The sequence below is a fragment of the Convolutriloba macropyga genome, chromosome 4 (genome assembly GCF_964194025.1).
Source record: "Convolutriloba macropyga chromosome 4, txConMacr16.3, whole genome shotgun sequence".
Taxonomy (NCBI): Eukaryota; Metazoa; Xenacoelomorpha; order Acoela; family Convolutidae; genus Convolutriloba; species Convolutriloba macropyga.
Window position 1 is genome coordinate 46,362,931 of NC_134471.1, and position 112,500 is coordinate 46,475,430.

The 112,500-nt window shown below is 35.9% G+C and overlaps 1 protein-coding gene across 1 annotated transcript; it reads left to right on the forward strand.

The window, feature by feature from the left end:
- Positions 1-31,163: 31,163 nt before the first annotated feature.
- Positions 31,164-94,862, forward strand: LOC142337705 (uncharacterized). Its single transcript, XM_075387153.1, has 5 exons — positions 31,164-31,279; positions 31,691-32,663; positions 42,471-42,615; positions 52,729-53,229; positions 93,785-94,862. The coding sequence occupies exons 2-5, from the start codon at positions 32,430-32,432 to the stop codon at positions 94,441-94,443; spliced, it is 1,539 nt and encodes a 512-aa protein (XP_075243268.1). The 5' UTR covers positions 31,164-31,279; positions 31,691-32,429; the 3' UTR covers positions 94,444-94,862.
- The last annotated feature ends 17,638 nt before the right edge of the window (positions 94,863-112,500 follow it).

A 112,500-nucleotide genomic window follows, 5' to 3' on the forward strand; every position in this document is an offset into this window, starting at 1 on the left:
CTTAGAGATAGTATGATGACAAAGTTCAGTGATAAGTCTATGAGTTTTAGTGTAAGTCCCTGAGGAATCTCGGTTCCTCCATCGCAATAATAATAAAACTAATAATAATAATAATTATTAATAATAATAATAATAATAATAATAATAATAATAATAATAATAATAATAATAATAATAATAATAATAATAATAGTAATAATAATAATAATAATAATAATAATAATAATAATAATAATAATAAGAATAATATTAATAAAAATATCAATAATATTAATAATAATAACAATAATAATAATAATAATAACTAAATCGGATAAAGCGTTATATATCTACCAGTAGGCAGAGTTTTAGTGATTGAGCTAGAGTAACTAAGATGAAAAAGACAAACTTAGAAACTTGAATTAAAGTGTTCTCTTTTAGGAGTGCACGCAGTAACCGCTTTTCAGGCTAGATTCTTTCCGTCTGCGATTAAGCAGTGCAGATTATGATTATGGTGGTCAGAAAGACCTTGAACACGAACTAAAATAGTGCAAAGTACATTTATGTAGTAGGATTATTTACAGACCAATTTTCATATAACAAATATGTATAAAAGATTGCATAAATAATGCTTTCAAATGCTTGCAAACAGTTTATGTCTCTGCTTGAGAATGTTCCGTATAAGAGTAAAAAATAATAATAATACCATTAACAAAAGAATAATAATCATGGTGAATTTAGTCAAGCTTTGTTTTCCCAACTTGGTTCCTCGATTTGGGGTGGAAAAGCTTTAGGTTTTTTAGTTCTTAAACAACATCAAAGGTGTACAACGTGAATCCAAACAATATCAAAGGGGTACGACAAAGGGGTGCGACCCCATCCAAATTGGTACGACTTGAATCTGTAACTTAATTGTTACTCTTTCTTCAAAAACTTTTGCAGCTCACTGTTGAGTTTTGCTCTGTTGGAGAGGCGTTTGTAATCGATGAAGTTATCTATATATAACTCTTCTTCTAAATTCTTCTAAATTCTCTTCTAGTAAATATTTCATTGAACTTTTACCTCATAGTTTTTGTCTTACATTTCTCATAATTCCTTATTCATGGTTTATCTGCCTGTTCTATATCCAGACACAATTCTATACGTCTTGACATTTTAGGAAAGTTGGATTCGAGACTTTTATCCAAAAATTCATTTACCTGAACCATCTGTCTTCGCATATTGGATAATTTTCGCTGCTGTGAGATATGGGCTCTCAAATTTTCTAAATGATGATAAAAATGACCGTAATACATGGCTAACTGTGTTTTACATGTTTACGTGGAAATTTTTACGACTATCTATTACACATCTATCAAGTTTTAGATGTGGTCAGGTTAGAAATCAAGATCACGCAAAACTTCTACTACAATATTCGCCACTACATAAGATTCATTCTCTCCAACAAAATTGGTGGTTTTTTGTGAACAAAGACAGAGCAGAAGAACTCTTAAACTGTGCTGGTTATTGACATGCAGTTTGATAAAGGCCTGTCTTGGTACACAAAAGTGTCTCTAATTAGCCAACTGCTATTTTCAGGTACTACTTCTTTACATGCTAAATGACCTTTAAATTGTAAACACAATTACCACCATTGGCTCGTAAGAAAATTGCTTCATTGTCAACCAAAGTGAGTTTTTTTATTATTAACATCCAAAACTGCTCTGGTTCATTCAACTCAAGCAAAATAACCACGATGTCTTCAAATCTACGATTTTAAATTTCAAAAAGTGTTTATCAAGTGAAAAGAACAATTTCTCGTCATCTAAGGTGTGAGCAAAACAAACGCGTTAAGCTTAATTACACACTAAATAAAGTTAAGGTAATTGTTCCGACCCACTTTAGTGGGGAGGAACTATATACTCAAATGGGTTTTTTTACGACTCGAAGAGGAGTATTGAGATTCTACAGGTTTTTACTACTCGAAGAAGAGTATTGAGATTCTACAGGTTTTTACGACTCGAAGAGGAGTATTGATAATCTACACGTTTTTTAGCAGAAAGCAAGTTTGTTCATGACTTGAATTTTACCTCCGTTTTTGATTGTTGACTTCTGTTTTCGAACATTGGACTTTAACCACCAGCACCTATCCCCCCCCCACCAGCACCTATCCACACCCCTGAACTGAAAAAAATTTAACGCTTTTTATGTTATATTGGTCTAATACTTTTGTTATATCTAGTGTTTTTTCGATATTCTGATTTTGTCCAAGTTAGGGCAGAGATTATTTTGCAAGACGATTCGAGTCGTTTCCGGTATTCTGCCGGCTATGTTTTTTAAGCAGAAAGCTTAATTGTTCATGACTGTTGACCAATTTGACCAATTTCTGTTCGAGCATTTATCTCCGTTTTTGATTGTTGACTTCTGTTTTTGAACATTGGACTTCAACAGCAGCTTCTTTTGTAATGTATAATAATTAGGAAATGCTGGTTATGTTCAAGGTGAAGAGGTAATTTTGAGATTTTCTGTTCCTATATAAGTCACCCTTAATTAGCTAAACTACACCAAACAAACCCCACAACACCTATCTACCCCCCCCCCCCCCCACCAAAACCTATCTACCCCCCCCCCCAACACCTACCTATCCCCCACCGCCCTCGCAACCCCCCCCCAACTTACCCCCACCTACCGCTAACCCCTCCCTTCACCTAGCTACCCCCAACTACCCCCCCCCCCAGCTACCCCACCTACCCCCACATCCCCACTACCCCAGCACTACCCACCTCACCAACCTATCTACCCACCCACCCCACAGCTCCCCCGCACCTAAAAAAATTGTCGGCATTTTTAAAACACTTTAGTGTGTTTTGTTGGGCTAGTTCAGTTTTTTTCTTGTGTATTTTGTTGTTCTGATTTTGGTAGGGTTAGGTTAGAGATTATAATGCAAAACGATTCGAGTCGTTTCCGGTATTGTACCGGCTTTATTTTTTGAGCAAAAAGCAAATTTGTTCACGACTTGAATTTTGACTTTTTTCTGTTCGAGCAATTATCTCCGCTTTTGATTTCTGTTTTCGAACATTGTACTTTAACAGTAGCTTTGTTTGTAATGCATAGTAATTAGGAACTGCTGGTAATGTTCAAGGTGAAGAGGTCATTTTGAGATCTTTTGTTCCTTTATTAGGCACCCCTAATTATCTAAACTACGCCGCACGAAACTCCTCCCCCCACCACCTGACTACCCCCCAACCCCAACAGCTACCTAGCCCCCCCCCCCCCACCTACCTCGACCCCCTCCCTTCACCTAGCTACACCCGCCTACCTCCCCAACTACCCCAAAACTACCCACCTCCCCAACCTATCTAACCACACAACCAAATACCTAAACCCCACCACCACCTACCTACCCCCGCCCCAAATTAACCACCCCCCCTCCCAACCTACCCCTACCCCTCAAACTACCCCCTCCCTTCAACTAACCACCCCACCTAATCCCACACTCCAACTACCCTAGCACTACCCACCTCCCCAACCTATCTAACCACCCATCCCCAGCTCCCCCCGCACCTAAAAAAATTGTCGGCATTTTTAAAACACTTTAATGTGGTTTGTTGGGCTACTTAAGTTTTTTTCTCTTGTCTAATTTGATGTTCTGATTTTGGTAGGGTTAGGTTAGAGATTATAATGCAAGACGATTCGAGTCGATTCCGGTATTCTACCGGCTATGTTTTTATTTATTCTGACAATTTTGGCCGATCGATGGAGAAAGGTGAGTGGTAGCATTAGAAAACGCGTCCAGCGAAAAATATGGAAATAAAAAGATTTTTTCAATTTTCGGTGTTTATAGGGAGTTATCGAGGTTTAAATTTTTGTGAATATTAGACGTACCTAGGGTGTTCTCATTAACAATTTCGGTTTTTTTGACCTAATTTTCGACCACTTTGCTAAAATTTGTTAGAATGGTTAGTTATAGTGTTATCAATTTTATCTCTCTGTGATAGAGGTGGTTTGTTGAATTGTTCGATCCGAGTTTTTTGGCCAGAATTTAAGCTAAATTTTTTACAATTCGACTTTTTTCGGGACCAAAATTGGGACCAAATTTGCTTTTTTAACCCATTTGCTTTAAATATGCTGGAAGTAGATTCCTTAAAATTGCGGAAATAATTTTTTTAGGCTCACAAATGAATTAATTGTATACCAACTCGTTTTCAGAGTCTACTGTAATAATTATTTTGCCGGTTTTTAATTTCGATAATTATACCAAATGCATTTTTATTTTTGAAAATGTAAAATGTTTAAAATATTGATCTATTTCGCAACCATTTGAAGAAAAAAATCTGTTATACGCGCAGAAACATCTGGGCTGATATTGATCTCGCCTTCTATCCGTACGATTAAAAAATTGTTAGATTTTAATGGGGCGCGACTTTTTAAAAAATATGCGATTTGTAAAAATTTTTATGTAAACTTTTTCTACTTACAAAAATTTCAAATTAGGGCTCAATTACATACAGATACTATTAAAAAATGAGACTAAACTACGGTTTTAGAGTTAAGCTCATGATTTTTATGGCTCTGGCCAAATGTTTTCGTATAAAAAAATTTTTTGTACTTCTTGTATTTTGCTTTCAATTGTTAACTTTTTTGTAGCCCAATGACTTATGGTCTAGTGAAGGATCCTAAATTTCAGGAGGTATAAATGAACCTAGAAATTTTTTTCAGTTGTTGTCTAATGTCTGCTATGACTTTGAACATGTTTGTTTTAAGAAAATATCGGTTTTTTTTTACTTTGCCACAATTTTCTCTTTTTTCTCTCAACTTCGGGCTCAATGTCAGTAAAAAACAGGCATAAAACAACTTCCTGTGGGATATACATTATTGTTCGTAATCGTTTTATTCTCAACTAATGGTGTCTTTGTTTTGATACTACGCATTTTCAATTTTTATTTATTTGAGCTTAAATGCATATTTTATGAGTTCATTTGTTTACTTGTCGAAACATCATATTATTGACAAATCCAACTGAAGGAAAGCATAGTAGGGAAACTGCAGAGTTTTGCAAAACGGCGTATCTGGATATGTTATTTGTTTATGTTATATAGTATATGCTTTTTGGGCGGACACACAGTTAACTCGCAAAATTTTATGGATATTGTGTTTCTGCCTATGTTTGTCTTTCTTTTTGTTGTGGTACGCCATATACCCGATAACGATAGGTCTCAATTGCTTCCCCCGTATAACTAACTTAAAACATGGTTAAAGATTTCAGTTTATGGCTGTTTGTTTTCTTGACTTTAAAATTGAAATTAAAAAAAAAGTCAATTATAATTTTTGCTTTCATTTTCGTAATTATGTAACTCAATATCACTAATTAGAAGTCTCAATTATTTTTGTTGATTCAAAAAGTTTTTTGCACTTCTTTATACGTTGTGACTGATTGCTTCGACCATTAATTTAGTAAAAAGTTTTCGAGATTTCTATACTGCTCATTTTTTTGTTGTCATGTCAACGTAGTACTTTTATATCGAAGACTCTCTGATGTTAAAATGAGGCAAAAGTGACGATATACAGTTCGTGCAGGTAAATTTTATAAATATATACTGCCTTGAACAGTGTGCTTTCGTAATATTGTTTGAAGTTTTGTCTTCTTTATATATGTTGTTTTTTGAGGGGTCGCGACTTAGTCTCATTATCAACAGGCCCAATGGGCTTCCTGAGGTTTTGCAAATTAATCCATCGCTGTTTGTTGAAATTTGAAATCTGTTATGTCTTTTGAAAATATTACCTTATAAAATTGACTTATAACCAAGCTAGAAATTTACCCTAAATTAAAGGTTAGGTAGGGTAAACAATTAAGGTAAGTTAGGACACTTTATTTAGAGTGTATTTTTTGCTGTTATTGGGCAGACTCAAATGAAAAGAGCCCTTGAATTTATCCTTGACTTTTGATTAGTTAATTATGCTCACAATATAAAAAAATTGTGAATTCATTCAACCGCGATTTTCATTCGGCATATTAGGAAATCGGACAAAAGATGTGACAAATTAGAAGATGCGCCCCTCATATAAAGACTTGAATAAGGTGGAGATCGTGTATAAAAAACAGCAGCATGTTTCTGCATTTCAAGGGAGATAGACGCACGCACAATTTGTGATGTTCTCCGTGCATGCTACTTCTTACCACACTAAATAATTTCAAGGTCACTTTTTGTCCCCTAAAAACCAATGCAGTACAAAAAAATAGACCAGACACGCTAAAGCGATTACATAATTAAAATCCCATTTTATTCCATAAGAGCTGATTACTCTTGCGACATTCATTTTGTAATTGCCCCATATTTAAAGTTACTTACACTTTTAAAGTTGACTGTTTTTGTTTAGAATTTACCGGCTGATCTTCAAGGTACCATCATAATTTTTTGCTCTAAACCTCCAATTTCACTACCCGGGTCGAAATCATATGCTTATATTTCTGCCAGAATCTTGAAGATAACAATTTTTCTGCCAGAGCCTTACAAGAGAGCCATTTTTTTCTGCCAGAATATTACAAAAAGCCATTTTCTGCCAGAATCTTAAATGATTGCCATTTTTGCGACATTATTTACACTAGAAAATAGTAGCCAAATTCACTCCGAAGTCCTTTAAATCTTAAACTGAAAATATTTAAACGTCGCAATAATTGAATGTACACAAATTCTGCGCATCGACAAAAAAATTTAACATCGGAAAAATATAACATCTCGCTTTCTGAAAACATTTATCTTTCTTGATTCTTTTCTTGACTTTGTTCTCTTGAAGATGGGTTGAAGATGAGTTGAAGATGGGTTGAAAACAAGTTGAAGATGGACTGAAGCCAATTCTTAGGCTATAACAGAGAGCAAAACTAATTAACAGACTAAAAAGCCAAATAAGGCAAAAACAGAAAAGAAAAATAGGCAACAAAACAGCATGCAAGGTGTGCCCGAATAGCCAAAAAAAATGCGAAAACATAGAAAAAAGCAAACAAAAACAAGACCTAAAAAACACGAAAGCGTCCACAAATATTGGCAACAAAACAGTGTGCAAGGGGTGTGCCCGACGAATAGTCAAAACGAAAGGGCAAAAAAAATACAAAACCGAAAGAATTAAAAAACACAAAACAAAAGCTACAAAAAAGATAACAAAACAGCAAGCACCATATGCCTGAAAAGCCAAAAAATAAAAGGCAGAAACAACGAAATAAAACTGCAAGACTTAAACGAAACACAAAAAAATCCGCTAAAAGGGCAACAAAATAGCAGTCACGGTGTACCTGAAAAAAAATGGGAGGATGTCCGCATGGCAACAAGTTTTTTTATCTCAACCCAACCTCTGCAAAAAATACAAAATAAAAAGAAAAGGAGATCAAGCAGTTGAGTCTTTAAGAGAGCTGATAGTTAATCTTAAGTTTTAATTCCAAAAGAATGTTAATTTGTTATCTTGGAGCCAATTCAAATCATAAACAAGAACAATCAGAAAGCAAGAACTAACCTCAAAACTGGAAAAACTTAGAATTTGTCAGAACTCAGAAACAAAAATATTACTGAAAATTTGCCAAAGTTGCCCAACCCTCCAATTTTTTTACGGAAAACCCGAGCAACCAACGGTCCTAACACCTGGTTAGGGTAACTTCTAAGCTACCCATAGGCTCCACGAAAGCTCTTGCATCAGATCCAAAAATGTGGCTATCATCACTTATTTGGTTCAAATGTGCATTTTCCATATATTTCCTAATTATAGCCACATTTTCTTTTAGGTTAATTACGTGAACCCGTAATTATTTGTTTATGGTCAGATGCCATATATTCAAGGCATTTAGTGCTACGTCATATCCGTCGTGCTTATGTCAACAAAAGCAAAAATTGCAGTAACTTGACAATTACAGTGTAAATGTTGACCTAAATCTTGTTACTTGATTAACCAATCAAGAACGATTTATGATGATGTTATAGATAATCTTTACCTCTTTAATTACCTTAATCCGTTTATTTGGATAGCGAAATTGTATCATGTTCAGAACCTCTGGGACCTGTTAACAAGAGCGATTGACTCTCAGAATAGACTAAAATTTGATTATTTGTCGAATTTTGTCTTTTATGCTAAAACTTCAACCAACAAATTAAAGTTACAGTCTTTTAATACAACTGAGCGGCCAGTAGTTTCGACGAGATTGATATTCAAGTGGTACCCAGCGAATAATCAACCCAGCGTAACGCTTGGGAACCAGGCAGTGCTATTTTGGATCCGCTGATATTCTCGAGCAGCCGCAGCAATTCCTCCGCCGACACGGACAACAACACGAATAGTAAGGAATATTCATTCCAAACTTGTGGACCAGAACGAAATCTTATGGCTGGAGATAGCCCCTATAGACAGGAAAAAACTGCTGACTACAAGATATCAGGCCAAATCCAGAGACTAGAAAGTGAGCGAGCTGAATTGCTCAAAGGGTTTGACAAACATCCTGCTGATGTGGAAACTCAATTATCCAAGAACAAAGCACTGTCTGCGGAACGCGAATATCAACGTTTCTCTGGGACTTACGATGATCTCGAAGAAAACAGTCAGCTACAGAGGCAACTCATAAAGCCAGAGTATTTGGAGTATTTTGACGGTGACACTGAGCGAAATTTGAGGGAAATGAAGAAGACACTCAATTAGCCAAATACAAAACTTAAAAAAGTTGATTGTGTTGCAACGAAATTGTTAACAATCGGAGAGACACATTGCGACTGTACCAATTGGTGCATGACTATGAAATAATCTCTTTGAGGCATCAGTTTCGAAAAAACAGTTAGAAGCAGAGAATCAAAGCGGCTCTCTGAAGCAAACAGTGTGTAACAAATTGGAACCACTCTTACGCAAGATGGACGAAAAACAATCAGAAACTATTCAATTTTTGGGAGCACAAGTTTGTTGTTGAAAATGTCAAGTTGTCCAGTCTAGACAGAAGTAGCTATCGAGCTCTGTTAAAACGGTACTGCCAGAAGGTGAAAATCAGACATTTTAGGTGTCAGCAACATCAGCAGGTGGAACAGATCCGAAGAGACCGTAGTTGTTAAAAGAAACGGAATAATAAAAAATGTTGAAGAGAAGGTTGAGATCTCTTTCAAGCATTTTACTACGCACATCAGCAGGAAAGAACACAGTATCGCCAACTCGCGTTTATCGAGAAGGCGAGAGATCAATGAAATGGATTGCAAAAACTTGAAAACTAAGAAAGAAGTAGAGCAACAATTGTAAGAGCGTCAGAATCAGTTAGAAGTTGAACGTGAAGAAATAGAACTACGTCTGCTAAAAGAACAATTGCAACAACAACAACAACAACAACAACAAAAACAACAACAACAACAACAACAAAAAGAATTACGTCTAAAGTTGCAACAACGAACTACGTCATCGACATCATGAGTGAGCCTCTGAAAACGAAAAAAAAAACAGAAGTCGACGATGAACAAAGACTTCTAAACTTTCAACTGAACAAAGGTAGCTCAAGAGCATCTGGATCAATGGCAGATGAGATAGAAGGTGTTGTATCAAGAAGAAATGAATCGAAAAAGAATCGGAGACTGGGCAGATTCCGTTGCCCAACAGTCTGGCGATAGCCGGCCATTATCTCCTAATGTCCTGATGGACCGTCCTAGGAATGTGACACAGGACCAATTGAAAAAAATTTTCAGCACCTATTTGAAAACTAGCCCGCTTTTTTAACCGGGCGTAGGATTTATCTCAATCCAAGTGCATGATTCGAGTATTCCCAAGAAACCCGAAGTCCTTGAACCAATAAGGGTGACCGAACTACAGACGCTTTTGTCCAAGATGACTTTCCAAGCGCAAGTGGTGCCAGCATTCCAAAACAGACAGAGAAGTCAGAATCCCATAATCAACTCTCGAAACAGATCTGCCGGGAGTAGAAATAGGAGCACAGTAAACCAAGCCACTCCCCAAGTCATTTGCGAACCGGCAGCGAGCGTTGGTGCCAGTGGCTTGCCAAAGTAAAAGCTATCCAAGTTTTCAGGAAAGCATTTGGAGTGGCCAGAGTAGTCAGGTCTTTTTTGATCGAAAACGAATCAGCGACACTGAAAAGATGTAATTCCTGAAGACCAATCTCACGGGTCAAGCGAAAGCAGCATTGTTGGGAATGAGAATCAGCTCCCAATCGAAATATTAAGCTAGGGATAAACTATGTGAGAAATGCGGCAGATCAGATGTTTTAGTCAACCCTCAATTCAAGAAAACACACACAAATCACCCAGTTTGCCACGACGATTCTACAAGCTTCGTTAAACTTGCAAATGTTATTACATATCTGGTAAACACACTAACTCAAATTGGATACACATCCGACCAAGAATCAGAAGGAGGACTAAGTTCAGCAACGAGAAAATTTTCATCACAACTGAGACAACAGTAGCTGCAGTATTTGCAAGATCGTCACGAGGCATTTGAGAGGCAACAGGATTGTTTTCAAAGAGTGGCTTGTCTTTAAAGCGGCAATTCATGAGAAGTTAGCAATGATAATTTCGTTCTTTGACAGAAATATATTTCAAAGCCCCGATAAAACGAAGACGAGTACTTTGGCTTCGAACGTTGAAGACTCAAGAAAACCTAAGAATCATGAGTGTCCCTTAAAGGACGAACAAGACCCTATTTGGACTTATGAAAAGTCCAAATCAATAAAAGTGATTGAACGATGAGAGCAATTTCAGAAGTTCCAGCTGTCTTTCTCTTGTTTGAGGCCTGTTTATGTGTCGAAGGACTGCAAAAGCGGAACAATTATCGTTCCCAACTCTGGAAAGTGACACGACAGATTTTTGCGTAATGAATTCTCAAGGAAGGAAGCCACAACTAGAGTCTCAGACGCTACAACGGCAGTAGCAAGCAACATCACCCATGGAGGACTCCCAGTGGTAAGAAACAAATTGATGAGCAGAGACTTAAGCCTAAATGAGCTACAATGTCTGATTCGGGATCCTCAATCACAACTTTAGACAAAGCAGTGGTATCTAAACTTCAAGGCCGCAAAGAATCCATATCAGTAGCAGTGATCCATGGCTCACAGTAAGTCAAGACTCAAAGACTGCCCATAGCTGTTTCAGCCCATCAGAAGTCTCGATCACTGGCAACAGTGCAATTCTATGTGCACGAGAAATTGAAATTGAGTGACCAGATTGTGGAGCTGCAAGAGTTGCAAGACCAAAACCCATATTTGAGGAACATGCAAAATAGGGCCAACAATCTAAACGAGGTTCCAATGATTCTTGGACAAAATTGTTACGAAATCTAACTCCCTTTTGAATCCAAGATGTCAGAAGACGTGGCTGCTTCATGGGCAATGAAATAAAAGAATGGCTGGGCCTTAAGCGGTCCGCTACCAGCGAAGCAAGCAGCAACTCTTGCCATAACAGCAACACTATTTGGATGATCAATTAGCAAGCCAGTTGAGTAAGCGGTGGGATATTGAGTCCTGCGCCTCAAACTGCGGTGTCACCAGTCAATCAAAAAAAACCAACGAGCAATCAAGACGTTGGAGCAACATCGCAATTCAACGGTTAAAGGCATAAAGTAAGTCTTCAGTGGCGAGTGAACCAAGTAAAGTTGCCGGAAAAATTCTACTCTGCAATAGGGCAACCCAAATCCCTATAACGATGCCTACTAAAAGACAAGTTTTTAAAAATGCGCTATCAGGGAACCATTGACAGAGACGTCAAAGCAGGATATGTTCGCAAAATTGATCAAACAGAGTTCAAATAAAACAAAGAAAAACTGTACTAGTATTTGTCACATGATCTTGTTATCAATCCACATGAGCTCGAAAACGCTAGAAGAGTATGCAAATTATCAAGCCCTGAACGATAAACTTCTATCTGGACCAGATATGTCGCAGAGTCTGATCGGAATTGTTTTTCGAGAAGATCAAATAGCTTTATCAATCGACATAGAAGCAGTAATTTTCAAATAGATATACCAAGCGACGACAACTGATGTCTATCATTTTCTGGTAAGAAAACCCAAAAGAGAAGGTGCAAGTTTACAAGTAAGTACACACGACAACTTTTTGGGGCGAAAAGCTCGCCGACTTGTGCAAATTACGCTTTGCACCAATTGATGAACGATAAAGCAGACAACAACGAAAATCTCGTCAGAACGGTTCAGAGAAACTTCAACATGGACAACTTCTATAATTCAGACAGAATCACTCGAGAAGCAATTGAAACTTATAAAAAAAAAACAGAGAAATTTTTAGTAAATGTGGATTTAAATTAACAAAATGGATAACGAGCGACAATAAAGTCAAGTCAAAGATCCCAATTACAGACAGATCGACGAATGCTGTGAAAAGTTTTGAAGCTGAACCACAATCATCTTCAATCCTTGTGCTAACCTGGAACGTGGACAAAGATAGTCTCACTGTCTGTCGTGGAACTGAGAAAGATTTCCAGCAAAGAACTCAGAGAAATGTCCAATGGTTTGTTGCAGCAAGTTCTCAACACTTGGGATATGTTTAACTTTCACGATACGGAAGCGCCTACTGCTTAAAAGCATTTGGGCGGCCATGGGACAAGCACGGAACAAAAAGTAGTGACAATTTCAATAAGTAGACTTTATTTCAGAATTGATGTACAAACTTGAGACTTCACAATTTCGCAGATGCCTCGGAAGCAACGTTTACAGTGGCATATCTGCAAGATCAAGAGTGCTTGAAACTGACCTACGTGATAGGGAAATCAGGCACACGACAGTTCAAAAGTTAGAACTTCAAGCAGCAGTATATTGAGTTCGCCTCAGGAGGCAGATATTGAGAGCTTGATGTGAAACTTGACAGAATCTACCATTGGACTGATTCAACTATAGTGTTACCATGGCTACAATCACGACACAAGAAACAAGTATATGTTGCCAACAGAATAGCAGAAATTTTGGAAAGCTCTTAAATGGACCAATGGAGACGTGCTAAAGGCGTCGAAAACCCTGCAGATATTTGCACAAGAGGAATGATCATTGAAGGAATTAAGTACTCCGAGGTGGTTAAATGTGCCGGCTTGGTTCCAGAAGGATGAATAAAGATGAGCAAGGCTGTGGTCTCAAGAGAACGAAGTCAAACCCGAGCAAGCTATCAGTGCTGTAGCAACAGAAAGCATAGCCAAGCGATCATTTGACTGGAACCACTACAGCAGTTTCAATGGAATCAGAAACTTTACTGCCTACTGGATGCAATTTAGGACGAAGCCAAAGGGACCTCTCAAACTCGACGAGATCTACCCAGCAGAGCAAATATTGATTCGATTTGTTCGAACCGAAAGCTTCCTGAACGTTTCAAAGTCGATAACAAGCAGCAAAAAAATCTTTTAAACGTTGAATACAGCCAAAAAGTCATCCTTAACAGAGAAATATGGCACAACTCGGGAGAAAACAGACTGAAGCTTTCAAACCTTGATTACAATTCCAAACACCCAATGTTGTTAACAGCGAAGCATCCAGTGTTACAACTTCTGCTGGAGACAGCACATCAAGATATCCTACATGAGGGCACAGAATACGTAACAGACAAGATTCAACAAGAACACTGGATCATCGGATTGCGAACTTCATGACGAACAATTAAGTGCAGACACCGGATCGCCAAACCAATCCACCCACCCACGGTGAACGCACCAGGAGAACGACTTGATGAACATGTGCTCCCATTCACCCATGCCGGAATTGATTAGTTTGGGCCCCTTGCAGTCAAGTTCCTACTACATAACTTTTAAAAGATGATGCTGCTTCTTCACTCGTCTAACAAGAGGAGCACTAAGCAGTACACATCGAAGTTGCACAATCATTGGACACCGAGTCATGTCTAGTTGAACCTACCCGACTCATTGCAAGACGTGGCTACCCAATTACCATCACCAGCGACAATTTCACAAACTTCCTTGGAGCAGCCAAGGAACTGAAGGCGTTTGGTCGAATGGGACAAAATGTGAGATTGAACGAGACTTAACATAGAAAAATGTCGTTTGAAATTTGAAGTTTAAACCCCCAAACTTTGGTGGAATCTGGGAAAGATTAGTTCAGAGTTGCAAGAAATTCATGGAATCTTTGACAACCGAATCCTCACCGACGAAGTATTCAGTGCGAAAATGTGTCTTTTAGAGGAAACTCTCAACGCAAGACCCCTGACAGCAGTCAGTGACGACCCAGAAGATTTATGGTGAAGCATATGCCGACATGATCAGGAAAATATGGATTCGTGAATATCAGCCGCATTAGAACCAGAGACCGAAGTCGTCGAAAGAACAGGTGCACAAACGGAAAAAAGGGGGATTTGTTTGTATGGTAGATGATCCAATGAAACAATACCAACACAAAAAAGAACGAATCGTCCAAGTCTTCAAAGGCGACAATGACGTTGTACCACCAGCGAGAGTTAAAATGATACTTGGCGAATTCAACACATCGGTAGTAGTGACTTTAATACCAGTATTTTTTAAGGTGTTTTCGAGATCGAAAACAGGGCCGGCGATGTTGGCGCCACTTTGTGTCATAATCAAGAGCCATCAGACAGAAAGAATTAACTTTGAAACCAGCAAAAATTGTTCACACCCCCTCCCTGATTTTCGTGAAGGGAAAACCTGAGCATCAAGCTGCCTTAGCACAATCAACTACAGGACGACTTAAAAAGCACAAAACTAAAGCTACAAAAAAGATAACAAAACAGCAAGCACCACATGCCCGAATAGCCAAAAAATTAACGGCAGAAACAACGAAATAAAACTGCAAGACCTAAACGAAATACAAAAAACCCGCTAAAAAGGCAACAAAATAGCAGGCATAGTGTACCTGAAAAAACAAGAGGATGACAACAATTTTTTTTCTCATTCAGACCTCTGCAAAATTTACAAAATAAAAAGAAAAGGAGATCAAGCAGTTGAGTCTTTAAGAGAGCTGATAGTTAATCTTAAGTTTTAATTCCAAAAGAATGTTAATTTGTTATCTTGGAGCCAATTCAAATCATAAACAAGAACAATCAGAAAGCAAGAACTAACCTCAAAACTGGAAAAACTTAGAATTTGTCAGAACTCAGAAACAAAAATATTACTGAAAATTTTTACAACTTGGGGCGCCAAAGTTGCCAAACCCTCCAATTTTTTTTTGAAAGCTTGAGCAACCGACAGTCCTAACACCTGGTTAGGGTAACCTCTAAGCTACCCATGGCCCCCACGAACACTCTTTCGTCAGACCTCCAAGTCTGGCTATTAAAATTTATTTGGTGCAAAGTGCATTTTTCATATATTTCCTGTTCACACCTAAATTTCCATTCATGTTAATTAGGTGAATTCTTAGAAATCTATTTGTGGTCAAATGCGCCAAAAAATATTCAGGCATCTAGTTCTACGTAATAACCATCCGTGCTTATGTCAACAAAAGCAAACATTGCAGTAACTTGACATTTACAGTAGAAATATTGACCTAAACCTCTCTATTTGATTAACCAATCAGGAATGATTTATGATGATGTTATAGATAGTTTCTACCTTATTAGTTAACTTAACCCGTTTGTTCTGACACTGACATTGTATCATATTCAGAACCATCAAAAACTGTTGCCAAGTGCGGTTGCCTCTCAGAATAAACTGTAATTTGATTCTTCATCAACTTTTGTCTTTTATGCTAAGTTTTCGCTACATCTTAAATCTTGCAAGTTTTAATATAGATGAATTTTTTTGACAAGAAGTTAACAACAGTACTAGCAATTGGCTGAAGCCTCTTAAACTTCACCACGAGATTATATATTGGTTATCACTAATGATATTCTTAACTTCAATCAACAAATAAATTACAGTCCTTTATTACAGTCCCGAGCAACTGATCGTTTCGACAAGATTGTTATTCAATTTGAAATCAGTGAAGAACCAGGCCGGTGTAGAGCGCCAGAACCAGGCTGTGATATTTCGGTTCCGCTGAGATGCTTGAGCAGCTGCAACATGTTAATTGTGGATTACTTACCTAATTTTTTCTCATTAACGTTGTTAAAAGTTCGCAGCCAAGATTTGTTTCTTTTTTGTAACCAATATCAAATATATCTCAAATATTTTACATTTTTTCAGTGTTTCTCTTTACCACAAATAAATGATTAACTGAATTCAAACGAAGATAATGTCTCGAGAGTTTTAACACTATTTTAAGAACATTCTGCAATGATTTTGAGGTTTTTTAATGATGAGATTATTTTTCTTGCAAATGCTGCAAGATAGCTATTTTATTGGCTGGTTTTGCAATATAACCTTTTTTTGCAATATTCTGACAGAATCATGCAAGATAAACATCTGGTCTCGACTCTGGCTAGCAGAGGCTGGAAAGAGATCTGGAAAGAGACTGTGGCTGAAAAGAGAAGCTAGCAGGGGATTTTATAGTTCCGTAACGCAGTTCCGTCAAGTTCTGTCACCTTTTGGGCAGCTCTTATGAGTTTGAAAACGTTTTCAGGTATATGTATTGGTAGAGCCAACTTTAAACAAAAAAACTCTTTTTTTTATTTTCGTGTATCAAATTGTATTTTGTCAATTTTCTCTCGATCTGAATTGAACAAAAATTCTTACGTTAAATCATGCGATTTTGGTTAATTTCGTTCCAGTTTGTTCATCTGCCAAGCATTTTTTTGTGGTTCTCTAGCACACAAAACAATTGAACAACCTAAAATTTCAATCGATTTTGCGTTTTCTGGATTTTAGTGTTAAAACTATGTCCACAGTTTTCACAATTTACTGACAATTGTCAACTATGCAAAATATTTAGACAAAACGTGGAAATAAAATACGAATATTGAGGGAAAGATAAAAGTATATATTTTTTCACGCGTTTTCAAGGATAAACGTAACACATTTCCTCAACTTTTTACATGTAATTAGCTTTAAACGTTGTTGTCCGACTTTTAATTGTATTTACTTGAGACCCAATTCAATGAATTATGTTTCTGAATATAGATATGCGCAACCACAAAACTGCAAATTGTCCTCTTAACCTGCGATTAGTATCCAGGGGGATATTTTGTAAATTAATCACCATTTGGGTTTTCTTTCATTTCGGTCCAATTTTCTTCTTAGTTAATTGGAAAGAGTTAATTGGCCGACAAAATCGAGTATGCACACTAATTTCTTTGGACATTGGCCACGTAATGATAGCTGAGAATCAAGAGTAGCAACAATTTGTTGTTAAATTTGTAATTTTCCGTCTTTTTGTGAAAATTTTTCTTCCAAAAGTCAACTAGGTGTTTCCAAAGGTGTTTTGATAGGTTGTAATTATTTAAATTTATGTTTATTGACAAGAAAATAGTTTATTTCGAAGATGTTAACAAGTTAAATAATTTAGTTTTTTGTATGCTCTTAAAATTTTTTCTTAAATAATATTGTGCCCTCAGTGATCAACAACATATTTCAATTTAATCGTAGTTTTTTAGAAATTTTTTTGAATACCAGAAATTGCTGCCAGTCAGAAAGAAGGCGCGACCAAAATTTTAAATTTTTTCCAGGCCATTGACTTGGGTCGCACGGCACCCACTGTCCGCGACCGAAATTGTTCTGGCCATCACCTGCCTTAGGTCGCGGACCTCATCCTGGGATCTTACTTTTCCTTTCTGTCAATGCTCTTTCTATCCTCCGTATAGAAGTTAAAATGTACATTTGGTCTGACTGTCAGGTTAACGATTTTGACAATCAAATAGACTTCAGTCCTGTGGACTGGATAAACAACAATTGCGTCATCCTGTTTTGTGGACGGTATTCAAAAACGTGTAAAAAATTGTTGAAAAAATCTATTCGAACATTTATTCAATCATTCGATCGTGGGCTCATAGATCAGCGTTAAATCTCGAAAAACAGCAAAAAGTCGGAGGACTTAAGTTACAATTGAGCCCCTTAGCTAGCTTCATTACAATCAAGAGTTTTAGCTTGCCGATATTGATGCAAAAGCACAATTTTGAGGTGAAAAGGACAAATTGAGAGCACTTTCAGACCAACATGGTGCACCTTTGCGCTTTGCTTTCCTGTTACATTTTTCAGAAACCTGGTTTGACCTGATTTCGGTCACATTTCATCGCAATATAGTGCAACAAGGCGGCTCAGCAATGTGCGAAGGCACATAAGGTTCCGACCCCGCTCATCCACAATTTTGGCATAATTGTCTACCAAGTGAGGAACAGATAGAAAACCCAAAAATTATTTTTTGGAATCCCAAAAAACCCAAAAAAGCCCAAGTATTTTTCAAAAAAATTGTGTATGAACGATAAGATAGCCTCCAAAGCAAATAACTCAGTAGAGTAAAAATTGAAGCATTAAATTGCTGTGATATGCCAATATTAAGAAAGCGAGTCAAGACGAACAGCAAAATCAAACAGCAACAACAACAACAACAAACATTAATTACATCAAAAACTTTTTGTCCGCTTTAAAAAACACAAATTAATAACAAAGTTAACATATCGTCAGATGAACCTAAAACTAAACAAAATAACTTATAAATAACCAGAAAAGATATGGACCGGTTCATATAAAGGCTTAGTAACAATTAGACAAAAAAGAAAAAAAACAGTAAAGTTAAAAAATTTGCTTATCTTTTTAAAACAAATAACTTCAAAGTGAATAAAACCATTAGAAATCAAGTAAAATATCCCAAAGTGTTAAGATTACCAATGTTTCTATCGAAGGGCATTAGGACCTGTACTTATTCATTTCTTTAAGCGGCTAAAAAGAACAACAAAGAAACAACAAACAAAAATTCATTTGAAACTTGCCAGAAAACGCTGTCAAAACCGTCAAGCCATATTTCTGCCCTCAAAATAAATTCGTTTGCGCCTTGTTCAAACTCCGATAATGTAGTATTTGGCCATTTATTAGTGAGACTAGCTATTAAGTAGATAAAAAAGAGAAAAGGGCAAAAGTATCTAATATTTTTGATTTTTTTTTTCGAAATAAAATTATATCCAAAGTCATGAAAAACATTAATTACAAAATGAAATTTTTAAATAAGGTCATTTATTCATCCAAAGAAATTCGTTGACCTGCAATTTTCCAGAATAATTCTTGAGAATAATTCTTTAAAAAGAACGTCAAACATGACAAAAATCAAAATAATTTACTTTTTTGTGAAAAACCGGTGTCAAAGTCAGTAAGGTCAAAGCGCATTCTTTAAAAAAAAATAGATTTTGGGACATCAATCCTATTTGACACCTTCCCTTGTCACCCATAATGTCATATTTGATCTGTAATTAACGAGATTAGGTACCAAAAAGAAAAATAAAAAGAACAAACTTGCGAAGTTAAAAAGTTTTTTTTAGTTTTGGAAAACTGTTGTTTTCAAAGTCATGAAAGCCATCAGCTATCTACTAAAATCAGAAAACCGGCTCGTCTATCGTTCCATAAAAAGAAAGTGAAACCTATCACTATACAGGAAATTTCATACAACTGAAATGACAAAGTAAAAGAGACAGTTAAAGACAAAATTAAAAAATTCAATTATTTTTTTGAAGAAAGAAGTGTCGAGGCCGTTAAAAGGAAATCTATATCTTTAAGGATTCTAATATGTTCAATTGTGTTTCTTTTTTAACGCTAATAATGTGATCTGAGAACTGTCAGAAATGCGATAATGTGACTAGAAAACGTGAAAAACTGGCAAATTTCTAAAAATAAAAAAAATCTGAAATCTAGTAGTATCAAAGCCAGAAAACAATAACTTCAAGCTTAAAAATGTAATTGAAGATAAATTTCAAATCAGTAGAATGAAGAAGCAATCTTTTTTTGCTGACACTAAGCTGCAAGTTGACAAAATTAAGAAAAAAAATGGAGGAAAAGTTCGTTAAGCCATTATTTATTTAAAAATCAATTATTTTTAAAAGTCGAATTGATCATAAACTTTTAAGTAAAAAACTAAATGCATTAGCTTAGGAAGCCAATTGAACCTATCAGTCTTGAGCTTTCATTTGATATGTTCTGTTCTTTATTAATAAAAAAAGGTCTTTTTCAAAAAAAAAAGACCGACTGATTGCAATCCGAATTCTTTTTGGATTGTAACGGTCCAAGATTGGCCCAAAATTAGCCCTGCTGATGATCATTGTCCGTTAGAAACTATTGATTTCTCGAATACTGTAGTTATAGATAATTTTTTAGTTGAAAACTCAAAAAAAAAATTTGCATTTTTATAATAAACGAGTAAAGCTAGCAAAAAACGGCAAAGTTTTAATTACAGAGCACTCTCAGCGGAAGTTGAAGTAGGAATAGCCCTCTTCTGAGTCCACAAAGATTGTATTAGTGTTGTTTGGGGATGTAGTGCCGGCAAATTTTATCAAAGTGGATTAAAGTAGCTTATTTCGTGCTGTTTTTGATGAAAAAAGCTGAATTTTGAAATATTTATCCAGAGTTTTTGACCAAAAAACTTAAATCAGAAAAATTAACATGGCTTGTTTTTCCTTAAAAATAAAATCAACGACACTATGCTTAAAAATTTTAACAAATTTTAGCAAAATTGACGTAAAATTAGACAAAATTTCGGAAAATGTGAATAAAACAACGTGAATTCACTCTAAATTTTTCAGAAGTTTAAACATCGATAACTCCCTGAAGAAAACGAAAATTGAAAAAAATCTTTTTAATTCCATATTCTACGCTACGAGCTTTCTAATGATACCAGTATCAACTCTCTACGATGAATATATCGATCGGCGAAAATTGACTGAACAAAAAAAACCCAGTTGAGTATATAGTTCCTCCCCCCTTGTGATACATATGAATACATATATATACATATATATATATATATATATATATATATATAAATATATATATATATATATATATATATATATATATATATAAATATATATATATATATATATATATATCGAAATCTGTATGTGTACTTAATTATCAATCTATCCTCTATTTTATATTCATATCATAAATATATCATAACTAAGGTTATGACTTTTTATTATTCACGTATAAATATGTTCCCGCTAGTCTACTAAATTATTTCATAGTTTGTTCACAGTATTTTATTATAAGTAATCATATCTCATTTATCATTCTGAATTCAAGTTGCTCTGCAAATGCTTTTAATATACGAAAGCCAAATTCTAGCTTGGATTTGCTCCGCAATTCCAATAAGTAAAATTAGTAACGCACACTAATTTTCGTATTCGCTCTGCGATTCCGATATACTTTTGAGATAGTGTATTTGCAACACTATTACAACTCTGTTTGCTAAGCTCAAATATAACATGGCGCAGTCAGAACTAAAAGACAGTGGCAAATCTCCACTCGGAATTCAACCCTTCTGGGAAAAGGCAACCCTCGAGACCCCACTTCGATGGGAATATTGGAGGAAGCAGCTCAAACTTGCAATCCTTGCTCGTGAAGGAATTGAAGTGGATCTACTATTAGCCGATCCCCCAGAAAATGGTATTCCGCCTCCTGAACCAGCTTATGAAGACGCAGTTGAAAACCCGACAGCACAATCGGAGCGAGACCAACGCACCCGTATTGAACAGGCAAAAACAGCATGAAAGAAAAATTGTCAACTTATTGTAGCGGTAGGCATACTATGCGGAGATAAACCGTGGAAACTCTGCGACCAAAAAGCATCGTTATTGATGTACTTGAGTCTGGGAACAGAAGAGCGGCGGGTATTCAATTCAAAAAATTCGACTGTTAATCTGGTTGAAATTTCAACAAGAAATCTTTGAGATGATTTGAACACAACCTTCACCTGAATTCATAACATCACTTTCGATCGATATCTCTTTCTTACACGGAAACAGCAAAAGGGAGAACCAATTGAAAAATTTTATGGTCATCTCAAAGAACTTATAGAGAATTGTGATTTAGGAGAAAAAGGGGATGCTATCATCAGAGACGTTTTTATCGCAAACATGCAGAATGAGGATATCCAAAAAGAACTTCTGAAAGAAACGGTAGAACCTGACAAAGCATTGGCAATAGCAATCAACATCGAAATGGGTACCCTCAATCAACCCAAAATGAATGCAAACAAAACTGAGCTCAATTCAACCGTTAATCAAATGCAGCGGATGCGCATCGCGAATGCTACCCCTTTCTCTACTATGAACACTACTGCACGGAAGAAGCCCACAACTTGTCATTTTTGTGGAATGAACTCGACTTCTGAGCATCGCAATAGATGTCCTGCTCGTGGAAAGAAATGCAATAATTGTGGTATTGAAAATCATTTCGCAAAAGTCTGTCGAAAACCTAAAGACCCCAATTCGTACCCAAAACCTAGGCCACGGGTTAAAAATGTCGAAAAAGATGACCAAGCTGAAGACGTCAATCAAATTTCGGTTGATTTTGATCTCGATTTGGAATCGAACTATTCATCAGATGAAGATAATTGCGTGGCTGCAGTATCTTCGACGGAATTCACAACTTCTGTGGAAGCGATCAATCTCCCTGTAACGTTCGGAAATACAGCAACGAATGTCTTGGTGGATTTGGGCAGCGTATGCACAATAATAAACGAATCATTGGCAGCTTCAATTGTTTCCCAAGACTCAAATTCCAAGTGGATACGCGAGGCGAATCCCAAACAATTGAAAACTTTCTCCAACGAGCCTATTCATACGCTAGGCATTCTTCAAACTTCAATTCGAAGCAACAATTGGTACGCGAATCCAATAGAAATTCAAGTCGTGACGGATGGTCACCACCCACTGTTGGATAGAGATTTGTTTCCTGCTTTCGGACTCTCAATTCAACAGGCAAATAATCAAACGACAATTAACCAGGTAGAACAAGAATACTGTCCAATCAAAAAACAGATTGCAACTGATTTTCCTGATTTAATCTCCAGAATCGGTAAGTCCAAAGTACATATCGTTCGTTCATAATTTCATAAAAATTACGATTTGACGAATTGAAAAACCTTTCTGAACAAGGACATATTGAAAAATTACCAGAATGTTCCTATAAAAATTTTATTTCCCCTGTCGTAAAAACAGTCAAGAAGGACAAATCCGTAAAGTTAGCTCTCGATTCGAAAATTTTGAACAATTCAATACATAAAAATAAATATCAAATGCCAAATATAGATAGCCTTATCGATCAGATTTTACAGCACATTAATGACTCTATTCAGGGCGAAAACGTTTACTTCTCAACGATTGACTTAAAATACGCATATAGTCAATTAAACTTGCACCCGGATACCGCACGTTATTGTAATTTCAACATCATTTGTGGCGACGCAACAGGTACGTATCGTTTTAAAACAGGATTTTATGGTCTTACAGATATGACGGCAGAGTTTCAAAAGGCGATGGATTACACATTGGTTGGTTTGTCTAACACATACTGTTTTCTTGACGATATAATTGTAGTTAGCAAAGGTAGTAAGGAATCGCACCTCAAATACGTTTACAATTGTCTGAAAAAACTCGAGGCCGATAATCTCAGAATTAACTTAAGCAAATGTCACTTCGCAAAGCAGCAGATATATTGGCTTGGCTTCACATTTTCACAAAGTGGTGTTAAACCTATAGAGTGTGAAACAGTAGCAATTGCGGAAATCAAAGCTCCAAAAACATTGAAACAATTACGGTCATTCTTAGGTAGTGTCCATCATTTAAGTAAATTTATTCCTAATCTTGCCAAAATATACCACCCTCTTCGGCCGTTATTAAAGAAAAGCGAAAAATTTATCTGGAATGAAAATCATCAAACACATTTCGAGCATATCAAAAGTGTCACTGCGAATGCTACAGAAAATACTCATTTTAACCCGACACTGGAAACGCGAATCAAATGCGACGCATCTCGCCAAGGTTTAGGCGCTGCGCTTGAGCAATTAGATTTTGAAGGGTGGAAAACGGTAGCTTTTGCATCTCGATTTCTTAATAGCAATGAAGAACGTTATAGTATAAATCAACTGGAATTGCTTGGGGTGGTTTGGGCTATTGAATATCTTAAATATTATCTTTTTGGGAAAAATTTTACTTTCTTGACAGATCATAGAGCACTTCTTTCAGTCTTAAAATCTCACCGTTCCAATAAATCTTATAATAGTAGATTAACAAGATGTATCGATCGTCTGTTACCCTTTGATTTTAATATAGAGCATATTTCTGGCACTAGTTGGGTTTAGTTGATTATAATTCGCGCCAACCAAATCAAAATGCAAAAAGCATCACTCAATATGATGAGGAATTTATGGTAGCAACAATTTCCCGCATTCGCGACGCAATTACATCTTTTTTTAGTCATTCAAATAAAATTCCTTTCCATAAGCGGCACACAAACAGTAAATACAAATTACAAGTAAACAAGACGCGCGTCCACTCTTGCAAAACTGCTAAAAGTAGCACGCATAATTCAAATGCCTCAAATAATTCACTCACTACTCGAGCACAAGTAAATAATTACAATCGAAAATTCATTTCTCGCTTTGATTGCCACGCAAATCACTTGCTCAAATCTGATACTATACTCGCATCGCGAATTCAGTCACAAAATTCTCATTGTAACTCAGTAGCAAATTCAAAACAACAAATACTCCATATCAGAATGTCAGTAACTGAGGCATCACAAAGTAATCCACCCACTTTGCCACAAACTCCAAGAGTGACATTCCGCACCCAATCTACCCCAATACCAACTACAAGTGCCTGGCCCAGTAACACCAAAGCCTCATCATCACCCGAAGAATACGACATCGAGCTATCCCGGGAGGAGATCTTTGAGAATAATCTCAATCAGTTATTCACAAAATCATTTCTGGCAGTTCTCACCAGCAAGGACGCAATGCTGAAAAAGATTCGAGACTGTGTCATCCAGGATGATGAGGCCCGTTGCAAAGAAGTTAGCCCGTACATCCACTCCTTTTGGAAGGATCTGCACGTCAAATCCGGCTGTCTTTGTGTGGATCAACGTGTGGCCATCCCGAATTCCATCAAGGAGGCGGTGCTCGAATCAATTCAAATGACGCACCCTGGTAGTTGGGGAATGATCTCCCTCTCTCAATACGCATCGTGGTCATACATGCATAGGGAAATTTTAGCAAAGACTTCCGATTGCGCCCCATGTACAGAGATTGGTAAGAATTTAAAACCTATCATACCAAAATCTAAATGGCATCCACACAAAGCTTGTCAAGAACCTAACGAAGAAATACCAATTGATTTTGGGAGTCCGATAATTAACGATAAAGATAAAGATATTTACTTCTTAACATATATTGATCATTTTTCCAAGTACCCGACAGTTAGATTATTTGACAACGCTAATGGGGTAAATGTAGTAAAATTCCTCGGTGATAACGCATATACTCACGGAATCCCGAGAACAATACGTTTAGGCCAAGCAACTTGTCTTGTAGGTAAACAAGTTACGAACTACTGTAATGAAAATAATATTAACATTCTCGACGCTCCGGTTGGTGATCATAGAGCTATTGGATTGGTAGAGCGAATGATACAAACAAAAGAAAGACGTTTATCTTGCATGAAAGCTGAAAATAAAGATACGTTTTCAACATCTAAAGCGATTAAACAAATAGTTTCTGATTTACGACTAACTAAACAGAAAACAACAAAGATAACACCGTTTGATGCTCATTTCGGCCGTCCTGCAAATACTCCCTTAAGGAACATTAGCACACTTCCATCGAGTCTAAATTTAACTTATGAAAAAATTATTAATCACTATTTAGATGCTGAAACAGTTCCTGCGGATGACTTCCTGGATGAAGCTGGGTGGCTCAGTATTGACAGAAGTGATACGGAAATTGAAAAATACATGTGTCAGGCATCATTAGACGCGGGTCCGCGCTATCGTGACTCGGACAACAAGGAATCCCGTTTCATAACAAACCCGCAACTCACGGACCTCATACCGCGAACGGAACAGTCTCTTAAGGTCAAGCTAGCACGGAAACTCCCGAATAAAAAGAGAGCAAAGAGACAGTTGGCAGGCCTGTATGAAGTCCTCAAACCGGGATCTTTCGTGACGAAGTCGTCACCCACAACAACGATTATCAATGAGCCCGGACGATCCCCAGTAAAAGTTCGAGACAGTGATCTGGCTAAATTCAGAACAAAAGCCGAAAGATCGACAATTTGTGGATATATGCGCAACGACGTCCCGCGCCATATGAAAAAACGACGGAGTCCAAAATTGCAAAACATAGCAACGATCTCAAAAAGCAAAAGAGGGGCGAAATAAAGATCAGGCACCGTCAACGTGACACTACTTCGGTAGTTTCATCGGTAAACTCAAATGTCTCACGTGCAATGACAGTACGAGAGCCAACAAAACCACAGGTCAAACGCCGTCGTAACATCATCTCAGATGACTTTAACGAGAATGCAACAGATCTCGAACAACCAGTGATCTCAATTGTACCGGCTCCACCTGCACCCAATTCACAAGCTCCGCAAACATCACTCATACCCCCTGCACATGAAGACCCTGCACATGAAGATCAAACCGAAGGCCGCAAGCGTAAACGACCTCAACTCTATGGTTTCACCGATGCGGATATCTCCCCAACAAGTTCTTTGGCCTCTTCAAGCTCAGCGAAACCAAAGAAGCGTAAAAATAAGAAAGATTAGAAAACTTCTGCGACTGAAAATTCGGTAGTAGCTCATTCAAGATGCCGAACAGTCAAGAATCCCGTCACCACCCCGACCCGTTTCACCATCTGATCCCGGAACTAGATACTATGAATATAAGCAAGAACGAGAACTGTCAGTGTGGGATGCGGAGAATGAAATATAATGAGAAATTAAAACTTTGCAAACTCTGATTAACTACAATTTCATCATTTATTTATGTATTTGCCCTGCATTTCCAATTTGCAATGCGTATACCAAACTTAATTTATTTCATTTCCTGTTTCATTCCAATTTCTAATTAGTTCATGTATTCGCTCCCCGAATCCACTCAAATATGTATGTGCAATTAACTTTATGCTTCTCAACTTGTTCGTTTACACATTTTCACTTTACAATGTATCTGTTTTTCAAATCCAACTTTATTCTGATTTTCCAATTTAATGTGCTGTAATTGTCACTTCAATTCCTCATTACAATAATTCATTACATATGCTTTGCATATACACAAGTTTAATCTTATTGTCCTTTATATTTAGCATTTGCGACGCCTCTCCAGCCTATTTTATGTTGTGTTTCAATCTCTTAATTCTTTGTGTTGTTTTTTTTTAAAAATTGTAAATTTATTTCAATTTTTCTGTCAGGGGGGAAATGTGATACATATGAATAGCTATATATATATATATATATATATATATATATATATATATATATATATATATATATATGTATATGTATATATATATATATATATATATATATATATATATATATCGAAATCTGTATGTGTACTTAATTATCAATCTATCCTCTATTTTATATTCATATCATAAATATATCATAACGAAGGTTATGACTTTTTATTATTCACGTATAAATATGTTCCCGCTAGTCTACTAAATTATTTCATAGTTTGTTCACAGTATTTTATTATAAGTAATCATAATCTCATTTATCATTCTGAATTCAAGTTGCTCTGCAATCGCTTCTAATTTACGCAAGCCAAATTCTAGCTTGGATTTGCTCCGCAATTCCAATAAGTAAAATTAGTAACGCACACTAATTTTCGTATTCGCTCCGCGATTCCGATATACTTTTGAGATAGTGTATTTGCAACACTATTACAACTCTGTTTGCTAAGCTCAAACATAAAACCCCTCAAGAGGGGTCGGAACAATTAAGAACTTGTACGTATTGAAATTATCAGAGGTATATGCAATTCTTAATCAAATTCAAATTACTTGTACTGAAACCTGCAAGTTTACTTATCATTGTAATTTTTAATTTAAAGATAAAATAAATTTTGCGAAGAAATGCAGCAAGGTTATTTAGTTAAGTTTATCAACGTTATAAACAATTGCCCTCAAACGAATGGCGATTGGTTAGCTTCAACGATAGCTAGTTACAGTTAAGGCAGGCTAGCTTTAGCTTAATTGAGAAGGGGGTAAGTGAGTTTGAATAGAGGAGAGGCGTGAGCGCGAGTAGGGGGCAGCGTGCGGAAATACGGGTGGATCCAGTTGGAATGGCTGGAGTGGGCAGGGAACTGTTGGGGATAGAAATGGTGGTGGTTGCTGGCGGTGTTGAAGTGGTGACGAGGAAACGCGTCTGACGTGTGTGTGTGTGTGTGTGTGTGTGTGTTTGTTTGCGTGCGTGCGTGTGTGTGTGTGTGTGCGTGTGTGTGTGTGTGTGTGTGTGTGTGTGTGTGTGTGTGTGTGTGTGTGTACGTATGTATGTATGTAAGTATGTATGTGGGGGGGGGTTAAGTGGGAGGGGCAACAAACTCCGTGAACTGCACGCCGGACCATGTTTCTTGAACAGTTTCAGGAATCTCATAGTTAGAGAGTAGTGTGTAATAAGGCTCCAAGCGAACTTTGTGCCCTCGGGGTCTCACATGATTATACCGTTTTTGAGGACAAAAATTTTAACAGTCAAGCAAAAAAGATCAGAGGGAAAGACGGCAGAAAGAGAAGTTGCATTTAAAAATTAGCCAGAACAATATAATTGCTACAAGCTTTTCTCAAGACCAATTACCTAAGAAAACAATTTTATTAAAAAATTGCAAAGAACGCATATTTTTCTAATCTTTTTGCTAATTGTTGACATTAAAGTGTCATCCGCTTACAAACAGTTAACCGGGTTGACCAAAAGTTGGAAATTTATGGACCATTGAATTCAAAATTCGACAAGGAGCCTCGAAAATGTGTTCCGACATAATGTTCCGACCCCGCTAATTCCCATTTTCGACTTAAGTGGCTACCAAATGAAAAGAAAGAAATTTTTCAAAAAAATGCATATCGTTCAGCAAACCGCAAAACCAATAAACTTCTTGTTAACAGGACTCTAATCTCGAACACACTCAGCGGAGAGTAAGCTATCTGTGCTTTTCTACCGGCTCAGTACAATTGCTTTTAAATGAAAATTTTCGTCTCGGAATAGTTTAGTTCTCGAAGATTGCTTTGAAAAGCTATCATCTTGTTTGATACACCAGTCACCATTTTTTTTAAAAAAAAGTACCAACATCCTCAAGCGAGTCTTTTTAAAGGGATGTTTTTTCGATTGATTCAGATTGTTTCAGAAAAAATTGAAATGTGTTCGTGAGACAGAAAACAGGTACAATACTAACTTTTCCTCACTCCACTCAAAATGTTTATTCAACAAAAAAACTCTCCCTTGGTTTTTTGTCAGAATTTACCACCTCTCGGCGAGTGTGGGGGGGAGGCTGGAGACTGGGTGGGTTAGTTGAAGATAGCGGTTCTACTTTCTTCATTTAACCCTCATTCTGGGCCTCCCCGGAAGATGTATGGAATCTCAGCTTAATCCTAAAAAGCTACGAACTGGAGCCACACATCTTCCTTGGGCAACAATGCACGCTAACCATCTGCACTCTAGATGGAAGGTGTAATTGTTGCTCTCCACTATGAAAAAGTAAAAATCGCTTTCCAGGGGAATCAAACTTTCCATGAATGAATTATTTTGATTTCTTCTACACTTAATTCCCTGAACCGCTGTACTAGGGGGGGTCGCGCTCAGAAACAGAAAAGATTGTTTTTGAGACTTGCAACCCGGTGCAAAATGCATTCCACTCAACTTTTGGAACTTCGAAATTTTTGATTACTTTTCCATTTTTTTTTCAACATTTTCAATTTTTCATTGATGGGGCTCACCTGGGCTGATGACAACGACTAAAACAGCAGTGTTACTTCCCAACTAACATCCAAACACAAACCATTCCCATCAAAATATCAGAAAATTGACAAAATTTGCCAAAAAAATGTGTCTTACGGGACACGCAAACGTGGGAGGACATTCGGGTGTTACTGGGTTGCAAACCCAGTAACACCCCCCCCCCCTCCCCCACTTTGGTGTCTAATCTGTGCATAAAGTGTCAATGACAATATTTAACTTATTTTGACATTCGTTTCTCCTGCAACTCTTTGTCTCTTATTCAGTCCTTTTGATGTGAGTGTTCACACACCAAACCATATGTGTGGTATTCATTCACTCGAGGCATGAACTGAAGCACGTGAAAAGAGAACTAAAAATCATGGACAGAGAGTGATAAATTAGCTCAGGAGTGACGGTTGTTTACTCTTTCTACCCTTTGGCCCCCGGGCAAACAATGCTTATATAATTCTAATTATAGGGAACAAACAAAGCAGAGTAAACAATGTAGGGAATAGGAAACGAGTTGAACAACTTCCGCTGACAGAGAAAAGCTTCTCTGTTCACTTTCATTTTGCTATAATTTCAATATAGTTGGTCGTTCCAGTTCTTAAGCCCCGCTTCCGTGATTTTGTCAACGCAACTCGGTGTAAACTGTTTCAGTGGTTGAATTGGTTGTCAGTTTAGTTGGAATAACGTGAAAGTTTCAGACGCAAAAAAGTGGCCATATTCATCAAAAAAGAGCAAAGCTGCCCATAAAAAGAAGTCTGAAATGTGGGGAATAATAGAATAAGGGCAGCTGAGAACAGGCCGATGTGGCCTACTGCTGTTCCGATGCGATGAACGCCGGAACCAAAATTATTATTATTAATAACCACATAAGTGGACGATGGACAAGTAGCAGGTAGAAATAAGAAAATTTAATCAAGAAAAAAATTAAATATTGCACAATTTGTGTTAGTATCTTGTGAAACAGCCTTTGGACTGTTTTATGTACATTTAAAGCAAGTCTTCGGGGTCGTGGTTTGCAACGCAGGTCGCCGTAACCCTTTAAATTAAAAATTTTTCTGACAGCATTAAAGCTTTAAAGAAGGTGATTTTTAGTCAAGAATTGAATTTAATTGTTGTGTCACTGCTCGTTTGACAATTTTGCTGTTAACGGCAGAAAAGTTTAAAACGACTACTTTCTAAAGCAATCGAAAGACTCTTCTAATTAACACGAATCATGGATATCATGGAATTTTGTCAGCAAAGTTACAAAAGCATAAATACTAAAAAAAATACTAAAACTGTGTAATAGTATTTTTATTGAATTTTCCTCCGAGATTGTGATGATAATTCTCAGCTGCATATTATGCTTAGATTTCATTGGCTGATAATTCTTTCCACTTTAGTGCTAAAAATTGAAGCTTTTTGTACAACTTGACGAAACTAGATCAGTACTAGTAGCTGCGTACAATTCATACAGCTCAAAATATACGTTTCACACCAGACGAAACAAGAATACTGTACGAATTATTGTTTTCATGTATCGCATTACAAGAGTTGGTGAGATAATCTCTATTTTGTAATAAACTCGGACTAACTTTGCTCAAAGCGTTTTGAGACTTCTGTATTAATTATAACTTCAAAAAATTTATTAATAAAATAGCAATTACAAAGATTAATTACCAATTCATATTAACCAAATCGCATTTGCAATTTACAAGAATTTATTCAACCGATTTGTAATTTGGGTCACATTTGACTTGAAACTTATTGTGCAGTATTAGCTGAACAGAGTAGTTTACAATTTAGCGAATTATAAACACTTTCAAATCTGATTCGATTGTGTGGCTGATTATAATTAGCTTGAAAGGTAAACAGGGGGGCATTTGATCAAATTGTTCTGCTTTCGTTCCTTAGTAGTCACAGTATCAAATCGCTTTGTAATTACTAAACCAACTTGGTTAAATTTAGTTATAACTGTTGGCCAGTTATTTGATATCTCAAGTTTACTTACTGTAATTGGCTCGTTTCAAGTCATGGCTATTCTTTGAAAGATTAAATAGAAACAAGGGCGCAGTTTTGATTTCTGGTTATTTAAGTTTGAAAGTTACAATCATTATAACCAGTACTGGTAACTGTAACTTATTTACCTAATCTTGGTTGCCCATGTTTACTTGCCGTCGCCTTTATTAATAGTTATAGAACTTTGATATAACTTATTTAACGGTCACTTTGACATCAACTCAACAGTTCCTGAATCAATCCATAATCGAGTTATGATTTATAACCAATAGTAACAGCTGAACATAACTCAGTTAGGTTTGTTGCAATAACGAGAGATGATTCCACTTATTTATTAACCAAGAGAAATGTCATAACTAACGAGTTATTACTGAATAGCGATAATGTACTATTTTGATCTGTTCAACTCAAAAGTTTACGGAACTATGAAACTTGAATTATTTCTCAATGTCGTTTCGGTTCAAACATAACTAAGATATACTCCTAAGTTATCAGCTTTTTCAAATTTCAGACATTATTTTTGTCATTACTGGTTTAATTGGTCTAATTATTTGAATCAAGTTATTTATCAAGCAACCAAGAGTATTCAAATATTATCAGTCAACTCTAAAGCCTTATAGCTTGCTTTATCCTGGTGGAATTGATTAAAATAAAAGTTTTATTGCTATTATTACAATTATCTCAATTAATGGATTACAAGCTTGAGAAGTGTTTGAAGATTGCGGCCCTGTCAGTTGGTATAACCCTAATTGTGTACTTAATTCTGGGTTCTGTTCTCATTTTTACTATATATGGAGGCACCAAAACGGTCATGGAAAAAGCGGACTTTCAAGCATTGATGAACGACTTCACAACTCAACTTTCCGGATGCTACGATACATTTGTGATGTCTGATTCCGCCGAGTATCGAGAGAAACAAGAGGTTAGACATGTTTTTTCCTTGAAAATTTTCCACTTGACGATTTGGATATTTTCTGTTTGTGCCCCCTTCTCCTCCCGTCCCCCCCCCCCCCCCACCCAGTACATTTTGCGCCCCCAGCGCTACAGAGCACGTGCCATTACATAGTAAGTCACTATGTAAAAATAGCACGTGCGTCTGAGGGTGCAAGTAATATGCGCCCACTAAGCTGGGAGGGGGGGGGGGGGGTGCACAAACGGAAGAGATCCGACGATTTTCTAAGGGCCGCGAAACAAAGTGGAACGAGGCCCCCATTGGTGCCATTTCAAGGATGGCATTTTTCTGGATCGAGTCCTAGAAGAGAACTAAAATAGAATGGCGGCGTTAAAAGTTACCTGTTTTCACGTTCTCCAAAATGTGTACAGGCCAAGTTGCTTTAAAAAAAACGGGGCATTGGAATAGATAAGCAAAAAATAAGTTATTCTTTACAATCATCTTTTGTTTAATGAAATAAAATTATTTTCTCAGATAGAAAATGAAAGCAGTTTTCCAGCTGAGTCTGGGTAATAATAGGTCCTGGTGTGCTCACTGTTTGAAGATTAAACATCATGGTCCCTGGTAAACGTAAAACAGACATTTTCCTCATTATCGCTAAAAACTTCAATCTCCATCGTCGTAATCTCAAACTAAATAAGCTTATAAAGATCCTTTATAAGTAACCATGGGAATATGCTCGTTGATGCTAATCTCCCCTTTTTGATAAAAAAAATGGTATTTATTTTAAACGTGCAGCCAATCACACCTTTAGTTTTTATTTCATTGTTATCGGCAATAAACGAATTTCAAATAATTGTTACTCTCGTTTTTTTTGTTTTCCTTTTATCTTTTACCTGAAAATTCAACAAAACCAAAAATTTTGAATGTAAAAGATAAATCGAGATTTCATTACACGTTTCAGTTGATCTTTATGGTTCCATCTGGCTATGTTTTGGGAGAGACTTTCACCACACTAGCCTTGGCCGTTGAGCGACCCAGGTTAACTATTTGCTGTTAATTGAAAGGACTGGTATGTTTTACTTAGTACCATTTTTTTCACGTTCTACATTACCAGTGTCTGCCGGTACCAAAAAAACTAGTTGCAACGAATATGGCTGGCACTTCTTCTCATCTTTTGACGCCCAATGTGGAAAACGCTAAAAAAAGAAGTCCAAGTAATTCCCACACGGCAGTTAAAAAGCCGAATCTGAAAAAAAAATGCAGATAAATAAATAAAAAACTAATCGAGTTGACTTTTGAAGCAGAATTTGCGTTTTCAGCGGTGTTCGCTGTCTCTACTTTAATCGTGTTGAAATGTTGTTGTTGTTGCTGTCCAATTAAATTTGCGTCCGTTTTTCAATATGTTTTTAATGGAAAACATTGTTTTTGGTGAAAACATTGCGTGATGCACCGATGCAATGAATGAGCTTAATTGTTTGAACCTTCTGGGTGCACATAATTCTGAAATTGTTGTAGTTTTGGAATTTAATGGCTTTATTCCTGAATCTGAAATTTCATAACCCAGTCCTTTTATCTTTTCTTTAGCGAAATGACACGTGTAGATTCATCCGTAGATTTTCGTCGTCAAAAGCTATGCGGCACGCGTATACTTCCATTAGATGTTCGGACTGTGATCCTTAAGTAACAGTGATTGAATTATCAAGAGAACAGTGTTGACTATTTAATGAAGAAAAGGTGCAGTGCTTTGCTCTTTGAAATTCGACAGGCATATTTGTAAATCCGTAAAAAGAATTCAGTAAGTGCCTCTACAATCAATGCCGACAATGTTAAACTTGCAATGTGTTACTGTTTCTGGATCTAGTTTAGGTTGACTATACGCGTACTTCACATTAAAATGTGCTGAACCTTTCCTGTCTTGGATTTGCTGGATTTGCGTTTCCAATATTGTCCATTAATGATTCGATTTTCGACATTTAATATTCGTTCTTGTGTACGGCTTTGTTTAACACTTTTTAGTGCTTTTTTTTACTTATCCCTTTTTACGGTAATCAATTTTCCGATATTACCATCCGATATAAGTTAAGTTAATTCGGAGTTTTGGTATTTGTCTACCTTTTTTGGTGTGTTACCGTAGACTTTCGGTTGAATGCGGATCTCACAGTATTACGTTTTGATTTTCCCAAACGGGCAACCAGTTTTGGTAAGTTTTTGGTAATATAAACTTTTATGGGACATATGTCAGAAATGTTCAAAACGGACTTACTGTTGTTTGGTTTCTGTACGAGATGGAGAACGGTATTCGGGAAAAAGTCTCTGCCGATTAGAGGTTTATGACCATAGGGTCCCACAAGAACTTTCCACTCTTCCGCTTTCCAGCCTTTACGCTAAATTGGCCAATTTAATGATCCTTGTTGTTTATTGTTATTTATTGTTATTGGCTCGGCTGCAAATGTTTTCAGTTCCACTTTTTTCTGTCCATTCCAATGAGCTTCGGGGCATGATTTGAGTATCGCGTTTGGTAACGACTCGTTTACAACTGTTGATGGACTCCCTAAACTGGACAGTACTCTGTAAGTACACTTCCCAGTGTCAGTTGTAGGATTTTGGTTCAATCAGAGAACTAATACCTGATAATTCGTATACCTCGTTTATCGAATTTTTTGGACTGAAATTTATTTATGATGGTCGGGTGTTACTTTTACACACTCGAGTAGAGTGATTTCTTAGGTTACCCTTGGGGCAAGTTTAGCCAATTGCGGTGCAAAGTGATCTGTGGCCTTTATCAAATATTAGGCCTCTATTTCAAAAGTTTTTTTGATTAGATAATTATTGGTTACTTTGTCGTTCAGTTGGTACTGTCTTTTAAAGAAGTTTGCGCTGTATCCCTATTTTTCATGTCGAAAATAAATGCGTCTGTAAATGCGTCTTGTTCTTTTTCTGGGAGATCCGGGTTGAAATTTTCAGTGATTTGTAATAGCACCGTAAAACTGGTCTGTTGTCTCAACTTTTCCTTGTTTTCGGCTCCACATAGTAAAGTTGTCGATGGTAATGTTTCTTTGCTTGATGAATATTTTTTCTAATAGATTCTAAAGATGCTTCACTTCTATGCTTTCGATGTTCATGTGTGGATCTTGTCTATTCAAATCTTTGCGGCCTTCTTCTTTACCGATACTTAAAATTAGTAAAGAGCTGGCTTTTTGATCTGCTACTTTGCAGACTTTATTGTTAGACGGTCGGACATAATCCCCAATTCCCGTTTTTTTCGATACCTGTTTTCCTAATTTGTTCTTTGTTGCGTATTTCTTGTCCTTCTTTCTCTTTCAAAATTGGGGGCCCGGTCAATAATTAGTTGTTCATAAATTGGTTCTGCAGGAAATTGTACAGATGTTTGCATTGATCTGAGAGGGTTAGATAGGTCAATGTTTTCCTTTGAAGGTAATGCGAGTTTCGCTTGTGATTTTCATTTTTCCCATTGTGTTAGAGGTTCTTGTGTTTTTTCGCCCAATATGCTCTATTCCCAATGGTGTCCTGGCGCCATGTCAGCTAATCCTAACTCACGTATCTGAGCCTTGGGTTCTTCTACTGGTAGACTATACTAGTAGGATAAAAGTGATGCGATGCATACAATCAATTGAATGCTTGTTTTGACACTGACACGAGAAACGTATGAGAATGACGTTCTGTATATAGGCAGACTAAAGAGGAATGTTTAGCCTTCAACATAGCTGTGAAATAGTACCAGGTCGAATGCAATGAACTATATAATTTTATACGATCATCAAAGGCAGCACTATGAATATAGGGTAACGCGAGGATCTAATATTTGATGTATGATGAGTGTAACACATCACTGTAATTCAGCACTTGTCTTGTTATATTTTATTCTTCATTTAACAAATTGCTTTCGGTTTATCCAACTTTTGCCGTTTTTTCTGCATTTTGGTTGAAATCGCTTTGACTTTTCTCTGCTGGTTACAGTCTTCACTCATTCTGCTCAAAGTATTGTTAAACATCAGTTGACTAGCAAATCAATCTGAATTAAGCAGGCCTAACATCGAAAACAGTCAAAAACAATAACGGACTAAACCCATCAATCATTCGTTTCAGTTGCCTGAAAAATATATCTTTAACTGTCGAATAACAAGAAAACCTGATTGCCACCCGGATTCATTTGTTTATTTTTTCTTGTCTGAAAATCAGAGAAAATCGGTCAATTTCAAGAAGATCCATTTGACGTTTCCTCTTTCATTAATTTCTTGTCTTCAATTCAATGCATTACCAATTTAAGCTTTTTTGAAGTTCTGGTTCTTTTACAATTTTTATCGCGTCATGCAAGATTAACGTTGCAACTTTCTTTGCAACGTACACTACTAGGCGCTCGCTTGTTTCCCTTTTTACTTTAATTTAACAAAAGCTGAAACATAAATAGACATTTATGCCAATCGAAATCGCTAAGTCGCCAAAAACCATTTTTGAGACTAAACGTATAAGTTACGTGACTTGCTTGAAATAATTGGCTACTTCCACCTTAAAGCTCTTTGCGGCTTGAGGATTTGAGCCAAGAACTAGAAGTGACATCGAGTCACGGGACCTTGACTGAAATTGATCTTTTGGTTGAGAACTTTGGCACTAAATCTTCATAATTGTTGATCAAGAAAATTTGCATTTGATTCTCACTGTTATCATACTTGATCGCATGAGTTTCCCTTTAGACTCTTATGCGGATGCATAGCGTGGTGATCGGCGCTATCAGGACATTAGGCAGTTGGAAATTTTCAAATTACATTTCTTAAGTCCCAAAATTTTAAATATTATGAATTTCATTTCGCCGGGCTGCTGTTGACATTTTTTCGACAGAAACCTAATTTCTGGGCCTGTTGCACTTAAAATACTCTAAGTTAAAGTAGGTAAACAATATGTGTTTATTCCGACAACAGATATAAACAATAACAGTTTATTCCGTTGCTTTGATTAACTCGTTGTTTGCTTGATTACTTTGATAAACTATTTTAGCGATCAGCAGGCCTTTGTTTTAAATTCAATGCGATCGCTTATTGCTCCGACACACTTCAGTTGAAGTACAACTATATATTCAACTGTTTTTTTTGTTCAGTCAATTTTGGCCGATCGGTATATTCATTGTAGATTTAGACAGCCCGTACAGCGTAGAATGTAGAATTTTAAAAAAATGAACTTCGTTTTTTCCAGGCAGTTATCGTGGTTTAAAGTTTTGTAAAAATTAGAATGATATCCGTTGGCTTTGTACGCTTTCTTGGATGTTTGCTCAATTTTTCCTCAATTTTGATAAAGGTTTTTAAATTCGTCAACCATTAGTCTTATTGGGTTTGCCTAAAAACACAAAGTAGGGATGATGGGCTGAATCGTAGGCTGAAACACAAAGTAGGCTGAATCGTTTGATGGGACAACTTTAGCTCAAGGTTTGCTGAATTGTTCAAAATTTAGCCTTTTTAAATCAAAAATGACTCAAATATGTTTCTTTATCCCCCTTTTTCACATTTCAGGAAGTAGGGACCTAACAACTGCTAAAACGTTATTAGGTTAACTCAAAACTGTTTTAGTTTCACCTCCACTGCCTCCAGTGTTCTGGAATAAAATTCTTTCCGGTTAATTCAAACATGCATTATCCAAAATGCATCATTTAATTTTAATATTTTGAAATTTTTGTTGCCAAAATTTCTATATCGGTTCCAATTGGAACAGTTACTTGTTGTTTTTGAATGCGCAGCAAAATTCAAGGGTAGTTGTGTTCAAATCGTGGTTTTTGACAATCAAAAATTGTTATGAATCTATTGAAGTGATATCTCTTTTAAAAATTTGTCTAGCATTTTTTGTTTTTGTCTTTCAGAACAGAAGAGTTTTGATTCAAAGGCCAATTTTTGTCAGCGCATTTTCCTGTAAAAATGAGGCCCCACTATCCCATTATGTTTTCAGAAGAATTTTCATTGTTTTTATGGCTTCCACAAAGTGTTTTAGAAAAATTGAATTACGTTCTTGTCTTATGCCAGCATTTGTTGTTCTTTTTTGCAGTCTCATGACTGAGTATCCTAAATAAAAGATCCTGTTGGCTTCCATAAATAGTGTGGATGAACCTCCGTGCTGCTCTCAATTGAGTACCTAATTTCTCTTATTTCTTTGATTAAATTTGTTTAAAGAAAATCGGAGTAATCTTTTCATCGTCACCACATTTGTCAAAATTCTGTCAACCTGTTGCTTGGTGTCAGTAAACACAGATTTGTTTGGTCTAGAAAATTAAATATTAATAAGTCGGGTGGTTGTGTTTTTCAATTAGTTGTCTCTTAGCTCCGACAACATGGGATTTCATTAAGTTTTTTAGACGCTCGGACAAATGCCCTTTTGAAGTTGTTTTTTGTTTTCGTGTCATATTATCAACTTAATAACATGTCCCTTTGCTTTGAACAAGCAATTGAACTTATAAGATGTTTTTATTCAATAGCGTATGGTTTTTACTGCTTCGAAAAGATTTTGTTCCAAAATAGAATGAAACTTTAATTTTTTTGCCTGTTTCTGTGGTTCTGTTTATAATCGTATCATTCTGCTGGTTATTCTTGATTATAACAATTCGTAATGGCTTCCTCTTAAGAAAACTTGGACATTTTCTTGATAGCTAAAAGTGTTAATAGCCTTGAAACAATTTGCTTTTGACCAATTTAATTGACTTTTTAATTCTGCCCTTTTTGTTCTTTCTGAGAACTTGTAACTTAGTCTCATTATTAATCCTTTCATTGTTTGTATGTAGCAGATGATTGTTTTATGGCTTTAAAACTATGTGGTGTCAGAAATCTTGTTTGATTTTTTAAAACTTTTTATTGTTCTTAGTTTTCGTTGTCTTATTGAGAGATCATTGATGGCCAGAACTGACCCGAGTAATTCATAGCTTATGCTTTTGATGGCTTCAAAAATGCGGCCTCCGTGAAATCGTTTGAGTTCTGCCTGTGTTCGTTGTTGATTTGTAGTCTCAAGACTTAGTCTCCTCTAATTAGGGATGCAAATGGCTTCCATTGAAGTTAAAAATTAAATTACATAGTTTATTTTAGTTCAAATTTTATGGTTGTTGCTGCTTTTGAAAATATTTGAGGTAAAAAGATCACAAAAAAATTCTCCGACATTTTGATCTTTGCATTTTTCATCTTTATTATATAAATTTGTAACATGGTTGCGTCTTCTGTCCAAAGAGAACAATTAACTTTTGTAGGAGTTGTTTTTTTAGTTAATCTTTTTTTGGCTTTGCGTTTTCATAATTTTTTGTGATTTCTTGTTATTTGGCCTTTTTTCATTTTTTTTGTTTTTTTTTGTTTTCCCGTCATAGTATAGCATTAATGCCGGTTCCCATTGGCTTCGAAGATCAAAATATCTGAATATGTATAATGAGGTTAATGAAATGCTCATAAATGGCTTCAACACCGTTTTCTCTCAGTTCAACTGAGTTTCTGATTTTTGGATGTATTTGTTGTTTTTTGTAGTCGTATGGCATATACTTGATGATAAGAGGTCTTTTTGGCTGCCTATGCGGATATAAAAGTTCATGTTGAAAATTTGCTGTTGCTGGCTAAGTGTTTTTGTTAAATTTAAAAGAAAATTTAAAAAAATGTTTTTTTTTTCAAATTTTGCCCTCTTCTTTGTCGACTTGTTAGCTAGTCTCAAGGACCGGTGTCATATGTTTTCTGGCGACGTACAAAAGTTTTTCTGATGCTGTTCACAGTTGTTTATGACGCCTTATGTGATGCTATTTAGACTTGTCTAGTTATATCTGATCCCATTTTGAATTTCTTATTAATTGTTATTTGACAAAAAATCATTGACATTTGGTCGCAACTAACGTTTGTTTTTGTTAATTGATTTTTTTTGTCTCATCGATGGTAGGTCTCATCTGCTCTTCAAGGTTGTATTACTATTTTTTGTTTCACTAACGACTGGTCCCAATGGCTCCGATGGAGTTCCAAAAGGATATTGCAAAAAGCTGATTTGCTTAATTTTGGTTTTATCTGATGCTTTTTTTTAAATTTGTTAGTTAATTTTAAAAACCATATTGAGTTTGACCGTAACTAAATTGTTGTTGTTTTTTGTTTCTCTTGTCTCATAGTCATAGTAATGGCAAGTGTCATCGGCTATCCCATGCGGCATTATTAGTTTCACTTAGTGGTTGGCGTTTTAAACATTGTTTCAGTTTGAATTCATGCTGGTTAAGGAATTACGTAACTACTGGAAGCGGATCACAAAAAAAACAAATTTTTGCTTTTTTTGCCCATCTTTTGGATATCAATATCAAATGTGTCTAGCAAAGCTGAAATACCCTGAAGACAAAAAAGTTGCCATTTGCCAGGAGCTTTCCGTAATCTCAAAGACATTAGGGGAGAATACTGTAAAACTTTGAAAAGATTAATTGAAATAAGAATTCGTATCTAAAATATCAAATGTTGGTATGAAAGTTTTTAGTTGTAGGAAACCTTAGCGGACGGTATTTTTTATGAGACGCAGCCGAGCAAATGAGATTTGCTGAGCTTCAAATGTTCGAGATCAATTTTTGGAGATTAGCTTCTACCTGCAAGAAAAGTTTTCTGTAATTTTCTGTAAATTTTCTTCGATAATTTTTCCCCACGCAGACGTTAGACAAATAAGACTAAATTAGAAAATTTGAATTATTATTATGTCGAACATTTTTTGCGCGGAAATCTTAAAACTCAATTGGTTATACTCCAAACGGCATAATGAAATTAATAAACAGATTTTTGGGCTTCATATACAACAAGTGAGGCAGAAACAAAAACGAAACGAGAAAGAAAGCAAAAAATTTTTATAATTGAAGTGGTGCCGTAACATTTTTATTACCAAAATAAAAATTGGTTAAACTTGTTCTGATAAAAAAAAGGTGAGACAACCCCGGTACAAATAATAAAACTTTTTGAAAAAAATATAGCAGTGTAATTCCGAAACTTTAGATTGAAAGGCTTAATCGAGGAGATCCTAGAAAGTTAAAGGAACCTTTCAAAATCTTTTTAAAATTTCTCTATGTTTGTTTCTACCTGGGGTCGACTAGGGATAAGCCGTTGAAGTGCACTGACAATAAGTTCATGTGCACCTTTTCGACTACTTATACAGGACTGGCCTATAGCTTGTGGGCGAGGTAAAGTAAAAGGACACAGTTTCCATTTTCTTTCTTACCAAACCGATGTTATCCCCCTAAAATTAGCGCTAATTACAAATCTCTTCTTAGATGCAGCACTTTTCTCCACAAAAGCATTTTCAATACTGTAGACATGGTTGTTTCGATCAATTGAAAAAATAGGTGTATTGGAGTGGTGTTTAATTGCTGTCGGACGAACTTTGAGGCAATTATTGTAAACATGTGTCTTTTTATTTCAAAATTTTTGCTTGGTCGTTTTGTTCAAGAACATTCTTTCGAATTCACTTCTCGAGTGACTTTTTATCGCTTGACTTTTAAATTGCTCTTATTCAGAAATTAAGTCTGTTGCTAAAACAAGAGCGATTGTCGAAAAAGCGATCACAAGAACCTGATAGCCGAGTGGATAATGCCCAGTTTCAAGGAAAAGACCAGCTAGCTAACAGGTTTCTGAATGTTGTCCGCTTCAGCCCTTTATCAACTCTGCTCCGTTTAGCAAGCGTAGCGCAATTTTTGAATACGGGCTGCAGAAAAAAAGGGGCCTATAAATTAGATTCCCCACCATCTCTCGGGGGACAAGGTTGGAACGATAATGATAAGGATGTAATAACAATTAATTTGTAAAAAATGAAATATAATATTGAGTAAAGTATTTACTTTTTATATGTATTTAGACGCGGAGTTTGTTCCTGTCCTGTTCTGGAGAAAGTGCCTCTCTGTTCGGAGTAACATTGGCCTACCCCTTTCTTGTCTCTTCCAAACACCATCTCTCTCTTCTTCACTCATCCACTGCTGCCATCGGACTCACTCTCTCATTCGGTAAGTTCTTCGCAGCTACAGCCCTTTGCTTCAGCATTTTCGGTCTCCTGACGTTATCTACTGACTGTCTCCGCTCATTGGGCTGCATATCTTGCAAATTTTCGAGATGGATCGGCGCGCATTCTTTATATAAAATTGTAGTCCCGCAATATTCATATTGCAGTTGATATTGGTTAGACAAGCTATGTTTATTTGGACATCAGAGTATCAAATTTTCGAGGATTGTCAATGGTTAAGCGCCGTTTTTTTGGGCAACAGCTCTCCTAGAAGTTTTGTTGAGAACCTGGTTAATTTTCAATTCTTTCAGTTACGCTGGGAACTCAAACTGAGGAGTTGTTACTCTATTAAGGTAATTTTTTTCAATACCATTTTTTATTTGAAGATGTGAAATCGTTTTTCACTGCCATATTTTTAATGGCATCCATCATAATTGAAAAAATTTTGGACCTTTTATCGCTCACTTCTTTAAGTATATTTCATTTTACCGATAAGAAAGCAGAATAATTTGAGTTACCCAGAAAAAATGAGCTCAGTACAAAATTGAGCCTCAGGCATGGGATTGCAAAAGGCTGGACTTTCAAATAAGCGGTGGTGTGAGTTATTTGGAGACATTTCACCACATTTATCGACCTGACTACCATAGCAACACGTCATAAAAGTATGCATGAAAAATGGTTGCTGTATAGTCCGTCCCATAAAGTTGATATAAACGAACGGTTTAAAATTACTGGACATAGTTCAGATGTCAAAATTCAAATTTAAAACATGCGGATAAAGGATGAAATGGAGCTAAAGGAAGGAAGCATTTTCATTCAATTAATCACGCAGATTCTCAATAGTAATGCTCTTTTTATGTCGAGTGGTTTTTGAATGTTCCCCTGCATTTCAATTCCATGCAATTGTTTATAAATCAATGGTTCAGAAGAGAAATACAGTCAGTGTGGACAGACAGACATACAGTCACCCTTTCAAAGTGTCGAAGGTCAAAGTTTGTTTTTAAAAATTGCATATATCAACATATTGAAGCTCTTTCCATGTTTGGAGTTGTTCGAACGTTCGCTTGATTTGCAACTTTATGGGACGACAGTCCGTAGCATTATGCTGAAAAACTAGCGAACGTTTCCGATTTCTTGAAGTTGCATGGAAAGAAGAATTGACTGGAACAGCGGTAGACTTGTTAAAATTGTTTTGAGTGCTCGTTAATGAGAAAATTTGCGTTTGGTAATAAAGTAGATGAGCCAAAATCATTTTTTCCGTCTAGTTTTCTATGGTGTTTAAATGATAACTGGTTGAACTTTCGTCAATTCCACTATCCATTTCTCCAATCCGAAACCCTTGAAAGATTGGTATTTGGAACGAACGAAAACCTGGTTTATATCACCTGCGTTTTTAGAGATTTCATCATAATTTTTTTAATATGTGGGATGAAAAAGCAGAAAAATTTAAGTGACCTCAAAATTTGAGTTCAGTAAAAAAATTCAGGCTCAGTCAAGGGATTGCAAAAGGCTGGGCATTCAAATTAGCGGTGGTGTGATTTTTTTTGAGATATTTAAGTATAATTATCGATATGACTACCATAGCAACACGTAATAAAAATATGCAAGCAGAATTCTTGTTGTATAGTCCGTCTCATAAGGTTGATATGAACGAACGGTTTCAAATTACTCGACATAGTTCAGATGTCAAATTCCAAATTTAAAACATGCGGATAAAGGATGAAATGAATCTAAGGCGTTTTCATTCAAATAATTATACAGATTTTCATTCCTGATGCTCTTTTTATGTCAAGTGCTTTTAGAGCGTTCGCCTTCGTTTTAATTTTTTGCTATAGTTCGTGTAAATCTATGGACAGAAATGTAGTTAGTGTGTAACAGTCAATGTGCAAGTCTTTCGATCTGTCGAAGGTCAAATTTCATATTTGAAATATGAATTTATCAGGATATTGATGCTCTTTTAATGTCTGGACTTGTTCGAACATTCGCTTGTATTTTCACGGCGCGTAGGATATTATGCAGAACTCTGATCAGAAAAATCCAATTTTTGTACCCATTAGCATAAATTTTCAAAAATCTTTTCTTTTGGAAATTAGGCGAACGCTAATTAAAACGCTTATATACGATACTTAAAATGCCACTAGGTGCTATATAGTACTTGGTTTTCCCTAATAATTGTCTGTACATCGTAATAGCTTACAAAAACATAGTGAAACGTTTCATAGATTTTGAGCAATTACAGCATTTGAGTTAAGGTACATCATTTAATTAAACATCCTTCAGGCGTTGGCGAAGTTTTCAGCGACCCCATGGCTCTCAACTATTTAGAATAGAGCTACAAATTTTTTCGGTTCTCCATTCTTTCCCTTGAAAGTGTTCCCAGAATAATTTTCTTGACTTTTTTCAAAAATGATGTTATAGATTGCGAAATTGTACATTTTACGAGCACTGTATTGACTCACATTCATTATTAGGGACATTTCAGTACTTTATAGCGTGAATTGAGTTTTGAACTTTTGTCTATAAGTATTTTGATTCGTTTTCACCTAAATTCCACAAAAAGTAAGCTGAAAATTTCCGCCTGATGGCTACAAAAAATGGCTTCTACTAAACGAGCTTTCGCCTTATATCCCATTCCCCGTTTCAATTTTATGAAACTCGCTATAAGTATGAACATTGAGAACAAATTTTTCATACCGTTTATCTTGTTCAAGTCGCGGCGTTCAAGTCGATTTCGTGAAAAATCGATTAGGTGAAGGGATTTTTTGCAGCCACTAGGCGAAAGCTTTCAGCTAACTTTTTGTGGAAAATAGACGAAAATCAGTTTAAAAAGTTAAAGACGGTACTTCAAAATCTGTTACTACAAATTGGTTTCTCCTAATATCCCACCCCCCGTTCAAGTCAGATCGTAATTTTACTACTGGTGTGATTATCTTAACAGCATGTTGAACAACCTGGTGGTTTCCTCAGACGGCAAAATTAAAAGCATTGTCTGAACAAATTGAATTATACTTGTGAAGTAGTAGCGTTAAAAGATCTAAAATTGAGTCTGAACACATGGGGGTATCGGTTTCAAAATGGCTCTCAGATTAGTATTTTTAATGAATAAATACATGTTGAACTGTCTGCCAAATTCATGTACTCTGCCCACGTTCATTTAAGACTGGGCCGATCTTTGTCTGAACAACTGTTTATGATCAAATCTTATTGTTCTAAGAAAGCATTAACAAGTCTCACAATCAGTTGAGTTCTATTAACTCTACTTAACATCGTCTCTGCTTAACGTAAACATTTCTGCGAATAAGGGGCAATTAGAAGGTGCGCTTTCAAAATAGCTCACTCGAATAGTAGGTCATGAAATAACTTCCCTTTCAAAATTCCTTCAACTATTCTGCAATGTCGCACGCTCAATGTTTGACACAAAAAAGCGCAAATTGAAACGCTCAAGCAAATTTAGAGAAAATGCAATCGTTTGAAGGAATCAATCATTTGAAGTAGGTAATCAACCCCAAGAAATATAACAGAGCGTCTAGTCAACCCCGGCTAGGGTATACCACCCCAAGTTGCAAGTTGAAAAGAGTCGGTATATACAAACTGATTCTAGACCCCCTCTTTGTCTAAGTTAACGGGGCTCTCTCATTCCTCCAGCTGTATAACAAATTTCCGCCCCGCACCCTTTATTTTGCTGTCATAAATTTGCTCTAGAATTTGCCCAGTTCTTTGTTATATAACGAAATGGATGTAGGCGATCGACATTATACAAAAATCAAACTTTGATATTTTATGTGAGAAAACTTTTGATTTTTTGGAAGCGTATAGTTGTCTCCATTTTCACAGCATTATACTTTTTTCACTAACATTTCACGCTAACGTGGTATGTTTGATCACAGATAATTTGTGGTGGGAATTGGAGCACGTTAGCGGATATTTAAAATAAACACAATAGAGGCTGAACAAATAGGAGGAAATTTTAGGTCTCATTCAAGGCGCTTATGGCCCGTTCCTCACTCAAGTGAACAACCCAATTAAGGGGTCAAAATTCTACTCCATGAAGGATATTGGTTTCACACTTATTGATGTGTTTTGTAGTTATGTTTAGGAGAACATGGTGGGACAGTTGATGCAGCCCTAAAAAGCAAAAGATAAATTTTATCCTTTATCCCACTATTTTTTTCAATGTTGGAAATGTGAGCGTTTAACCTATTTCGTGAAGACTTATGGAGTCCATTTTGATTGCATTTGATGATCCGATACGGTATTAATTATTAAGAAATTGTAGCTTTTCAAATCTTGAATCAAAGCTCTCGACTTAATATTGACTGCAGAAAAGCAACAATTGGAGTTCTCTCAAATGATTTTGCCACAACCCGGACAAGGTTGACCTCGCTTGTTCATAAAATCGATTTTATGCGGTTTTGTTTATAACAATGCAAAATTTTCCCACAAAGTTGAATTGTAATGTTTTGAAAAATATTTCGTTTTGTTTATGATAAACGCGTAAGAGCAAATTTCCACCTGATACATTCAAGCTAAAACTAGTCTATTAATGCAGCTAGTTAAAAACATTGCAGAAAATTGGCTCCAGGGTTCTCTTTTGATCACTAAAAATCACAATTAGGATTTGTTCACGCAGTTAAAATGCAACCGTTTGAGACAAATTACAGAGCTGATAATGGTATTTCATGGGAAGTAAAGATTTCAAAGTAATTTTCATCATGAACAGATAAACGGTAAAAAGGGCTTTGCTTCCTTAAGCGCAAATTATTGTTTTACCCGTCAAAAGTTAAAGCTATTGAATTTGTTGGGTAAAAAAGAATAGCTAGTAAACAATAATTAATATTTTACGTTCACTCAGTTCACTTGAATACCGATCATCCATTAAAAGTAAAATTTGTAGATTGGACCATGGAAAAAAATGTTTGTAAATGTATGTTATCAAGTATTTTTTCCCATGCGGCAATTGGACTGCTTTTGATGTTTTCTCTCTTGATTTCCGGCAAATGCTTTCAAAGTTGTTACCTGTGTTCTGATGGTGCAGAGATGCTACTGTTTGAACATGCCAATGGACAGTAAAATTCTTTTTATGGCTTTGATATTACGTGTTTTCGAGAGTTAAGTTTTTCGTCTCAATTTGTTATAAACTCAATAAACTCTCATTAACGATAGGTACTGGGCATTGGGCTTTTTAATGAGGCATAAGTGAATTAGTCGATAGTAAATAACTCTTGTTTTTGTGGCTTCGGCGCCATTTATTTTTGTTCTCTCTGTTTTTGTTGATCTTTTTTGGATTCGCATTGGCGAAAGGATCATTTTACACTCTATGGCGTCGTCAATGAACCGTTATTTTGTTCAAGATAATTTATTATGCTTATGACGACATCGACTTATTGAGAAAACTTTTTGTTTTTGAACTTTGGCTCTTTTATTGTTATTCATTTTGCCTCATATGTTTTCCTCATTAGCGCAGACTGATTTCATCGTAAAAATTTTTAGAGTCGGAATTTTAACTAATTTATTTTTTAAAATAAGGACCTGTTTCTCTAATCCATTGTATTCTTAGATTGTAGTTTGACCATATCGGGTCATGTTGAATTTCTGTACATGAGGTCTTTTGTTGCAGCATGCTGTATGTCTTTGGCCACTGTTTTGATCCAATGTAATGAAACGACTTCGAAATAAACGAGCAAGAGCTCATTGTTAGAAATATGTAATTTTTTAAAAGATTTTTTGAATGAACAAGTTTATACAACTAAGTTTTTAGGAAGCATTTGTATCATCTCAACTTTATCTCTTCTCAACTTCACAAGGTCATGCTTTAAATTTTTGTTAACAGCCATGAACCAGAACTAAATTCAATTTGAAAATCAAAAACCAACCGTTTTAATTGTTAAATTTTTTACAGTTCAGCTCAAGCTCAGCCGACAGCCTGAATAAATTTCCGGACCTGGGAATAGCTTTAGGAAAATTCGGCCAGCAAAAGCAACTTTGAAAACATTAACTTCCCCTCGGATATCTATTTCCGTTTCTTGCATGTTTGTTTATGTTTAGACCCGATTTTCGGTACTGGTGTAAATTAAACGCCAGTTTGAACAAACAAATTGCTGGGCTCAGTTTTATGTCTATAAATTATGATATGAATTGAGACGCCATGAAGTAGACTAGAGTCACGAAACTGTTCAACTGCTGTTCTTCCAATTGTCCACTTATAATAACATCAGCCACCAATCTGTATGCATTAGAGAATGCATATTTCTCTTCAGGCATGTTTACTCTAACATAATTTTGGAAAAATAACTCACTCGCGAAATTAAAATCAACATGGCTCACTTTTCTTAACAAATGTTTTGAAACCCTTGCTGCAGACTTTTTCTATCCTTGTTATAAAACAACCAAGACAAAACTGAGTTTTGAATTCACAAATTGAAGAGACGCACTATGGCATTCGAGTCTGTGAGTGGCTAAGAATGCTCCAAAAACAGTTGCCAACAAGCCGCTTCATCAATGAACATGTTTTGAAAACTTCAGAAATTAAAATTAAGCTTGCAAGATCAGCACTTTTTCATTATCAAAAAGATTTTATTTTATAATGCTAAACGCAGCTTCTCAGCGAACATCTTATAATAATTTTTGTTTGAGGTTAATCACCCGGGTTGGAGCCTCACTAAATATAGAATAAACCTGAACGATTTTGATTTTACTGCTAAAATGAAATGCAAGAACAGCTTGATGGGTATGAAAACTTTTCTCAGTGAGCATTCAAAACAAATATGGACGCGCAATTTTGAACATAACCAGCTAACCTAATAAATCTTAATTTTCAGGGTCATAGCCGACAGAAGGGTTGAAACAAGAGATTCAAAATTGATTACAAAAGCAAATAAAGTAGAGAATCAAAAGTTGTGAATGTTTAAAACTAGTTCTTGGTTCTGAAGGGTATCCAAAAAAGCCAAAACCTATATCTAGTGTGAATTATCGGTCAAATTTGAAAGTTTGCATTTATATATGGAACAACACTGTATTTGAAAAATTGCTAAGATTTTAGTAAAATGATCTTTTTATAGCTGTTTTTGCTTTCAGTTGTTGGCTAAAGACAGGTTTAAAAATTAAGCCACAAAAACGCCACAATCTTACTGCAAACTACGAGACTCTTGTGGTACTTAATAGAAAACGACAATTATTTCGACTCTGTTGTTTAAGTTACTTTTTCTAGGGTACATGTTTCCAATTTTTTCTCTGATTAATAGATTGTTCAGGAAAAAAGATAGTGCGTTCAAAAGATAGTGCGTTTATCCTGGAAACCCAAAATACCCTCAGTTAAAAGTTACAGTAATATGGGTTAGTTAATTTATTTATGTACATTTTGGGTCAAATGTTCTTTTTCAGCTGATCAAAACGTTAGGTTTCTTAGCAACTCTAATTTAGAAATCCAAACTGAAGCAATATTCTGAAAGATCAGCTGAAACAACTGGTACTGTATTGATTATATGGAGTTTTTAAAGCCATTAACAGTAATGTCTTCATCTCCAACTGCGAGTACTTATATCAGCAGTGCATATGTGCCCTTTTAACCACCCATCGTTTTTTGGTTTCTGATAGATGCACGAAAGCATAGCTAGTTAATTATTAAAACTCAATCAAAAAGTTTCTTTGAGTTTTATTTTTTTCCGAGGAGTTACGGAGGTTTAGAGTTTTGTGCAATTTAGCCTCACTTCCGTTATTTGGTTAACATTTTGAGTATTTTTCTGAAAATTCGCTCAATTTTGTTTTAAAAAAGGATATAATTGTTAATGTTGTTATTGGTTTTCGGCTTCAAGATAAAAAAAGAACTGCCGGATTGTCTGAACTAACTCTTGTAGCTAAAATTTGACATAAAGACTGCTAAACTGTTGAAACAGACTTTGTTCGCTGAGACAAAGCATACTTCTACCTCCAATTCTTAAGAAAATGTTCTGGAACTAACAATTTGACGGTCTCTCCCTATTTTAAATATAGATTTATCAAAAATAGAAATCTTTTAATAAAGTAACATTTGTACTCAGCAACTATTTGGAACAATTAAGTTTTTGTAACGCCACCAAAGCCATAGTCAGGCCAAGTCAGATTTAATCTCATTGTTGATCTTTGCAATGAAAAAGCATCCGGATTGTATTTTGGCTTTGTCATTTTTTATAAAATTTCCTTCAGCATTTTTAAACCCAGTTACAGACCGGTCTGTTTTTATTTCGCGTTTAAATTAATGCTAGATCCCACTTTTGTTTAATTGAGGCCCAATTTATAAATGTTGTTTTTTTCTGGTTAATGCTCATGGTTTTTTTCACTCCCACAATATGTTTTCTTGAATTTTCGATGAGTTCTTGAGTTTGCCAGCATTGTTTTCGTGTTCTGGTGTTCCCTCTGAGTCTAATTTATCAATTCACTATCTAAGGAGTTAATTGTGAAACTGTACATTGATTTAAATTGATACATAGTGGTTTTTCGCTAATATAACTCTATAATTATGCGAAATTCATTATTTGATTTTAATATATTGTTTTTATTGATGTTTTGAAACTAGCTTTTTTGTCACGATCGTTCTGTTTTTTTTTCAATGGACGTTTAGCATTGCGTTGGCTTGATTGGTTTAATTCTGGTTCAATGGAAGAAATTATTAAGATTGTAATGGAGCGCTGTCATTTAAAAATATTTCCTGCCTTTTTTTGTTTTATCGAATTACAGCTCAGAATGATTTCAAAACAAAGCTAAATTTTTGACAAATATAATATAAAATTCATTATAATTGCAGTGAAAATCATATGCTTTTTTTTGGCTAGGTGTAGTTTGAGTAAAATTGTTTGTCAAATGTTTACTTCTTGCTGTATTTGTTGTTATTTCCTAGTTTTTTGACTAAGTTTTTATAATGACATGTCCGTTTGATTTCCTAAGTAGTAAAAAGTTAACCTGTTTAGTAACTTCAAGATTTGAAAATTTATTTGGTTTGATTCTTTAATAAACTTAATGATTTTTGGAGCTTTGCCACTTGTTATCATATTTTGGTCATCTTGCAGCGTAGTATCAGTTATGAGAGTGGTCTTATAGTTCAAATGTTCGTTTTGTGGCTTTGATACTACGAGTTATCAAATCTTTTTTGGAGGTTCTTGCCGTTTTCGAGGTTTTTTTCTGTTTTGTCACGTTGTCATATTAATGACACATCAACGAGACGTCGCATATCGCAATCGTTTTTCTGAAATAAAGCATAAGCTTAATTTAAAATTTTTGGTGTTCTTTGTGAACTGTTGAACTTTTTAAGGTTTTTAACGGCTTTTACGCTGTTTTCTCTCAAAAATTTGTTTTTCTTTATGATTTTTGCCTGTATTTGTTCTTTTTGTAGTCGTATGACGTTATGGACACCGACAAGGCTTCCTATGGAGGTGTAAACTAGGCTACTTAATGTAGCTGTTTTCGGGACTTTGAAGTTAGTATTTTTCAATTAGTATAAAAATATTTTTTAATTTGATCTTTTTCTGTCTACTTTTTAATTATTCTAAATAAAGGCAGTTCCCTTTTCAATAAAGTCAGTTGTCTTTTCTGATTAAATACAAGTGAATTTTTTAGTCGGGATTTTATCTGATGGTATTATCGAGTTTTTTTTTTTTGAAAAAATAGATAGAGACTGAGATTTGGTCGTAATATAATTAGTTCTGTTTATATTTCGTTTTATTGTTTGTCTTGTCTCATAGTTTCTTTAACGGCTGGTATAATCGTTCCTCTAATGAGGCTATATCTCATTTGTTTAGTGTTTGGAGTTGAAACAAATTAAATCAGATCCTGTAGTTAGAGCCTCAATTTCCGTTAGAGCCTCTATTATTTGCCACCTAATAAGATGGGACAGATCTTCAAATACAGGTTCTGTTTGAGACCCAATGAAATAGATTTTTTTAAAAATGCTTCAGAGATGACGGAAGCGATGCATACAGGGCAAGTGTCGGATATAATTGAAAAGAAAGTCGCGTTAAACACGCAACTGACTATGATACTATACTATAAGCATTTGATTTTGGTGAGCTCTCTTGAGAACTTAAGATGCATGTAAAATTTTGAATTTTTTGAGAATGTGCTTAACGTTTTTTTCTTTCTTGTTCAGATGAGTCCTACATCTGTGTCTCTGGGGAGAGTGAAGAGCTGAGCTGTCAAATGGTAACTTCAGTCTACTCTCTACTCGGAGTGCTTATCAATCTACTTTTCGCAATCCTCATTGCCATCCTCTCTTCATCTCGACTAACTTTCATCGTCACCAACTTGCCATTTGTTCAGATTTACAAACAAATATGCGCTCTAATTATCGTCTACATTACTTTTGAATTGCTTTTAATAGCATTACTGTCAGCTCTCTTACATTTTGTTTCCCTTTTTGTAGCCGGAAATAGTACACATTTCTTCAGTTTGATTGCGCAAGTTACGAGATATTTCACATTTTCTGGTGCCAGTTACGACACTATGGACGCTGTTCAAAACGATGTCATTGTGGACCTGTGTGTCAAGATTGTTGCTTTGATCAATGGTCACGTGCTCTTGGTTATAATCTGCACGTGTTTGAAGCTGGTTGTGGATAAATTCGAAACAGCCCATCAAATTGCTACTATGGGTGAGTCGGACATTTCTCACTCATCCAGGGTCCTGGTTATTTGAAAACTGGCAATGATATAAATGAATTTACCCTGAGCTTGGTTCCCTTCAATTTATCACTTCGATATAGGATCCAAATTTAGACTTTCAATAGTGTCTAGTCGACCAAACCTTTTCTGGTTAGGCAAATCAACCAGTTACCGCCACAGATCACGTTAGACTGAAGTCTAACATGAATTATAGTTGCGGGAATTATTTAGACAGAAGTCTTAACATGGATTATAACTGCCAAAAACCGTGGCTAAAAAACCGTCGATTGATTGTTTTTTGCGGATATCATTCAAATGAAGTTCCATTCAATCATTTTGATTTTTTCTTATTTCATCTATCCCATTATCTCACTATTTTTTGATGTCTTTGATTGCTTTTATTTTATGTTTTAAAGTGTGGGTGAATCAGCGCAAACTCGGATCAACTTTGATAACATTTCATCAACTTTCATCAATTTTTGGCTAAATTTTTAAAATATAAGCGTTTCGTTCAATTTTTTTTAGAAAAATGGAACCAAATATGCATCTGTATCCCACTTTTGCCTGTTTTAGTTTTTGAGTTATGTTTGTTTGGCTTTCAGACTACGAGTTTTCAGATCTTTTTTTTATTTTTGGACATTTTTAAAGTTTTTTTTCTCTGTCTTGTCCGATTTTCACATAGATGACACGTTAATGACAAGTCATATATCACATGAATGTCGTTGAAAGAAAGCGCAATTGTTTAATTTTTTATGTACTTAGTGAATAAATGATTCGACACCATTTTCTCGCAAAATTTAATTGACTGTTTCTTCTGTATTTTTTCTTTTTGTAGTCGTAAGATTTTCTGGATAATGACAGTATTCATTGTCTTTCTTTTGACGTACAAAATAAAGTATTTAATGATTTCAGTTGATAATTAATGATTTCCATGACTTTCAATTTAATTGTTTTCAAAAACAAATGCGAATTTCTTAAATTTGCCCTATTCGCGTTTTCTCTACTTGTTACTTGTTTTCATTAAGATAGGTGCCGTATCTTTTCTGGTCAATTAGAAGTTAATTTTTTAGTTCAGGCTTTGTCTGATGCTACTTTGACTTTGTTATTAATTTTTTTACGAAAAAAAATAGATAGACATTGAGTTTTGGTCGTAATTACTGCTTGCTGTTTTATTTGATTATGTTTGTATCCGTGGCAGGTATTCATGGTATCCAAACAGGTTTTCTTCGTTTGAGTTTAAAGCAATTTTTTTAATGGATTTGCCAATTATTTTCGAACAATATACGAATTTTTAAAAGTTTTCTATCTCTTCCTCAATTGGTAGACAATTAAGTCAAAAATCTGGTTGAGCGGGGTCGGAACATTATGTGCGAACACACATTACCGAGCCTCCTTGTCAAAAATAGTTTTAAAGTATGATCATCTTTCAGCTGATCTGTTTTTAAATATAGCCGAGCTCGGAAAGCAGGTAATTTAGACGTTTGAAGTCTTGTATTATTTATCTGGAATTGGTTTTTAGTATACCTTACCACAGTTTTAAAAGATTGTTTACATTTTTGTTTTTTTTTCTATTGAAATCTGTTTTCAAAATTGAACTCAATTGTTTTTATACAACCACGTCTAATACCATGAGAGTAATAACAAGTGAGTTATGTGAACTATTATTTTTTACGTATTATTTACAGGTACCAAACACAATGAATTCAGCGAAAGGTATACGCCTCTTAAAAATTTAGTAATCTTAATCGGCCGAAACTTAAATGCCATTGTTGATGTGTTATAGCGAGTTTCATAAAGTTGAAACGTTATCGAACGTTCGAAAAATCCTAGGCATTAATATGAACATCAATATTCCAATATGTGCATGGTTTAAGTTTGATCAGTGAAATTTGACCATTGAAACGATTGCTAGCTTTTCAACTTTATTCTACGGACCATATTTCATTTTATAGTTTTTTGCCTTAGAAACGTTTTTTTGAAGGTCAATAATGCCACGTTCCTTTGAAAAGAAATCAGCATATATGATGAGGTAGATGAGAAAAAATAAGGTGATTGCATTGACGAAGTAAATTTACTTAAAATGATAATTGAAAACAGAAGTCACACACTTACCCCAACCAAACGGAAATGTTAAAACTGTAGTCAGACGCAAAAACGTCAAAAAGTGCAAAAGCCGGTTGATACTCTGGTAAGAAACGCTTTAGCTAATTTGAAATGATAAGTGAAGCAATTTTAAATTCTGTGAAATCTAAAGTGATGGATAAAAACGGATGTGAAAAGTTGACAAGAATGCAGTAATCAGTTTCAGCGGTCATCTGCTTGTCAATCTTTCACGGGGACAATGTTGATGTATGCAAAAAAACGACGTTTTTTTGTCCAGGCTAAACTCAATTAAATATTTTTGGCTAGGAACTTTATGCTAGCCAGGTCTTTTTGTTCTCTTTGGCTAATCGTTATTGTTTGCGCAGAGATACAAAAGTGGTAACATTGGAAACCTCTCAAAAACAATCGATTCTTGAAGAGACTTTTTAAATTCTATTTTTGCTCGAGCAAAAATTTAAGCTGCTGTTTTACTAGAGTTTTCACTAATCTGACCTTCTCATGTGCCTAAACATGCTTTAGATTTTCTATGAGATGAATGGCATGAAAATGCTAAATCAGTTACTTCGGGATAAAGCATATTTGGAGAAAATTTCTGTAAGGGCAGGCTTTTCTAGAATGACAGGCGGAAGTATTTACTTTTCTGCTCTATAATTGATTAAATTATACTCATCACCCTCTGCCCTCCTACTCTTGCTCTAATACCCTATGACAGAAATGGTTATTTGTTGGGACGGAAAACTTCCTGTGCGCAACACAGCCAATTTTCAGTCCTACCTATTCTCATTTTCACGATTTACTTGCAAAAAGTCTATTAAATTGCAAGACGGACTTTAAAGATTGATACGCGGACAAAAATCATCTTTCAGTCTATTTGTCAGCAGCAGTGTAGAATTTTGAGACGAGTTCAGAGTTGAGACTTTTTTATAGTCACTGAGTCAGGAATTGATTAAATCCGAGAATCAACTGGCGAAGCAAATAGAAATAGATAGCAACGGCGTGATAGAACGTAGAAACACCGTGACTGATTCAGATATTCCGAAATCACTAGAACTTGGTGGTATCGATGAGGACTATATGATCCTAATAAAATCCATAAAATCAGTACCTTAGTCTCCAACATGGGTCAAAAGAATTCAAAATATAAACCCGATCCACTGGTGGTTCCGTTTTTGTAATGTCCTCTTCCAGTCTCTCAATTTGATAGCCCCTCACTAGAATAGTCCGAGTTGAATTTTGAGATTTTATGAAAGAAGTGTTCATGCCCTCTCTTATGCTAAAAATTATAAGAACTGTCTCTGTCTTTTCATTGGCCGTGAATGGAATATGTCTGCACCAGTCGGTATTTGCAATCGCTGGTAGTAATTTGCGTCTCTGACAATGCTTAAGATTACAGACAAAATTGAACGTCGATTATTGCTGCCGGCTAAACAAGTTTATGTTCTGACCGGTGTTTCTGTTGTTTTCTTACCGGGACGTGTCCCATGTGTTTTTGTGAAAACTAGTTGTTGTGGTTTGGTTGAAATCAAAAGAACAACACCTCTGAAGATGATCCCATTGTGTATAGTTAAAGCATCCCTCATTTGCTCAATTCTTTTATCCACTTCTGAGCACTGTCTCCAAACTCCGCTTCTGGTTTGTTTCATCTCGTCTTGGAACAACTTGTTTGGCTCGGGTTATTCTGACTTCAATTTAGGTCCGCAAAATACTCTTAGCGAAGTAAATGTTGTTAGTTGCTAAGCAGAGTAGATGTTTTATCTTTTGCTTTGTCTTTTTATGCGCCATTGTGCTATGGGCATCTGCGTGAGGCATCCTCTCCACTGATGTTTTTTTTCAAACCGAAACCCATCCAATCGCTCATCTTGTTATATTTGACGATGCTGTCTTCGGAAAACATAATTGGCACGATTTTTTTGTCTGTTCCAAGGAGGTTTGTGAGAGGTTTGTGGTCACTCAGCTGAGCGAATCATCCTGAAAAGAGAAAATGCTTTAACTGTGACCACAAACGCAATTGTCAGCGTTTCATGTTTATTGTTTGAATAGTTATGCTCCACTGGAGCCGATTTCCTGGAGACATAGGTTACCGGATTTCGTGTTTGCGAAATAACGTCTCCCACTGCTTCTTCAGCGGCTCCAGTAGTATCTGTGGCTTTTTTGTAATCTATAAAACTGTCGAAGCGTGTTACCACATAATTCGCTTTTTGTGTCTTTTAAAATTTTTTGTTGTGTTTTGCCCCCTGAGGAAAGGCTATTTTCCACGTCTGTCAATGGTGGCATTTTAGTTGCATAACTGGCAATACCTCTTCCATAAAAGTTCAATAACCCAACAACCAATGTTATTCGGTGTCTCTTCTTTTCTCGTTATGCTTGAGATCTGGTGCCAATGCGTCCTTAGAAATAGAGTATCCCGAAAAATTAAATTTTTCCTTGCTTTATAGTTAGGTTGTTGTTGCTATAATAGTAAGAACACAGCAATTTTGGCCCCTTTGAGAGTTGACGCAATGCAGTTATGAGGGATTGAGCAAGAATTGTTCAGCCTTTCAGTTATTTTCGACAGCTTGATTAGTCCCAGGGATGTGTTGGTTGTGCATATATCTTTGGCCTCATCACCAGTTTCAACCTGATAGTAGGCTTTCGACCAGTTGTTTTTTTAATAGAAAGCCCCATGAAGATTGTGGAAGTTTGTCTCCGCCTCTGGTATGGTATATTCTACAGCCAAGACTTTGCAGTTTATAAGCACTTTTGAGATCCGCACAAAAATCTCAATTCTTCATTGAATTTTTCTGTGCAATGCCACTGGTGATGCATTGTTTACAGCTTTTGGCTGTACAAGGTCAAGGATACCCTGTTTAATCGTCTATTCCAACCTCTCTGTGGCTTTATCCTGAATAAGGGGTGGTATTTTTCTGGCCCTGTAGAACATTGGCTATGAACCTGTAATCATCTTCACGTGAGGTTTGTATCCCTTCCCTGCTATTAATTGTTGGATGGTGATTTTCGCAAAATGACTTGGTAGTAGATTTCCTCCAAATTGTCCAAATCTGACTGCAAAATTGTGGTTTGTTTTTGTGAACCTGCTTCCTTTCCACTCAACTTCGCAAGTTAGCGATCACAGAAGCTTCAGTCGATGTCCATCGAATGCATCGAGATGTCTTATCTTACCATCCAATTGAGGTTTACCCATTTCAGACCATTTTTTGGATGATAATACTGTGCTATTCACAGCCTTATCTAACTGCTTTAAGTTTTTATTGTTTTGCATTGTTTATTGTTATACACTCCAATGTCAAAGAGATGCTATGGATTTGTTCTTTCGTAAAAGCGTCCCTAAAACAGTTCTGGGGATGATTGCTTTGGTGGATTATTTTTTTTGCCTTTACCTAAATTTGATTAACCTTTGCCTCTATGTTTTTAAGAATCGTCCCACCTTTTCACATGCCTTGTTTTGTTTTGGGCTGTACAATTTCTTCTGGAATGTGGGTTGCATCCTTGTCTGGTGCACCAATTTTTGGAAGTTCCATTCGAGTTCCACCAGTTGTAATATAAATTTTATTTCCATTGCGTAATGGATAATGGATTATCTCACAAGTTTAAGAAGTGGCCTGGACACGTTTTTCGTGATCTCTACCACGGGTCAAAAGGATTCAATAAAAAGTGATGATATAAAACATCTAGCTCGTATATTGAGTGCTTATCTATGTGAAATTATATAGCAAAAGTTTAGATTAGCTAAAATTATTTTACTTGATTGGCATGTCAATAGATTTTAGTTCTAAATCCCGCTCGTGATTTCTGATTTTGTTACTTTTCATGAGAAATATACATGGACGTGATAGAATCGAGTTCAGCAGTTTGAGCTCAGTGTTTGCTAAAGTCAGGTTCCTATAGGTGGGAGAGTTATCTGCTGGCATCTGATTTATAGGTCAATAACATTATGATGCCAAAACATGGTGCCAAAACAAAATTATAATTGGTATCAAGTTTAGTGCAATTATTTATCAGCTCATCATTCGCGTTTGTTAGGAGCGATTCTTTATCGGCGCACCATTTTCGGTGGTCCGGAGAGTTCTTGTTTTGCTTGGTGAAACTTTAACAAAAGAAAAGTTGAATGTTTCTTGACTTTTATTCAAAACCATCACAGTCAGTTGAAATTTTTTTAGCCAGCCGTCTTATCAGCGTTTTGTTTAGCGGTGTTATTGGTGGTAACGCTTCAACTTTGTGACTATGCGTACATTAATTTTTTCTTAGGTTATAGTGAAAAGGACAGCCCTTAATCGCTGGTAACTGAAATGACTTCTTTTCAGGCAGTTTAACTCCTTGATAGCATTTTGAACTAAATTGTTCCGTTTCTGCTGAAAATGATTGCATGCATGTTTGTGTGTTGTTACTTAACTATATTTGTTCTTCTGATCTCTTTTGCTTTTGTTTTTGTCAAGGTCTACTTGCAACCTTGAGAAATGAAATTTGCAAATCAAGAATTGATTATTGCGAGCCAACAACAATTTCCTCAGCAGCTATAAGGTTGTTATCTTTCAATATTTCCACACCTGTAAAAAGCCACAAAAATGTCACATATCTATTAATAAATATTCACATTTAGCCTCTTGCTGAGTCATATCATACATTGAGAAACATTTAAAGTATTTTTTTAGTATAACCGTGAAGATAAATAAAATGAGGCTTTAATCTAGCCCAGTGGCCTCATTTTCAAGCTGTTTCGATGACCACTGTGCAAACGTTTCAACTGTGCAATTCACAATTCAATAGCAAAAAGTAGCATACATAAAGACGAAATGAAAGTTTAAAAGTTTACATGAACTTCACTGGCCAGTATTAGACCAAGTCTAGACCACCGCTACTAATTCACAGACGATAAAAGTTGAAGATAAAGTTATTGATTGGCAAAACTACAGCTCTAAAAGCTTTTCTGTCAAAAATGAGCATGCTGTAAAACCGAGGCGTGGTATGTGCAATTTAAGCCTGTTAACAAAACCGTTCACCAAGACTTCTATTAAATGAAATTTTAAAGCAGTAAGAACAGAAAAATAAAGATTCATTTGTTTCCAACGTGAGTTTAAGCTGGGTTACGTTTTGACGCAGTAATTACGAGCTTGTTTTCAAGGTGTCGATTAAAATTCCGATATCTAGAGCAGGTTATGATATAAATATTATAAGTTAACAACGCAGAGCAATAATATTACACCCTAGCTGAGACTAAACAAAGTCTACAATACTCCTGCTATGGTTTCGACGACGCCATAAATTGTCGAAAATGTGCTTTTGAAAACTCCGTTCTTGTTTGAAGATTGACTAGAACGGTAAGACTACAGCCATATTGATTACATTTACAGTTGCATCAAGGATAACATGTATCATTACTTGATATCTTAGTTTCGATTCCGAAACCATTTGATGTCGGATGTACTGCTTTTTGAAATCCATCTAAGGTCATATTATGGGTTATTTGACTTGACCCTTCATACCTGCGCTCGGCGGTGATTTTCTTTTCTGCCAGCTTGTTTATCAGGCAAGAAATTGATTTGTGTCAAGTTTCTTAATAAAAGTGAAAGTTAATTTTGCAGAGAAATGTGTGCAATCTCTTGACCGTAGATGATGGCTAAAATATATTTTGGTTGCTTGAAAGTAGTAATGCTTCATGATAAAGCTAACAAAAACTGTTCTCAAAATGATTACTGAAAAAAATTTTGTAATTTCTGTTAACCTTTTCTGCGGTTACGCCTTCAGAAAGTTTAAATACTGCTTGCTCAGAAAGTAATCACATCAGTGTTGAGCTGCGCCAATGTTGCGTAAGTTAACAAACATGGCTAGTCTTTAGAAAGTAGACTTTCTCAACCTCTTTTTCGAACGAATTTTTTCCTCGTTGTTTTTAAAAGGCACATAAAAATATTAACAGCCGCCGTCATCAGCGCTATATCTTTTGAACAATTCAAAGAATTTAAATTGCATTGGGACGCCGTCGTTTTGCGACTCGAAGAGGAGTTATGGTGATCTTTTTTTTTATCAGTGCAGTTGTTCTGAAACAGGATGTAAAAGTTATTGACGCACCTGTTAAAACGTTGATTTTTGGAGTCTTTCTTATTATAGCCCCCATGAAATTTTAGCCCCCATGATGGTATTATTACTATGATTGAGGGACAATATGTTATCTGACCACTAAGCTTGGGGGGCTATAATCTGAAAGACTTGATTTTTGTTTTTTTTGCCGAACAGAATTCAACAGCGGAGAGAAATGAGATAGGTAGTTTCGTCTGTGCCGGTTTTAGAAAAATAAGCGAAAAAAGTAGATTTGAAACAATTTTCTCCAGCGAATGAATTGTTTTGATCATGTGCTGGTTTTTCGAAGCAGTTCATTGGTTTCAACTTTTGAGGCCAAAGTGGTTTTTAACGACTATATTATATCGTAATTTTAGATTTCAAAGCGTTGGAAACCATCGAAATCAAACATTAAAAGTTTTATTTGTTTTCTTTCTGTTTTGTGGGGGGGGGTTTATTGTTCCGACCCACTATAGTTGGGCGGGAGGGGGGGGGACTATATACTAAAATGGTTTTTTTTATTCAGTCAATTTTGTCCGATCGATATAATCGTCGTAGAGGGTTGTGAGTGTTATCAATAGAAAGCCCGTCCAGCGTAGAAATGTGGGCGATTATGAAGAGTAGATTTTTTTGAGTTTCGTTTTTCTATACGGAGTTATTGATGTCCAAATTTTTGTGAACTTTCGAGCATTTTTGATCACAATTTCCGTAATTTCTCTTGACTTTTTTTGAGACTGAGACTCACTTTTTAGTAGTTGTTTTTTGTTCCGACCCGCTTTAGTGGGGGAGGAACTATATACTCAATTGGGTTTTTTGTTAAGTCAGTTTTCGCAGATCGATATATTCGTCGTACAGGGTTGTGAGTCGTATCATTTTTTGAATTTCCGAGGAGTTACGGAGGTTCATAATTTTGTGAACATTTTGATTCTTGAAGTGTCAATTCTGAGTAGTAATACCTATGTAATTTCTCTACATTAAAAAGGGAACAAGAAAAACTATTATGAAAAGCTTAAATTTTGAAAAAGATAGGCAGCACATTTTAAAAAGAGACGAAAATGGGCCGAAATTTGATTAAAATTACCCCATTTGTGTAATGAACTTAACTCTAAATTGAAATCTTTCAGATCGAAAACTCATTTAAACCATTTAAGCAACTATGTTCAACCAAGAAAACTCCAACGAGGCTATGAAAGAAGAGGAGATTTTACAAAAACTAAGCAAAAAGCGTCCAATTGGGCAAAATGGCAAAAAATAACTCCAAATTGCGTTTAAAATGTAATATTTTTGTCAGACGGTCGAAAGCGGCTGCCAAGCACACTAATACTGATTTAAATAATTGAGACAAACACCTTTAACCTTTATTAAGACGTGTTCTAGAGCTTACCTTTGTTAGGGTACTTCCTGAACTGTCTTATGGTTGTCTCAAGAATACTAGTTAATCTTAAGGCTTACCTGACTAACTAAAGTTCTATTCCTCTAGTCTGTTACTCTTCTATCTGAGCTTCAGTAGACGGTGCACGGGCCCCAATGCTACGGTCTAACGTTTATCTCAATACAAAACAAGAGCGGAGTAGAGAGAGAGAAATATACTCTATTATTAAATCAGGATGGTGACTGGTACTGACTAAATTACTTTCTCTTCTGCTGAGAGAGGGTAGATGGGTAAACACATAAAGGGAAAGGAGGATAAAATAATATATCATTTTTATCCAATCAGGAAAGAGTATTTCAGTCTTTTTCTGAATAAAGTCTTTCAAATATTAAATATTCCTTTTTGGAAGTCATGCCTGACTCCATCTTTCCGGGGTTTAGAGTTGTTTTGAAAGTCTTCCAATCGAATATAGTAGAATATAGTTTATTAATTTCTCTGTAGTCTCTCTGAAGGATTTTCTTTCTTTTTTGTTTGTGTTGCTTGAAGATCGGCTCGTCTGTGAGTCGATTCCGAAACATCGGTTACCCAAAGAGCAAGGAGTGAACATCAACAACCACAAAAGTATCTATTCCACCACCACACTATCCAGTGGGCGGAGATCCTTCTGTGTAGGCCCGTCGTTGATGTTGTAGGCGTCCTGATGTCCGGCGTCGACTTACCTGACTTACCTGGTTTGCTTGGTTTGTTTCTGTTAGCTGTTAGATGTTAAGAATCGTTTTTAGGTTCACTACATGTTCTAGATATACGTAGTATCCCTTCCGGTTGGAAAGAAAACTTAAAGATGTATGTTATATGTTTTTGTGTTAATTGTTATTAACAAGCTATGGTTTTGGTGGTGACATAAAGGAGAGTATGTCAACGAAATGGCTACTAACGTTTTTGTTTTCAGTGACATGTGATTTGTCGGCCATGCTGATTGTTAATTTTGTTATAGAAGTTGAACATGTATTAATGAATGCCCCTGTTTGAAGTCATGAGTTATTTTAATGGTATTAGTTCTTACAATTGTTTTGTCATACTTCTACGATTGCCCATTTGTGAGTTGTTACTGAGGAAACATTTTCCGTGTCTGTAAGATTGTGAAAATGCTGCTTATCACGTTGCTATATTTTTTCATTTAGCTGTTAGTCTCTTATGAATTTTTTAAAGGGTTACAGATCTCGCTTATAGTAGTTTGTAATGGGTATGCACACGAATGATAATTTCCTAATCCCAATTAACAGTTATTTCTTCAACTTCATGAATTAATTTAACGTCTCTGTCTGCGCGCTTACGATCTAAGGATCAACGTTTCCCGAGATCTGAGTACTGTTTTCTATGTAAATTGTTACAATGATATTGGATTGTTAGTTGTTACTATTGCTAACGTCGTACAGTAGCTGTTTGAGTTACATTTATTTCATGTATTTTGTTTTGTCACATTTACAAACTTGCATGTGAAAATTTCGATTTGAGTGAAAATTCTGTTTTCTTTTGTTTTTAACCTGACTGTTTCGTATATGTTACTCTATTTTAAATTTAGAGTTTGTTATAAATAATAAATTTGTAATGTACCTTTTGTATGGTTAGATAGTAAATTGTATTAAGGTATTCAATATGTTATAATCTGTTTTATGAAAAAAAATGTCATGTCCTATAGTATTGTGTTACTTACAGTGTTGTTAACATGGCTTATGAGTCATGTATTCAAATGTTATGCATATTATTCATGTGTTTTGTTTGTTCTGTTTTTTATTTTATTTGCCTATTTGCTTTATTTACAAAATTGCCTGTTTGCATTGCATATAACTAACTATGGAGAAATCTTTGCATATTTACATGTACAGTTTTTAAAAAGTAGGTTAGGTTTTGTATAAGTAAAAACATATTTTTGGTTTTATACTGTTTATTTCAAACTGATTAATATCTAGTGATAGAAATAAATTTGGTTAATGGTATTAAAAGTGAAAGATTATGATTCAAATTCAGTGATCTACAATATGGAGTGAATAGTTGGGGAAATAGAATTGGGATAATAAAGATTAACAAACATATGCAAGGATTTACAAACAATCAATATTAAAGTCTGTTATAGATGGAGATTGAAGTCTATTACCTACAGAGTCCGGGAATTGTTACTTGTTACTTTCCTTTTGTTGTTACAGTTTCTCTGTTTGTTTTGGATAGTTACCCCTTTCACAATAATGGTTGTATTCCTTCAGGAAATATTCGTCTTTGGAAAGATAGTATCCAAGTAAGTTAATTACGTCTTGCAAAGGAGTTTCCGTTATCGATGCTTGTAGTGCGTTACAAATCTCTTTTTCTGTCTGTGGTATCTTTCTTTCGTTATTGAAGGTTAAACGATTCGTGATCGCCTTATTGGTCACGCTCCCTGTCAGGTGGTAAACGTGATATTCTTCGCACGGTTCGAGTGCTTCTAAGGGAACCATGAGCGGTCGCTCTGGTTCGTCTTTGGATTGAAATACGTAATAATTTTTAATGGGATCGAAGTTTCTCAACGTCCCTATTGTATAGCTCCATTTTATTCTGTAGCTGTAGTTTAAAAAGTACGGGGAAGTCAATTGATCATTGATGTGTATGAAACTTTTAGAAGCTGTATATTGTTTGTCTCGTAAGAATGTATAATATATTAAGTTATGTATCAACTTTGTCTCATGTACTCTGTAATTGTTACTTTGTACATCTTTTGGTGTAGGGTGGAGTAGGTTGAAGCTTAATTGGAAAATCTGATGTTGCTGTGTGAATGCGCTATACGCCGAAAGGTCCTGAGAGGCTTTTGCCACTAGGAAATCAAAATTACAAGTTCTTGGTAAACGGAACTCATAATCGTAATCATAGAGGAAGCGTTCCGTAAGACTGTAAAATTGCTTAAGTTTGGGGTAGAGAGTTTGATGTATTTTATCTCTGCCCATATTTTTCGTGCTCCTTTTTACAGTGTTTGTATTTTCCGACGGAAGTGGTGGAATAAATTCTGATACACGGTCTTTCAGTGTATGTAATGGTGCGATGAAGAAATTGTATGATCGTGAATCAAAAGGCATTTCCGACCAATTTCTGTACGATAAAAGTGGATTATAATTTATTCCGTGTGGATTACTTAGTGTTTTCGGGTCTTTATCTTGAAACCAGACCGTCTCCATTACCGTTTCGGTCGGAGTTTGTTCATTTGTCGACTGGTGGAAGAAAGACTTTCTGTTATTTGAGCGGATTGTCACCGCATATGGAAATCGTAGATTGTTAGTATTTGGAACTGTTTGTCTTGTAAATAAACGTTGTCTAACGTTGCTTTGTGGTGGGTAATTGTCTGATGGTGGGGGTGGTCGTACTGGCGGGGGGTAATTTGGTAGAGGTGGTGACATATATGTGTTGCTAGTATTTTGGTTATAGTTTTGTCTTGGTCTTGTGTTCTGGTAACTATGTACAGCTATGTTTGTTCTTTGTTCTGATATGTTACTAGTACTATTATTACTGGTATCAAAGGATTGAAGATTTCGTCGATTACCAAATTTGTTGTTTATTTTCCGTGCTATCTCCTGTGGTGTCTGTACGTGTTCCTGGTTGTTTTCCAGTTCGACTCTAAATGTGGTGACTTTCTCGTTATCTGTTATCATGTTACTTTCAGTCTGTGTTCCACATTCAGACGCACAGTCCCGAATTGTTCCGGGGCTGGATCTGCCTGATTCACAGCTTAGTTCTCCGTCCTCTACTTCGTATGAGAATGGCGAGTCTGATTTATATGGTGATTCGTAGTCCATGTTCGATGCCATTGTTGAATGCCAAAACTCAAACATGGTTAGTCTAATCTAGATTATGTTTATTGTTTATTAATATTTATGTTACAAAAAGTTTGTTACAAATAGTTTGTTTAATATTTTGTTTCCGTATTGATATATATTTTGTAGTTAGGCTGTTATCTGGTTTAATCCTTAGATTTTGTTCGTTATTTATAGAAGGTAGAAAAATTTGGCTAAGTAATGGCATAAGTGTTGTTAGTTGTTGCTAAAAAGTATTGTTTGGTTTAAATTTCGTATGTATCCGCTGAATGAGTATCGTAGTATGTAACCTCATTCGTATGCGGCTGATCGTTTTTGAGGATGTCTAAGCTATAGCTACGGTTTTGTATTTTGTTGTTTGTTAATTTTAATTGATTGAAATCTATAGGTGGTGGATTCTGTATCTCTAGAAGTCTTGAAGTTGGCATGAGTTTACGTTGATTATTTTGATTATTTGATGGTTGGGGGATTTCATATGGTGTTTGTTGAGTTGTTTGTGTTTCATATGAATACGGTTTAATCGCGTGCGATTGTTCTATAGTAGGTGCGCTTGGGATTGGTACAGGTATTGGTATTGGTGGTAGACTACTCAAACGTTGGTATGCTGGAGGTGGTGTTATTAATTGTGGTGGTATTGGCGGTATTTGTTGGGTTTTACTTTTGTCTATTGTCGTTAATATTTCTGTTTTATGTTTTCTTTCTGGTAGTGGTGGTGCTTGTTTCTTTGTTGGTGACTCCAATGTACGTAGTTGTAAACCATGTTCTGTCCTGCGGATAGTAGTGTTATAGTGTTTATAGTTCGTATCCACATAATTTTCTGTCGTTTTATCTCTACGAGTTAATGTTGGTATTTCTGCTGAATGTCTTCTGAAATGTTGAATATGTATTCGTGAATTATTATGTCCTTTACTGTAATGGGAATTGTTATCATCATTACTATTGTCGTTATTATTGTCGGAATCATCTTCCTGTATTTGTGCAACTAGTTGGGTTAGTGTTTGTGAAAATATTCCAAAAATTCCTGTTAATAATATTTTTGTTATACTTGCTTGTTTCCCAATCGCTTTATGTATTGCAAAAGCGTTGTAGAATTTTATAATTAGGTTTGTTACAAATAATATCATGCTCATCATCGCATAGATGATAGCCATCTTTTCAAGTATGTACCATGGCCAACCAAATATAGATAGTATCTGATCTTTCAGCCATGCTGCGTCGAAAATTTCCTTCCAGTTTACACTTGGTTGATCAATCTGAAAGTTATATCCATTTATGTTCAAGTCTTTTAACCATTTAAGTGAATGTTCATAATTTTTGTATGTTTGTAATAATCCTAATTGTTTTAATTCGAGTAGCTTTTGTGCGTTAGCCGATTGTGCTTCTTGAAGCGGTTTTTCGCGATCTCTCATATATTCGTGTAGTAAATCTCTTTTTCGTTCTTGTATTAGTTGTTCTTTGCTAAATATTCCACTTTCAATGAGGCTTGCTTTGCTGAACATATTATCAAGTACTATTTCTTCCGGTGATATTGTTTCTAATATTGTTTCTACTTTTATTGGATATGGTGTCAATCTGTATCTTACTGTTCCTTCTGTGTCTATTGAGATCAGTTGATCGAAATTACTATGTGAACATGGGACGGTTTTCGCCCAAAGGTATGTTTGTCGTGTTAGTTGATGTACGTATTGTACTCTATTTTTGTATAGTATTGGTATTTTGTCGTAACATTCACGTGTTTTTGGTACGTATAGTGGTGATGATTTCTTTGCACATTTGTACATTTTCATCACATTGACTCCTTCTTGTCTCACAAATATGGATCTATCTCCTGTAAGGATGTATCCAAATAGTGGTGTATTCTTTTGTACTTGTGTTAGTGTCAATTGTCGAATATTGCGAGTTTGTTCGCATATCTGTGAATAGAATTCTATTGCCTGTAGACTAATGCGTGAATATATATTACTCATATAGAGGTCCATTTTCATTTGTAGATGTGTGTTCTCGTTTACAAAACCATAATAATAATTTTGATGTTCTTCGTCTTCATATCTTGTGTATGCATTTGACATAATTTGCTGTGGTTTTATTTTTATAAATTTTTCTTCTTCAAATTTGTCTTCTTTTCTTGTTACTTTAAGTCCTGTATGCATATCAAAACCATATTCGTATATTATATAGATATCATCGTATTCTGTTTTATGTAACGGTTGTGGTGATCCACATTCTCGTTCAACTAATGGGTAGATTTCAAATCTTGTTGCGATTGAGGATGTATCATTAAATTTTACTTTTTGTTGTACATCTGGTTTTTGTACTGATGACCATTCCGCGTTTGTTTCTATCCAATATCGTTCCTGATACTTAACCATATATGCATCAAACCGAATAAGTTCGAATAGTTGGCAATGTGTTTGGGGTTCCCAAATGATTGTTGCTTTTGTAAAGGGTGTTGGTAAACATTCTCCCTTGTGGAGATCACATGGTAGTTTTGTTCCCATATATGATATTTCTTTTGTATCAAGGTTTAGTATTAATGAGACTTCTTTTATCTCTAGAGTCCAATCTAAAATGTCAATTCTATTTTGTTTTTTGACGCCTGATAGGCAGTTTGATTGTGCATTTTTGATTTCATTTGGCACCCACATTGGGTTTGTATAATCATATACTAATCTTCCATATGGTGGTACCATAGGAGTGTCTACTTTGAATTGTATATTTCCTTGTACGTTTTCTAGTCTTTTTTGTAATGGTGGGTTTGATAAGTAATTGAATGATATGTTATGCCTTGTTGGCCTGTATTTTGTATTTTTAAGGAAGTTAATTCTGGCGAGTTCGTTACGAACTTCGTCTGGGTCCAGGATTTTCGTTCTTCGTGCATCTGATACGTAATAGCTCGGTCTGTTTGCTCTAATGTAATGAGTGTGTTGTGAACACCATTCTACTTTTTCTTTGATCGTTCCTGTAACAGCATATGCTTTAATCTCTACAGCTTGTGCTTTTGATAATAATTGAACTTCTGTTTTTGTCATTTCTAAATCTAATGGTTTAAATTTACATGTGCTGATTTTGTTCAGTTCGTAGTATTTTACGTTTGTTATTTCTTCTGCGTCGCAGTCGTAGTGTTCGATAAAAATGTCTTGAGGTCCTACTGCTGATCCATTAATGTTTTGTCCTTTCAATTCAACGTAATCTTCTTTTGTCTGTCGTTTGTTTCTTTTATTATTTAGTTGGAATTTTTCCAAAATACTGTCTGTTAATTGTTCTCTGTAAGAATTCCAATTTCGTGTCCATTTATCTATGGCTATTTCCCACATTTGTTCGTAATCTGTACTATTCTTGAATTCTTTTAAGTCTGGTGATGTATACTTTGATGGTAATTTGTATATTTCCGTTTCAAATTTTGTTTTGTTATTAAATACATGATCCATTAACTTGTTAAAGTTATCTTGGTCGGTTACATTTATGTTATTTGTTTTTGTTTTGTTTTTCTTTTGGAAACTCTTTATATGTTTTTCCATACGTTCTTGTATGTGTTCTTTAATTTGTTCTCTGATATTTTGTTTTATTTTATATTTTGATCTTATTTCTGTGTCTATTTTCATATAGATAAATAATGTTATTAGTAATAATATTAGTATTATGGATTTTAATTGAGGCGGCATGTGTATGATAGTCCTGTGTGGGGATTATAGAATGTTGCAAATCCTAAAGTTTGTTTAGTATATCTGTCAAACTTATAAACAAAGTCAATACAAATAAACGGTGCTGGTGTCGTTGTTGTTACTATAGATGGTGTTGTTGCATGAAATGGATGATTGAATATCGTATCGTTTTTAATCGTTGTATTAAATTTTAGTTCTAGAGATGGTGTTGCTAGAACTTCAAGTGCTGAATTTCGTTGGCGATGTGTTAGGTTTAAGGTATTTGTAAGTCTACTTCTTGACCAATTTGTGAGAGTATCTCCAAGATTAGTTGGTCCGTATAATGGTGGAGGTGGATTCCAGGTCTTATGATCTAATGGAAAAAGATATGTATGATCATTAGTTCTACTTAAAGTAGGGGGGTTTGGATTTAGTACTGGTGTTGCTCTAGTTCTACCGGGGTGACTTGATGCTAATCTTAATTCGGGTATGAATGATGCTGGTGAGAGTATTGTATTTCGTGGTGGTTGTAGAGAGTTTGTTACTTCTACTCGTGGTACGCTGAATGAGGTGTTCGAAGAGGAAGATTGTTGTGATCTATTTGGTGTGGTGTTCGTACTTATCGTATTTTGCGGTGAAGTTGCTGACCAAACTGAACTATGTGGTGAGTGTACTGGTTGTACACGAAAATTTTCTTGTACGAAATTGAAATCTTGTCTTTGTTGTGGTGTTGGTGGTAAAAATGGGTTAGCTCGAAGTTCTGATGCTGTTGGTGTTGGAATAGTATGAACACTTGACTGGTCGTTTGGTGACGCGATACTAAAGTTTGTTAGTGTTGGTGTACCTATACGACTTGGTGGTTCTGATTGTTCTGCTCCTATAGGTCTTATTATGTTTGATTCTATATCAGATGATCCGTGTGATACTAATGTAGAGTCTTGTGTAGGAAATGATAGTGATGCTCTAAGTCTGCCTCTTAGTAGATGTCGTGTATCTGTTCTTGCTCGTCTTACTGTATATGGGTTTTCGTTTTCGGGGTTTGTTTCTTCTATTTCTGGTGATGTGGGTATATTTGTTAAGTCTGTTACTTCGTTGTGATGTGGTCTTTCTGGGTGATTGTTACTATTGTTATTATTATTTGATGAAGCAATTTTTGCTGTTTTTAGATAATTTCAGGCTCCAGAACCTGGTCCGGGTGGTGGATGTTGTATGTACGGTGGGGCTAGTATAACTACTGGTATTAATTCTTGTTCTGGTTGGTGTGTTTGAGCTCCTAGGTTTGTAATCCAAATTTCGTTAGTTGTTAGTCTAATATTTAGTTGATATATGACAATGTTACCATGTAATGGCGATGTGTTGGGAAATCCAATTTGGAGGTAGAACTTTTGTGTATGTAATGTATGATATATCGATTCTTCAATGTCTGGGTTGGGATCAATTTTTTATGGGTTTACAAAATATTCTATTAGTCCTAAGCACATACGTACGAAGAAGTATATTATAATTGCAATTTTTATAAATTCAAATATTTCTAATTCGACAATATCTATGTTTGTTTTACATATGTGGTAAATATCGGGGTGGGTTTCATGCATCTGGTTATTGTACTGGTGGGCTTGCATATACGACTCGGCGGTTGCGTATAACTTCACTTATTGTTACAATAGCTAAATATGTCGATATTATTACAATGCAAGGTACTAGGAGTATTGTTAGGAAGAATATTACTTTAGATAGTATAAAGTAGATTGTAATTAAGGATTCGTTGAAATCTATTTTTGAAACTGATAAATAAAATGTGTAATAGTCTCATTTCAATCGGTGTGAAAAGTCTAGAATTTGCTGATATTAATCGCATTTTCTTTTCAGTTGGATGTTGTTGCAGTAATGCTGCTCCAATGCCTGTGTTGGACGCATCTGTTATAATGTAAAATGGTTTTGTTGTATCTGGTATTGTTAATTCTAGGTTATGTGTTATTGTTTTTTTCATTTGTTCAAATATTTTTTGATGTTCTTTAGTCCATTTGAAATCATTTTCTTTGTGTAATAGATTGTATAATGGTTGTAATATTGGTTGCATTCCATAGACGTATTTGGCTAAGAAATTTATTGTTCCGAGGTATCGTTGTAAAGCTTTCATACTTGTTGGAGGTTCCAGTTTTTGGAATCCATCAATTCGTGATGTAAGTGGTTTTATTTTTGTTTTATTTTTTATGTTCGATAATGTGACCTAAGAATTTTACTTTCTTTAACATGAAGTATGTTTTATCGGGTGCTGCTTTGAGATTTTCTTTAAGCAGTATTTTATGATATTCGATTAGTGTTTCAAACATTTGGTCATAAGAATTTGTTTGTATAAAGATATCGTCTACGTAAGTGATAACTGTTCCTTTTCTGATCAAAGTGTAAAGGAAATGTGTTAGTATTGATGCAAATGCTGCTGGTCCGATTGATATTCCGTAGAATAATCTTTTAAAACAATATTGTTCGTTTCCAATTGTGAAATGTGTATATCTCATCGATTCTTCGTCTAATGGTATTTGGTTATATGCACTATTAAGATCTGCTGTTGTGAATATTGTTCCGTTTATTCTTGTTAAAGCTACATCAACTGGTTCAATTGGCCAGTTGCACTTTGATTCATCTATCATGCTGTTCAAATATCTTGCGTCTAGTACAATCTTTAAAGATTCTCCTTTTCGTAGTATTATTACCGGGTTTGTGAATGTATTTCCTGTTGATAGTTGTTCTTTATTTACAGGTGCAATTATGTCATATTTTTTGAGAACATCTAATAGTTTTTGTATTCGTTCTCGAAGATGTATAGGTACTTTACTTATTCTTTGTTTTTTGAATACTGCATCTTTTTTATTGGTAAATTCAATTTTACTTTTGTTTTTCCTACGTCAAATTTTGTTGTTGCGTAGACTTGCCTATAGTCTAATATGATTTTTACTACTTTTTCAAATTCTTCTTGTGTTAAGTGTGAATGTTGGAAATCAAACATTTTTATGAATTCTTTTTCTTGTTCTGAATATTTGTTAATGTTAAATTTGCATTTGAATTTTGGTTTTCTTTCAAATGTTGCGACTTGTTCAATAGTTTCGTTTTCTTGTATGTTTAATATTTCCTCGATATCGTTTTCATTTTCGTATGTCAGATGGTATAGTGCTTGGAATAAGTCGATAGAGTTTGTTTGGTATAGTTCGTTATCTTGTTTTTTGAAGCTAATATTTCTGTTCATGAAACCAATGAGTCCTGTATTTATTGTTATTCGGTGTCTATTTTTGTTGATCAATAGTATGTCCATAAAGTATTCTTCGTCTGAGGAAAAATCCTTTATGTCTGTAAATGATACGTTATGATATTTGTTTATTGGTTCGAAATAGAATTTCGATTTCTGTATTGTTTTATCATTTGAGTGTTTCATTTGTTTAAATATTGGTATTGGAAATGTTATGCTTTTCTGTTGATTTGGTTCTATATAGATTGTTTCTCTATTCATGATTGTGTATAATCGAGAGTAGTAAGGATAACCTTTAGTACTATTCATGTAGAATATAATATCGTTGTCTAAATTTGTATTTGTATTTAATGTTAGTTTGTTGGTATTAACATTTATCGTCTCGATATATTCTTTGAAGAATGGTGTACCCAGTATATTATGATTGCATTGTGTTACATAGAAGTGAATGCAAAAATTGTTTTGTGGTTTGTTTCTATTGTTAGAAATTCTGTCTGGTGTTAAATTCAGTGTTACTGTTCCGAATGTGTCTATTTTTGTATTATTTGAAGCTGTTAGTGTTTTGCTTGCTTTGTCCAAGATCATTTCTGGGTTATTGTATTTGATTTCATTCCATGTATCTTCATTTAGTAGGTTTAATGTTGCTCCTGAATCTAATAGAAAATCTATTTCTAACATAGGTTTTTGTTTTGTAAAGTCCTGTTCAAATTTCTGATATTGATACATTGGTAATATCCATGTTGGGTTGCTTTCTAATGTATTTATTACAGTATTGCATGTATCTTCATTGGCATTGTAAAATTTATCTAGTATTTCTTGATCTTCGTCTGAGGACTCTGATGTGTACTCATATTCGTCGATTCCTGGTGGATCGTTATTTGATTTTTCTTGTCCTACGCTATTTATTCTGTTTTTGCTATTGTTGTTTCCATCATTTCTCCGTTCTTTTGAATAATGTCTGTTATTTTGTTCTCGTTGGGATGAGTATCTTCTATTATCTCTGCTATTGTTATTTGAATGATTTCTATTGTTACTATTAGAACGTTGTCTATAGTTATCGTTTCTATTTGAATCTCTACTGTTGTATCTTTGTCGATTATTATTATTATTGTTTTTGTTACTATTATAAGGTGATTGTTGTCTTGAATTATTTCTGTCATTGTATCTTGAATTTGATCTGTTATTATTATTATTATTATTATTATTGTATTTGTTATAGCTGTTGCTTCTATGATAACTGTTGCTTCTGTTTCTATTGTAGTTATTCCTGTTATAACTAGTACTTCTGTTATTATAATTATTTGATCTTTGATATCCTTGATTGTTTCTACTATCTCTGGAATTTCTATTATGGTAGTTATTTCTTGAATGTGATCTGTATGGTGTCCGACTTCTGGAGTTGTTATATATTGGTGATGTCGGTGGTAGTTGTCTGCCATTGACATTATTTGAGTCAATTCTTCTATTTGGTAAGTTTTGATTGTTTCTCATGTGACTGTAAAATGATCTTTCTTTCGGTCTTGTAACACCACCTCGACGTGGTCTCTTGAAACATCTTCCCTTTGTGTGTCCATGTGAGCTACAATAGCTACAAAACAGTGCAAACTTTGGTCTTCCTTTAAAATTCTTTTTTGTCATATGTATTGTTAATTCCGTTTAGAACATTGCATATTGTTCCTTCGAATTGTTCTAAGTCGTTTTGATTAAGTTCATTTATATTATTACAAGCTATATTCATTTGTTTTAGATCTTCATTATTATTTGTTGTACTCTGGTTTACTTAATATAATCTTTTGTGATTATTAGTTATTGTTCTTGTTAGATCCATTTGGTCTATTTTCTCTACTAATGTTTTGAATGGCATTTCTGGTTCTCGTGGAGTTTGTTTGTGGTTTGCATGTTTCTTTAATGCTGCGTTTTTTAATTCGTTGTCTAAACATCTTATGAACGTTTGGTTCATAACACTATTTCTGTAATCTTCTGTGTATAGAGAATAAGCAGTTTTGACAAGAGTTTCTATTCTTAATGCTAATGATCTTAGTGATTCGTTTGTATGTTTTTGTAATTATTGTAATATGATTTTTGCTTGTTGTTTTGATTTTTCCGAATCAAACATATCTGAAAATTCTTTGCAAAATGTTTCCCAATCTAATTTTGTTTCACTTGGAAGTGTCGAATACCATTTTTGTGCAGGTCCCTGTAAAGTATGTAGTATTAACGCTGCTCTTTTTACTTTCCATTGGTGATGTCCTGGTTTATTTACCGGTTCAATGCCACTGCTGAATATCATAGCAGCGACAATGCTATTTAAATATTCTTCAACAGTATATGCTGGGTCTGTTCCATCGAATGGTCTTATTGTTGTTGGTACTGAACCACTGCTAATGTTTTGTTCAATTTGAGGGTCTTCGTTTATGCTCATTGATGTTAATTGTTTATAAAATGGTAAAGGTGGTTCTACTACTGTTGTTTCCCTTTCTTCTGTTGTGATTGAGTTTGTTCTTCTATTTTGATTTCCTTGTTGTTGATTACTATGTCTATCAGTATTTTGTATGTTTTCATTTTTTTGTATGTTCATGGTTTCTGTTATGAAAAGGATGTTCATGATTTCTGTTATGAAAAGGATTTTCTTGATTTCTGTTATGTAATGGATGTTCGTATTCCGTTCTATAGTTATTTTGTCCTTGTAGATTGTCAAGAGTTCTATCCAATTTATTGATTACCATTTCTAGTGCTTCCTCTTGTCTTTTTTCCATATTTCGGCTCATTCGATGATATTTTTCTTCTAGGTTATTTATTAATTTATTAGTATGTTTTGTTACTGTTTGTGTAATTTCGTTTTTTAAGTCTTCATAATTATATTGTTGTTGTTCCCAATTTTGTTCTTGGTTTCTATATTTGTTATCTACCGAGTTGATGTACATTCTGTTGCTGTTAATTTCGTCCTTGTTTTGGTATTTTCGTCTGTTTTGGTTTACCGATGGTGGAAATTGATTGTCAGATCTAATTTCTCTTTCATCTGAATCAGAATTGTCTACATCTTCTATTGTATTATTGTTGTTTCCGAATAAATTTGATGTTAATAGTTTATCTGGTTTTATTGTTGATTTTTGTTTTACTTGTGAATTGTTGTTCAGTTGTGTATCTTTTGGTGTTGACGTTGATGTTGAACTTTTTGTTATATTAAATGATGATGATCCTGATTGTCCTTGATCCAGTATTTTCACGTAATTTTTTATTCCTTCAATGAAATTAATACTGTCTGAACTGATCTGTAAAGTACTTTCAAAATTTTCTGAATAATATTCTTTATCCCAAATATTTTTGAGTTCATCACAGAGATATCCTATTTCGTCAGGATATGTCTCTCCGAACTGTATTCGTTTTTCGTTTATATGTTCAAAATTGTCTAACCAATAGAGGAAAGTAAATTCAGATACTATTTTTATGATATCCATTGATGCTGTTTTTATTTCTGGTTTTAGTTCTATTATTTTTGTCAGCCAATTATTATAGTTTTTGATGTCAAATCTTAATCTGTCATTCACAGACTGTACCTGTTGACGACTTTCATTGAGATATCCACTTGTGTTTCTTATTATGTTGTATGTTGTGGATGTTATTGCTGTTAGTTTTGTTCTATCCTGTGATTCTTCATGTCTTTTTAAAAATATTTTTAGCATTTCCGATAATGTTGTTTCATTTTGGAAATTAAAATATGTTCTTCTGTTGTTATTTTCATTTGTTAATACAAATGTATAGTTTCTGTTGTATCTATCACTATTCAGTAGTATTACTGGTAGATAGTGTGTCAAATGGTTGCGGTTGATTTTTATTTGTTGTATATGATCTGTCTCTTTGAAGAGGTTTCTCTTCAAATTTAGGATTATTCTGTAAATTAATTCTGTAATTTCTTGTGGACAATCATTTGCGATAACAAAAGGTGTTAATTCGTTATTATGGTTTGATTGTGTATCAAATTTGGAAGCCATTTGTTATTCTTTGAATTTTAATCCGTTCTGTTTTTCTAACAATAGTTTTTGTTATATCCTTCAGAAATTATAATTGTTTACCCAATTTAGTTCAGCACTGGTCGCACCAGATAAGACGTGTTCTAGAGCTTACCTTTGTTAGGGTACTTCCTGAACTGTCTTATGGTTGTCTCAAGAATACTAGTTAATCTTAAGGCTTACCTGACTAACTAAAGTTCTATTCCCCTAGTCTGTTACTCTTCTATCTGAGCTTCAGTAGACGGTGCACGGGCCCCAATGCTACGGTCTAACGTTTATCTCAATACAAAACAAGAGCGGAGTAGAGAGAGAGAAATATACTCTATTATTAAATCAGGATGGTGACTGGTACTGACTAAATTACTTTCTCTTCTGCTGAGAGAGGGTAGATGGGTAAACACATAAAGGGAAAGGAGGATAAAATAATATATCATTTTTATCCAATCAGGAAAGAGTATTTCAGTCTTTTTCTGAATAAAGTCTTTCAAATATTAAATATTCCTTTTTGGAAGTCATGCCTGACTCCATTATAAGATAAAGATGAGTTAAAATTAGTCACACTGCTTTGAATAAACCATACGTGATCAAAAAACGCTCTCACTAAGCCTACATTGTTTTCAAAACTACTTTCCTCCCTCTATCTCAGAAAGATGGATGAGCAAAACCCAATCTAAGTTTTCTGCTTTTGATTTTTTTCCAGCAGAACGACCTAAACACTTGTTTTCACGTTGGGAATTTGACTTCCTCCAAAAATAGAAGCCACCGATTATGAAAAATAGATGGTCGTTACTCCTCTTGGACTTCTAAAAAAGACGGCGCACCTATATAAATCGGTTGCTTGTGATTAGTAATGCTTCATGATAAAGCTAACAAAAACTGTTCTCAAAATTATTACTGAAAAAAATCGTAATTTCTGTAAACCTTTTCTGCGGATACGCCTTCAGAAATTTAAATAATGCTTGCTCAGAATGTAATCACATCAGGGTTGAGCTGCGCCAAAGTTGCATAAGTTAAGAAACATTGCTAGTCTTTAGAAAGTAGACTTTCTCAACCTCTTTTTTGAGCGAATTTTTCCTTCATTGTTTTTAAAAGGCTTATGTAAATATTAACAGCCGCCGTCATAAGCGCTCTATCGTTTGAACAATTCAAAGAATTTAAATTGCATTGGGACGCCGTCGTTTTGCGACTCGAAGAGGAGTTATGATGATCTTTTTTTTGATCAGTGCAGTTGTTCTGAAACAGGATGTAAAAGTTATTGACGCACCTGTTAAAACGTTGATTTTTGGAGTCTTTCTTATTATAGCCCCCATGAAATTTTAGCCCCCATGATGGTATTATTACTATGATTGAGGGACAATATGTTATCTGACCACTAAGCTTGGGGGGCTATAATCTGAAAGACTTGATTTTTGTTTTTTTTGCCGAACAGAATTCAACAGCGGAGAGAAATGAGATAGGTAGTTTCGTTTGTGCCGGTTTCAGAAAAATAAGCGAAAAAAGTAGATTTGAAACAATTTTCTCCAGCGAGTGAATTGTTTTGATTATGTTCGGGTTTTTCTAAGCAGTTCGATGGTTTCAACTTTTGAGGCCAAAATGGGTTTTAACGACTATATTAAATCTTAATTTTAGATTTCAAGGCGTTTGAAATCATCGAAATCAAACATTAAAATTTTTATTTGTTTTTTTTCTGTTTTGTGGGGGGAGGTTTATCGTTCCGACCCACTATAGTTGGGGGGGGGGAAACTATATACTAAAATGAGTTTTTTTATTCAGTCAAGTTTGTCCGATCGATATATTCGTCGTAGAGGGTTGTGAGTGTTATCAATAGAAAGCCCGTCCAGCGTAGAATTGTGGGCGATTATGAAGAGTAGTTTTTTGTTGGGTTTCGTTTTTCTATACGGAATTATTGATGTCCAAATTTTTGTGAACTTTCGAGCATTTTTGATCACAATTTCCGTAATTTTTCTTGACTTTTTTGAGACTCACTTTTTAGTAGTTGTTTTTTGTTCCGACCCACTTCAGTGGGGGAGGAACTATATACTCAATTGGGTTTTTTCTTAAGTCAGTTTTCGCCGATCGATATATTCGTCGTACAGGGTTGTGAGTCGTATCATTTTTTGAATTTCCGAGGAGTTACGGAGTTTCATAGTTTTATGAACAATTTGATTCTTGAAGTGTCAATTCTGAGTAGTAATACCCATGTAATTTCTCTACATTAAACAGGGAACAAGAAAAACTATTATGAAAAGCTTAAATTTTGAAAAAGATAGGCAGCACTTTTCAAAAAGAGACGAAAATGGGCCGAAATTTGATTTAAATTACCCCATTTCTTTAATGAACACAACTCTAAATTGAAATCTTTCAGATCGAAAACTCATTTAAACCATTTAAGCAACTATGTTCAACCAAGAAAACTCCAACGAGGCTATGAAAGAAGAGGAGATTTTACAAAAACTAAGCAAAAAGCGTCCAATTGGGCAAAATGGCAAAAAATAACTCCAAATTGCGTTTAAAATCTAATATTTTTGTCAGACGGTCGAAAGCGGCTGCCAAGCACACTAATACTAATTTAAATAATTGAGACAAACACCTTTAACCTTTATACGATAAAGTTGAGTTAAAATTAGTCACACTGCTTTGAATAAGCCATACGTGATCAAAAAACGCTCTCACTAAGCCTACATTTTTTTTTAAAACTACTTTCCTCCGTCTATCTCAGAATGATGGATGAACAAAACCAAATCTAAGTTTTCTGCTTTTGATTTTTTTTTCCATCAGAATGAGCTAAACACTTGTTTTCACGTTGGGAATTTGATAAATCAATATAATCAGATTCTATCAGCACCAATATAAATCAGATTCTTTAGAAAACTGGAAAGTTTATTACCAATTCTTTGAGTAAATACAGAAAAGGAAGCAATACGTTGATTCTTTCTAATCAATAGGTGTGCTAAGTTATATTTATTCCGGATTTTCCTCTTTGTTTAACGATATATTTTGTCATCTTTTGTATGTAATTGAGAGGGGATTGTGTTACAGTCATTTAAAAGGAGAAGGAGCATTGTGTATGTCACGCCCCTGTTTTTCCCTTCACTCTGTCACGGGTAAATAATAACATTATGAGTCACTTCCCATACAAATAATTACAATTTGGGATGTAGATGCATAAGACCATCACGAAGATAAGAAAAAGACGTTTTCAGTGATCATGCTTACTTCCGTTTTCTTTTGCGGTAGACACCCGATGCAACTAGGGAAAAAAATTGACGTGAAATTGTCTGCGTGGATCGAGTTGTACAAGTTTCTGAATCTGTGAATGAGATTAAGCTAAATCTATAGGCACACAAGTTCGGCGAATTTACAGATGTTTGCAGAAATGTTACCAAATCTTGTCAAAAGTTTTTAATTTAATTTTTTTAGAATTTTTCTTTTAATGTTTTTTAACAGACAAAATTTTTTACCCTGTTATCTGCTTTCTAGAATAAATTTTGAAAACTTCAGTTCGCAATCATTCAATGAAAGGAAAAATTTTTGTTCGAAGAGTTTATATGAAGCACTGCAGCGTGATTGAGAACGCGCCAACAAGCTTTATTTTTAATTCCTTTTTGCGATGGTTTCGGATACGATATCTTATGAATAGACGTGTATTCTGTTTTTGACCCCCCCCCCGCCCTTCTGATCAGTTTTATCGAGAGTTTTCATTCACTTTGGAAAAAACGGCCCTAAGGCTTGCTCATACTAATTAATCGCAGAGATCAATCACTGCTGATTCAAGTATACTTAATGTGGTTCGCTCAAGGTAACTTTTTAAATAAACTTAAATCTAAATCACCTGGTTGATCATCATGGTTCTAGATGAATACCATTGTCCATTAATTGAGTTATGATATTCCTTTCTATTAATATCTTCAAACAACTCATTGTAGAGTTGGTCTTAATTAGCTTCTTTTTAATGGTCCAAACCTTTTCTTTCGCTCCAGATTTTTAAATTGTGCCTCGACGTTGATTTCGGTACCATTCAATTAAGAATCTGTAGTCAAATTGATTGAGTTTTTGTTACATCTCATAGCAATATGTCCGGACTGCGATTTCATCGTCATGTGGCGAAAACCATAGGCATTCTCCACTTCGAAATTGAATTTCAATTTGACATTTAAATTTGCTTAGATTTATCATTTGTCACAGGTAGGTAAAAGCAGGTTAAGAAAACAGATATAAAATGCTTCGTGTAGTTGATTTTTTGATACTCGGTTTGTTTCAGAATGCTGAAAAATATCGCTTAGTTTGGAGTCTCTTTTTTGTTTGATTTCTCGGCTCCTTTCTTTATTTTTTAGTTCTGAAAAAATAATAAATAGCGTTTTCTGGGACAAGTTTAAATTTTTACGGGTGAGCCATATCTTTTTGCCCAAGGAAAACGTCATCTCTTATAAAACTGCTTCTCTACTTATGAAAGTGTTTGTATTGAGTTCAAACTGGTATGGGTCGACTGGTGCACATAACAGTCGCATTACGGTGCATATGAATAGAGTTGTACTTCAATCAAACGCTTCACAACAATAACAGAGTTATTTCGAACGGATTCATTTTTTCTATGTTTTCTATGTGCATATTCAAAGTAAATTGATCAACTCATCAAGATAAATTTTAAACCAGCTTATTTTACTCTGTTCAGTTTGTGAGTGTATTCACAATTTTACATTAAAAAATAACAAATTTGTTAATTAAATATCGATGCTGTTAAAAGTTATTTTTATGGCGAATGTAAATACCTGTTTTTAAACTTTTCGTTCATATTGATAGAAAATTTGAGATAAATAATTGCGATGGGACTAAAGTTTAATTGAATAAAAGTTTTTTTCTCTTAAATTAATCGCTCCTGGGCTTAGAAATCATACAAAGATTGTACTGGGTAATATTGGTAACCATATCAGTTTCCTGAAGCCACCGGTAGTCGCAATGAAACTTTCTCATCTGTTTATCTTTCCTTTATTGTATCATAGGGTGGAATAGAAGTTCCATTTACTCAAACATCTATTCGATAAGTGACTATTTATTCGCCCATATAATTTATATGATGAATATACTCCACTTATCTATTCTCTGATATAATATCCCTCCCTATCTGGGAAACAGAAGAGGAGGAGTATAGTGCTACAAGATACCAGCTTGAGGCTCTAACTGAGGTCGTCGGCCTAATTACAGATGGAATAACCTGTCTACCTTTACTTTCCACTATCGAGTTTGACAAGTGAGGTACAGTGTCATGCAACACGAATGACTTATCTCGTGTTCGTTCTTGCTGTTTATTCTATAGCTGGAAACAGTTATGTGACAGAGTTTAATTTAGAACAGATACTAGTTCTGAACTTGATCAAAATGCTGTTGCTATTCTTAATCTGAGAAGATAGCACGCTCAATTCCTGTAAACAGTCACAATTGTACATCACAAAAACAATTGCATGTATATAATTAATATGCAAATATTTTGTATATGCACACAAGTTTAATCGCACAGCCATCTTTATGTTGCAACATAGATGTCACGTCACGCTTTATTTAACTTTTTTAAATATTAATAATTTTGTGTAAACTTGAATAATTCAACGCCAGACGCACATGAAAAGCGACGCATGAACGAAGTTGGTGTGTAACAAAATGTGTGGCTGAACAAACGTCTCAAGTTTTTTTCTATTCTGAGCAAATCAATTAATAAGTTTCACGCATATAAGCACAAATTCATTTGGTCTTTCAGTGAGGCGTAAATGGTCATCAATTGAACTAACTTCGTTCAGTGAAGCGGTGATGGGTGTTAAAATTTTAGAAGCTAAAAAGTCAGCTTAAGTCAACTCGTTTGAATCATGCTCAAAGATATCAAACGTTCTTTCTAGTTATGAAGCAATCTGAAAATATTCAAGACAGCAAGGCGTCCCAAAATCTTTTAAAGAACTTCGAAACGAAATTAAGCAAAAACATATTGGCGACGCGTGATGGAATTTTATTGGCATCAAAGTTTTCAAATTTGCTTCGTATGAAGCTAAGGGGACATATTTTTATGATGATGCTAAGAAAGTTTTAGAAAACGCAATGAATGTTCTCTGTCCCTCAACTTTTCCTAATTTCGCAAAAAAACAGCGTTTACATCGCCATTTATTTTCTCTAATTAGAAAGATATATCAAAATACATCGAAAATTCGGAAAAAGGTTCAAACAGATCTTAAGAAAAGCATCGAGCAGGACATATCTTGAAATGAAATCCAAGTGAACACTTCAAAATCCTTGATCTGATCTCCTGATAAGCAGTGCAATTGAACATTACGAACCATGTGCATAGAAACGTAGTTTATTCAATTTAGAGAAATATATCCAAAATAAATGAACATTGGAGAAAAATTGAATTAATTTAGCAAAGAGTCCGCAAAATTGAAATTCAGGATCAGATCAAGGATTTTGAAGTTTTCACTTGGATTTCATTTCAAGATGTGTCCTGCTCGATGCTTTTCTTAAGAACTGTTCGCACTTTTTTCCGAAATTTTGATGTCAATGAGCATTCATTTTTGAATGTTATCCTTAGCCATTCTGCAGTAAAGAAAAAAGAAAGCAAAAGGTAAATCTATTTTTAAAGCGTTAAATTTGTTGACGGTGCTTTCAAACTCCAGTGAGAAATTGCTATTTGAGAAATTTTCTGTTTTTAGAAAGAAGTTTGTTTTACGTGCAGTAAATTTTTTTGAGTTTCTTTCATTTTTTACAAAACAAAAATCAGAGTACGTTTGAAGCTGACGCAAGTTCTCTAATGCTGCGTAGATGCTATTTTTAATCCCATCGATGTGTAGTTAATGCTCTTTAATTTATTACTTAGTGTTTTTCCTTTATCAAAAAATTTCTTTTTAATGGTCCAAACCTTTTCTTTCGCTCCAGATTTTTAAATTGTGCCTTGACGTTGATTTCGGTACCATTCAATTAAGAATCTATAGTCAAATTGATTGAATTTTTGTTACATCTCATAGCAATATGTCCGGACTGCGATTTCATCTTCATTTGGTGAAAACCATTTGCATTCTCTATATAAAAATGCTTCGTGTAGTTGATTTTTTGATACTCGGTTTGTTTCAGAATGCTGAAAAATATCGCTTAGTTTGGAGTCTCTTTTTGTTTGATATCTCGGCTCCTTTCTTTATTTTTTCGTTCTGAAAAATAAAAAAATAGAGTTTTGTGGGACGAGTTTTGGAAAAAAAAATTCGGAAAAAAGTTCGAACAGATCTTAAGAAAAGCATCGAGCAGGACATATCTTGAAATGAAATCCAAGTGAACACTTCAAAATCCTTGATCTGATCTCCTGATAAGCAGTGCAATTGAAAATTACGAACCATGTGCATAGAAACGTAGTTTATTCAATTTAGAGAAATATATCCAAAATAAATGAACATTGGAGAAAAATTGAATTAATTTAGCAAAGAGTCCGCAAAATTGAAGTTCAGGATCAGATCAAGGATTTTGAAGTTTTCACTTGGATTTCATTTCAAGATGTGTCCTGCTCGATGCTTTTCTTAAGAACTGCTCGAACTTTTCGAATTTTTGATGTCAATGAGCAGTAAAGAAAAAAGAAAGCAAAAGGTAAATAAATTTTTATAGCGTTAAATTTGTTGACGGTGCTTTCAAACTCCAGTGAGAAATTGCTATTTGAGAAATTTTCTGTTTTTAGAAAGAAGTTTTTTTTTGCGTGCTGAAATTTGACTACCTTTTTTGCGTTTCCTTCATTTTTTAAAAAAAATTTCAGAGTATGTTTGAAGCTGACGCAAGTTCTCTAATGCTGCGTAGTTGCTATTTTTAAGTCAATCGATGTGTAGCTAATGCACTTTATTTTATTACTTAGTGTTCTTCCTTTATCAAAAAATTAAGAATTGTAGAGTTTTGCCGGTGCTCATTATCTCTTGTTGCTATCCATTGTAAGCATTGGCATGTCTCATAGACGCTCTAATCAGGCCAGAACTGACGCCCTATATTAGATTTTACTGCTTTTTTCAATTTTTTAAAGCCATTTTTAGGTTTATGATCACTTTTTGTTGACTTATAACTAAGCCTTAAGGTCACGCGCATTGACGCTCTGGAAAGCAACAAGTGATTATTTGCAAAGTTTTAATTTGATAGATAATAGTTTTGTATGTCTTATAATTTTCCGCCGCTTTATGGCACATTTTGTGGACTTGTAACTTAGTCGCATCAATGATTTGTTGCGTATATTAATTAATATTAAAAAATCATTAATTAAAATCTTAAAAATTAATAAACAATTTGAATGATGTTTAAAAATTAATCTGTCATTTGAATTTTATCTTGTGCTGAGGTAATTATGGCCTTTGATAAAATTGCACCAATATAAACAAAAACTAAATTAGTACTATCAATAATTAATTTCTTCAGTCAGTTCCTTAAAAAGGAAAGAGCTCATCAATCCTCTAAAGCGACACAAATTTGAAATTTTCGAGAGTTTTCAGACTACAGTGGATGCTATTGACCCGGATAGATTGATTATCTAACAGATTAAGCAATTTTTTTACTGCATTTAGGGTTGTTGACTTGACGCAATATAATTTTTTACTGATTGAAGGTAGGAATTGATGCTAGCTGACCTAAAATTAAATTCTAAGTATCGAACGATTTTTTCATTTAATGAGAATTTGACTAATTATTTTTCCAGAAAAAATTGAAGAGAGCCTTGATTTTGTCAAATTTTCTTTTGCAATCTCTTTGCCTAGTCTATCATTGGTTCTTATCAAAGTTACTGTATGCTTTTTGTTGATGTGTAGCTTAAATTTGTTCAAGAAACAAAATTGGTTGTCTTAATATTAACACCAATAGTTGTCGCTCAAAACAAGTCGTTCAAAGTACTAAAGATTTAAATCGATTGTCCATAGTCAACAGGGAACCAATGTTAGTATCGTAAAATTTCAATAAACTTTCTGGTCGTCCTCTTATTTTTTGTCTTTTTGCTTATTCTCAATACTGCCGAGTCAAACGGTTTTTTGGGAAAATAATAATTGTGAGCAGTTGAGAGGTTTTGGTTGTATAGATTTTCACTCTGTGTTCTTACAAATTTAAATATTTTTTTAAGTTCTGCCTGTTATTTTAGTTCTTTTTTGTCCAATCGCAAAGGCGTTTAACACAGGTCCAGTTCGTTCTCCGTTGATTGATAATTGACTTTGTTCAATGGTTCCGTTCTATATCTAATAACTTTGACAACTATGGCACTATCTGTTTATATTAAAATTTTTGATTATCTGAAATGTGCCAGTTTTTGTAATTCTCTGTGTTGTCCTGTTACTCCGAATCAATAACGGTTCTTTTTGTTTTTTCCAAGTCTCTGTAAAAACAGATCTCACAAAGTGAAGTGGTCAATGCAGCTTTAATCGATCTGTTTTTTATCTATAAAGGCAGTATTCTGAATGTTTATGGAACAATTAATGTATGGAGCATCAATAGTTTTCTTTTAAAAATCCAAAAATGGATCGTTTTTAATAGCTCTTTTTTTGATTTTATCTTTGTTTGTTTTGGTCTATGCATTGTTTACTTTCCAATACTGTCCTTCTATTAAAGCTGATAGCGAGCTTCTTTACTATGTCCAGCTCTATAGATTTTGTTTTTTTACCTGGCCTGTTGTTTTTTTTAAATCATCTCTTTCCTCGATTTTTAAAACGATCATCTGATAAGGCGCTGTGTAATGAAACATATATTCTAGTCTTTTGGTTGCTCTTATTCGGTTGCGACTTCTTGTCAGATGTTTTCGGGAAAGAGTAACTCTCAGGTTTTTTGGCGGTAGTTTAATCATCGGCAAATTTCATGCTTTTCTTGAGTTCCCAAGGTCATTGAGAACATTCTCCAAGAAGGAGGGGCAAGGGTTGAAGACCATCTTGATTGTCGTTTGATCCGATATCCTTGAACCTATATAATTGGAAATTAAAATACTGTAAGGGTAATAACATCAAAGGGGTAGGTCTTTTCTTGATGATCTCAATCTCCCGCTGGTCCAGTTTTTCCCCCTGCCTCTGCCGCTTCCTCCCTTGTCCTCGCCGTCAGCGGCCTGAATCCCTCTTGAACGGGGGGAGGTAACTTATCACTGTTTGTTTTGTCTTTGGGGGGGGGGCGATGTCACCCTCTTTATTTTTTTTTAAAAAATCGGTTTCAGAAGGTAGACAATATTTCATTTCTTCATCACGTCGGGGTCACCAATTTTTGTAATGAAACATATTCTAGACTTTTTGTTGCGACTTCTTGTCAGATTTTTTCGGGAAAGAGTAACTCTCAGGTTTTTTGGCGGTAGTTTAATCATCGGCAAATTTCATGCTTTTCTTGAGTTCCCAAGGTCATTGGGGACACTGTGAAATCAAAGGGTGAATCTTTCTTGTTGCTTCTACTGCTCAGCAGGTGAAATTTTGTGCTAATCTTTTTGTTTGCGAAATTGGGCTTCTCCTTGATTTTTTAATGAGAAATTGTTTTAGAGTGGATTTCACTTTTTGTACCACACGCTTTGATTATTTAATTTTTTACTTATTCAATGAAAAACAGCTTCACTGGTACTAACATCACTGGTATACGTTTCTGTCAGTCTTTTCTGAATCCTGAGTTCTAAATTACAAAGCACTGTTTGCTCTTTTGTGATTTGAAAATACCGCTGTTTCATTTGGTAAATAATTATGCCAGAAATTAGGATAAGCGGGTTCCGAAAATTATGTGCAAACGCATATTCCCGAGCCCCCTTGTTTTGAATAAATTCTCCCTCATTTGGTTGATGTAGCACTGCTTAGTGCTTGATGTAGCACAGTTTGCCAATTCAGGTTAATACAACAACATCAAAGTGTCATTTTCTTTGCATTCGTAAAGAAACTAAGATTTGTTATATGATAGAAACTACGAATTTTTTGCTATGCTACGTCATTTTACAGGATTTCGAACGTCCTCTTTTACTTTTTGTCTACTTGGTTTGCAAATTGATATTGTCGATTATTCGACGTTTTTGTGTAATATGTAAAAAATGTCCCGTCAAAAAATGTTAAGGTTCTGTTTTTGTAGAATAGAAATTCATTTCCTTTTTTTGAAAAAAAATAGGTTCTAGCATTGTGGTGCGAAAAAAACTTTTTTCAGTGTGGCTTGTCATTTTTGACAAAATTGGAAGATGTGTTTTCCATTTTTTTCGTAAAAAATAATGCAATAACTTATAGCAACGAAAACGAATTGTCAGTTAAGTTCGGCGGCACTTTTCGAGGGTAGACTTTGGATCAATCAGCTGTTTTCCATTTTCCTTGTGAACGATTACTTATTTTTGACAAGCAATTATTAAGACTATAGCTCGTGTGGTAAAAGTGAAAGCTATCAATAGTCGCAACAAAAAATACAATATTTGAAATTATCTTTAAACAGCGGGGAGCATTTTTCACTTATATCCTGCAACTACCAAACTGGAGACTTTTCAGGCTTTATTTTTAAAGGTCGAACTGGTGGTTGCTGCCTCTCTATCTCTTTAAGTTTTACTTTGAAAAGCGTCTGGAGACAAAAAAGATAGATCCAGCAGCTTAAACAGCATGGCTATTGAAATGTTGCAAGTCTGTACAGATAGGTTAGTCTGAAACAAAGATAGCAAATAGTGTGGCTCTAAAATGACGACGTCGAACAAAAAATTTGCTTTTAGTTCCTAGAGACATTTTTGCGACTATATGGATATGAAATCTAGAAACTGAGGTTAATCAAACTGTTCAATACAAAACAAGTGGGACTTTGGGATTGGAAAGTGGTGGTGCACGCAAGCAGAATTATGCTTCTATTTACTATTTCTTAATTTTGACATGCCTTTGAGAATTTTGCAGTTTCATAAAAATTTTAAATTGATGACAATTTTTCAAAGTCAGCTCATACGAGGGATTGAAGAATTTGGTTGACATGATTTTTTTGCTCACCGTTCATTTTTGGCGTGAACAATCCAAACATTTACCAAAAAAAATTACATAATCGTTTATGCCAAAATTTTTCATTTGAGTGTGTCAGAGTTTTGTTCTCTCGCTGTTGATGTTTTAAATCAATTATTTTTACTGAATCAATATAGAAAAAAAAATAACGTATCAAGAGCATTTGAACTCACACTTTGGCTACTGAAATTCGTTCTTTGTACCAAGTAAAGGAGTTACATGTCAAAAATATCGATTTCAAGTCGATCGTGCCATTAAGTTTCCGTCAGTGGACTATTCCTCCAAAACCTCAACTGTCAAAACTTATAACGCATAAATCGACTAATTAACTGAGGAGTAAATGTTTTTTTATTGTCGACAAATACATGATCACTCTTGTGATCTTCCTATAGAAGCTTTGCTCCTGAGGGCCGAATTGTTTATCTCAATGGATTTGAAGATATGAATTGAAGATCTCAAAGGAATTGAATGAAATTGCAGAGACACAATACTTGGTAAGTTTTGGTGAACAGCCAAGTGTTGCCAACGATCTTAAAAGCATTGAGAAATGAACCAAAATGCCTTCTCAGACTGAAACTTTCTGGAAGTTCACTGGAAGTTTTTAGATGCGCTTAAGCGACTTCCTTGACAGTCAGTATGGAAAACAGTTGACTGACAATTAGGCGTGCTAAGTTTTATTTCTAATTTTGTGAGTGATAGTGATTGGTCACAATTATTTCAAATTGAATTTGATAATTGTTATTCATAATTGTAAATATGTGAGTATTTCACCTTTCGTTTATGGTACTTTTTATAAGTTTCCTAATAGAAAACAAAAACAAGACGGATCGTGCGAGTTTGTGCGTAATACAGTATGTTCCAACTTACCTCTTAAATTCTCTGAAAGCTTTTCACTCTGCCTATAAATGTGTCGAGTTTTACAAAATAAATTGGCTTTTCAATTTAGAGAAAGGGCAGAGACGGCAAAAGATCGGTTTGAAGAACAATTTCATAATACAGGGAAAAAATAATTTGCACAATACAACCAGCAGCAGAATTCTTAGACATAAATTTTTAAATTTTTATCGTAATTTTCAACGGGCTTGTCCCCCCCACCGAGCGATGTTTTTTTCCTGTTCTCTTTTTCCTTCAAAGTTTCAGAGAGTCTCCGTTTTCCTAATTTGTGATAATTTTTATATAATTGAAAACTATACCCTGAGGACTACAAAATGGTTTTTTCTTTCTCAATGGTGCGTAAACAAAAAGTGAAAATTTGACTGAAGAAAGAAAAACCAGCCTCGCATAGATATTCCCCCATCTTGAAAAAATGTTGGATCAATTAAAAAAGTATGCGGAAATTGATCACTCTTTTGTCGTTTATTCAGTAAATGTTTTTGAGTTAAATCTCATAACTTTCTTGACTGAAAAAATTAAAACTGCGCCCATGAATTAACTAAGGTGTCCCTAAGCTGGAAAAGAGGTGACTTTGACTTTTAACAATTCTGTTCCTTTACTATTGTGTATAATGCGCCTATTTTTTGTGTTGGCGTTTGTCAAGCGGGGATTGGGCTAACAAATGGATGATTAGAATACTTTCATTTCAATCACAAAGATGAAGAAATTATCTTAACTGCTGTTTCAGCTATCATTCCCCGAATTCCTTATCGGGAGGCATCCAGGTTATGAGTTATAATCAGCCATGTCCCAGGTAAACACCCCAGTATCTCCCCCATGCTATCGCTTGCGCATTTTGTATCGCTACTTGTGTTAAACGTTGTCGCTACAATTGATTAATTAAAAAGCTTATCACTTGAGTTGTTTCAATCAGTCAACCCACAAAACTGCACAAAAAGAGCTATTTTGCAACAGGACAACTGATTTCCATAACCTAAGTCAAATATTGTCTTTGACATTTTAACAAAATGTCAAGAATCTCTTTGGAAGTAAGAATGGGGGGTGGCTTCGGTCATTAGTGTAGTTTTAGTGTAATGGAAAGGGCGTAATGACTTTATTTGATAGTAGTATAAATGGAGTTTTGTTACTCCTCACCCCTCTCGTTCAAACTAGTGATTTTAACTCAGAGAAAAAAAATTTTGACAAGAATTGAATTGACAATTAATTTGGTTATCATGATTTTAGTCATCAACACAACAGATTAGCAGTTTAATTAATCTAATATCAGCAGTCCGTTTCTTTTCTTCACAACAAGAAGTAGGCCCCTATTACAATATGATTTTGTTCTCCCCACTTAGGTCAGGTAAGAACGAAAAATTGTGGTTTGAGGAATTATTATAGCTAGAGGGCTTTCTTCTGGATACATACTGGTGTTTTGTTTTTTTTTCGGTTGATGATCTTTTCAAATTGAGCCCCTTTTAAGTTGCTTGCGCAAGCACCATCGTCAATTAGATCTTAGTTTGATGCCCCCACTCATTAACTTAGAGTGTTTTATTTTATCACTCTTAACCACTGCTTGAAACGCGCAAAAATTTTGAGAGAAACGAAACAATGATGAGCAACTCTCTTACTGAAATTGTTTACAAATTTGACCATTTCTGAAGCTGAGACACCCAATTTTTTGTCAAGCTTATGTAGGGCGCTGACACCTCCTCAAGTTTTCCCTATTTTGTGGAAAATGTCACGTTAAATTCTCTGATGATCTATTAACCGATAAGACCCAACCTACCGGTGAGTGAAAAATTAAATTTAACTGCCAATTTTTTGCACCCCATCAGTTATTTTTCACCCTCATAATCAGCAAAAGCCATCTTCATACCCCCCCCCCCCCCAACCGTTTGTCAACGTAATTATGTTCAATAAGTTTTATTTTTGGTTACTAAATTTGTTGCCATTTTATTCTTTATTCTCGTCAATGGCAATCGCTCTTAATTTGTGCTGACATTTAAAAGTTGTCTAGGTGTCATTTCATTGTGAGATAACTCTTTTCTTTTTAAAGACTGATTTTTTTTAGTTTATGATATAATATTGGTGGAGAATGAATCCTTTGAAATTTGTGTCGGTTTGAATGCTGCAGAAAACAAAAACTATTCTTAAGAACAATACAGCGCATCCTTGTTGTTTCTATTCGAATTCCTCCAGCTGTGTTAAGTATCCAACATGTACATAATCGGTACAATATACTGATTACATAATAACACTTAGTTATTAAATTAAAAATTATAACTGTCACGAATAGTCTCACAATGTTCTGAGCGCCGTTGTTATTTGCAATTTTTTATGTTTTTGAAAGCAGAATTTTAACATCTTACCGTTACAGTAATTCTTAGGTTATTCATTTAAAGTAGCTTTTAAATTTTTTAAATGATTTCTTAAGGTGAGCGCGGAGATAAATTCTGTAGAGGCATTAAATCAATAGTCTTTCGTATCTCCTTTGAAAACTTACAGCACTTTTTTCTGTATTTTTGTTGCCAAATTGCCACTTGTTTGGGATCGCTTACGTATTTCTTTTCTATAGAATATTCTCCGTCGTGTACAAGGTCTATTGTTATCTCTCTAACGTTTCTGGTTGTTTTTCAAAAATTAAAAAAATGGGTCTAAATTCTTTCAGTAGATTTTCAGAACTCGTGAAAAATTTAAAATAATGAATGCAAACTGTAACCGTTTTTCCACGCGGTCATATGGAAGCAAAAACTTTAATTACGGGTGAAAAAGGTCAATTAAAAGGAAGCCCTTCCCTCTCCCCTCCCCCTTCTTGTCGGTGAACTGTGGGATGACATATCAACTCCCTGTATACATGCATAAATTCTGACAGCTTAGTAGTCAACATCAAAGTGTGAAGCCAAGATAAGATAAATTAAGAAGAATGAGAAAAGCTATGCACATGGTGATCGAGGTTTGAATAGAATCTAAAAGTTGATTTAGGCCAACAATCGCGGTTGTTCCGTGGATCCAACGACCGCTTCAAAAAGAGATCATTGCTATGTAAAATTAGCACGTGCACTTGGGGGCGTAAAATTTTTACGCCCACTAAGCTGGGTTTGGGCAGAATAGATCAGAAATTTTATGAATAACGGTAGCTTACTTGCGCAGGATACTTAGTGAGTCAATTTGTTTCACTGCTTTCAACAAATATCATTCATAAAATGATTGTTTTGTTATTGTCTAAAAAAGAAAAGCATTCTCCCTTGCCAAGCTGACCAACGTAGCAATTATATATCGCAAAATGCATTTTTTCTACGAAATTTTAATGGTGCGGTAACAATTTCATCTCATATTCTGTCTTGTTTTTGGCGAATTAAAAGTAGTATTTTTACAACGGTAAACATTAGGATTGTATATTACGGAATGTTCAACAATCAACTTGTCTTGTTTGTGATTGTTTGTGTATTTGTTTTGTTTAGGCTCTTCTTCGACGTGTACAGGGTGCCACAGACCCAGAAAAGCAACTGACCCATTCAGTGGAACCCTTTCACATGGAACTCTAACCCTCCCCTTCTCAAGTGAACACAACCATCACAACAGCACCCACAATTACAGGAGCCCAGCAAGTACACTACAAATGAGCCCAAGTGATCACACGATAGTGGCCAACAGTGCCCCCGGAACTCAACAGCACCCACCTCCTCCCCGCGGCAGCAACAGTAACTCCCCCAACGAGTTGAGCAACAAATCTTCGGGAAGTGAATATGTATCATCATCCGCAGAATACAGCGAACATCAGTTCAACGGTGACAATGGTCACTACAGCACAATCCGATCAGTCAACATTGAAGTTCGCGACTATTCTGACTGTGCTGGAAAGAGCGGTCTGGATTCTGATGAGAAACTAAAGAAACCCTCCAGAGAAGATGGGGGTGGGGATTGTTTCCTGACACCTGATCACCCCAGACAACAGTCGGTTGTGCCGTTGCATGAAATAGAACAGCTCTACAATGACTGTCTTCTGCTTAATGACAATGATCCAACTACCGATTTTGATGACTTTTTCTTGCCAGTAGACAGACCAAGACTTGTCGAAGAGGAATCTTGTCGGAATAGTTCCACATCATCTCAATGCTAATTTTGAACCACAAACTAAACAAAGACCACCATATAACCCGGGTTGAATAAACCTATTATACATTAAATGCACCATATATGGTCCATAAAAGCCATTTAAATTAGCAATTTATGATTTAATTAATATTGGTTCGTCTATGGGGTTGATTGCACGGTAAACAAGTTTCTACGAAAACCATATATGGCACTTTTATGATTAGTACGCTTTTGATGGTGACCAGCCCGGGAAAAGTTCCGTCTTCTAAATGTTCATCTAAAGACTTTTTAGCCGTGTGATTAAAAAGTCTTGGCTTTATTTAAACTGTTTCTGATAATTAGTTTCACTGAGGAATGTCGTGGTTATTTCGACTCATGCTTTGTTTGCTCTTCTTGGGTGTATTCAAATTTCTAACTTTCATCATTCAAAGCATTTCACAACTACTACTTTTTATCTGAAGAGGTTAGCGTGTATCAAATTAGTCTAAAGGACTGTACTTATAGACTTATACTATACTAAATAGACTTTTACTTTTACTCGACAAAACTCATATAAGTAAGACGGTTATATTGTAAGATCTTTTGAGAAGACGGTTGTCTTGTAAGACTCATGCAATAGTCTTGCAAGATAACCGTCATTGGCAAGGAACTTACTAGATCCTACAAGATAACCGTCGGGGTTCGCGTGGGGAGTATAGAAACTCTGTTCTTCGAAACCAGTTTTAATTATTTGATGTGACAACAATAAGCTTGAAATAAATCTGGTTTGCAATGTGTGAAAAACTCAACTCTCAGGAGAGTAAAACTTGAAAATATCTTTGACCAAATTTAGGTGCTTACAAGGAATATACGACGCATTATAAAGTCAGCTGGAAATTAATTAGTTAAAAATGAAGCTGGTTTTTTCTTAATATTAATAAAAAACAATGGATTTAACAAAACAATGGTTTTAGCGAGCAGAGTAAATCCTTAAAATGACAAAAATTATGACTAACTGCTATCGAAGGAAGATTTAAGCAATTATTGTAAACGTATGTCTTTATGCAATATTTATGACTGACAGTCTTTGCGCTTTTGTTCAAGAACTTTATTTCGACTTCACTTCTCGAGTGAATTTTTTACGCTTCATTTCTTGATTTTTGCGTGATCAAATTTGCTTATAGTCAGAAATTAAGTCTGTTACTGAAACAAAGGCTATTGAAAAATACTGTAAAGCGTTGATAGCCGAATGATAACCGGATCAGTATAGCACGCCGGAGTTTGGGGGCTGAGAACCCTCACCCGTCGGATTTTTTTGCTCTAAGAAAATTTCATCTAGGCTACATCAATCTCTTAACTAAATAGTCCTGCCAGCCGCTGGAGAGCAGATTCACCGACATTAGTCGGTTAATGTTTTTATTTTAAACAATTATGGTCTAACCAAGAGAAATTCTAAATTGAATTTCAATTTAACAAAACGCCAAAATTTTTTATTTTTTTAGTTCTATTTCAAACTATTTTGTGATTAAAAATTTCGGTTTTTTGTTAAATTCAATTTGGTCACTTGGCCAAGTGATGGCGTTCCTAATGTCCCTTTGAAGTTACTAATGATTATCAGCGAGGTATGTGGTTCTGGTATTGTCCTCTGAAAGATTGGAATTCTCTGATGATAGCTTATGCAAATTAATTATCAACACCGCAAAAATCAAAACCTGAATGACCCATTGTAATTAGATTTAAAGTGAGACCTCATTGAATTTAGAGTAAGACTTTTCCGAGTTAATCGGTACTCTCAGTCTCAGACAAAGATGGGACTAAATATAAAATCAACTGTCAAACAAAAGTGACCTGTTTTCAAAATATTTCCCTTTAATATTTAAACGTTTACCATATTTGAGTTTTAAATCGGATCTATTCTGTTTCACCCCCTCTAGAGTTTTCTCTGACTCTCAATTATAATTATCGTGTTGTTATACAGCAGGTTACTATGTAAAAGTTAGCACGTACGCCTGTGGGCTTAAAAATTATATGCCCACAAGGCTGGGGAACGAAACGGAATGGATCCTTTAAATTCTTATTAAACGATGCTGCGTAATCATGGTACATGCTAAATAGTAATTCTTTTCATAAATATTGAAATGCACACTCTTTGAGAGACATGTTTGGTTCAGATTTGCATACAAATGTTTTGAAACCATGTTGCTCGTTCCAAAGTTTGTTCTTTTGAAAAAAATGTTGAGTACTTTCGGAATCGTCTTCAGCAGAAAAGAAGCAAAAAAACTTTTTAAGCACTGTGCAATTGGCTTGTAAGCAGCGATTTCAGACTTTTTAGAAACAAATCTGTCAGCAAATGGTTTCTTGAGATAGCAGTTTCCCCATTTTGGTATGCGTCAGATAAAATACAATTTTCACTTTTTTCATCAAACATCTGCTTGCCATTTGCCATGATGATCTTAAGATGACCGTTTTTTCTTCTGATTCTCTAACAAAAAATCCAATATAGTGTAATTTTCTCTCAATTTTATCGTATTTGTTCATTTTAATTTCTTAGGAAATTAACAGTGTTGTCTTCTGTTTGGACTTCAACTGTTGAAACCTTAAATACTGAAGAAGTGTCACTTCTCTCTGCATTTTAATTTTTTGGTTTTGACAACGTTAAGCAAAAAAATGTTGTAATCCAAAAATATGGCACGATTTTCCCTTCGCTATCAGCACGGCTCATATTATATATTTTTTCTTCATATCCTAGTTGATAATCCTCAGCTTGTTTTTTGAGTTTTACTTAGAAATTTTTAAATCCAGACACGCGATAGCTGCATGTCGTCCTCCGTTCAAGGCCCTTGAGTACATCAAAGAATCAGTTCTTTCAATACAATAATTCCACGATTTGTCATCTCCTTAGTGATGACTGAATTTTAAACTTGCAAGAATGCTACAAGATATCAATCAAGGCAAAGAAATAAATCAGGGTACAAATGTTTTAGAAAACATCTTTGAAGCAAATTATTGTTTATTGAACAAATTACAAAACCGAATTCACTAAAAAAATTTTTAGCTCGGATTCAAAATCTTGCACGAATCTCACATAGTACCATTATCTATTTTTTTGGCATTTGTTCTGCAAACTCATTTTAAAGTGCTCATTCCAAGCCATTCGATCAAATTCAGATAGTCCCCAAGTGATTTCATTTGAGAAGGTGGTAGGCAGAGTATTTAACAAAGGGCTGATTGCTTCCCTGACAAGCAAGGACGCCGTTCTAAAAGAGGTTCGGGATTGCATCATCAGGTCACATGAGGAAGGACTCAAAGCCCCCAACGCGTATCTCCACAGATATTGGCGTGATCTTCATGTCAGTAGCGGGTGCGTATGTATGGATGAGAAGGTGGCCATCTCGAACGCCCTCAAAGATGCGCTAATCGAGGATCTGCACGCAAGTCACCCGGGCAGTTGGGGAATGGTAAGTATGGCCCAGCATTGCTGGTGGCCATACATGAATCGCGACCTGCTGGTCAAAGCCATAGAGTGCAAATCTTGCACTATCATCGGTAAAAATTTAAAATCTGTTATTCCTGCAAAGCATTTCAAAGCACCTCACCATGTATAGTCCCAAATAAAGAAATACAAATAGATTTTGCAGGACCTATAAATAATGGAAAAGAACATGAAATTTATACTTTAACATGTATTGATAGATTTTCGAAATAACCTTCTGCAGAAATTTTTGAAAACGCAAATGCATCGAATAAAATAAAGTTTTTGGATAATTATATAAATACTCATGGAGTCCCCCGTTCTTTAAGAATAGATCAGGCTCGTTGCCTTATAGGTAATCAAGTAAAAAACTTCTGTACGAATAACAATATTGCTTTAATACCAGCCCCGGCAAATGACCATCGCGCAATAGGCTTAGTGGAAAGACTTATTAGTACAATAAAACAACGCTTAGCATGTATAAAAGAGGCAAACAAAGAATTAAATTCGTTCACCATTAAAGCCGCATTAAAATCAATTATATACCAGCTCCGCATATGCAAACATAAAACAACTAAGCTTTCGCCATTCGAATCACATTTTGGGCGCAAAGCAAATACACCGCTTAGCAATAAAAGTACAAAACCAAATTCATCTGATTTAAGTTATGAAAAAAATTTGAGTCATTATTTAGATGAAGAAGCGGTCACGCCTAACGAGTTGTTACCTGAAGAGCACTGGGGAGATGATCGCAGTGATGATGAAATAGAGCGTAACATGTGCAAGGCTACAAGAGATGCCACCACGCGTGAACGACTCGCTGCTGATAACGAGTCTCGATTTGTCCGCACTACTAAAGCACATCGAGCAATTCCACTAAAAGAACATGCCGTGCAGATAAACATCGCTCGAAAAAATCATCCTCACAGACGGTCCAAAAAGAATCCTGACGGGCTGTACGAGGTATTGGCCCCAGGATCTGTCGTTCAAAAAACGGACCAATATACCTCAGTAACACGCGAGCCCGGAAAAGTAGAGGTAACAGTTCACAATAGCGATATTGCAAAATTTGGTACCCGCGACGAAACCAAGACAAAACTCATGGAGTACGTGAATCGTAGAGGACCACGAACCCACGAAAAACATCAGAGGCTAAAATATTTAGCCACATCAAAGAGTCGACCCGTATCAAAAAGGAGACCGTAGGATGAAACACCGTAAACGGGAGACGGGGAGCGGTGTATCATCCAGTAAGTCAAATATTGCTCGTGCGATGCGTGTACGCATGCCCAAAATTCAAGAAAATTTCGCGCCGCAAGAATTACCCGCAATTCAAGAAGTTGCTCCCGAACAGCAAATAATAATTGCTGAAGTATTAATTGCTCCTCCTCCAACAAACAATCAATCAGAATTGACGATCCCATCTACGTCGGCTCCAGCAGCAGCCCTACAACAAGTTCGGCCAAGGGCTACAAAAAGGACCAGAAAAGTCCAAAATATTATGACTACGATAAGGATGATTCATCTGGCGAGTCAACAAACTCTTGTCCCCCAAATTTTGTTCAACCCCGAAGAAAGCGACGGGCAGGCGATGTTGAGTCAGTACAACCTTCTATAATGCAAACAATTGTGGACACTGCAACGCGAGTTGAACCAATAGAAAATGAGTGCCCCTCGCCTATCATAGGACAGGTATCCCCGACAGATCCTCGCATCCGACCAGCGGATCACAATTCGTCAAATGAACTCATAATTGATGAAGAAGATTTGTAAGAACTTTGAAAAGCTAAAACTCGATATATTATTACATATGACTAGCTATGATAACCAGTACATATATTGTTGATAACTATTTAACCGGTGAATAAGTATTAATTTTTATCCATATTGTTATTAAAAATTTATTCTACGCAATTTTAATTCTCATTAAAGAGGGAGAAATGTCATACATCATCAATTAATTTAGTGCAGTAAATTTATTATACGATGTACTTATTTTATTTTAGTGTACTTATTCCTGAAGGGCATGTGCACCCGCCGCGCAAGTTAGCAAAGTAGAAACATAATCGTAACTCACTACTCAAGATCAAGTACACAATTTCATTTGTGTACGACAGAACAAATTACAAAACCGAATTCACAAAAAAATTTTTTAGCCCGGATTCAAAATCTTGCAAGACTCTCACATAGTACCATTATCTATTTTTTCGGCATTTGTTCTGCCAATTCATTTTAAAGTGCTCATTCCAAGCCATTCGATCAAGTTCAGATTGTGCCACTTCCGTGATCGCTTCCATATAGTAAGGTTTGCTAGGTAATTTCACAGTTTCGGGTGGTGCCTGAAGCAAGATGTCAAGGTAAGATTCTCTTTTGCAAGTAGAGGCAACTTTAAATGCACCCTTCATTTCCCCCAAGGGAGTGACGGGTCTTGTGATTGCTTCACACAAAATGGCAAGGGTTGGATTCTTCTGTCCGGACTGACTGACTGCGGCGTTTGATACTCACTGAGAGAATATAATGAATCGCGACACGATAGTTCGACACTCTAAAACTCTCTCGTGTAAAACCACACGATTTTTTCTCGTGTGATCAAAAATCACGCAATTTTTCGTGTGAAAAAAGCGTCTCGTGCGAATTCGCATAATTCTTCGTATGATGAAAAATTAATAGATTTTTCGTGTGATTGAGCTTATAAAGGAAATTAGCACTTTAGATACAATTAGCTACAATTGAAATCGTTATTTTAGTTATAATAGCCTATCTTAGTTCAATGTTCGCAGCATAAACATCAGTTTGTTTATCTAGTAAACTTCTTCAGAAAATACTGAATTGTGCAATTGAGTTACAAGCTGCAAAATAATTGTGATATGGTTAAGAAAAAATGTTTTGCACAAAACTCAAAAGTTACTTTTCAGCAGGGGGCACATAAAGCTCATATTTTTTATACAGTATCACAAGACTGTTGATTGATTACTGTTTGTAGTTGTGAGAATAATTTTCCTAAATAAGCACTTTGAAAAGACATGTAAAATTGATTTTATGTAATTTTTTTTGAAAAATCAATTGTAATTGAGCGTACATTGCAAACACATAGAATTTTGTTTAACGGAGAAAAATAAACATTTGGACTTCTTTCCTCTTCAGTTGAAGTTTATTGTTCACTTTTGAGTTTGCTGTAAGTACTTCCTTGTCTGAAAGAACATGTTACCTTTACTTCGTGGCGTAAATCTGTAATGTTAGGGAGAGACATGTCTAATTTTTGTTGAACGCCTATTAGATGACAATCTTAGTTTTTAATTTCCCTAAAAACCGTATTTCCTTTCCACAAAATAGAAATAGTAAAAAATATCTCGGAACTTTTTCATTATAAAAATGATATCAAGACCTTGAGAACCTAAAAAAATGGTGGCATTTTCCTGTATTGTTTTAATTAAGGGGCGTTCAAGTTTGTAATGGCTATTTGAGGGCAGATTGTGAACCATAATTATTAAAATTAGGTGTTCGTAGTAGCAAAAACAAACGAAGTGCCGTTTTTCCTGTGACTTCTACTTTGACCAGTGACTTTCTAATTCTTGTTCTGATATTGTTTTTTACGATTCGAAGAAGAGGAATTATGGTGACCTGTTTTTTAGTTGGTGACTTCTCGTGTCACAGGACTCAAGGTCAAATGCCGCACGCACGTGAAAAAAAGTGTTTAGTTCAAACTGCTGAATAAAACACAGAAGAAGAGCGAAGGAGAGAGGGGTTTTAGTTTATGCAGTATTCTAAGAGAGAGCGAGAAAAGTATGTGTGAAGAAAATTTTAATAAGCGAGCGATATTTTTTGATAATATGCGGCATTTTCAATGCGGTTTTTCAGTTTTAACTAACTGTTTTTGCCAAAACAGTTTCTCTCAATCATTTTGGCTAGCAAAATTTTGTTTGGAATGTGTTTTTTACTGTGTGAGGCAAATATGTATCTCTAGATGATATTTTGAGCTATTTTTTGCCATTCTGCTTTTTCATTTTAGCTTTTTTCGCTTTTTCATTTTTTTTATTGTAATCGGGGTCTTTCGCTGGTTTTGCTTAGTCTTGTTAGTGTATTTGATGATCTATTAATTTCATTGAAATTGATTTTTGAGTTGTGTTTGATAAAAAAGAATAGAGAAATCTTTATCAAACTTTCGTCATTCTGGTCCTGTTTTTTGATAAGATTTTAGCCCTTTCTTCTGATTTTGCGCTTCTTTTCATTGGTTTTTTGTTCCCTAGCTGATTAAGAGTTGTTTAGTTGTTTAGTAAGTGCTGTTATCAAGAAGCGACATGTCAAGGTCATATAGTGCAGTTTATAATACATAATGAAAAATACGTTTTTGTAATTTTGTCATGTTTCGTTATTTGCTTCTTTAATTGTTGGTTAGCGGGCCTCTGGCAGTCGATGTGTCTGGCAATTAAGCTGGTTCCCCAATTAAGCAGCAAAAAAGATTGTCTCAATATAGTTGTTGGGCAGCAGAATTTAGCATTTTGTAGGAAATTTTGTAAACCATAAATTTTGTTGTTTCTTTTTTGTTTCTCAGTTCTCTCAGTGTGCACCGTTTCTAAGGTTTTTTTTCAATTGGTGGTCTTTTATGGAATGAAAAAAGTTTAATTGCAAGTTTTTCTCAATAATTGTTTTGGGGTCGCAATTTGTGACCGTACTTTCTGAATTTTTGAATTATATTAATTTGCTCATGTTTATTTTACTATTATTGTTTTCAAAATAACGACCATAATTAAAAAGAGGAACTTTTTGTTTAGTGAGTAATTGGCTTGGGCCTAAGTTGATATCTACTTCGAGTCGGTTACGGAGTCTTCGGGCTATGTTTTTTCTTTTGAATATCAGCCGTTTCACTTATAGCAAAATCAGGCTGCACGTGATTATTAAATCTTAAAATCAACGAGGGATAGGCCACCTTTTTCAGATCAAATTCTCTCAGAGATTGACCGTCATACATTTTTAGCGACAAATTCGTTTGACTCCTCATCGAAAAGTGAGGAATCTATGTTTCATTAGACATTGAGACACAGTAAGCAAATGGCTGAGTATGTTCGAGCCTTGATAACTTTTGCTGCATGTCAAAACAATAGTAACGTTCTTTAACTAGTTAAGAGTTTACGGGGGACGTAGGTGCTAGAATTGCGGATACGTATACTGATAGAGCAGCAAGAGTACTGAAGAAGCTGGTTCGAACCTGACCACAATCTTCAAACTTTTGTGTTTGTTTGGTGGTTCCTTTTCTCTTGTTGATATTTTTATTTAAGATATCTGAAAGTAGAAGTCGTGGAATTTCTTATTGATGATGTCTGAAAGTAGTCGGCGTTGATGTTCTTATTGATGATGTCTGGACTTTATCGTTGATATATTTATTGCTCTCTTTAATATCTGAATATATCAGATGTCTGAATTTAATGATGTCTCTATGTATGGCTCTCGTCGTTCCTTTTAAAAAAATTCCCAGCTGCAGTTCCTTTGCCCTGTTAATTAAAGTTTGTTTGTTTGTTGTAATGGTAACAAAAGAATCGTTGGTATGTTTTGAAATTGTTGTTTTTTTTAGAAAACTTGATTCGTCTGAACATTATGTAGTCAAACGTGATGATACAATTTTTTGCAGGAATCTTAAACGCTCTTCTTAGAATTTTTTTTAAAAGAATGTGCAAATTTATTGAAAATTTGTTTTTAGCTCACTCACTAAAATAAACCAACGGTTATAAATTTATTAATTAATTTTGAAATAAAAAATGTAACATACTGGTTGAACATTGATGAGAATTATGTTGAATAAATCGCACACCCAGAGTTTTTACACACTTTTTGTAGTTTGCAAGCAAAATTTGTGACTCTTGGTTGCGTTTCAGAATGTCCAATGCCGATCGTTTGTATTGTTCGGTCTGCTGGACTGATCTGCTTCTCAGACCCTGTTTTAAACGCCTGGTGTTTCTCGAAACGAAACCGAATCTCGCTTGAGTTTAAAAACCACGATACCGATTCTGTCTTAAGTTTACATACGACAATACTCCGACCAAAAACGACGATAATGTCAAAAATGATAGGAAAATCCGTCGTTTTTGGCTAGAAAAAACGGTGATACCGAAGATTTTGTATGTTAAAATTTCTCAATTCCGGATGGCACGCGCTCTCTGCGACAGGATGGGGAGGCAGAAAAAGATGTCGTGGTCGGTAACACGGGTCAAAAGAGTTCAATAAACTGAAGTTTAAATTAAAACGAAAACTGAAAAAGAAAAGAAAATAGCTCGTATGTATAGTACTTGTCTATGCGAAAATATACAGAGAAAAAATAGATTAGCTAAAAACACTTTAACTCATTGACATGTGAGTATATTTTGGGTCTGAAACCCCGACGTGATTTTCTATTTTCGTTATTTTCATGAGAATCAGTATATGGCCCAGACAAAATCTAATTCATCAGTTGGAGGTCAGTGGATGTTAAAATCAAGCTTTTGTTGGTGGGAGAATTTAACTTCTGACATCTGATTGATAGGTCAACAAGATAATGATAGCGCCAGGACAAAATTAGAATCGAGTTTAGTTTTTTGGCCATCACATAACGATTTAGCAATAGAGTTCGCCAGGTAAGTTTTTCCTTTGTTTTCTGAAATTTGAATAAATTAACTTTTAAGTTCCTTAAAGTTCTTTCAAAACCATCACATCAGCCAAGGGTCTATAGTGGGAAGTAAACGAGGCGTATCAATCTCGCCGACTTTGACCCATCATATGTGTGTGTGTGTGTGTGTGTGTGTGTGTACGTTTGTGTGTGTGCTTGTGTGTGTGTGCGTGCGTGTGTCTTTCTGCGTGTGTGCGTGTGCGTGTGTATGTGTTTTTGTGTATGTTTGTGTGTTTGAATGTGTGTGTGTGGGTGGATGCGTATTTGTGTAAGTGTTTGTTCGTGCGTGTATGTATGTGAGAGTGTGTAAATGTTTGTTTGTGCGTGTATGTGTGTGCGCGCGTGTGTGTGTGCATGCGTGTGTTTGTGTTTGTGTGTGTATGTGTGTTTGTGTGTTCGCGTTTGCGTTTGCGTGTGTGTCCGTGTTTCTGCGTGTGTATGTTGGTTTTTCTTTGTGTGTCTCTGTGAGCGTGTGTTTGTAGTTTTCTTTGTGTAAGTGTGTGTGTGAGTGTTTGTGTGTTTGTGTGTTAGCGTGTGTATGTGTATGTGTGTGCAAGCGCGTGTGTGTCCGTGTGTGTGTGTTTGTGTGTTTGCGCGCGTGTTTGTCCATGTGTGTGTATATGTGGGTGTATGTGCGTTTGTGACTGTTTATGTGTGTTTTTGTTTGTTTGTGCGTGTATGTACATGTGTGTGCGTGTGTGTGTGTTTGTTAGTTTATGTGTGTGTGTTTCTTTTTGTATATGTGTGTTTGTGTGTGTGTCTGTGTGTGTGTGTGCGCAGGTTTGTGCGCGTGTGTGTGTGTGTTCGTGTATGTGTGCATGTGTGTTTGTGCCTTTGTGTGTGTGTTGTTGTTTGTGGGTGTGCGGCGTGTGTCTGTTTGTGTGTGTGTATGTGTGCGCGTGCAGCTCGATTGTGCGTGCGTGCGTGTGTGTGTGTTTGTTTGTTTGTTTGTGTGTGTTTGTTTTGTGTGTATATGTGTGTTTGCGTGTAAATGTGTGTGTGTCTGTGTGTGCGTGCGTGTGTATGTGTGCGCGTTTGTTTGCGCGTGTGTTTGTGTTTGCGTGTGTACGAATGTGCGTGGATGTTTATAATTGTGTGTTTGAGTTGGTATGTGTTTCTGTGTTTGCGTGCGTTTTTGTGTGTTTCTGTTTGTGTGCTGGTGTGTATGTGTTTGTGCGTGCGTGTGTGTCTGCCTGTGTGTGTGTGTGCGCGCGCGTGTTTGTATGTGTTTGTGTCTGCGTGTGTATGTGTGTATTTTGTGTATGTGCGCGAGTGTTTGTGTGTATTTGTGCGTGTGTGTGTGTGTGTGTGTGTGATTGTTTTTGTATATGTGTGTTAGTGTGTGTGTGTATGTGATCGCGCAGTTCGATTGTGCGTGCGTGTGTGTGTGTGTGTGTTTGCGTGCGTTTGTTTTGTGTGTGTAGGTGTGTTTGCGTGTGTGTGTGTGTGTCTGTCTGTGTGTGCGTTTGTATGTTTGAGCGTTTGTTTGCGTCTGTGTGTGTGTGTGCGTATGTATGAATTTGTGTTTATAATTGTGTGTGTGAGTTGGTATATGTGTCTGTGTGTGCGTGCGTTTTTGTGTGTTTCTGTGTGTGTGCTAGTGTGTACGTATTTTTGCGTGCGTGTGTGTATGTGTGTGTGTCTGCGTGTTTGTGTTTGTGTGTGCGTGCGCGAGTGTTTGTGTGTATTTGTGCGTGTAAGTACGTTTGCATTTATGCGCGCGTTTGTGTGAGCGTACGTGTGTGTGTGTGTGTGTGTGTGTTTGTTTGTTTGTGTATATTTGTGTTTGTGTGTGTTTGTCTGTGTGTGTGTGCGCGCGTTTGTGCGTGTGTCTGTGTTCCTGAATATATATTTGTGTGTGTGTGTTTGTATTTGTGTGTGTGCGGCGTGTGTGTGTTAGTGTGTGTATGTGTACGTGCGCAGTTCGAGTCTGGGTGCGTGTGTGTGTGTGTTATGTGTGTGTTTGCGTGTGTCCGCGCGCTTGTGTATGTATGTATGTGTGTATGTGTGTGTGTGTGAGCGTGTTTATGTGTGCGCGCGCAGTTCGAGTGTGCGTGCGTGTGTGTTTGTGTGTGTGGGTGTGTGTTTCTGTGCGTTTGTTTTGTGTGTATGTGTGTGTGTGTGCGTGTGTATGTTTGCGCGCGTGTGTGTGTGGGTGTGCGTTTGTGTATGTATGAATGTGCATGGGTGTTTATAATTGTGTGTGTGAGTTGGTATGTGTGTCTGTGTGTGCGTGCGTTTTTGTGTGTTTCTGTGTGTGTGTGCTAGTGTGTATGTGTTTGTGCGTGCGTGTTTGTGTACGTGTGTGTCTGCCTGTGTGTGTGTGTGCGCGCGCGCTCGCGTGTGTATATATGTGTGTGTCTGCGTGTGTGCGTGTTTGTGTGTGTGCGTGTGTTTGTGTGTGTGTGTTTGCATATGTATGTGTCTGTGTGTCTGCGTGTGCATGTGTGCGCGTATGTCTGTGCGTGTGTGTGTGTGTGTTTTCATATGTGTATGAATGCGTATATTTGTGTGTGTGTGTGCGTGGGTGTGTGTGCATGTGTGTGTATGCGTGCGCGTGCGCGCGTGTTTGTGTGCGTGTGTGTTTAGGTATGTGTTTGTGTTTGTGTGTGTGTGTTTATGTGTGTGTGTGTTTGCTTGTGCCTCTTTGTGTGTGTCTGTGTGTGCGTGTGTATATGTGCACATGTGTTTTCCCGGGTATAAGAGTGTGTATGGGTGTGTGTTCGCGTGTGTGTGAGTCTGTTTTTGTGTTCGTGTGTGCGTTCGTGTTTGTGTGCTCGCACGCCTGTGTTTGTTTTTGTGTGTGAGTGTGTATGTATGTGTGTGTAAGCGTATGCGCGAGTGTGTGTGTAGGCGCGTGAACGTGTGTTTGTTCGTGTATGTGTGTATGTGTGGGAGTGCGTTTTTGTGTGTGTGTGTCTGCGTGTGTGTAAGTATGTATGTGTTTGAGTGTGAGGGCGCGCGAGTGTTAGTGTGTATTTGTGCGTGTGTGAGCGTGCTGGTTTGTGTATATGTGTGTTTGTGTGTTTTGGTCTGTGTGTGTGCGCGCGTTTGTGCGTGTGTGTGTGTTCCTGTATGTATGTGTGTGTGTTTTTATTTGTGTGTGTGCGGCGTGTGTGTGTTAGTGTGTGTATGTGTGCGCGCAGTTCGAGTCGGCAAGCTTGTGTGTGTGTGTGTGTTTATGTGCGGTTGTTTAGTGTTTATGTGTGTGTTTGCGTGTGTGTGTGTGTGTGTGTGTGTGTGTGTGTGTGTGTATGTGTTTTTGTGTGTGCGTGCGTTTGTTAGTGCGCCTGTGTTTGTGTTTGTGTATGGGTTTGTGCGTGTGGGTGTGTGTATGTGTGTGCCTGTGTGTGTGCATGTGTGTGTATGTGTGTGCGTGTGTGTATGTGCGTATGTGTGTTTGCGTGTGTATGTGTGTGTGTCTTTGTGTGCGTGTGTATTTGTGCGTATGCTTGCGCGTGTTTTTGTGTCTGTTTTCGTGTGTCTATGAATGTGTATATGTGTTTGTGCGTGTGTGTGTGTCTGGTCTGCATGTGTGTTTGTGTATGCGTTCGAGTTTGCGTTAGCACGCGTGTGTATTTGTGTTTGTTTGTGGGTTTGTGGCTGTGTGTGTGTGTGTCTGTCTGTCTGTCTGTCTGTGTGCGTGTGTGTATGTGTGTGTATTGTTTGTGCGTATGTTTCCTTTTGCGAGTGTGCATGTGTTTGTTTGTTTGTTTGTGTATGTGTGCTTTTGTTTCTGATTGTGTTTGAGTGTGTATGTGTGTTTGTATGTGTGTGTTTGTGCATCTGTGTGTTCGTGTGTGTGTTTGGGTGTGTATGTTTGTGTGTCTGTATAACTGCGTGTGTATATGTTCACTTACATGTGCGATTTTGTGTTTAAATGTGCGTGTTTGCGTGTGTGTGTGTGTGTGAATGTGTATGTGTATGTTCGTGCGTGCGTGTGTGTGCATGTGTTTGTGTTCGTGCGTGCATGTGTGTGCATGCGTGTGTGTTTGTGCGCGCGTGTGTGTGTCTATGTGCGTGTTTGTGTAGGTCTGTGTTTTTGTTTTTGTGTGTGTTTGTGCGTTTGTGTGTGTGTGTGTTTGCATGTGTATGTGTCTGTGTGTCTGCGTGTGCATGTGTGCGCGTATGTCTGTGCGTGTGCGTGTTTTTTCATGTGTGTATGAATGTGTATTTGTGTGCGCGCGTGCGCGCTTGTGTGTGTGCGTGTGTGTTTAGGCATGTGTTTGTGTGTCTGCGTGTGTGTTTATGTGTGTGTGCGTGTGCGTTTCTGTGTGTGTGTGTTTGCGTGTGTCTCTGTGTGTTTGTATGTGTGTGCGTGTGTATATGTGCGCATGTGTATTCCCGTGTATATGAATGTGTATGGGTGTGTGTGCTTTTGTGTGTGAGTCTGTTTGTCGGTTTGTGTGTGCGTGCGTGTTTGTGTGAGCGCGCGCCTGTGTCTGTGTTTGCGTGTGTGTTCGAATGTGTATGTGTGTTTTCATGCGTGCGTGTGAGTGCATGTGTGTGTGTGTGTGTTTGTGCGTGCGTGTGTGTGCATATGTGTGTGCGTGTGTGTTTGTGTGTCTGTGTGTGTATGTGTTCGCGTACGTTTGCGCTTTTGTGCGTAAATGTGTGTGTTTGCGTGTGTGTATGAATATGTATATGTGTGTTCGTTCGTGCGTGTGTGTGCATGTGTGTGTGCTCGTGCGCGCGCGTGTGTGTCTATGTGCTTGTTTGTGTAGGTATGTGTTTGTGTTTGTGTGTGTGTGTGTTTGTGTGTTTGTGTGTGTGCGTGTGCTTATTTGTGTGTGTTTGCATGTGTATTTGTCTGTGTGTCTGCGTGTGTATTTGTGTGTGTGTGTGTGTGTGTGTGTGTGTGTGTGTGTGTGTGTGTGTGTGTGTGTGCATATGTGTGTGTTCGTGCGCGTGCGCGCGTGTGTGTGCGCGTGTGTTTTTAGGTATGTGTGTGTGTTTGTGCGTGTGGGTTTATTTGTGTGTGTTTGCTTGTGTCTCGCTGTGTGTGTGTGTCTGAGTGTGCGTGTGTAAATGTGCACATGTGTTTTCCCGGGTATAAGAATGTGTATGGGTGTGTGTTCGCGTGTGTGTGAGTCTGTTTTTGTGTTCGTGTGTGCTTTCGTGTTTGTGTGCGCGCACGCATGTGTTTGTGTTTTTGTGTGGGTGTGTGCTTATGTGTGTGTAAGTGTGTGCACGTGTGTGTGTTTTAGCGCGTGTGTGTTTTTGTGCGTGTATGTGTGAGCGCGTGCGTTTGTGTGTCTGCCTGTGTGTTGCATGTGAATTTTTTTGTCTCTTTGTGTGCGTGTGCGTGTGTATATGAGCGCGTCTGTTTGCGCTTGTGCGTGTGTGTGTGTTTGTTTCCTTGTGTCTATGAATGTGTATAAGTGTTTGTGCGTTTGTGCTGGTATGTATCTTTATATGTGTTTGTGTGTGCGTGTGTGTATGTGTGTGTTTTGTTTGTATGTATGCTTCATTTTCCGAGTAAGCATGTATATTTGTTTGTTTCTTTGTTTGTGTGTGTGCTTGCATTTGTGATTGTTTTTGAGTGTTTATGTGCGTTTGTATGTAAGTGTTGATGCGTGTGTGTGTGTGTGTTCATGTGTAAATTTGCGTGTGTATATGTGTGTGTCTGCTTGTGTATGTGTTCGCGTGCTTTTGCGCTTGTGTGTGTAAGTTTATGTGTGTGTGTGTTTGCGTGAGTGTATGTATGTGTATGTGTGTGCGTGTTCGTGCGTGCGTGTGTGTGCTTGTGTGTTTGTGTGTGTTTGTGCGCACGCGTGTGTGTGTTCATGTGTGTTTGTGTGTGTGTGCACATGTACGCGTGTGTTTTCCCGTGTGTCTGTTTGCGTGTGTGTATGAATATGTGTGCATGTTCGTGCGCGTGTGTGTGTGGGCGTGTATGTTCAGGTATGTAATTGTGTTTTTGTGTATTTTTGTCTGTGTGCGCGTGTGTGTGAGTGTTTTTTTGCGTGCGTGTCAGAGTGTGTGTGTTTGTGTGTGTGTATGTGTGTGTGTGTGTTTGTGTGTGTGTGTGTGTGTGTGCATTTTTGAGTGAGTGCGTGCGTGTGTGAGTGCGTGTGTGTTTGTGTCTGTGTGTGTGTGTCTTTGTGTGCGTCTGTATTTGTTCGTATTTTTGCGCGTGTTTGTGTGTGTGTGTGTTGGCGTATGTCTTTGAATATGTATAGGGGTTTGTGCGTGTGTGTGTGTGTGTGTCTGCATGTGTGTTTGTGTGTGCATTCGAGTTTGTGATTGCGAGCGTGTGGATTTGTGTTTGGGTGTGGGCGTGTATGTGTGTCTGTGTGTACGTGTGTGTGTGTTGTTTGTGTGTATGGTTACTTTTGCGAGTGTGCATGTATGTTTGTTTGTTTGTGTGTGTGTGTGCTTGTGTTTGTGATTGTGTTTGAGTGTGTATGTGTGTTTGTATAAGTGTGTTTGTGCGTTTTGGTGATCGTGAGTGTATTTGCGTGTGTATGTGTGTGTCTTCATGTCTGCGTGTGTGTGTTCACGTACGTTTGCGCTTTTGTGTGTAAGTGTGTGTGTTTGCGTGTGTGTATGAATGTGTATGTGTGTGTTCATGGGTGTGTGTGCATGTGTGTGTTCGTGCGTGCGTGTGTGCGCCTTTGAGTGCGTTCGTACGCGCGCGCGTGTGTCCATGTGCGTGTTTATGTAGGTATCTGATTGTGTTTGTGTGCGTGGTTGTGCGTAAGTGCCTGCGTAAGTGTTTGTTTGTTTTTGTGTGTGTGTGCTTGCGTTTGTTATTGTGTTTGAGTGTGCATGTGCGTTTGTATATGTGTGTGTTTATGTGTGTGTGTGTTTGTGTGTGTATTTGCGTAAGTATGTGTGTGTGTGTCTGCATGTTTATGTATTCGCGTGCATTTGCGCTTGCGTGTGTAAGTGTGTGTGTGTTTGCGTGTTTGTATGTATGTGTATGTGTGTGCGTGTTCGTGCGTGCGTATGTGTGCTTGTGTGTGTGTGTGTTCGTGTGCGCGCAATTGTGCGTGCGTGTGTGTGTGCGTGTGTGTTTGTGAGTGTGTGCACATGTGCGCGTGTGTTTTTCCGTGTGTGTTTGCGTGTGTGTATGAATGTGTATGTGCATTTGTGCGTGCGTGTGTGTGTGCACATGTGTTTGTGTTTATGTGTGGGTGTGTGCATGTGTGTGTTGGTGTGTGTGATCGCCCGCTTGTGTATGTGTTTGTATGTGCGTGCATCTGTGTGCGCGTGTGGGTGTGCCTGTGTGTATGCTTGCGTTTGTGTGTGTGTGTCTGTTTGTTTGTTTTTGTGTTTGTGTGATTGTCTTTTCGTGTTTGTTCTTGTGTTTGTGTTTCTGTGTCAATGTATATGTGTGTTTGTGTGTGTGTGTGTGTGTTTGTGTTTGTGTATACGCATGCGCGTGTGTTTGCGCGTGTTTGTGTGAATATGTGTGTGAGTCTGTGTGAGTCTGTATGTGTGTTTGTGTGTGCATGCGTGCGTGTGTGCGCGCGCGTGTGTGTGCCTGTGTGTGAGTGTGCGCGCGCGTGTGTGTGTGCATGTGAGTGTATTTAGAGTGTGTTTGTGTGTGTGTGTTTGTGTATGTGTGTGTGTGCGTACGTGTGCGTGAGTGTTTGTGTGTGTGTGTGTATGTGTGCGCGCGCATTTGTGTATCCGTTCGTGTGTGTGTTTGTGTGTGCGTGTGTTTGCGTGTGTATGTGTGCTCGTGTGTTTGCGCGTGTGTGTGTTTGCGTGTGTGTGAATGGATTTGTATGGATGTGTTTGTGCGTGTGTGTGAGTCTCTTTGTGTGTTTGTCTTTGTGTGTGTGTGCTTGCGTTTGTTATTGTGTTTGAGTGTGTATGTGCGTTTGTATGTGTGTGTGTTTATGTGTGTGTGTGTGTTTGTGTGTGTATTTGCGTAAGTATGTGTGTGTGTGTCTGCATGTTTATGTATTCGCGTGCATTTGCGCTTGCGTGTGTAAGTGTGTGTGTGTTTGCGTGTTTGTATGTATGTGTATGTGTGTGCGTGT

What these genes read in the sequence shown, in the direction of transcription:
- LOC142337705 (XM_075387153.1), top strand. Translation starts at nt 32,430, where the DNA reads ATGGATTACAAGCTTGAGAAGTGTTTGAAGATTGCGGCCCTGTCAGTT. An exon ending in CGGACTCACTCTCTCATTCG is followed by an intron (nt 42,616 to 52,728) that starts GTAAGTTCTTCG and finishes TTTCTTGTTCAG; the next exon opens with ATGAGTCCTACATCTGTGTC. An exon ending in CCATCAAATTGCTACTATGG is followed by an intron (nt 53,230 to 93,784) that starts GTGAGTCGGACA and finishes TGTTTTGTTTAG; the next exon opens with GCTCTTCTTCGACGTGTACA.